Source organism: Strongylocentrotus purpuratus, unplaced genomic scaffold (genome assembly GCF_000002235.5).
Source record: "Strongylocentrotus purpuratus isolate Spur 01 unplaced genomic scaffold, Spur_5.0 spur5_scaffold_5, whole genome shotgun sequence".
Taxonomy (NCBI): Eukaryota; Metazoa; Echinodermata; class Echinoidea; order Camarodonta; family Strongylocentrotidae; genus Strongylocentrotus; species Strongylocentrotus purpuratus.
This window is the reverse complement of record NW_022145611.1, coordinates 38,642,707-38,777,192: the sequence shown is the minus strand read 5'-3', so window position 1 is coordinate 38,777,192 and position 134,486 is coordinate 38,642,707. Positions and strand designations below refer to the sequence as shown.

The following is a 134,486-nucleotide window of genomic DNA, read 5'->3' as shown; positions in this document are numbered from 1 at the left end:
TTACTTTACTTACTAACTCACTTACTTACTTTAATCCATCGATGTTGGTAGGACAGAGCCTGTTCATCGATTGAGTTCATTTATATCAATACTTCAGTTTGTTGTGGTTTCATGTCGAGGTGTATGTGTGGAGGATGGAATAGTTCTGCATTCTTCTTCTAGTTACGTTCAGGGTCATATACTGAAGGTGATTATTTTTCTTCCTATAGTTATCAAGCTTGTTCTTTAAGTTATACTTTCTAAATTTTGTTTGGAGATTTATAATGTATGATAGCAAAACCACACGTCTGCGTAGGTTAATAGTATGACACGATGATATGGTTCCCTTATTTTGAATTGTATTGAATATAAGAATTTGGGATTCAGGACAGGGATATGATTAAATGCCTTTTCGGGAAATACAGTCACAGTAATAGTAATTACAGTGACGGGAAAGTCACAGTGATAATGTTATGTAAATATGGCGTGTAAATCCTTGAACAGTTTGCATACCTGTAGCAGATATTCCTTTTTCTTATCTATATAATCCAATGGGTACACCAATGTTGTGTGTTTTTGTGATAAAGCTCCCAATCATAACTGTTTACCCACAGACCAAAGGCCACAATCAACAGGTTTTTCGCTGTTGAGAAATATTATTTTGTATGGAGTATATTATAATCATATGATCATTAACAAATCAAATTAATACTAATTACTGATCGCTATTGACTTAAGTTGGCGATAAGCAACCACGTTGTAATAGATATCGATTAAACTGTAGTTTTAATGAGTATTTATCTATTAATTTCCACTTCATTATCTAATACTTTGCGTGCTTTTACCAGTGTTTTGTAATCGCTTCTTTGTATAACTTTGGAGACGATAACTATATTCCATGGAGGCATGTCGAAGCCTGCATGTATTGTGAATCATAAAGGTACAAACTAAGTCTCATAGTTTATTGAACGTTTCAATTTAGCTTTTAAAAAATGCACTGACATAGATGTCTGTAAAAATCATTGGGTCCTTCTTCGTGTAATAACATTTTATAAGACATTTTGTGAGTCTGTTATGTAGGCATGCTAGATAAGGGTATTCCTTTCATTTTATAATCTAGTTATGTCTCGGGATAATGCAGAAGGCTGCCATTATCAATAGTGCCGTCTGTGGCGGAGAAGGATCCAGTCGATATAGGGGGGGGGGGGGGTCTTACTAGATTGACGAAATGCGAGAGAGGGTCACTAAGATATTGTGGGTCCTGTAGTTTCAAGTGTTCTTTTTCTATGTTTCTCTCTTTCTTCTCCCTCTCCCTCTCCCTCTCCCTCTCCACTCTATCTCTTTGCCTCTTTCTTCTTTATTTGACTAATATTTTATAACAATAATTTGAATGGCACTACACCCGGCGGCGCTACGCCACTTGTTCAAAATCCATTCCATGACGCTTCCCTTATACAAGTTCATTTCATCTTACTTTTTATTCATTACCTAGAACCGATCGGCCCTGGCAGAAAACTACGAAACACCGAGGAGCGGTCGCGAAGGATGGTGGAGAAAAGAAATTCGGGAGACCCCGATGCCAGGTTCTTACGACTTCAAACCCTTCCTTGAGGATTTCGAGACCCGCCCAGCTACCTACTGCTTTAAAGGGGAGGGGCGCAAGAAAGATGCAGCAAAGCAGGGCAAAGGGGCAGCTCTCTTGCCGGGGGCGTACGAGGCAAAGGACAACATGTACTTCTTAGAACGGACAAGACATACGTACACATTCAAGAACACATCGAGATCAAAAGATTTACCCATTGTCAAAGATAAGGTAAACATAACTATTTATTATTTATAACTGTATAGGGATAAGAAAAGAAAGACGTCAACATTTTTTTTAAGGACTTCCTTGCAAAATTAAAAAGCATTGATGGATCCTCTTTCTATTGCAAATATAAAGTATAAATTACTACATTTCTCTCTCTCTCTCTCTCTCTCTCTCTCTCTCTCTCTCTCTCTATATATATATATATATATATATACCCCCCCCCCACCTGGCCCCCTCGCTCTCTCTCTCCCTCTCACTCTCTCTTTCTCTAGCAGTCGTTTTTAGCTCCATAAACCTCCCTTTTATCTCTTTTCTTCCTCTTTTCTCCGTCGTTTCTGGCACAATGGTAAAACAATAAACATGTAGGAAAATATCTTAGCCGTTAGGAGACAACAATCTTTAATAAATATGAATAAAAAAAGGGTAGGTAGATTTGAGTAGTATTCAGTTTCCTTTGGCATTTGACGTCATTAACTATTTTTAATGAAATGACAAAAGAAAAACAATAAAACCAGCTGGAAACTGAAAGATGACTGCTCAATGACATTAATGGACGTTTAATAGGCCTAGCAGACAATTTCAGGATATTGTGCTGTATTTAAGGCCCTTTGAATTTCCCCAATATCATAGTTACCAGCCCAAGAGTAATAATGATAAAAAGGCTTCCTCATTATGCGTATCAAAAGCACCTGCCTGCTCGTAAGTATTGGTGCACGTATCAATTTAAAACGAAAGGCACACCTGCACTGATCCATGGTATTATGAAATTAAATTAAATGTAAATGTGATATCATGAATAGATATTATTTTCAAATTAAGGGTTTTGACAAGTCTTGCGTGTTAAAGAATATAGGACCGAATTTTCTTCTCTCAGAAATGACACACCCCCCCCCCCCCCCCCCGCAATATGATATCTGTAAGACTCGCTCAGCTAGGGGCGGTGTAGGGTAATTTTCCTCCGCAACATGTTTCCTTTGTTTTATTTTCCCTTTCTTTTCACAAGAAGGAGAACAACAACAACAAGATAATATTTCGCTTTCATGTTTTCGTGCAACCTTTGGTCTAAAATGGTTTCTTTCAATTTTATTTCACCATCTTTGGAATAACTCGATGTTACTGTATTTCAATAGCCATGTCACTATTGATTAGTATAGATTGCGTTCCGTGCTTGTTCGTAAAAATTGACTTCTTTTTACTCACCAATCGTTGACAAGTCTTATGTCCTTGTCAGTTAATGACATATTGATGTACATTGTCATTGTATTTTATTCTTTCAGAACGTCAACGTTTGTCCAACCGCATACAAAATGGAAAATGTTCTTTCGTGTGCTGTCGAGAAGTCACCTTCAAAGTGAGTCGCTTTTTATTGTGTTTCGGGAGATAGACCTCTAGTGCAAAAAAATGTAGAAATTGCATTGTGCCACGTTGTTGAAGCCATATAGCCATAGCCATATAGCCAAAAGCCATATAGTAGAACTATATTCATAGTGGAAAAATATTGAAATTCCTCGAAATTTGGACATGGTTATAATGAGGGTATAATGAAGAGATACAAAGGTTAGTTTTAAGATATATATCAGGATGATCGTATAAAGGTAGCAAAGAAACGATATGAAGAACATGATCAGACAAAATGTAGCTAAAGAAGGGAAGGATGTTCTGAATATTATGATATAATTTGTATCGGACCATATTCATAATATAGATTATTGATATGACTGAAAAGATGGTGTTTAAAATATTTCCACGGAACGCATGTACCTAATAAAAGTAACGATTGGTGATCAGATCGACGCATATATAGAGAGAACAAATGCATTGATGAAAAGTAATGTTCTGTTTTCCACTTTTACTTCGCTCAGACATATGGTCTTCAAGTCGAATGCACAGCGATTTCCAACTATCTATTTCAAAGGGGTGAGTATTACAATTTAAAAAGGACTGACTTGAGTTGCAACACAAAGCACCTTTACTGCTGTGTTCATATCGTCCACGTCTGTTCAGAGCCAGAAGGACGTGAACTCTGTTAAATAGTTAGCTATGAGTTATAACACCCTTCTGGTTCCAAACAGAAATGCTCGTTATTGATTGAGAAGGAATGAAAAACAGAGAGAGTAGAGAAAGATGGGCCTTTCAGATATAACATCACATCAGACAAACATAGAGAAAACACACATTTCTGCTCATCTTGATGTTATTGGCCATACCGAAATCATACTCTTAATTTCTACAAAATTATTTAAAAATCAAGAAACCGCCTCGTTTGTCCCATAGAAAAGAAACCTTTTCCTAAAAATATGACTAATAATGAGTTAATACAAAGTCTGAAGTAATTCCGACATCTTTAATCTTACTGCTGTTTACTGAAGAATATTTGTTGACTCCCAAAGTGATGCACTTTTGATGTCATCGGTTATAGTTTTCTTGGCAAGATTTCCATTTCCTTATTATTATTATTATTATTAGGCATTTAGCTACGCTATTCATAGTACACTATATCACAGCGCTTACAATAATAACCACAAATCATAACATAACATAACATTGAACAACAAAAAAAAAAATAGCGAATCAAGTAGGAAATAAATAGGTTTTAAGGAGTTTCTTAAAAACATCCACTGATGCAGCAGCTTTGATACTGGAGGGAAGTTTATTCCACTCCTTAGCTGCTGCAACAGTGAATGTGCGATCTCCTGCCTTACTACGAGCCACATGAAATGTCAGTCGAAATGGGTCTGCATTGGAGCGAAGGTTTGTACGTACAGGTTGATACAACTCAAGACAGTCACTAAAATACTCTGGTGCCTGATCATGAAAAAATTTGTATACAAATAAAAGAATCTTAAAAACAATCCTCTGTTTGATTGGCAACCAATGAAGGGAATGTTAGTAGAGGCATGGCATCGTGACGACGGTCTAAACGAAAAATAATACGAGCCGCCCAGTTCTGTAAACTTTGAAGTCTTCTTATATATGTTTGAGGGACTTCTGTAAGCAACCCGTTACAATAATCCAACCGGGAAAGAACATGGCTGCGAATCACATGATGACATGCATTTTCAGATACATACTTCCTAATCTGTGATACATTCTTCAACTGATATCGTACAGATTTACAAAGCTGGTCTATTTGGTTAGACATGGACATATTGCAATCAAAAATGACACCAAGGTTCTTGACCGATGTAGATGGTGCAATCTGGGTGGTTCCGAATGTAAGATTAACATCATTAATGTTTCCCAAGTTGTGTTTGGAGCCGATTACCAAAAACTCTGTCTTTTCCTCATTTAGTTTAAGCTTATTCCTTCCCATCCACATACTTATATCTGTGACACAATCTGAAAAAGTTTTTAATGCAGTATTTAAGCCATTAGGTTGCTTAGGGTTAAATGTAACATACAACTGTGTATCATCAGCGTAAGTGTGATATGAAACGTTATAATGTCTAGCGATGTCTGGGACAGGCAAAGTATATATAGTATATCCTATGGGTCCAAATACAGATCCTTGAGGGAGACCTACTTTGTTAGAAGCTACTACTGACTGTTTCCCCCTAATTTCAACACATGTGGACCAGTCTTCCAAATATGACCTAAACCATCTCAGAGCTGCACCCTCGATTCCTAGCCTTTAAATGTCCTTTCATCGTCCTTTAAATGTATTTATACTTCACGAATAAAAGAAAATTCTTATCTAATTCAATCAATTTTCTTAATTTCTGTGTTCAGACGAAAAACCCACCTCCATGTCAATACGAGTACCGTGAACCCCAGGCACTACATCAGATCTCATCTAGCTTCAAGTCACGAACGCCAAGATTTGCCACATCACATACGGTAAGCAATGTATGATGATGGAGATTCATAATTCCGAAAATGATGCGTTTACTTTCAAATAGATTGCATTGAAGTTTAACAAAATGTCACATACGGTACCTATATTAAATTGGATGGGTAGTAGTTTAAAAAAAATACCAACAAATTCACAATTTAACTTAAGATTTCAGAATTTTGATTGTGAGAATTTTCGTTTACGTTAATTTCTGTTAAAATATAATACCATTCCATTTTAAATTACTTCTAAAACAAATCAACGTTTCAAAAAAGGAATAAGTTGTCGTTAATTTGCTTATTGTTTCTTATTTTATTCACAGAAAGTTCCTGGTCCCGGTTCATATGAGAAGACATATCAGTCACCCATGCCAGCTACCATCACCAAAATGGGTCGAAATCATGGTCTTTTCTTCACCAGTGCTTTCAGTGTTTGATCATAATGGACCCTCAAAAAGACTACATGTTGAACTTGACATTATTATCTTGAAACAAGAGGAATAACAGAATGATGAAATAAGTTGTTATGGATATAAGAGATCCCATGTGAAGATGCTCAAGACTTTCACGACTTCCACGTGCACGGTGACATAATTCATCGAAAGGAACAATGACGCACTGTTGGTGAAGATAACAGATTTGGGATGGATTTGTTAAAAAGAGATTTTGTACAAGCGAGGCGATACTAACTTCAGTAACTATAAGTTTTGGCGTGTGCTATTAGAAATGCGAGTTTGATAGCTGAAACGTCTATGAAGTGATAAAACTACTGCAAACGTTCCCGGAATTACGTTTCTAGAGTTAACAAAATGGGCCCCTTCACCTGCGGAGATCCCCAAATTATATTCCCGAGAAATACCTTATTTCCTCCTACGCCGCCCCCCCCCCCCCAGCCAGCAGGAGTCGCCAAATCATACAACCGGGAATTCCTCCCTCTCTATGACAATCATGGATCCTCCAGAGGTGCAGGCATCGCCATAAAAAAAGAGGACATTTCAGAGGCTTTCCAGTATCTCATGATTATAATTTTTGTCTTGATTAATTTGTTCTTTCTTTGAGGAAACATAGTGCTGCATTTAAGCACAACATTTTGATGAATCATCTTTTTATTGAATGTATATAAACATAAATCCTTCATATATCTTTCTAATTGAGTGAAGTTGCAACCTCAAAACAATCTTTTGACTTTACATGGTAAATACATGTTCATGTATAGTCTATCTTAGATGCAATTTTCCTTGCTAATGTGCTTCACTAATGGCTGCAATGTGTCTTTGAGCTTGAGTTTGCAATAATTGGATCAGCATTTAGTTTGTGTTATTACAAACGTTTTTTTACATGTGGAATAAGTTATGTTTAAGACATAAATCATACATCGACCGGATATGTTTGAAAATATTTGAGACAAATCATTCTTCATCAAGCTATGGACCCCTCCGTGAGCCATCTCACTTCCAATGAATGATTTATTCTAATTCTTTGAATTAATGATTAGTTCATAATATCTAATATATCTTCATAAGATTAACACATCCGAGAAAAAGTACATAATATTTCTTGGAAAATATTAAATTTGACTAACAGTTCACATCATCTATTTATCTAACTTTTGGGGTTTATCTACACAGATGACAACATCACAAGGCACAACTGTGATGAGAAATAGGATTCTGATTTTTAGTTTTTGATACATGTTTTACAGAATGCCTTTCATTGTCTTCTAAAGTTCTCAAAAAATGTTCACATATGCAATAAAGTGTTTTGTTGCAATATACAATGCTTAACAGTGATAAGAAAACAAAAATAAGGACACTGTACATTTTTATATTGAATTTTTGAATGTGTATCATATAGATTTTTATTGCTAATAAATTGAAACCATCAAATATCAATGACTTATTTCTAATTTCATATGGTATTATATTTATGGTATGGAATGTTGGGAGTAAAATAAATCAGAAAGTAAGAAAGAAAGTAAGAAAGAGAGAGAGAGAGAGAGAGAGAGAGAGAGAGAGAGAGAGAGAGAGAGAATTTGAAGATAAACATGGAGAGAAAGTGAGAGAAAGAAAGAAAACCCAACATACAATTTCCATCACTAACAGCACATAATAATTAATTTTTTTCATCTCTGGAGAAAAATCAAATTAACACATGATTGACAAAGATGATGATGATAATGGTAATGAAGTGTAATAGAGAGTCTCTGTAGAATGCAGAACTGATCAATTCAGTGACAAGTAAGAACAACAAACAGGAATGCATCATCATGGAAGCCATATTATATTAAACATTACCAAGAAAATATTTATCATTTCTGTGTTCAAAATACATGTACATGTATATCCTTCTGAATCTATAAAATGTAGTTTGGGAAATATACATGTACCTCCCTGCATATTAGACTTCATCACTTTTCAAATCCTTTTGGAATCAGTTACTTTTACAAGATGAATTTGATTTACAGTGTAGTTCTAAATCATGGATCTGTTCAACGTGTGATTTTGTGGCACATCTAAAAGGTTAACAAAATCACATTCATAATTAAAAAAAAAATTATCAAAACATACAAACCATCCATGAAATATTCTATAAAATGTCTGCACAAAAAATTCTATAGTATCTTAAGTACTTTCTGTCCCTCTTCCTTTCTTTAATAAATAATTTGTGACAAAATGTTTTCAGCATGGCTCATCATGGGGAATCAAGCCCACAATAACGCACACAAAATATATTTCTACACCTGTTCAACTACAAGCCACAGTAGATTCTTTTGCATGTGCTTGTAAGTAAGCAACTAGCATATCGACTTGGTTTGAACCCTGGACCTCCCGGTTACAAGACCACTGCTCTACCACTGAGCCATTATACCTCCATTATTACTCTTAAAGAATTGTACATGCCTTTACAGTAGTTGTGATTGAAATTTGAAGATCTATGGAGAGTGTGTTGACCATGAAGATATTTCATCCTCAATACATTTACCAAAAATGGGCACAAACATTGCAAGTACAAGTATGTGCATGATTTTGTTTACACACGTATTACTTACAACATTAAATTATCCTTAAATTAAATTATCCTTAAATATAAGTAAAACTAATTTTATCCGTTTTAGAACTATTAACTCCCAAGACCAACCACAATGTAATAAGTTTATAGATGGTTTATCCCTGGTAGAAAAGCAATCAACAAAATTTTTAGGAGTTATTATTGACTCAAATTTGTCTTGGAACGAACACATTCATAACATAAATATTTTGATATCCCGGAATATTGGTATTTTGTATAAAATGAAATGTTTGATAAATGATAGATTCTTTATAATACTTTAATTTGACCGTATATAACATAATGTAATATTATATGGGCAAACTGTAGTAAAACTAAAAGAAACTCAATATTTCTTTTGCAGAAGAGAGCAATTCGTATTTGTACACACTCTAACTATCTTACAAATTCGAACCCGACTTATATCCCGACACAGCTTCCTCGATTCTGTCCCACTACCTGAACAGAATCCTCCACCATCAGCCAAGCCCATACTCATCAAAGGACTTAACCTGAAGTGGCCGGAGTGGCAATGCCTAAATCGAATGCGGACGAGAATGGGGCGGTGTAAGGTCAATATAGCAAGATGGGGCTATGCCCATGAAGGAGATACTCTCTGCGACTGCGGAGAGACTCAGACGATGGACCACATCTTGCAATGCGTCGGAACGGGTTGCACAGATGAAGACCTGGCCCTTGTTAATGAAACGGCCATTGCAGCAATCAGGCGATGGAAGAATTTCATTTCATTTAATTTAATTTTAATTAAGGAACTTTACATAACTACCTTGATCTAAGGAGACACGAACGAACAAACTGTCTTGAGCAGTTATTCTTTTTGTTTAATCCTGTAGCTTCTGCCAGTAATGGATACAAAAATGCTCCTTAGTTGAGAACTTTCATCAACTCTATAAGAACAATTTATTCCTTATTTCGCACTTAGGACAGAAGTAGGCCTAGATAGAGGTATTATTTCAGTCTATCACTAAATTCTCCTTTTTAATGGGGTAAACCATTGTCTTGGTATCATCTGCTTCCAGAAGTCTCCTCATCGGTTTGCTCCTCGGCAGCTTCTTGAGTTACTGCTTGTAAGAAGTCTCTCCTCAACAACTCCTGAAGCTCTTCAGCTGATAAGGCTTGTTCAGGGAACATCCTCCTCGTCAAGGCTGCTACCTGAGGATCACCGCTTGCATCACAGTCACTATCATGGAAGTCATGAGCAGAGTCAGAGGAGATGAGATGTCTGGCGGAATCGTGCCTGGCCTCATTGAGAGTTCTGAGCATATCTCTGGAAGTTATTTTCTTGTTGGATGCTTGACCTGTGCTTGTTTTCCCTTTAAGCCTTTCTAGCTTTCCCTCTGCAGAATAACAAAATTGACTCATGAATTTATATTTAATCAAAGGACACATAGTATACCGTAGATAAGATTAAGACTCTAGATTAAAGGCTAAAGCCATGGATTTTGAAATGAAATGATTGAGGCACTAAACAATGATACATTGTAATACATTTGGTTGATTTAACAACAAACTGTTTCTGCAATTCTGTATACACACACGGTTACTTTTATCATATCCCCATATTCTTTAGTGCTTTAGTTTAGTCCACACATAGGTGCATTACTATCCTGGCTGTGTATTAAAATAAAAGCTGTGCTATTGATTCTCAACATTTCAAACACCACTGTACAAAACTCAACTGATTTCACTCAAAATCGGTACTTTAGTGACGATTGATGACACCTAAATAGCAGTAAAATACAATTTTTTTCAACTTTCCGATGTTAGAAAGAATAAGTTTAAAATTCAAATTGCGAGTCCACTGTCAAACTTGCCGATCAACCGCATCGGCATGATTGTGTGCATCTGTGTATTACGAGTGTATTGACTAAAAAGCCTTTTGTTAAGTCAACGCAAACCGGGAGCCAAATATCTGAAAAAGCGGCTCCCGGTCCCTAATTTTTTCAGAGAACCGGGAGCCGTTTTCCAGGACCAGGAGCCGTTTCCAAAATTGATGAAAATATGTATTCTTCTAAATGATTTGTTTATCGTTATCTTTTATTTATACATAGTTTAATTTCTACTTTTAATTTTGAGCACTCATCACTCGATCATACCTTGGATAAATCTGTCATTTGTAGTTGCTGTAGTTCATGTTTAAAACTATATTCATGCCGTTAAATGTCAACGATTGAAAAATGTTAGGAAGGGGGAATTAAATTATTAATAAAAAAATATTTAAAACAACAAACAAAAAACAAAAACCAAAAATCGAATTTGTCAAGTTTTAGGCCATCAAATACTAAATAAACATGCAAAGCTGGGATTATTTTGTCATTTGGAGTTGTAGACCATGTTTGTTGATATGAAGTGCCTTTTCATGACTTTTAAATTAATAATATTAGTCTAAGAGAAGAGGCAAAACATGCGAGTCGCCATGATGACAATGGAATCCAAAATGGCGGCTCACATTTTTTACCAACTAATGTCATTCATTTCAAAGTCATGAAAAAACACTAAATATCTACAAACGGGGTCTACAACATTTCCGAATGACAAACTAATCCCAGCTATGCAATTTTTTAAAAGTATTTGATTAATGTTCTGCATTATTTTGTTGCTGAAATTTGAAAACAAACTCTTGCCTTTATTTCCATTTTATAGATCTATTATCATTATTAATATTAAGGCTGATATGATTATTGAAACATCATCATTAGCATGGACATAATTTACAGATATCATTCATAAATATGTATTTTGAAGAGCACTTAGACTAGACCCTAATTAGGATTGGGTAGGGTGGCACTGTTATTGGTAATTTAATAAAGTACAGTACGTAGATATGAACAGGTGGGACTGTACTGAACACTGATGACGCTTACCTAAAGACTGTAAGTAACCGTCTGCTTGCCATGTTTCCTTTTCTTGACTTTGGTTGTTTAAACTGGCAATATTACTACTCGTCGGTGAAAAATTATCATCGAAAGAAAGTTCGTGAGTTTCTCTACATTCTTCACTCACTTTCCCAAATGCAAGATCGTTGCGGTTGTCGTCGTTTTCCATTTTTTCTTTTTAATAAAAGTAGTCTACGGTCAATGCGCAGCCGACATTTGAGTTTGAGCTTTTTGATGGCGCCGCCCACTTTTCCTCTCCGAATGTCTCTTAAGCTTATTCTCCTTCAACTTGTAATCTTCAAAGGGCTATGCAGCCTATCTCAAATATTCTCATTCAAGTGGGATCATCACAATCACATATACCGTAGTCTTCATTAATGTGTTTCAATGAGATCCTTCTCTCTCCTTTTAGTCTATTAAAAAAAAAATCATCTCATTTTCCTCCAACCTGCACAACTTTCATCTTCCATCACCGTCTTTAATTCCTCCTCACACTCCTCCTTTCTCTCCCCTAACCCCTACCACCTCCCCATTATTTTTAAGTCTCTTTCTCTCCTCTCCTTGTCTCTTCCCCCTATATCTATCATTTTCTCTCTCTACCCCTCTCTCGATCTCTACGTTAATTAGTGAAGTAATCTTTTTATATATATACTAATCAAACGCCTAACAATTTCAAACACTCAATTAGCATTACTCGACACATTTATTAAAGCAATATATCCTATATATAAATTAATCTGTAAGATAGAGATGTAAATAAGAGTATTTACATGTCATATGTTCTACACATATAACACTCCAATTCGGAGGCTTCTATAAATGCTTTCCTCTGATGTTTTCCATGTTTAAAACTATTCATCTACTGGTATACATTGTATGGGGCATGTGAAATTATTTAACGAGATCTAAACAGTCCCTCTTTTCCCCAAAACAAATGCAACATAGATAAGCAAATAATAACATATTTATGTTACTGTATAATGCATTTCAAAAAAAGTTTCCACCCAATAAACAAAGTCTCACTATATGCTAAATGTGGGAGGCAAAAAAGTAATGAATTTTAACTTAATGTAAACCATATTATCTACCCTAATTTGAAATTACATTGTTATCCTGAAATAATGTTACAAATAATGTGTTGGTATTTGACAACCTTGACGATTTCATGTAAAGATCATTTACATTCATTTGAATAATACATGTATCAACAAATCATATTTCTTTATTTTCAACTGCACATGTCAAAGTGAAAACATGTTATTTTATTCATTACAATAATTATAACATTCTAGTATAGCTGACTTTTATTTTATATTAAAAGTTTTCTTTTCTTTTTTACACAAAATGTTTGAAGGAACCAAATTCTACATCAATTAATGATATGCTAACATCACAATATTGGTTAAAATAGACAGATATAATTGGAAATGATTTTAAAGTACAAAAGTGGAATTCCTGTTTACATCTTTATTATACTTGCAGATACACATTTAGACTAATATCAACATTACCAGATGTGAAAATAATATCAATTTCAATGTAAAAGAACAGCATAATCATAAAGTCTTATTTTAATTGTTGACATAGTATAATTTCTACAATGACATACATAACATCCAATGTTGTATAGCATTTGGTAATTACATAATATAAGTATACTTGTACAAATCTGTATTCATTCATTTCAGATTAAAAAGTTCTAAAGAAATGTAGCTTTTGCAATGATAATACATGCCCAGAGATATTCAAAAGAGCTAATAATAGGTTATTTTAATCAATAACCATCTCCATACAGCAAAAATGATATTATACATGTGCCAGCTTTAAAACCACTAAGTACTTGTATCAAAATCGTCATCAAACTGCACTAGTGACCTATAGCGACACTGATGTTACAAAATAAAATAACAAATCACAACAGTAGTTATACACAATTACTATATCTTTTCAACTAATATCTTTCTCATATGTTTGTCTTTTGTTGGTAATTAGAAATCAAAGTGTCCAATGTGTTTATCCTGTGTATAAAATCAATAGTCCTGAGATCCTTGTCTACTTTTCCTTTTAATACGGTAATGATAAGTCAACATGGATAACATTTGCCGTAATTTTGAATACTCATATGAATTGCTAATGCAGGATGGTGTATTTTCTTATTTGCAAGTGGAATTTTCCAACATCTCTGTTTTGCTCTTGTGTGTGGTAATCCCCCTCCCCCTTCTCTGTCTTTTTATTCTCTCTCTTTCTCTCTCTCTTTCTCTCTGCCTGTAAACTTAATAAATATTGACTAATGTGACTAATGTTAATTCCCACATTAAACAACAACATCATCATTAGAGGCAATAACTCATTATAAATTTGCAATGTTATGCCTCATCAAAAAAAAAAAAATCTTTGCATATCATACATTTAGGCAAAATTAGACCAATTCGTCCAGGTGGAAACTTTTATATAGTCTGAGATATAAAAGGATCAAGGCTATTGCATCTTTATATAAGGAGAAAGGACGGAAATATGAAAATAACATTACAAAAACAAATTAAGGTGTATGTCCTTCAGTCTTCGTCATCTGAGAAAACATCTGTGGCCTGTGACAAGGAGGTCATCTGACGACTCACTCCTCCTGGAGGGAGGGGAAAAAAAATGGAAAACGTTTGAAGGAACCATGGTGGAATTCAATTAAATGCACTAGATGGATAGGTTCAGCCATTTGTATGCTAATTCACCAATCTCCAAGAAACTTGATGTACCTTCACTGTTACGGTATTTGTTGTCTTTCCAAAAAGAGTAAATATGAATAAATGTTTGCTTAAATGTAGATCTTCTTTGTGACAATTTAATAACATAGTTGAAACACTACCTTTGAGAGTATGTGTACTTTTAACTATTTTCTTATGTGATAATCTAATGCATTATTCTTCTATTCTTAATGTTGTAAATGAAAGTAATAAAGATGAATATTTCGGTACCTTGCATTGGTGCTGGCTTGGTGGGCGTCCCAGCAAATCCTCTGAGAAAAACAAAATAAAAGTTTGCGCAAAGAGGAATGGTGAGGAGAATAAACTAAATTGTAGAAGCTAACAGTCTCATATACATTAGGGGAAAGATTGACTAAGAAGAAAAATCAAAAATATTAACAACTTGCTATTTGTTCAAAAAGTTTTCTATGAAACATCAATAGAAGAATGCAAAATCTACATCATGTCAAGGTCATGTACCATGTTGGTAATTCCTTTCCATTTATCATAGTTTTCCCCCCATTAAACTGTCATAACATTCAAATGATGAAGTAAAAACAGTCTGTAAGGTGTCATTCCTTTGTAGCTTATCTATTGTTTACTTTGTCTTTGTAATCCCATTAAAATTCATACCCTTAACAGTAATTGTCCACATCCAAATGATCAACATTCAAGTTTCTCTCATTGAGAAATTACCTTTACTGTACATGGCCTTTAAACACTAAGTTACTAGATGCTATGTCTACTAGATATTAACAGCAAAACATGATAGTACAAAAGCATGTCAGTGTAGTTTAGTCTCCTTGTTATTTTGATTCTATTTTTAATACTTTCTCCTTTTTATTGTGTTTTTGATTAAAAAGTTGCTTAATTTTCAATTCATTTCATCAGAGTTGTAGATATAATAATAATAATAGCTAGTTCTTATATAGCGCTTTCCAGGACCAAAGGCCCTCTTAAAGCGCTTTACAGATATATATATATTATTACCCCGGTCATATAGAGCACAATATAATGAAAGAGTAAGATTATATTATTATATTGTGTCTACACTGAAAATTTCCATCACCATTCCTTGGGTTTCAATTCACAAGCTCTTTATTATTTTAAACTGACCATGGACATTTCAGAATGGAGGCACTTTATATATCATCCTTGATAAAATCATGCAATCATATTTACCAATGTGAAATGCACATCAAATTAAGTTTACAACATTCATCTTATAATCCAGTGAATTCAATTAGCTAAGATTCAATATTGAATTAATAAGCACAATATCTATGAAGCATACCAACTACGAAAAGAAAAGCAAAATACTTATTGTTCACATTATCTATGTAATTAGAAATTAGATCACAATCAAACAAATATTAAAGCATTGAAATGACATGATGATAAGATTGAGATGAAATAAAATTAGATGAAGATGAAAGAATATATTGATAAGAAATGGATGCAATGGGGGTAAAAATATGAGATGGAGTGAAGTGAAATATAATGAATCAAATTATTACATGAGTATGTCATGAAATCAATTAGAAATTGAAAAATGATAATGAAATGGATGTTACTAATGAATGGATGACAAAAACATTGAACATGAGTGATGACCTTACATGAAACCTATTACCAAGGTACTATAGGAATACAGAAATTATTATGATGAACATTATTTGTACAGGATGCTTTTTGATCATTATGATTTCAAGCGAACATCTGAAATTGAAATATCAAGATGTATGAATTTCTCATAAATTTTAAATGTATGATACTGACAAATTAGTGTTTTATTTCTTGTTTAAACATTATAGATATGAGAAAGTTGTTTTGACTACATTGTGTGCTTAATATTATCATTATTCAAGAGTTCTATAGGGTTGAAAAATAACATTCTCAGTGCCCAGTGGGTTTTATCATTTTCATGTCTACTTCTCTCAAATAAGAGAATAAGATGATAAATATTACTCTAATCTGTAATAACAGTGTTTTTTCATGTTGGGATTAAACAAGAATAGCAATACATCCACAAACGGAAGCCATCATAGGCGGGTAAACTACAATAAACAAACACCAGACACCCCCGAAATGAAACAAATAAACTTACTCTCTCTTGGTCTGATCTTCTTCTGTTTCTTCATCTTGTTCTGACCCGACAGGAGCCAGGGTCTGAGGGTTAAACTGGTTCAGTGGTTCACCAATGATACCAATGCTGTTGTACAGATGGAAATAAAATGTCTTTAATACCAGAATCATACCACGCAAAGTGAATGGACATTGACAAAGCACACATATGTTCATGCACTAAAATTAGCATATGAATCAATAAAACAACAAAACAAAGCAAACCTGGTGCAGAAAAATGATCTCACAATTTGACAAGAAGTTAAACTTTCAACAGCAGTTATTTGAATTCCATGACGCATAAGTGTTCGGGTATAACTTTCTATTTAAAAAAATAATATCCACATAATTAAAAGGTGTGACATTTACAAATCAGCTCTCTGCTTTGGAGGCACACTTTACACCCAATCTCCAAAATAATCTCAAAGTAGATCAGAAGTATTTTCTTAATACTTATCATTCTATACACATCTTTGATTACTAAGGTGATGATTAAATGATTTCCGACTTAAACTGCTAAAGATCTTTTCATGAATACATGTTTTATATAATCTCTACTCACTTTTTCTTGAAGAATGAAGGTCTTCCTTTTCCAGCTGGTGAATTAGAATCTGGTGTTTGAGATTTTCTGTGAAAAGATAAAAATTCATTTAGTAAGATCAAAATTAGAATAGAAAAAAAAAGGCGAGGACTTAGCTAGCATACATAATTTTCTCACATTCTTTCCTTCTGTCAGAAATTATCATTTTAATCAAAATTTCCTACACATTTAAAAAGTAATAATCTAAATCTAAATATTTCAAAGGGGAGACAAAGAAGTACTTATATAACAAATTGTCAGTTCTGATTAAAAAATTTAAAAAAGAAGCAAAATATCTTCTTTGGTGGTAGGAAAACCAAATATGGATTCCCAAATAAAGTATCCTTGTGCAGCAATGAACCCCTAATATTTGTCTAGTTTTTCTGAAAGAATTAAATCCAGTTTCTTACCCAGAAGCATCCAATGTCATCTTGCCGAACAAGTATTCATTAGCTTCTTTAGGAGTGGGGAGTAATGACTTGAGAACTGGTGATCTCGTCCTGATAAACAAGATGAGTAAAACACATTTCAAACATACATCATTGCTATAAATATTCAACTTAATGCATCTGAAACCTTAGTCTACAATGTTTCAAAATATGTCATATTACAAAGAAAACAAAATCATGGTAAATATTAGTTCAGTAGCCCATCATTTGAATATAACTCATTAATATATTTCATTTTTGGCATCACTGAAATATCCTTTACAAATTCTTCACATTACAATATTTGTTTAAAATATAATAAGTATTTCAGACATTATATATTTGTTCTTATCTTGTCATACTCACTTGATTATATTTGTAATTGAAGGTCTCTCTCTGGAATAGAAAAAGAAAGAAAGTGAAATTACTTTTTACAAAAAATGCAAATATATATCTGTCATCCATTGAACGATTGAAGTCAATACAAATTCCTTCTATGTGTGCACATTATTTCTAAAAGCATAGCATATATCATGTGCACATTATTTCTAAAACAATCAACTATATCATAATTCAAAGTTTTTTTTATGAAATCATTATTGTATCAAGAGTATGGATTTACTGATCAATGCATGGTAATAGAATAAAAAATATTATCATTTAATCTTCAATGGGACAATATTCAAATTCCAAGCTAACATACTAATCAGTAATTGGTTTAACATAATTATGTACATTCTGAAATATTTCTATACAAGAAATTAAGTGAAAGTTATACTATAACAGTAATTCTGATACATAGACAACTTAATTAAAAAAGAAAAAAAGAGAAAATATGTTAAACATCACACACTACTGATTGCCCTGGATAGCATGTGATAGAAATTGCTTGCATTGATCGTACTTGTTGGCAATGAGATGAGAGAATATAACTTGATAACGTACCTATTTTGTCTTCTTCTTTCGGCTGGAGTGGTGGCTGGGGTGAAGGTAAACATATCCCTGATTGCTTCTTCTTCATTCTCAGCATCTTCATCCAAGGAATTCTTGACTCGCAGGGCAGGGTTGAACACATCAGACCTCAAGATTCTGAAATTAAAATCAATCAGTAAGGTTCAGTCATCTTCATGGACCTTTTAACCTTTTTGATAAGTTCTGTTGAGAGCCAGAAGGGCAGTAACTCTGTGCTAAAGATAATAATTTAATACCATTCTGATTATAAACAGACGATAACAAACACTTACAAATTGATGATTTTTATCATCATATTAGATATTATGTCTGATTAGGGCCATTTGTTTTTTAAACTTTTGTATTACTGATGATTCTTGATTGTTTTGTGCACCTCGGGTGCTACTTTAGGCAGTTAGGTGTTATTAGATTCTATATTAATTTACATGTGATATTCATTTACATCTTATTCAAAAGAATTTATACACTCTTTGAAAAATGCAATATGATACTGCAATATGTTACCGTCACCTGTATGTAATTCACATCTGGGAGTTTTGAGTGTAGATGAATGCCAACTTTTGAACAGGCTTTTATTAATCCAGCGCAAATGAAAGTAATGAAAACAAAATACAGTACTAGAAAGAACTGAATTTTGCAACTCACCTTCCCAGCTCTTTGTTGATGAGATCATGGTCCTTTCTTCTGAATACCAGCCATACCAGGTATACACAAAACTTATACAAAGTCTGTTCAATGGAACAAAAATGTAAACAAAACATAAGTTGATTAATCATTTAAAAAATATTAACTTGGAAAGTTCATCTGGGCCATTAAGCATAAAAATGTGACTAACAGCCAATTGCAAAATTTACTGTGTCTCTGATCTTGTTGCAATTATGATTATCTTACCAAGCATTGTATCTATCCACTAAGGTACTGTAGCATAACTAGTCCAGTAGTTTAGTAAGACGTAGAGGGCGTTATAGTTAATTGTGAAATATATATGTGTACATCGTGAGATGTCAGTCAGTCAGCGTTGACCTGTCGTTGCGACAGGTCAGGCAGAACGCTACCCGGCAGAGCCCGGTTACGCCACAGTACTATTCATTGTAATGATTGATGAAGGAGATATGATTTATCTAAAGGAGGTATGATTACTTGTAAGTCTTTATGTTTTATCAACACAGTCATTTTAATTTATTTAATTTATCAATAGGTCAATTATTAAACTTTCACCCACTCTCAAAACAGAAAATTGTCAAACATCAAATAAATTTCCTGTTGTTTTCACTGAACTACCAACTGAAGAAAATAAATGACACACATTCACATGTTCTCCAAGAAATTATGAATTTTTGTGAGTGAAGTGAAATATAAATTCCATGTATTAACTATGGATGTAAAGATATTCAATTTAGACAATTCAATTTCCACAAAGTTTATGTTGCATGTTATAACAAAGGAATGTTATAAATAACTTCTCAAATAAACACACAATGTTAGATATTTCGACACTTACTTCATATATTTCTCTATCTTTGTATGTAGATGACTGTCTCTTCCTGTCACATGATAATAAAAGAAAACAAAATTATAACTGGCATTTGTTAATATAAAAAACTGCCTCTTGACAACAACTAAATCATTACTGAAATGCAGCCAGAATAAAAAAAATAATCCATGCCCCCTTAAAAAAAAAAGATTTAAAAAAAGAAGAAAAGTGAATCAGGGCTTATCAGTGGATATTTAACAATAGGGAAGATTAATTGTAAAGCAGTGGCTCGAGCAGTCACAGTAGCTATCAAAGGAAAGGGGTCAATCAATACCTAATTTTTATGGCATTTATTCTGGTATGCCGGTTGCAGCAGGACTTAAATATATAACAGATAACTGGTTTTATAGAATGTGATATGCCACTTACATTCCACTGCCCATGTGATGATGTTCATGCAAACCAAGACCAAGAATAAGAATACAGTAGCTCTGGGCTAGATGCCTCTGAGCTACATCCATACGCTCTGTGATTTCAGCCATGGCCGCTTGCTCTGCAAAACTGGGTTCACTGTTTTATACACAACAAAAAATAATGCACTCAATTAAATGTTCTGTACCCCAGTGACCACATATTGATAGTATTTACTTTTGTAACCTGCACAGGAAAAATAAATCTTACTTGAGTTGATAAATTCCTTTCGGAAAACCTTTCTTACCGGCCAAGCTTTCAATTTAGTACACATAGTACACCACTTTATGTGAATAATATATGTGTGTGTAAAGTATTTAGAGACACAGTGGATAAACTGAGTATTATACAAATTAAAATTATGAAATTATAAAACTGCTTATCACAATCATACTGCAAAATGTATCTTGATAGACATGTGACAAGCCTTCATGTTATCTTTGAGCAGCTTTGTTCTTACGTGGTCATCTGCTTGGGTCTGTTTTCCAAAACACTTCTGTCAAAGTAACTTGAAAAGTAGTTCAGTAATCCAAGGAGAAACTCATCAAATTGGTCTAGTCTGAAATGAAAATTATACATTCATACGATGATGGTCAGAGTAATATAATAATGATACTAAGCCTGCTACAAACATTAAATCTACTGCTAATAATACCATTTCAATTGTATCTAAAGGTAGAAAATTGATGATGCTTAGAGCTCCAAATCCGGAAAAACAAAAACAGAATACTATCAATAAGTTCAAGTATTAATCCACAGCAGAAGAGTGATAATCTTTTTATAATCCATTGCATTCATTGTAATATTTTGTCTTACCATTGACTATACAAAATATACATTCAATAATAACAACAACAACATTGTATTTTTCTCCTGCTTCATTTTTGAAAGTCTTTAAAAAAACGAATGTGAAAATAAAGAAATGAATGTTTACCGGTATATAACAGAGATCTTAAAAGAAGAAAAGATGAAGCTACCATACATTCACTTCCATTTCTAAAAATATAAATTCCCATGACAACTTACTCAAATAAGCACATCTCAAATGAATCGGTGGGAAAGTTGACTTCATTAAGCATGAACAGGGCAACAGCTATGAAGAGAAATATGGTGATAGTTTGATTACTTACATCCACTGTGATGTTAGAATTTAGCTAGGCTATTCTTATTTGAAATGGTTAGTAATTCTAAAATAGAAAAATACGGATCCATAATGTGCAGTATGCTTATCAAGTATATGATAATGAAGTGTGAGATGATTAATCTAAAAAAAATTGTATTACTAAATCAGATGACTGCACAATTTAAACACTAGGTAAAAACTACCTTAATATTCATATAATGAAGACAAAGTTTATATTCTTAGTGATATATATACAATTATTTTTTTTTGTAACTAGAGCAAGCACATCTGTTTTATTACTTTGTCAACTTAAAAAGTCAATATTTTACCTTTGAAGGCAAAATTTAAAATATTTATAAACAATATTTCAACAATGCATCCAAATTACATCCTTTATTTTATCCTCGCTTCTGAATAACTGGTTCACTGTAATCAAGCTTTTGATGAAGAATATGAATTTTCTTAATCAATCTATTATAATGACGATCTACTATCTACTATGATACTATCACTGATACAAGCATTATGTCAATAACAAGTAACAACATCAATTTCTTGTTCGGTACTGAAAACATGATTGAATCTTCTTTGTCTCACACTTCACTCTCTGCAATGTCACAGTTGTTTCTTTTTCCACTTTGTTTGACCTTGCTGACCTAGCACCAATACGCTGATTCCCCTTTGACCCTCCTTGACCTTTTCCATCGAGTCGGTTTGGTGTTGCTCTGCATAAGAAAAGAAAATAATTCAAAGCATTTATATTACAAACTCATGACAATTCTCCTAATCTTTGTTCTTTAACCATTACTGGAGGATTAGTCATATTTATTGCAATTACTCGGTGAAAATCATAAAAGGCAGAATCAGTTATCACATAAACTTGTAACATTCTCTATTGGATTAATGTTCAATTAAATAGATATCATATGAAAACAAAGAAAGTATGCTAACTAACCATAGTAAGATTACAAACTTCCTTTCAACAATTCAACACCTTTCTAATCATCCTGTTATCAAAGTACACAGCTTGGGGGAAAGTAAAAGTCATAAAAAACACTTTACAATAACATTTAGAACTTTTATATTTTCTACAATTACATGATTATTAGTTTGCGAATCTTCGATTGGGTAAAAAAAAAAAAAAGGGTTGATACCTGTCTTTCTTGTTTCCAGCCTCCCCAAAAGTATGATTTTTCTTCCTCTGATTCTTCTTATCTTTCTGGTCGAGTGATTGTGTAGCACTGGGTAAGAAATATATGGAGTGAGAAGAAAAAAATCACTTGACCTCCCAACTATAAGTACACTTATATATAAATCAAATACATACAAAATACAGTAACAAAGAAACAATATTAAAATTCACAATCATATAATTCAATAGGATTGTTATTTAATTGAGACAAATTGGCAATTCGGTCAGGACTTTGTAATTCTCTCATTCATAATTCACTTATTGCTTGTGTATTGCTTGTGTAGCATCAATCATCATCATCTGAATATGATGATCCTGTCCGGGGGTCACTCCCAACATGACATCCAGAAAAAGAGTTGAAGGGTGCCTTTTTCAGCTCTACAGCATCGTCAACGTTTTCCTTAAAAAGGGGTGTTTTTCAAGCACTTATCACACAACAAAAAAAGGGGCCTAGTACATGTACATGTACCTTTTCAGGTTCACAGGTTTGGGGGGGGGGGGGTAGCACTTTAGTACATGAGAGTGACTCCCCCCCCCCCTTGGAATCCTGTAGGACTACACATCAATCATGGTAATTTGTTATGAAGAAGAAAAAAAATTCAGTATAGCAATACAGATCTTGGACACGGGGCAGCTGTCACAGGCATGATGAAATATGTAAAAATGGGAAAGATAACAAAATCATACTCAAAGAGCAAGTCCACTCTAAAAAGCAGAAAATCAGACACACCATGCAATCACAAAAAGTTTTAGCAAAATCAGATAACTAATAAGAAAGTTATGAATTTTTGAATGACATGAAAAACTTTGAAAATCATAATACAAACTGGCAACTCATTCAGTCTTTGACGTCATTGCCCCACTATCCAACTCATTGTTTTCTTTGTTTTGATAATATGAACTTCCAATTTTCCCCTTAAAAATCTTACTTCCTCACACCAGAGTTATTTTTTCTTCATTTAAATCTTGAAAAATGTGAATTTGATAAACTATTTATATATTAATCAATGATTATGAATATAAAATGTTCAGAATATAGTATCGATTCTTCAAAGTTCATAAAAGATATTGTGAAATGTCATGCAAGCAATATGACATAAATCATATATCCTGGGCAAACTAAGGCATGGGGAAATCAAGTTTTTGGGGATAAAAAGGGGAATTAATGGGATAAAAATATATTAAGCAATCAATAAATAGTAAGGAAATGACGTCACAAACTGATAACCAAATTGGCAATTTGTGTAGTGACTTTTTAAGGTTCATAGTTTTTCATACTTTTCAAAAAATTCATAACTTCCTTATTAGTTATCCGATTTTACTCAAATTTGTTTTGCTATGTTTCTCTTATTTTTCGGCATCTATTTTTTGGTGTTGACTTAGCCTTTATACAAAATAATCGATAAGAAGTTATAGAATGACATCATTAACACATAATAGTAACCCATATCTAATAACATCCAATATGACCACAAACTTTTTAAAACCAGTTTCTCTGAATGTGGCTGGATATCTCTATCCATCTTCAGCATAGAAAAACTTTAAAGAAATAACTGGAAATATCTTATTTTACATTCAAATATTTGATTGATTATTGAACAAACAAATATATTCTTAAAAATGGAAGGCAAAAAAAAGTTGAAAAATAAAGTCTTCGCCCAGGCTCGAACTGGGGACCTTCTGCGTGTAAAGCAGACGTGATAACCACTACACTACAAAGACATTCACACCGGCAGAGGGCCTTTTATTGTATAGATCCCAAACAATAGCAACTTTGCCTTTGGTTACGAATACGGCACACACACACAAAAACAAAGTTGAACTAATTTTTACCTTGCCTGAAATTCAAGCGATTGTGTTTCTTCTTTCCAAAACCATTTCCCAGATGTTGCTACGGATGTCTGCAAATAAACAAGAAAAACAGACATTAATCACCTTCGTAGTCGTACGCGAACTTCAGCAGCAGGCGCAGGCTCAGTTCAGAAACGCGAATCAGCGCAACGGCAATAGCTTATGTACGCTGGAGCTGCGGCCGCAAAGCTGTAGGACTATGGCCTCGGGTTCAGCTGATATTATTATGACAGTCATTTTTATTTGGACGGTCGACGGCGCGTGATACACATGTACATGAAAACTGAAATATTGAAAACCAAGTACTCACTTCGTCGGAAATAGATACAGTCTTAGCCATCTCGCACTGTATAGTTTCCCTTAGTTTGAGCTATTAAACAATATACAGAATTACACTCTCATAAATTTTGCAAACGTTGTCATGGACATGGGGATGTATGGTTTATGGCGAAAGCGGGCGCTACTGCACACAATGGATTACAATGGATCATCAGATCATTTACAACAAAACAATCAGGAGTAGGATTTGGGAGTAGAAAAATAAAACAAGTGTTGTAATGTATGCTATTACATTGTTTTTAAAAGATATGGATTCAGTTAATAGAGTGAAGAAAGTTTTTAAAAACTTTGAAAAATATGTGGATAAAAGATAAATATGGATAGGTCTAAGACAAATTTAATGTGATTGGGAGAGGAGAGTGATATCGATAGGCCGCGGGTTTATCTCCGTTCGGACATCGGGTACAACATATAAAAATCCTAGGGGTATATTTCGCACGTTGAACTAGATCTAGGCCTATAAGGAAATTTTGAGCAAAACCAAAAGAATAATCAGTTGGAGGAAGCAACAATTAGATTTTAACTATGTTTGGCAAAATTAAATTGTTAAAAAATATATGTATTTTCAAAACTAAATTAAGTTACGTCTCCATAACAGTCTCACAAATCATTTTTGAAGAAACCAAAAAGATTTCTTATAATTTCATTTGGGGAGGGAGAGACAGAATAGAAAGGAAAATATTATATCAAGATTAATACATTGGGGGACTCAGAGTAACGAATTTCAAGGTAGACCCTATTTGTCAAGACTCGGAGAATATATGGAAAAAAGTATCGGGTTCGGAAAGTAAATTTTGACAAATTTTTCAGATCACTGGGTGATAAAATTATATTTTGTTGTAATCATGATATAAATCAAATGGACTTGAATGGTATACCATTGTTTTTATAAAGACATGTTGGAAGCATGGCAATAATTAGATAAGTGCACTTCTGTGCAGACGTTTTGGAGAAAATAAGAATAATCCGGTTATATTTAGATAATAATTATGAATATGTCACTGAGCAAAAACAACGACCCGCGGGATTTTCCAATTTCCGGGGGCCAAAACGAGAGAGAAAAAATTATGCTCACTACCCAAACCCCCCCCCCCCCGACGTACTGATGGGGGGGGGGGGGCTACAAACGTGGTTAATTTGTGATTCATTACCAGTGATTTACAAATGTTGCTGAAATAACAGTGATTTTTCCTCATTTTTTTGGCGTTTGTTGGACAATGACAAATCCCCAAATTTATGGCCAGGCAAAAAATAAGATTATTTTGAAGCCTACATGTCAGGGCCCACGGAACGGCTGGGCTTGGGGGCTCAAGCTCCCCCAACTTTTTGAAAAAGTTTGTCAAAGAGAAATAGAAGAAAGAAAGAAAATAGATCGGACCTGCCAGCGTCACAAAATAATACGCCTTCAACTATTATGACTGTCTACATACCCCCCCCCCTTCCCCTTCGCCTTCTCGATCACAACCATGTATTCCCTGAAAATTATGTGACCAAATGGCCCGAATTCACAAAGGAGGTTTGTCGACAAACCTTGGTTTTCGTACGTCATATGACGCGTTTTACGTGTTTTTTTACAAACCTGGTTTGTAAAGAACAAAAGGAGGTTTGGCGAAACAAAAGGAGGTTTGAGCTCAAACCTTGCTTTGTGAATTCGGGCCAACATGGCCAGGATTTTTAACGGGTTTCCCTGGTTTGTCACAATGTCAAAGGGCTTGTCGGGTATAGCTTATTTTGCCTATTTTGTGCAATGTGTTATTATTGCTTTTGTCTAAAAAAAAGAAGGGGAAATAAAAGAGTGTAACGTTATCCTGTCAAGCAGGGGCGTCGCTAGACCTTTGTCAGTGGGGGAGGGGGGGGGGGGGGGGGGGTTGTAGAGGCCACCGATTACCGACAAAACTAGCCACCAATTACCTTATAAACCCGGGGCCAGGAGCTAAATTATTTTAAGTTCCCCCCCTCCCGCGCAAAGCACGAAAGCTCTGACCGTCTGACGTATCATTAAATTATTAAAGAAATAAGACGATTCGTTTTACCGTTCTCGACTCTAAATCCTAGTCTGAATTCAGCTGGCCCCCTCACCCGCGACAAGCGCGGAACCTTTGCCGTTTCACTAAATTATTAGAGAAAGAAGACGATTCGTTGTACTGTTTTCGACTCTTAATCCTTGTCTGAATTCAGTTCCCCCCCGTTTTTTTCCTTCAATAGACCAGTTCACGGTTAGCACATGGCTGCAATGACCCCGAATATCCACAGATCTTCAAAACATGAAGAGGTCCCACTTTGTACATTTTGAAATTATCACTCCTACAGCGATGGAGATGCTGCATACTTAGCCTTTGTTTCCCCTTTTCAAAGAATACTTCCACCTGTGTATCATGGAGTGCTCTGCTTGTGCATAAATGAATAATGATTACATAACTTTCATGAGCACGTATCCAGTATTCCGTCTCCGTGTATTTCACAATTTGTTCTGCAATGACCTTGATCTGCTCATGCTCAGACTGCAACCGTGAACTGGCTTATTCATTAATTGATGCCATGTCAGAAAGAGCTGAGTAGTTTGTTACATAACTATTCAAAAATTGCAGGTGCAAGCTATTGAAAACAGAATCGAATAGCCAAGCTTCCCTATTCATTGGTGCCCTGTTATAGAATTCGTAGGATATACTGAATTGAATAGACCCGTTTTCTATTCATTATAATGCCATGTCAAGGCAGTGGCCTATTGCAATATCACTTTAAGTTTAAGTCTGCAGTTTGCAAAATAAATCAAAATAACATAAAAAAAACTCGGTTCGACTCCCAGCTTCTCCTTTATACCCCATGTTATTTGTATCATTTTTTTTCTTCACCCCATGAAATTGACTTGTCCATCTCCTTTTTTTAAAGGGGACACCCCCATCTCCTCAACAAAGGAGAAGAAAAAAAACATGTGATACTCTTTCTTTAACAAGCGACTCTCTGAATTAGTTAGAATACGTCGTTTGCTACATCTACAACAATAAGTATCAATATGAACAAATACATGAAGATTAGCAGTGTGACATATTAGTCTAGTTGATAGGCAATCGCCTGATAAATGGAAGGTATCGGGTTCGACACCCAGCTGGTGCTTTTTTTTTTTTATCTTCGAAAAGAAAAACTGATGTCAAACCCATTTTTTTCTCACTCAAAGTCCATATAGTAAGTTTCTATTCTTTTAATAAATGATTGATACAATGAGCTTGCAATTAACTTGTAAACAAAGTAAAGTATTATACGAAGTACACGAAGGACAGGAATTCTGTTTTATCTATCAGACATTATTATATATTCAATACTTTTTCAGTCCCAATGAGAGAAGAGAGAGAGAGAGAGAGAGAGGGAGAGAGAGAGAGAGAGAGAGAGAGAGAGAGGAAAAGAAAGAGAGCCAGAAAGAGACGAGTAAAGAAAATTCAATACAACTCATAAATCTAATAAAGTCTGAGAATCTCAATTCACATATTTACAAATAATTCATATATTTTGCCGGCAGGGGCGGCCCTCCCGGGGGGGAAAGTGCCCCCCCCCCACTTTTTCAAGCACCCAAAAGCGTCCCATTAACTTTGTAAGAAATGCCCCCTTTTTACATAGGAATAGTGCCCCTTTTACTTTGACAAGTGCCCCTTTTCCTCCGACAAGTTCCCATTTTATTTGCAAAAAGTGTCCATTTGCCTTTCTCATAAGTGCCCCTTTTTAGGTACGAGAAGTGCCTGTTTTACTGTGACAAGTGCACCTTTTCCTTTGCAAGAAGTGCCCCTTCCCCTTTTAATGACTACCCCCATTCTAACTCGGATAAGCGCACCTTATGTTTTCACATGTACCCCTTTACCTTTCTAAAAAGTTCCCCGTTTCCTAATGAAAAGTGCCCCCATAAATAAACGAGTCCCTTCCCCTTCTCATAAATGCCCATGTACATCTCTGGTAAATGACCCTTTTCAGGCATGAGAAGTTACTCCTTTTCACTTCAGATAAGTGCCCCTTTTCATATCTGTTCGTTGTCCAATTTCAGGTGCGATAAGTCCCCCTTTTCACCTCTGATAATTTCCCTTTTAACAATGATACATGCCCCTTTTCCTTTCTCATACGGGACCTATCCCCTTTTCATGAATGGCCTTTCGCCTCCGAATGCCCCTATCAAAATCTGATGGGGGCCCCTTTTCCGTCGACAAATGCCCATTTCCTATTCTCATGACTGACTTTTTTTCATCCCTGGTGAGTGCTTCTCTTTGAAGGTGTAAGAAGTGCCCCATTTTCACCTCTGATAATTACTCTGTGTATTTTGACAAATACTCCTTTTCTTTTCTGATAAGTGTCCCATTTTCCTCTCATCATTGAACGCACCCCTAATTTCACGCGATTAAGAGCAATTTCCCCCAAAGCTCGCTCGCTACGCTCGCACGCATTTATAGATGATATATTTATGTTACTTATGAAAGGTCTTTTCAGTCTTTCGTTATGAGAATGTGTTTATAACCGCATCAGGACTTTGTCCTCTTTATAAGATGTAATTTTTCGCACTGCGACCTCAAATCTTAATCTTTTTCCTCGCTCACTTCGCTCGCTCGCAAATAAATCACACCCAGCTGCAGAGTATGATGCTTAAGCAATATCTTGTATGGTGTATAAAGTGAAACAAATATTGAAATCATCCCTGATAATGTAATCACATTGTACGGGTATATGTCTAAAAAATTGTATATTTTCGCTTTAAGATTTCCCTTTGTAGGTGCCCTTTTAACCCAGAAATTGCCTTTTTTTTCTTGGTGCTCCCCCCCACTTTGGAAGTCGCTCGGCCGCCCCTGTTTGCCAAGAAAGCCAGATATTAAAAAAACAATATTTCCTCCAACTTTGGAGTTTTATAATAATTATTAGGTGGTCTGTCAATGACAGATCACCTATTGTTTTCGTCAGAATTTTCTTTCTTTATTATTATTATTCTTTATTTTTATTTATTTCTCCCCACTTTTTTGTGTAAAGGATAACTCAAGATCGGTTTAGTCAATTTCGTTCAATTTCGGCACAGTCATAGGTCATTGTCATGAGACGTGACAGTAACCTTTTCAAGGTCATCAAGTCTTCATGACGTCATCCAGGCGCCATTTTGTGTTTTTTTTGGTACTTTTTACTCAGGATCATATCTTCATAACGAAAAGACATTTCTCATTCATATTTATCATGATTAAGGTCAATGTCCGTCCGGTCAATTTTAGATCAAAAAACGCGCGCGCATGCGTACGTCCGCGCGTTAGCGCGCGCGCAAAAAATAAAAATGCTCAAAATCGTCTCAAATTAATTTTGCATACGTTTCAGGCCATATTAAGCGTTTCTTAAAAAAACGCGCACACGCGCATGCGCGCGCGTTTTCGCGCGTAACGGTATTTTTCAACATAAAATCGCCAAATTTTCTCTGTCATCATATTTGGCACATTTTTCCAAGCATTTTGATACCTTGTTCACCTTTTTCTGCCCAGTAATAACGGAATAAGCGTCCGTTTAAGATAATGTCCGTGCGTACGAGCTCTTGTAATACATAGCATACATGGGCAAAAACATGCCTATACAAAATCCATTGTAGCGCTTTAGGATGCAAGATGAACCCAATTTTGTTTTCATATTTTGATAGAGTATGAATTGGAGATATGATTTCATGTCTCATTTGACCCTCAATTAACTCATGACGTCATCATAATGGCCTCCGAACTCAAAATTTTAATTTGCATATTATGACGTCATCATATTTTTTGAAAATTGATTGTATCTCTGTAAATATTGATCAATTTTCATCCAAATTTTGATATGTTTTAGCTGAGACAATTCTCTACTGATAAATTGGACACAAATTTTCATTTTGACGAAAGCATCATGGCGTATTTTTGCGATTAAAGGAGGCATGTCAATTTTTTACATTTTGCGTGTATTCTCTATGGGACATGACTTTTTCTCAAAACTGAATTCTACATTCTCGTCTTTTGCGAGCAATATCTCCGTCGTTTTATCTTTGTTTACGCTGAGCTTTGAGTATGTTGTAGCTGAGACAGTAAGCTATCACAAGTGTGCCCTTTATTTTTTGATCAGATGCCGGGATCATGCTCATATTTCACTTGCGAGGTGGGATTTGAGAATTCTTATTTCCCTTTACGTGTAATCTCTATGTGAAATTTTTTGGTATATCGGTAACGTACTTGACTTCCGACCTCGAGGTCCCTGGTTCGAGTCCGGGCGTCTCCAACAATTTTTTTTCTTCACTTTTTTTTTTCTTTTTGACCTTTCACTGTACCATCTCCTTTGAATATTAAAACACGTAGAATCGCAAATAATGTAATAAACAACCATATTTACTTTATTATTACCCTATTATCACTTGATCCATTACTTTTTGCATGTTATCCTTGTGGGAGATGACTTTTTCTCAAATCTGGATTCTACATTCCTGTCTTTTGCGAGCAATATCGCCGTTATTTCCGCTTGTTTTTTGTTGATTTTTGAGTATAATGTAGCTGAAACTATATGCTATCTACATCTCCCTCATTTTTTTAATCAGATGTCAGCATGATCATCATCATCATCATCAATATCATCATGATCATGATCATGATTATCAACATCATCATCGTCATCATCAACATTATCATTATCATCGTCATCATCGTCATCACCATTACTATCAAGATCATCATCATCATCATCATCATTGTTTACATGTCTATATAACTTCTCCCATTCTCAAATCTATCATAAGACTTAGACAGACCACCTTATTCGTCTTTGTGACGAATTAAAGTCTAGTTATTGTTGTTGTTGTTGTTGTCAAATGTAAAAAAAGAAAAAAGAAAATAGGGACCTATTGCGGGGTTGGGAGAGGAGCAATGCAGAAAAAAGCTACAGGGGAGCCTTGGGCGTGGCCATTCCTTAAAAGGGCTCTTTGGGGGGGGGGGGCGGTAGCTGCGCCAGTCGTAAGTAAAGAGAATCCATCTCAATCCATTATTTATAAATAATTCAAATATTTTTCAGGGAAAGCCAGATATAAAAAATAATCATTTTTTTTTTCAATTTTGGAGTTATCGACCCAATAAGTCATATCGAAAAACCAGTGATATTACTGATTACTGATAGGCCATCTCATAGCTAGCTGCCAGCTAGCTCCAGTCGTCAGCTTACCTGCCAGTGTCTATGCTCATTTGACCGTATGCCTAAAACCCCTGAGCTTCCGGGGGCTCCGCCCCTGGACCCTACCAGCGGCCCTAAGACGGTACCTGAATGCTCTTCTGACCCTAATTAAATGCCTAAAACCCCTGAGCTTCATGGGGCTCAGCCCCTGGACCCCACGCCAATTATTGACCTTCAATGACACAAAATAAGGTATCTAAATATGCTTATGTGGCCGTTATTTAATGGTTCAAAACCTCTGCCCCTGGAACCCACAACAAGTAATGCTCTACTCGCTTCGCTCGCTACACTCTACCTGATCGTTAATATTCCACTTTGAAAAAGGTGAGCCCCCCCCCCTGGAATGTAATTTGCCCCCCCCCCCCCCCAATCCCAACTGCTTCCGGTGCGCCTATACACCAGTTTACGGTTGTGTGAGCCATTTTAAACAAAGCCAATGACCTAGAGGTCATGTATTGATGCGTAAATTGAGATTGCGCCCATGCAAATTATGATGATATCACTGCCTACGCGCTGCATTGTGCGCGCACATCATCATTTGCATGGGCGCAATCTTAATTTACGCATAAATACCACTGGTCATAGTTATTGGCCCCGCTTCCGGGGCCAATGACCCCGCTTCCGGGGCCAATGACCCGAGGTCAACTGTCTGCGCATGCGCACTGATACAACTGTAAAATGGTGTATTGGCATATCAACAATTGAAATTTCGGAAGGCATGGAAGAAATGATGGAACAAATTTCAAAGTAGCAAAAGCTTATAAAACTATGAAAGAACAAAAGATATATGGTCGTCGATTTATTTCATGACCGGGGGATTTCTGCACTTTTATAAGTCTAAACACTGCACATTTGGGCCCTCCAGAACCTAAAAGTGTGTTGCAAATTCTTTAGTCAGTATTTGCTACAATAGGCCTATATTTTTTTGGGTGCACTTGAAATTTTCCGCCCCCCCCCCAAAAAAAAAATGAGGGGGGGGGGGGGACCTCGAGATCACCTCTCCTGGATATATTAATATAATGCTGGTGAGCGGGAATTTACAGAATATGCTTTGATCCAATTAATGTGTCTAGTGAATAAGCATTAATTGATAACATGAACATTTCACTGGCTCAATCTACGGAGGAACATTTTCTTTTTACAATTCACAAATCATTTGATATGATTATGAATTTAAAAGCGATTTTCTTTCCGAAACTGACTTATTTCCTTTGATCTTAACTATCCATAAATTAAGTCAAAGACTAATTGTATCATTTTCACACTTCCCACTATTTTAGGCCTACCCTTGTTCTCTTCTTTATTAACACAAAATATTTTAAACGATCCTTGACCCCTTTCCCTAGATCGTCGTCCTCACGTCACGTGACCTGCGCCATGTTTATTTTCAGCGAAATGACGGAACTCAGGAACAAGTGCTGAAAACACTGAAATGGATGTTCGCTTGTCTGCAGTGGTTGTTTCTGCATTTTGCCGCACCCTGATCGTGGAAATGGAGTGCTAGTAGGCAGAATATTTGTTGGAATAACCTTAACATACATTAGAACCTCTGCATAAACTGAAAATCAGAGAAACATGGGCGAAGAGCTACCGCCGCTGCCGCCGATGACCCGACCGGGTCTGGTTCACGGAGTATCGTTTGCCGTGCAGATAGGATTTGTGCGAGAAAATTTTCAGATTCCCCCAGAGGGAGGTGATCCTTCCATTCCACTCATAAAAGAAATCGTTACCTCAATGGTTAGACAAAGAGTAAGTCTGTTTAGGGATCAATGAATTTCAAACCTTCCCCATGTGAATTGTAATCATTCTAAAAATAAATTCAAAAGAAGCAGCTTGATCTCAGTCTCAGTCAGAGTCAGACTCAGAGTCAGACGGACTCACAGAGTCAGAGTCAGACTCGGAGTGGGAGTCTGATATTAGTTGCAGAAATATTGACATGATTGATAGAGAATGCTGTCTACAGGTAATGTAAAGTGAGCGTGATTGTCTGTGACGTGAGTGTGAGTAGCCTGGATCTAGATCTGGAACATAGCCTTTTCTTCAGTAGGGCTGCACTGCACAAGAGCACCTTGCCAGACATTTCAACCTTGACGTTTTATCCTGACTGATGGATGTCAAGTACCGACGTAGAAGTAGGGATCGTCCGCATAAACGAGGATCATCTTCGTAAATGTGGAGAGATACGTCTGCAAAAATAAGGATCATCTGCATTTCGCTAACAATTCTGATTTAGACTCTACGATCCGTGCGTTCGCGATGCGAGAAACAGATTCCGCAAAAATTTTCTTGATGCAGTTCACATAGACTTTGTACAAAGACTTAAACGTGATGAGCAATAAATATTCGAGGAGACAGACAACCCATAAAAGTAGCCGGTGAACTGGGAGTATTTTATTAGGCAGAATCCATGTTTTGCATTGCATTGTTTTGCAGCGCGAGAACCTGGAACCCGCAGAGTGCCGAAAAAAAAAAGGCTGCAAAAATGCGGACGATCCTTATTTTGATGGACGCATTTTGTCCGCGTTTATTAAGATATCCTTGTTTGTTCGGACGATCCTCGTTCTCGGATTAGTGCCCCTTCTGGTCTCAGAAGAGAAATGCTCCGACAAATCTTGCAAACTACCTTCGGAATTTGCTAGTCGACTCTTCCTTCTAAGTTCTACCCGTACAATAGCCTTATTGATTATGGCCAAGTGATAATGTAAAATATGATATTGATATCACTTCTTAGATCTAGCCTTGACTCATCTGGCACCCATACCCCTGCTTGAAGAGGCAGGTAAACAAAACCTAAAATGCGTCTGAAATCACCCCTTCCAGCACTTGACCAACACTGCATAGCGGCTTCAAAGTTCGCTATTGGAGTCTTCTTTCCTCTCATAAAAAGCACTTTGAAATCGGTCAAGAAATATAAATATGAGAGTTCACGATGTTATTTGCAGCGGAAATGTGAAGACACATGGTAAACACATAAACGTTTTAAGGTTGCCAATTTGATACTTTCAATAATAGCGATTAGTATAAACAGGTGCTTGTAGTTGTAGGGAGTTTGCTAAATTCTGCTAAATTCAGCACACTAAACTGTGTACTACAACTAGACTAAACTTAACAATATACATGTACTTGTAGTGTAAACGACGCAGAGAACGACTCTGCATGCGGACAGGGCTTGTTTTCAGCTAGCGCTAGCGTGTCATTTGTTCTTCAAAAACTGAAATCTGGGGATACCCTCTAACAAACCAGCATGTAAAAGTATATCCAAACATTGATTTTACCAAGGTAAAATAATACACTAGTGCTAGGTCTATCCCTGGCTCAATACTAGCAAGGTCCACATTCAACGACACTGTGCAATTAACTCACTTTTTTTTTTACTAGTAATTGGCAGAACAATACGTAACATGCTTTTTTCAGATATACCGAAATTGTACATGATTATGTTCAAACTTCAAACCACTTAAAGTGGTTTGTAGTTTGATTTTTTAATTTGTGACAAGAATTTTTTTCTTTCCTGGCAGACAAAAAAAAATCTCCAGTCCTGGATATCAGGTGATGATAACCTAGTCAGACTGGGTGCAGGGAAAAATAATTTTTTCAGGGCATTTTTAAGTTATGAAATCTGGGCTATGTGTGAGAGGTGTGTTGGAAACATACTGTAGGTGTCATACTGTAGAAGAGATGTACAGCATTTTCTCTTCTAGGGCATCTTCCAGGCTATCTTCCAGGCTACATGTACAGTGTAAGTGTGAGTGACACTTACACTTGACTTGACAAGAAGAAAAGAGGGAATAAGAGAGGGCGAGATTGTGGATGTGACTGATGATAATACTTGAATATAAGTACCGTATAGTAATGAAGCGAAAGTCATAGTCATAGTCTTCGAGTCTAGTCTAACTTTGTGTTCACCTTTGTGGGTCCATAGCCTATATCCACTCTGCAGATATGTGCAATGCGACATGTACATATACAATGCACCAAACTTCTGAGGTGACTGAGCAATGAGAATAGCATTGAGGTTTGCCCCTAGTAAAATTTGTATATTTTTTGTTGTATTATCATTAGTTTGAAATCCTGTTGAGATTTGCTTTAGTCAGCTGCAAACTCAAGGGTTGCATTCATTTGTTCGTAATATGCGATGGTACATTACGTCGGTGCAATCTACCCATGAATCGCGATCAACAGGGTTGCCAGTTTTCAGACAATAGCCTTGGCAAGTTATTTTCAGACCATAGTTTAGGCTTTTTTGTGTACAAAATAGCTCATTCTAGGTGATTTTCAGGCCCTCTGATCAATTCTAACATGTAAGCGCATACACTGTATTTTTAATTAAAAAATTACAATAATTTGACAACTGGCCCATCGATACCATCAATATCATCATCACTGGATTCAGACGATGAAGACTGCAGATCCAAGTTTCACTGTCTGGCCTAATTTCACCCATTTGATGGATAATAAATAATTAAAATTGATGATAATAAGGCTGCTATCGATCGCCTGTTGAGTGTCTGATTCATTGTGGTCTTGCATTTTTAGGGAAAAATTATGACACATTTCACTTTCTTAGGATCATTTATGAGCTTTCATCTGACATGCAATGTCTATTTGTATCAATGTCTTGTCTACTTTAAAGCAAATGTAAGAACCAGTGACCTTCTTTATCTATCTTTGCAATCATATTAGAGGCGTTTAATAGTGCCCTGAACAGCATCGAATGAAATAAGATTCCGTTTACAGTACATGATATATGTACAGTACATGCCACCATACATGTATACATTTCCAACAGTTATTTGTATTTTTGATTTGTGTGCATGTCTAGGAAAAGAAGGTACAGGTATGTGACTCTGTGTATCCCTTTGTTATAAATACACTGTAGCAAGTTGAGCAACATGACACATTGTAAGGGCTTACCGGTAGTTAGAATCATTCAGGTGGTCGCGTTACACAACCTTTTGTAAGCCCTGTAGGCTGTATTGTATGCAAAACAAGTATTAAAATTGCTGGTTTTAAGCAATTTCAGTTAAATCCATGAAATGTTGTCTTGAATCTTGAATTACAGTATATTGTAAATGAAATGGGTCTTGCTGAGCTGATTTTGTCAGATATTTTGGGCTCTTTGAAAATACCAGGATTAGGGTTACTATTGCATGAATAAAAGCTTCTTTTTTCACAGTCTGAGATGTATCTTCAAGATTTTACTCTTAAAGAGGTCTGTACTCAAAAGGAAGAAGAAGAAGAAGAATATCATAGTATTTTTTGTCCTTGGACATGGTGTAGCAATTAGTAAGACTGTAGCTTAACCGCTTTGCATTGACTAGATTATACGATAGTAATGATTAAAAAACTATTTCTATTCATTTAGTGTACTACTCGATTCTTTAGTTAAATCCTGAATTTAAAGTTTACACTGCAAAAATTCTGAATTACCTATATTTCAAATTACAGCATGATGGCATTCATTTTTGGGGATGTACATGTACTGTACATGTTAATTCATGCTCAGCATTGTCCTAATTGTTATCCTACTTACTGCGAACGGGTGATCACGCAAATTGATCAACAGATTTTTGTTTTCAGCATTAAATTTTGCAAGTGTAAATATGAGGTCAAATGGCTTACATGTATGATGTGATTATTTAAATAGAGCAGCAAGTTATTATGTATCCAATTTTTCTGATTAGATTTATGCATTTTTTAGTTTTTTACAAATATATGCAGGTGTTGAAGTTATTTTGTCCTAAATGATCTGCTTGTAGATGAGAACCATGTACATAGGGTTCAATGTTAGTTTAATCTGTGGTTTTAAGAGTCTCATTATGGAAATATACTACATTATAATATATAGCTTTATGTTCAGGCGGATAAACCTAACTTTTATGGCTGTTGTAATTTCTCTTACAAGTTTATAATGCTTTACCGTTGCGCAAAATTTCCTTTACCATAGTTACAATGTATTTAAACAAACCTAAATAGTTTAACTTTTACTTAACAGGTGCAACCTCTCTCAGTGTGGAATCATAAAAGAGATTAGTTGAATTACTAATCTGTGCTGCACAAAACTGATAAATGACATACATTTTAATGCTCAAATGTTGTCAAAGTGTGTCTGCACTGCTGCTGACAAACATGCACTTGTAGCTTGCTCATGACTCAGTGAATGGAGCTTAGTGGCGTGCAGTCTGCCACTAAACGTTCCTTTCAATCAAATAATTTTTAAATTTATCTTAGAAAATATAACTACTTGTAACTACATGTACAGTACAATGTGCATTGCAAAAACTGTATGATCTCATTTTGTAAAGCTTGCAATACAATGTACCCTGTTTGCACTTGTGCATGACTGCAGTCATTGAAATACATGTACATGTATACACACATGTATGCTTGCTTTAACTTCAAGTTAATTGAAAGTATTGGAAGAGAGAAAATGCAGCCCGAAACTCTGGAAATTAATATGCTGCTCAATTCAATATTGCTCTTGATTTTTAATTTCTACGATACTGTTCTGCCATTATGACCTTTGGTTTTATTATTTTACATCTTGTAACTTTAAATGATAAATACACAGGAATTTCTTCTACCTGTACATGTAATATTCACAGGTGCTAATGTAACATTATAAATGTCTGTGTCTAAATGTACAGTATGTGAAGTGTGAACTAATATTTATAAATGGAGAGATTAGAAACTAATTGGTTATTAATTAATTATATTAATATTTATAAATGTACGTGATCTAGTATTTACAAGTGGAGAGATGACAAATAATTAATATCTCAAGTAGAACACAAAGAGATCACAATTTTTATTTACAAGGCAGAATCAGTTGTAATGAAAGATATACATTTCATCTTTCAAAATTAATGAATGCATATTGTTATGTAGAGTAGGATATTATATTTCATAATTATCATGTTTTCCTATGTCAATACCGTCATCACATTTCAAACAGATTTTAACCCTGCAGATATCATACAGTTGATTTGATGCCTGGTGCTTATAAATACACCTGTATGTATTAATATCAATGATACTCATTTCACATGATTCTACCGTGATGTGCAAAAATTATTAATGTAATTGATGTATTTGATCCAAAACATTGTCAATTGCAGTGGAGATTAAGTCTAGTTGAAACTTGCTTATATTTTGTATAAATTTATATGCTACATTTGAGACAATACTGTATACATGTACCTGTATTGTACATGTATTCATAATGCTCATTCACTGTACCGGGTAGATATACAGTACCGTAATTAACGGTGTACTAACCGCACCTTTTTGCCGCCGAAAGAAATTCAAAGTCGGGGGGGGGGTGCGGTTTATACACGGTACTCCAAAAAAAAAAAAAAATTAAAGTTTTGATTTATGCCCCTCCACCTGGCGCTATGCCTGGCAATGTCTCCCAGCTCAGTAATCGGTGTGTTGACTCACCATTAGGAAACTAGAACAACACTCAAATTTGTCTGTCATCTTGGTTTGAAAGTAATCTTTCTGATAGATTTCAATATGTAGTTGATAATAATAATTCCTCCAATTTTTCTTCTATTATACGGCGTACCACAAGGTTCTATCCTATGTAGGTCCTCTACTGTTTTTTAAGTTGGCAAAAAAAAAGTCTGCATTTTTTTTTTTTTTTAAGGGCGAAAAAGAGGGGTGCAGTTAATACACGAGGGCGGTTTATACAACGTTTATTACGGTATGTACATGTAGGTCAATGTACATGTACATGTACAGTATAAGTACATGTAGGAGCATATTTTTGATAGGCCAGTTTTCTGATGTGCTATTCACATTTATGGATGTGTTTTTTGAAAGGCTCATTCACATATGCTGCAGTACACTGCTGCTTTTAAAAATAAAACATTTTAATGAATGGCAAATTTGCACAGCCAAGGTCCTACTGTACATGCCTATGCACTTTGCTCTATGTTATACATGTAGGATACGGAAATGTGAAGCATAATAATTATGTCGTCATAAAGGATGTTGCCTCTTTAAGAATATTTAGAGACATCCTCAAACTTTTCAGAGGCCTGGCTGACATAGCAACAATCAATGCATGCAAATAGAATGCAAACTGCATACTGACCATTTTTGGCTGTGAAGAGCAAAAGGGTATCTATCACTGAGTTCCCTTTTGGGAGACAAACATTGTACCCATTGTCTTGTGTAACTGATACCCCATTCACAGTGGTTTTGAAATTTGTAGCGGCGTTGTAGCGGAGCGGCGACACCGCCATAACACCGCTACAAATGCATTCACAGTAGAAAAATTATCCCGCTGCAGCAGCGGGATAAATATCATGTACCCATTCACGCTGCAGCGGGTGATTTTTATTACCTCCGTAACAAACACGTGTATGCATGGCTCATGACCCGCGAGTGACCCCGATATGACCGGAAATACTTCAGCGCGGGGTTTTAGGGTAAACATGTCAAGTTGCTTTTTGTATCCTCGATCATATTACTTTTTAAAAAACTAGCATTTTTATTGCTTCCAGTCAGAATATTTTAATTTTTTGAAGTGTGAAATATTTTTATTTGGATAATTATAAATCTACATAATAATAAAATCAATTTGAATCCACTGGTTACTTTATTTCTATTTCACTTTATGTTCCCCATTGCTGGAGAAAAGAGGTCAGTGATAGGTAAGTAAACAAATCACACGTGTTTGTCGCGGTGTTATAGCGGAGAGCCTTCACACTGAGTAAACACCGCGACAGCAGCGGGACTGTCCCGCTGCTGTAGCTAGGCGAGCCTAGCGATAGTTTGTCGCGGCGTTATCGCGAGGCGGTGTTATCCCGCGATAGTTTATAACGGGTCCGAGCCTTCACACTGAAGACAACACCGCGACAGCAGCGGGACAGTCCCGCTGCTGTCGCGGTGTTTGAGGCCACTGTGAATGGGGTGTGAATGTCACAAGCACTTTAGATGGATATTGTGTCATAGCCCCTAAAATTATGTAGTACAGTACATGTACAATTGTACATGTAGAGTTGTGATATGTAAATGGTGTTAATTTGAAGGCAATCTTTTCTCCAAGGACACAAATTTCATAAACAAGTTTGAAGTTCTTCCCATCGCAATTGGTTGTTAAATCTTATTATTTGAAAGTTGTAAGAGACAAAGCAACCAAGTATTATTGTAGATCTACAGCATGTAGCATACCATTTCCCTCGATCAAGGTATTAACTGAAACATTTGCTCTTGCTGTACATTGCACAGGTGTACAGGTTGTACATGTAGGCCCTACATGTAGTACAGTAGGTGAAAGTGGGAGAAACCAAACTAGGTATGTACATGCACACTCACACCTGTATGGATAATTGGAGCTAATTCCCGGTGAATTACCCTATTCATTGGGCGTAACCCATCATTGTTTTTCATGCTGTACATATAGAGAGCATAAGAGAAGGAACCTGGGTGTCTTTGACCTTCTGATGATTGATAGACTTCCACAGTTTGGTCTCCCTTTCTTTTCTCAATCTCCAGTGTGGGTACACTTGTACGGAGGCGATTTAATCATGTCATTTCCCACATGTATTACTCACAAGACTGATCCTCTCTTTCTCTCTCACAGTGTTTCATGTACAGTGTACATGTACCTGTACATGTACATATACCGGTCTGTACCTGTACATGAAATGAAATGACAATGTTCATATCTGAATTTTGCTTTTAATGATTTTAACAAGTTTTAACATTTCTAACGATATAATGACTACCGGTAATCATGAAGGTGACAATGATGGTGATGAAGATGATGACATTGATAATGATTTTGATCATTTTTAAAATCAAATCCATTCATATCATGACCCAAAATATCAAATTACATGGTTTTGTCATTTTTACTTCAGATAGACAAATACTCTGTACAAAGCTTTTAACATTGTCCCATCATTTAGCTAAAAAATATTTTTCATTTTTAAAAGATGATTTGACCGGATTTTTTACGTCCAAAGAAAACAGTTCCACACTATTTATTTTTATAATAGTGTGTTATATGAGATTTCCAAAATTTCCAGGGTTTGCTTTTTGTAGGATATTAAAGCTTGAAGATACACATGTAGGGAGGTTAAATTTCATACAAGGAAATGCAATTTACATGGCAATCAATGCTGGTTACTTACTTTTACAAGCATTGTTCACACACACCCACACATGCTTGTACTGAAGAGGTTTATTCATGATGAAGAGCTGTAATGTTGTTTATAATACTGAAACAAAATGTAACATACAGTATATATTTGTGGGTGGAAATTTGAGATAACTATTTTTTCTATTTGTCAAATTAAAGCCTTGTTTTAATATTTTTAATAATTAAAAAACATGAATCCCTTTACTTTTCAAACTCTATTTCTCAACAAGACAAGTTGATATATTACTTTTCAGTTTGAATTTGTCTTTTTTTTTCATTGGTGGGATCAAAAGTTTATGTAGTCAGAATAGACTTGCCATTAGGTTCTCAAAAAAGAGTAATAATCATTTTTTGCAGAATATACAAAGCGTATTGAAACTAAGGGAGGACTTTGTTATAATTATGAATTTATGATAGATTTAAAGTCGCTTGATAGTACATTGAATGATAGCAGAACCTACTGTAGGCCCAATATGTACAGTATACATTTGAACATGTAAAAACACTTCTGCTTTCCTTCCTAATTAGAGGCTTTATCAATAGGGGCCCATTATTAAATGAATTAATTCTTACCAGCGGGACTACCTTCAATGTAAAACAATTGGGCTAGGGTTGGCTGGCAAACTGTCCTTAACATGCTAATTGATTACAGGCACATTTGCTGATGGTAAGGGTGAATAATTCATGATTGGTGTGGTGTATACACACTGTCAGTATGAGCTAGGCACTCTTGAGTGTGACAAAGGATGCAATATAGGCATGGTTGATATGTTTTAAGACAGAAGCCACAGTTCTTTTCAATCAATTTCATAATATGAATGATGAAGGAAGATTTGAATTGTGAAGGTGTTTCTTTCTTACATTTGTACATGTAGGTGGCAAACTTTAGGCTTTGTGTATTTTATGTTACATCACACTTGCTTGTGGCTTGTAATATTTTTCCTGTAGTAATTTTGTACTTTTGTACAAGTTGTACAAATACGTACATGTACAGTACAGTATCATGTATAACATGCAAGTGTGCATGATGCCAGAATAAACTAGACTATTAAATTTTTTTTTTTAAATAATCTAGTGCCAACTCATTAGTCATTATCATATTTTAGCTTCTTTAAAACCTCTATGTACAAACCAAACCCACAGAAGCTATTTTTACTCTGTGAACATGGGTATGTATCATGCCTTTAAAGTGATAATGTAAAATGATAAGTAAAATGAAGTAAACCAAGAAAGATTTAGTGTCAATGCATACAAGTTATGCCAATTCTACTCATTTTCTGGAGCTCGCGGCACTGGAGTTCTGTTAAATTACAAACTTTGTATGCATAAAACCTTTAAGGTTCAGATAATATGCAAAAGTATCAAGCTATGAAGTGATTGAATAGCAACTTATATGACTGAATATTTGCTTTTTGTGAAGTTTCTTGCCTATTAAGTGGCTGACGTTTACACTTCATGGAATTTAGTATCGCAAAATAGTTAGACCAAATTATCAGTCACCTCCGTCTGCACTGTACATGTACAATGTACATGAATATATGTTGTACAGTATAAAGGCATTGTAAAGTATTAGCTTTCTCTATGTTTTTCTGAAGTACTGTAAGAACAAAAACACAATTTCAGTATTATTGTGAATTACTGGAGAGTTTGATTCAATCGTTCTTGAATCTTGATTGCCATTTCATTTGCTCAAAGTGACTACCGTACTTGTGCACTGCCAATTTTTGAAGACCTTACCCTTTTTCTTACATTTTTGTCAGGGATTGCTGTTAGTGATAAAGGTGTGCTGCTACTACAAAGAAATGACAACTGTAATTTACAAAAGTAGTTCAAAATTTTCATAAATCATGTCATTGCACATTTGCAGACATTGGAATGTAACCACTGTACATGAACCAGCTCAATTTTGTTTAATGATTGGAGGCAAGGGAATGCTATGCACAATATCATTTAGATATTTAGAAGGCCTCATTCTAATTTGGCTCTCATCACAAAATTTTCGTTATCTTTTATATAAAAATAATTTGATTAAACATTTTGCAAAATGGGGTACAGTAAAATACAGTATATACAGTACATGTACTGCTCTTGTCATTCATATTAGCCTGATGCTGTAGATCAGTGTTGTATTACTCATCATGAAGTCAGAACATGAGGCTAGCACAGAGATTGCTGCTATGACAGCTCATGGATTAGAGTTTAACAGGTTTACATGATATGTTTTTAACATCGCATCACTGCGCATGTACATGTATCACACAGCATGTCCACACACAAAACAATTTATCCCGAAACTCTATAATGAAACGTCGTATAAAGAATCATCGTATAAATAATCATCGTATAAATTTCAGAGTGTCCACACACAAGAAACGTCGTATAAATAATCATCGTATAAATTCCAGGATGTCCACACACAGAAGAAAGTAATCCTGCAACTCTACAGCGAAATGTCGTATAGGTGCGCAGTTTGCTAAGTCGGTCATGAAATGGAAGAAAAATTAGAGGTCAGGTCTCCTTTCGCGCGAGGTCACGTTAAGCCCCGCCCAGTTAATTACACTAGTTACACTAGTTACGTCCACACACAACACCTTCCGTGATTAGGCGTGATTCTTTATTGAGTTCTAGTTCGAAACGATGCCCAAACCTGCGTTTCGTTATACGACGTATCTTTAGTGAACGTCCACTCTCACAATTTCATTGTATAACTATTGCGAAATGGTATAGCTAATCATGCCTGATCACGGAAAATGTTGTGTGTGGACAGGGGGACAGTGTACTCACTGTTATGTCCCTATTTTACAGTGTACACACGTATGTACAAGCAACTTTTGTTGAAAAGAAATTGTAGTGACCAATTCTTGAATATCAGATAATGCCAGTAATTTGAAAGCCAAGTTTGCATTTCTTTTCAGCCCCTTTATAAATAGCTACCGGTAGATATTTTATAATCCTCCTCCCCCCCCCCCCCCCCCACTGTTATGTATAAAATTTCATTTGTTTGTAGGTCTATCTTTGCAATGTACATAGCCTGTTGGCCAACCTCGGAAACATGCTACTCACATGTAGGCCACCAGACCTTAATGAGTAGAAATGAAGAAATAGCAGTGACAAATTAATGTTTTTACAAGTGGAATGATATTAATTGAACAACAGAATCACACTGAAAATAGGCTAAAACTACTGTTTTGAAGGGGCAACCAAAATTGACCTCTGCCTCTGGCTGTTAAAATTTTGTAGCCCAACAGAAATAGTTTTAGTTGATTTGAAGCCTTGGTACATGATAATATATTTTGATCTGAAATTTCAACATTCCAAAAATTGTTAAAAACATCCCAGTAATTATACTAAATTATAGTGCAGACCAATGTTGTATGAGACCTCTTCAAGATAATCAGGACGCAACATGAATTTTTCAATCTCTGATTAACTTCTAGTAAATGAACAATACAGTACATATACATGTATGTACATGTATGTAATCATCAAATGTTAAAGTCAAGCTATTCATTATTATATTTGCTTTACATTTGTAGGTTCATGTATTGTGCATGAGCCATAAAAATGTGAAAGAATTTCACATGAATGAGATTGGATTATTGAAAGTACTGTATGATGACATGAAAACGCTGCATGGGCTAACCATGGGCTAACCATGGGCTAACAGTCACAGGAAAGACATTGATTACATAAGAGTGTCTGTAAGTGGGAAAGGGCTCTTCCTGCTCACTAACCTGCAAATTCAGTGTACATGTACATGTACATGTTGTTATGGTCACACATTAGAGAGGTGTAGATTTGTAGATTTTCTACGGTTATACATTAGAAATACATCCTGTAATCTACATGCAAGACAGCCCCTGCATGTACAGCTCTACTGTTTCAAGGGACCAAAATGCTCAGACCCTTCACCCAAATATCACTTATGATCCCCCACAAACATGTATGAATGTATACTGGTACATTACATGTATACACGTATGTACACTGAAAATAACATAGATGTATTTACACAAGTGCAGAGCACTATATTTACACTGTATGTATTATAGTTTGATAGGCCTACCGGTACATTTTGATTCACAAATTTCTAGTCTGTGATACGATTCTCTGCGTTGGCTGCGTAGGCTGTGCTCATGATACAGGCTGCTGATAACTTCCTCTGGCAGTGCCTGGGAATGCTGCTCATTGCAGAACTAGCTGGAAGGCATCAAGGGATTTCAAAAATTGGAAAGTCGTAAAAGTATAATACATGTAGTCACATTTGTATTTAGCGCTTAATCACTCTATATAACTTTACATTTTTAATTATTATTAACCCAGTCATTAGATTCAATTGCTAATTCGCACATGATAAGTGCACATGCTCCAATGCCTCGGGGAGTATTCCGGCCAGGCGCCATTTTACAAGGGCACACATGCCAATCCAACCACTTTATCATTATCATTCCCATCCTACCGGGTATACCCATTGAACACCTGAGTGGAGTGTGGCAAATGTAGATTAATGTCTTGTCAAAAGACAATAGTGCTGCAGTGGGACTTGAACCGCGAATCATGCGATCTGCAGTCCAGCAACTTATCCACTAGACCATGACACCTCTCATATAATAATAGCTTAACTATATTATGTCTATCTTGCTAGAAATGCTAAAAAAATGATGATGATGCTGAAAATGATAGCATTTACGTATATGTTCTTAAGAACTTCTTATTTATATTGATGTATTTGCCTGGCTATTTATTAGTAATGATCATGTTGGCTACCGCTTTGTTGAATGGAATTTTATTTATCTTTTCACTTCTTGAAATAATTTTACCTTATCACTCATAATCGTTAAATATATACTAGTTACTAATTGTGTTACATTCGGACATAATACTACCAGTAATTACAGTAATTTTTTTTATTTTTTATTTTCAGTGTGGACCAGCCTAAATTTACTAGGTCTGTCTTCATACTATGATTATTTTAGAGAGGGAATATTGAGTAAAAACCTGAGCAATGGATACACTTTAAATGAATTTTCTTTGTTTTGATCTTGCAGTTTCCAGAGCATGATTTTTATGGAGTATATGACAAGCTTCTGCTGTTCAAGCACAACCCAGGTACAAGCTACTCTCTCACACCCGTAACATCAGTTAGCGATGTGACGGAGGGTGCCCTTATTGAGGCTGTGTTATCCGGTAAGAAAACACATTCTCATCTTCACTCATTTCAGTAATGAACAAATTGCATGAGTGCTCAACTTTTCACTTTGAACTTTTTAAATGTGCCTCTCATTAGAAAATTATCATATTAATTTGTTTGTTGTGAGCCATTGTGAAAGTTGTTAGTTTAAAGTCTGCAACAGTTCACTCAGTGATATTTTGCTAACACTAACATGGTACTTTGACAGTCATAAAATTTAATTAATAGACCATAGTTTAGGAGATAACAGAACATTTGCATCAGCTGCCAGTGAACATGTTGTCTGTATTTTAGAAATATTTAAATTGACTGTTACTTCTTTCATAACACTTGTTTTAACAGTAACTACATCGTATGTATATTAAAGATATTAATATCTTTTTTATTATAGTATTATATTAAAATGTTCTTTAAATTAGGAATACTATATAAAATACATAACTTCCTTTGATACACGTACATGTAGGTTGATAAAAAAAATTCTCAAGTCCTGATTTATTCATATTATTTTTATTTTTGATATTAAACTCATTAAATGAGTTTATTTAAAAAGCCTTTATACATTCATGCAATGGGAACAATGCAAAGTGCCAGTGTGAAAGTACATCTATTGGCATTGCATGAATACCGGAGCATGAAGTGGAGCATGATATCTTTATTTTCACAACTTGCTATTGCTCTATTGCAATAGCAAATTTATACATGTAACCTAAATACTGGGCTTTATGAATACCTTTTATATGTAAATCACACGTACCTTGCGATACATGTACATGTTAAAGGGGAAGTTAACCCTTAAAAATGGCTGTGATGAGCTTATACTAAAGCGTGGCGTCCGTTTTCCAGCATCCAGCGTCTTTCGTCAGTCCACAAATTCAAAATGCTTCTTCTTTTTCATTTCGATTCTGTTTGCTATATATGATAGGATGATGGCTAGGTAGGAATTTGAAACTTCAACACAGAATTGTGAATTCTTTATTTATGCAAATTTATTTAAAATGACAAAAAATGCTTCTTCTCCATCTTTTATAGACCAATTAAATTTTTCTTTTGGTTTCATCTTGTACGTGAGATTCTGAAAATTCTGAACAGAATTTGAAATTTACCTCAAATGTTACTTATGATTTATGCAAATGTATTCCCCCCCCCCAAAAAAAAAATATAGAAAACGTTTGTTTGAGCTAGGTTTGAGATACGGTACACAGAATGTTGAACTGTTGCATAATTAATTCTAATTTATGCAAATTTATTCATTTGTTTTTAAATAAATTCCAAAAATGTTTCTTCTACACTGTACAATGTACTTCATATTTTGATTTATTTGTTTTATCTGGTACATCTAAATCAGATACACAGACCATTTACACAGAATGTCATTTTTTTGCCTCAAAAATATATGAGTATAATTTATGCAAATATATTCGAAACAAAAAATCCTTCTTGTCCTTTGTTTATTACCCCACCCCCCCCCAAAAAAAAGTTTTTCTTTCACCTTTCCCAACCAATTTAGTAGAGAAATGAAATTGTGACGATTGTTTGAGCTGGATGCCGGATGGATGAGCCCTACTTCATTGAGGTTCTGGTTTAATATGTTATGCAATTGGGATTTGCTAATGGTATCGACTGGTTACACCAGCAGTCCCAAAGAGGTCATTCAAATTGCTTACTTCAGCTCAGATAATTTTATGAATCACTTATCCATTGAAAAAAACACTTTCTAACTCAGCGACCATTGCATGACAGTAATGTAACTAGATTTAAAATCAAACCTGACCCTCACAGAAAAAAAAAGGAAAATAATATCTACATGTACAAGTAACCCTGTAAGTTGGGGCTTTGATCGGATCGGAAGATCAGAGCAACATCGTCGCACCTGTGATCGTAATTGGTAAAAATAATCTGCGAAAAAAATTGGCAGATTTTTTTATTTTATTTAAAAAAAAAAATTTAATGCGAAAATTTTCAAGTTCTTGGCTATCAAATGCTTATAAAAATTTCATAGCTGGGATTATTTTGTCATTTGGAGTTATTGTAGACCATGTTTGTTGATATTTAGTGCCTTTTCATGACTTTGAAATTAATAATATTGTTCTAAGTGAAGAGGCAAAACATGCAGGCCGCCATCTTGAATTATAATGTAGGCAATCATTTGTATTGATCGCGATCAGAAATTATTATCCGATCACACCTGATTGGCTCAAGATCGGCCCCCGATCCGATGATCGGTTACAGACCTACATGTATGTACAAGTACATGTACATGTCATGTACATACACTGTAGGCTGCCATACTCCTTGACTTGTGTTTAGAAATAAGGATTAATACTTGTATTTTATTTATTTAAATTTATTAAATAAATACATAAAATCAGTTTTGCAGATGATGATTTTATTCATTATTTGTCTTATATCTTTTATAAGTATGAAGTTTAGCAATGACTGCATGAACTTACTTCAATCGTAGTGATATCCTTGTACATATAATGCATTTCATTTAGTTTTTAAATCAAGTTTATAGTGACTGTTTTATATTTGTATTCAATATGATTTTCCAATATGTATGAAAAGGTTTTTGTTCTTTGCATGTCTTTTATGGTATTGCTAGAGATTTGTTTGGTTTTATAATTTTTTTCTACATGTACATGAAGAAAATGTACATGATTTAACATTTGGCAAAATCTTAGTTAAAAGTATAGAGGCACAATCAAATATGCACTTTATGCTACATATAAGACAATCAGAAAAAATTAGTGAAAATCACTTTTTTGATAATTACAAGTTTATGGTACATTTTGGTTGCCAGTCAATTTCGTATGTGAAGTGTGAAAATTCCAAGGGATTAAAAGACATTCTTAGTTTTTAAAATGGTAATTTGAAGAGAGCAATTTTCTTCATTGCTACACATTTTAACTTTTGACTAACCAAATTTTACATCACCTGTACTTTTTATTACCAAGGTATGATAATGTATGTACATTATAGGCCTACATGCAATTCAAACTTTCATTAAAACTAGAAGAGGAAAGTGTGGTAATGATTTTAACAGGAAATTAAAGTCTTAGGAACAAGAACACTTTCTGAATTGACTTGACCAGTACATGTCCACATACATGTATATGAGGTGGTCTCATAAATGCAAAATTACACCTACAGTACATGTATTTGTGGCATGATTTTGTATCATATTTTTTTTTAATTGCATGCTCCTTTTTTATTTATGCCATAATGTACATGTACATTCCTTTCAATATTCCTTCAAGTATATGGTTATGTGCATGGAGATCTCGCTATTTCACAGAAGTTACCATTTCCTGTTGTTCTTTAGCTGGCAATTCTACAAAAGTTGTACATTGTTATTACACTTCCTATTTGAAAAAGCGAGTTAAAATACCCACTTTCGAAAATTAATTCTTTTTTACCTACCTACAGTGTACATAAATAATATTTTCCTACTTTGAGGAAAGTGCAAACATGGGATATGGACTTCAGGAAAGCAGTTTCTTTGAGTGGTAGTGGTACATTTTTGTTAATGATAAATATTTTCATTGCATGTCCCTGTAATGCATGGTTTATCCTGCACCCTGACCCTGTCATGTTTAATTTGAAGAGCTACTTTCCCTGTTTGCATGTTGTTTGTTGACTTTAATCTGATTGTGTAAACATGTATATGAAAATTGTTGTCAACCTCTGCCTCCTTTTCCTCCTTCCATTCTCCCTGTCCACCTCCTCCTCCTCCTCCTCCTCATCCTCCATGTTTGTCAATGTGTGCCCTTCATTGATTGTCTTGACTGCAGATCAGTGGGATGGTAGCCGAATGAATGACCTCGTCAGCCAAAATCCCTCTTCGGGCAAGTACATATACCTAGTCAAAAAATATGACTTTTATTGTAGATTATTAATTTCCTTATTTTTTTCAACCATCATGAATTCAAATGCAGGGCTTCAGTTCTGTTTCTGTAAGTGTAATATGAATAAACTCGTATTTAACCTATGCAGGTCTGATTAAAACTTTCTTGTCACGCAAGCACAATAATGCAAACATTTTATTTTGCTACAATTTATATCGAGACAATTTGTATTTCAGGAGAGATAGTTAAGTATGCAAAATCCTCCTTGCTGTTAATTTTATTAAATATAAGCTCACATATCCATGTACTGGATGCTTCCGTATATATGTGAACAAATTGCATTTACCGGTACATGCTCTCTGCTGTATTTGGTGAGCATTATATTATTAATATTATTAGTTTTCCTCAATTTCTCTCATATTTTTTTGGGTTGGATAGAATTATTAAATTTTGCTCTTTCTTTGGTATCTTGAAACTGGAAAACTGAGAGTAATGAGTTCTTGGATCACAGTACATTAGTTGTACATAATATAATATCTAATGAAATATGAAGGGGGGATACGAAACTTGTACTGTTTGGGGGATTAATTTGATTGTCTTTTATTTCCCATTCTTTCCTTGTTGCATGCTTATCAAATTCTCACTACAAATTACCCTGTCCTTTGCAGTCATTTTGATATTAACCATCAAAGCTGCCCCAAATTGTAATGCTACATTCCCTCACACTTTTTAAAACTGATTGTTGTTCGCCCTTTGATAAATGTAGAATGCATTTCTTATTGTAGACCTAATGAAGTGTATTACTGTGTTTTGGATTGTTCTATAAAGTTTCTGTGAATCTGTACTCTTTGTAAAGCGATAGCTTTTGCTTGTTTTTTGTTTTTTTGAATATGAGCTTTACCAGGCAGAAATATTTTGTTGTTGTTGCTATTTTACTTTTAAATTTGGACCCTAGTGTATGAAAAAAACTACTGTTCTCTGTCTGGAGTAGCCATGATTTGTTTTACTAGATAGTAATAGCTTGTCTCTACATGTACATGTAGACATATATATATATATATGTTTAACTTTCATATATCTGTAGTTGTAAAGACATGCACAACACAAATATGTACCCATACTCTTAATAATGATTAGAAAATAGAAATGATTCAAGCTGCTGAGAAGCATGCATGAGTGCTGTTCAACTTTACTACCAAGCATGCCAACAATAAATGTACAATTTGTTAACAAGGGTAAACAAATTGCAGTCCAGATCCCAGAAAATATGTTTTTATCAAGCAAGTGTAAAATATGTGGGCAACAGATTATAGATTTGATATTAATGCTTCCAATTGTTGCTTGTTCTATGAGAAATTTTAAATATTTAACTGATTATTGGAGGACCCTTGCCCACTCTTTATCTTTTATCATAAGGATCTGATCATTGCATTAATTGCTGTGATAAGGGCGATGATACTTCCTATAATATTTACTGGTACTGTAATGTATCTGAGATATTATAATACAGAATTTAAGTGACGTATGAAGTATTTCCTTTGTATTTTGACACTTCTAATTGAAGCCTCTAGTGCAGGATTACACTTAAACAAGTTTTACTGCATTTGTTTTAAACTGCTTGGCACAGTTTACAATAGATAATAGCATATTTTGCTTATTGAGCACCATTTTTTAAGTTTGATTTGCTTTATATACACATATTACATGTATATTGTTTATTTTGCAAACCCACACAATTACTATTTTTTAAAGTGGAATTAATCTTAAACATCAAGAACATGAAAGTGTATTATTAAACTGCCTTTTGTTAATTTTTCAAGCTTTAGTATAATCACTTAAATTAACATCCTAAACAGCTAAATGTAGGAAAGGTACAAGTAGTTTATAGAGCCCCTTTTAAGAATGAATATAAGAAGGTGATAGTTATTTTTCTGTCTGTCTTTCTTTCTTTCCTCTTCACCTCCATAAATACATTGGCCACTACAGCTTCTGCTACAGTTGAAGACCGACAGATCCGGCCTCACACATTATATGTCCACTCCTACAAGAGTCCAACATTCTGTGACTTTTGTGGTCAAATGCTGTTTGGATTAGTGAGACAAGGACTGAAATGTGATGGTGAGTTCAGTACTTTTAAAAAATTTTGTGTGTATTTTACGGGACAAAAGATCACCAGTTAACAAATTGGGAACTTGGTTTATAGTTTATATAGGGATGTTGGGCACGATATGGGCATTGCTATTTTCATGATAACGTACATTTACAGTGTATTGTAATGTACTATTGAAAGTCGTTTAACAATTGAATGTATTCACAATTATTGATGCTTCCTTCCAACACGTGTGTATGTGTGGTGAGGAAGTATTTCATTCACCTGTTATCTTTTGTACTCTAATTGTCAGAACGCTAACTTCACTAAAAAGTTAAATTAAAAGTATTTCCAACTAAAGCTTGATGCATGATACATGTATACATACAAGTTTGTCTGGTACATCACATTATCCAGAAAAGGACTGTGCCTATGTCATGCTAAAACTTAAAAGGCATTACCCCATGCCAAGAATATCTTCATCTCTTGTACACTTTCATAAGGTATATTGAACATCAAAAGGCAGGGATAAATCTCATCTTTCAGCATGCCTACACTTATTCTTTTGGTTGAGGTTTACTTGAAGTTGCCACATTTATGTGCAATCATACTACCTAATGTACACCTGTTATGAAATGTATCTATGTTTATGTTCTCTTACAATAGGGTGTGGGGGTAACTACCACAAACGGTGCGCTTTCAAAATTCCCAATGACTGCACGTTATCCAAGCGACGGCGCTCTTCCTTAGCGATTTCCTCCTCCAGTATTCCCTGGTCTCCATCTGAGACCAGTTTGTCCAGTGAAGATTCTCAGGTAAGTTTAATCAAATCACAATCCCATTTCTTGTAATGACCTCATGTCTTTGAATTGTGTTTTGTGATACCTTACAAGGAATAGATGATCTACATGTACATGTACGCTGTAATTAGAAAAGACCATTGTATGATTTGAAAGGATTACTACAAAGATGATATGTCTTGTGTATTATCCTTTTCTATTGTACAATTTAATGGTACTCCCTTCAGGTTAGAGGAAACTCTATCTATGTTGTGCTCTTCAAAGAGCATTAGTCATTTGTAGAACAAATGAAAGCATACATGTATTTATTCACCTACTTGTACAATGTACATATCACAAGTTATTTATATTTCTTTAGCAAAATTATATTTGTTTGTGCTGTTGGTGACTTCACTACCTACAATCTCACCAGAATTCGATTTTCAATTTGTTTCCTGATATTCTGTTCTGTTCTCTATGTTATAAAGTACTTGTGTAGTTCATACGTTTCCTGAAGAAGGAGACAATAGAAAGCTGCCCTTTCTTTCTTATTAGAGCAACCCTTGTGACTGTATCAACAGGGTGCCATAATGGTTCCATTCAGGTTTTCAATCGCATGCAAACAATTTTGAAGTTCGCTTGTTTTGATATTGCAAGACCTTGGGGCTCAGAGGCTTATTATCTCTCTCACTTCTTTTTGTGCATTTTATCCCTCTCTTTCTCTGTTTCTTTTCTTTGCTTTTGCGTTGTTATTGTTCCTTTGTCTTTTCTTTATTATTACTTCCATTTTGAAGTACTTCCTTCTCTTTTCCCTCGCCTCTCATTTTCTTGTTTCCGATATTTGTCTCCTGTCATCAGTATCATTATATATTGTTTTCTTATTCTGATCCAGATTCATCTTTCTTTACTTATCTTGAATTAATTCCCTTGTACTCCACTGCTTTTAAACATTCTTTTATTTGCCCCCTTCATTATCTCTCTTGTTCTGTTGCTAGTCCCCTGAGTCCCCTCTTCTTCTTCCTCTCTCATTCTCTCTCTCTCTCTCTCTCTCTCTCTCCCTCTCTCCCTCCCTCCCTCTCTCTCTCTCTCTCTCTCCCCCTCTTTCTCTCTCTGTCTCTCCCCTCTCTCTCTCTCTCTCCCTCTCTCTCTCTCTCTCTCTCTGGTTTTCTTTCTCACTCTCTCACTCTGTGTTTGCTTTTTATTCCCTCTTTTTATAACTTGCAATACCTGCTGTGCATAATTGTAGGACTTTAAAAAGAAGCCTAATGTCAATACAACTTTAGAGGGTCAATTATTTCTAGCTCATATTTTGTTTCCAGCCTCTGTAGGGTGTGGTTTGCAATTTTTAAAATCCTTCAGAATGGAACACCTGTCTCCTTGGTCCTCTCATGATTTAGGACCTGATATCAATCAAAGTCTATCATTAATTATATTTGCTGTGTTAAATAAATACCAATTCCACACATTTGACAAAAAAGAGAAGTAGTTGGTTGGGTGTGTTGTTACATTTATTTTGTTCTCATTTTATCAGTAGGGTTCATGTATATTTATGCCCATGTTAAAGGAAATACATAGTTTTAGTATTGGTCACTAATTTGGTTCAAATTAACATATTGGAAGCATATATGCGACCCTACAATATTCAGTGATCGTTGTTGTGGTTGAAATCGAGTCTTAAAGTGTCGACATTGTAAATAAAAAACTCTAACATGTATGTTGTATAGCTCCCTCTCAAGGTCAAGATATTAATTTAGCTATAAAACGATGTTTCTTGACTAAAATCGATCGATTGGCTATTCCTGTTTGGAAATTATATATCACAACATCATATTCTGAGATTTTCATGGTTGCAGCTACTATTGGGTGGTCGTAGGCGCTATTTAAAATTTATCAAAATTACAAATACAAATACTAATAAGAGTGTTTAGTATTCTTAAGCCTTCTTTATATAAACAAGTGAGCCAGTCTTATCATAAAAGGAGTAATGTTAATGTACTGTTGAAGACAGTATGAATCTAGCATTGAAACTCAGCAGACTTGTACGGCCCCCATGTCATCATTGATGACTCAAATAAAAGCAAGATATGATTACAACTTGTGTTCCATAAACTAAGCATAGTAGCATGACCGTACCCCCATGAGTCAGTCATAGTAGAGTACACAATGTGCATGGGTGCATATTAAGTACACTGTGTACAAACTAATGTACATTAAAAGGAAGTGTGACTTTGTTACATTAAAACTAGAAAAAATATGTTTGTTGCCAAGCATACAGTGTAAATAAAAATGTATACATGTACTATAAAAATGCTTTTGGAGTTGCAAGTTTTTATGTTATTTATATAACAAAAGAAAATGAAAATTTATACAGATTTTTCATTCTTATTTTTCTTTAAAAAAAGAGATGCAAGCATTCATGTAGTGATTCCTTTTATTTTCTCCCTCAATTTTCCATTATTTTCAGGGCCAATTTTCTTGGAAACACTACTTCTTTGATAATTAATTATCCCAATACTTTTCAGGTGAAATTCAAGATTCCATTCCAGTGTAGGCAGCATTTAGAAGTTATCTACAGGTGTATACATGTTTTTGTACATGTATAAAAATGATGGTGATAATGATGATGTATTTACAAGTACATGTAATAATTAATATGCTTGTTCAAATGCCCTTTACAATGATATCATCAACAGAATGAGTGAGAATCAAATGGCACTTTCTTAACACTTATTACTACTCACTATCCCTGGCTTTTAACCATGTCAACCCCTTTGAGTGAAGATATACTATCTTCCATGGATTTTTGATAGTGGTAGTAACAGGTTATACATTTCTCTAACCGGGTAACTATATTTTCTATAATTGTTGATATTTCCACTACCAGCAGCAGCAGCAGCAGCAGCTTGCAGTATTTGTAACCCACTCCCAGCAGACTCCCCTAGTGAAGAGCGACAGCTACAAGGAGCGCCGGTCACCGTCATGGGGCAACAGGCCACTATGGGTAGAGAGGGCAGTAGCCAGTCGCATCAAGGTGCCCCACACGTTTGTTGTACACAACTACACTAAGCCAACCATCTGCCAGTACTGCAAAAGGCTTCTGGTAGGGCTATTCCGTCAGGGACTTCAATGCAAAGGTATGGCTTTCATTTCAAGTTCTGTTTTTTTTTTAAACAAAAAATAAATATGAATTATTTTGATCCTTAAGTCTGGGATTGAATGCATGTTGGCAAAGACAAGACAGGTCTATTACAAATGACCTTTTTGGAGAACTTTGTTTGTTAAAGTCTGATTATGTAATCAAAGAGACTTGTCACACTTACAGTGTTTTCAGAATCTCCCCGCAATCCAACAAATAACTGAAATAAGAACATTTTCTTTTCCTTATTTCTCTTTAGATTGTAAATTCAACTGCCACAAAAGATGTGCTGACAAGGTTCCTAAAGACTGTCTAGGGGAAACACCATTGCAAGAAGGTAGGTTTGAAGCAATTTTCATTTATCACTAGATCAAGAGGATACATTTTAAGGTTTACTTCCAGAACTATGATGGCCCAGTGAATCTTGGAATCAGGAGGTCCTAGGCTTGTGCACTATAGTTTAGTTTGTTTATCTTTCAATGAGTGCCTCAGATACAGTTGATAATATGAATTCTTGTAATACCCTGGTGTGTAGCAGGAGTAGTGAACTGAAATATAAGGTTGTAATATTTGCAGTACTCTGAATGTTCAATGAAGTGACTGGTTAATATTTCAGAGACTATAAAATGCAACTTATAGGAATTTGCTCAGGATTTTCTCAAGCACACATTTCATCATCTGCTATTTCTATATTTTTTTAAAATGTAACTTAAAGAAATCATTTTACATTTATGACAAAATATTTTTCTGCTAAGCTCCTGACTTGGTTTGAGCCGTGATGCTCATGGCTTCCTTATAATGGGCGATGGAAGCCATGAAATCTACCTCATACAGTCTACGTTTACTAGTCGTATATGAACTTCAATGAGATTTCACTTGAAAGAAAGACTTGGGACAGGAAAATCAGATCAGTGGAGCTATCAGTGATCGTAAATTTTCCTCTATATAGAGACATTTTCTCCAGAGCAAGCTTGAAATTAAAAAATGTGAAATGTCAGTGTATTCCCTAGAACTGTTATTTAATGGCAGGGGTGCAACTTCTCAAATAATAATGGTTTATTTAGCTTTCCTCAAATTCGGACACTAAAGGATGTATGGTTACATCAATCAAAATACAAACTAAATGTACATTAGCATGTCCATACAATAAAATAATTCTCAAAGCACTGTAAAGCCAAGTATTTCCTCTAAGATGTATCAGGTAAATCCTTGAGAGGTCTTACAATGGGCCTATTCACTTGAACAAGGAAATTCAACAGAAGTTTGTCATGTGCCCAGTAAAAGATGTCAAACACAACATTTTTCAAATTGTTCATCCTTTTTTAGTTTTGCGATTAAAGGATAGAAATCTAAGGTATATAAGTATAACCTATCACTGTTACAATTAAGATGATACACAGATTGAAATGTGTTGTGTGGATGTGCTCAAAGAAAGGTCAAAGATTTGGAATTTGTTTTTCTTCAAATTTACATCCTCTGTCTGTTCATGCCCTACTGCTAGGGACACAGCAAACTTGTATGGCTTATATGTGCTAAATGTAGTTGTTGACTGATACAATATATGGTTTCCCTGTGGTCTATTGTGTCTGTTAACACACACACACACACACATATATATATATATATATATATATATATATATTTTACTAAAGGCGTCATTAGAGGGACATTTGGAGTGAAAAAATGAGTCATTAAGTAGACATTGTCATTAGAAGGACAATTTGGTGTCCTCTTAACGTTTTTTACGTTTTATTTCTCGTGGAAGGCCCAATTTTGTCATATATCTCTCTCTATATATGTAATTTTACTAAAGGCGTCATTGGAAGGACATTGGGAGTGAAAAAATGAGTCATTAAGTAGACATTAGGGTTAGGGTTAGGGTTAGGGTTAGGGTTAGGTTTAGGGTTAGGTTTTAGGGTTAGGGTTAGGATTTTTATGATGTCCACTTAATGTACCATGTAGGGTTTTATATATATATATATATATATATATATATATATATATATGTACATACATGACACAGTATATTTCTTGCCTCATCCATGTATTTAGGAGACAATGATGATCAGGAGAGGCTGATTGAGAGCGATGAGAATGAGGCTGAGGAGAATGAGAATGGATCAAACAGGGACAGTATTGGAGATGAAACACTGCCGGACTCCCCAGTCAATGAAAATCCACTCAGGTATGCATCTCTCATTGTGTAGGAACAGTTTCAAAGAGGAAGTATTAAACAAGCATGAGATTAAATGTTTTACAAGAAGTTTCTTAAATACTTCACCATAGATGTGCCATAAACTGTGTGAGTACAGGTGGTATTGGGTTCTGATAAAGACAAAACATACATTTGTCAAAGAATCCAATGAAAGTGAACTGCATGCTCAGGGCTGCTTATAAATGGTATCTACCAAGTGATATTGATAGACGATATGTAATTGCTTAGTAAAAAGCAAAGAATGACGAGGACATATTGCTAGTTGGTCCAATCGCATACATAACACGTAGACAGACAAGTGCAAATATAAGTTGTGCTTTTCATTGAAAGTTATGTCCAGTATATTTGTGTATTTTTGTTTATATTTTGTTTGATCGAACAACTATCTAGTGTTTTAGACGAATCCAGAATATTGCTATTTTTTGACTTTCTCTCACAATGTAATTCAATTACCAGAACTTAGGTGAGCTTTACCACATAGTACAATCCAAATAATTTTTAAACCGTTGAGATAACTCTGATATTTGTTAACAGCAGCGCTCAAAATACACGGGGGCGGTGGGCAATTCGCCCCCATGAGCTACATAATCACCCCCGTCAGGTTGCTCACGGGGGCGATTGCAAAATTAAAAATCGCCCCGGTGGAATTATAAAATAAAGATTATCTTTTCTGTTATAACTTTAACACAATATTGAGTTTCAATTTTCAAACCTTAAACCAATGAAATGGAACTAAGATTAGCGTGCAAGATTTCTCGTTTTATAGGCCTATTAGGCTGCCGCGCCATGTCTGCTGGAGCTGGAGGCGATCGCGCAAGGGCAGAAACATGGTCAGTTTTTCGTTGTCAGCAAATAATGAACCTTGACCAGTAAATCAATATTAGGGACTTTTAGATTTGCACGTTGAGAACATGGACTGCAACGTGTGACCTCCTTTTAAGGCACTGCCAGTGCTTAAAAGGACGTCACATGTGACTGCCAGTGCCTTAAAAGGAAGTAACACGTCCACGCAAATCTAAAAGTCCCTATTGAGAAGAAGAGGAAGATGAAGAGAACAAGATGTCGTGGAAGGATATGGTAACATGGGCAGATCTACGGGGGGGGGGGGGGGGGGGGGGGGGTTAGGGGGTTTAACCCCCTTCTCCCCACCCCAAACCCCCCCCCCCCTGGCCCCCTTGGGCTGCCAAGTGAAAATGTGATATTAAAGCAAGTGAGGGGGTGCTGGAGAGGAGGACTACTAATCTATTTTATTTTTTTCAGGGGGCGGGGGGAAGTGAAGCGCCGTTTTGGCATGACTTTCTTTTTAACTCTTACTTTCACCTATCTCAGATAACCCTAAGTTTTTGGTTGCTGCTTTATATGTAGTTGATAATGCATGATTAAAATAAAGAGAGAGAGAGAGAGAGAGAGAACCACCATCATTTTGCAATGGTTCAGGGTTCGTGTAATGTACATTTGAAACCATTTCTTAGCGTCTCAACCCTAAAAAAATAACAAAACTATTTTTGAGGAAAAGCATTATACTGAATTAAATAAAGAATAATAGCTTTATACTGGATCATACTAATACTGATACGGGCTAAAGACAATGTGGTATTTGTATAGAGGTATTCCAAAATGACATTCTGATAATCAACATTTGTTCTGGTATCATATGTATATACGCATAATACAACTGATCTTTATGATTTCTTAACGTGACATAGCTTCTTTTCCCCCTGCAAACAAAAAAGAAAACAAGGTTATTTAATAAAAGAATCATGCGACAAATAATCATTGTGATTCAAATTGATGCAAGGATTTTTTTGAATAAGCAATGCTTTTCACCAGAATCTTCTTTGTAAAAATAACTTTTACAAATCTCAGCCATGCAAATCTGCCACTGTGTTGTAAGATCACTTTCAGATTAGGAGAAGTGTATTCTTTAATGAGTATTTTACATTGAATGGAACGTCTCAACTCAGTAAGCATGGCTGAGATTTGTAAAAGTTGTTTTTACAAAGAAGATTCGGGTGAAAAGCATTGCTTATTAAAAAAAATCGTTGCATCAATTTGAATCACAATGATTATTTGTCCCATGATTCTTTTATTAAATAACCTTGTTTTCTTTTTTGTTTATTCAAACAAATATTCGCATCAATTTGAATCACAATCATTATTTGTCGCTTAATCCCTTTTAATGACCTTGTTTTCTTTCTCGTTTGCAAGGAGAGAAGAAGATATATCACGTTAAAGACATCATAAAGATCAGTGTTGTATGCGTATATATTGTATACACAGGCCAGTAACAGCTATGTAGCTTGTAAATTTGTAAGAGGGAAAATGCCGCAAAGAAAGTCAAGGCAGCCCCCAAGAAAGCGAAGAAGCCAGTAAAGAAAAAGACTGAGAAGAAAGAGAAGAAGATAAGAAGAAATGATAATGATGAAATAGCAAATAATTGAGGAGTATCAAAGGTACCAATTCAATGGATATTTGTATAAAAAAGAGCCCCCGTCAGTACTAAAAGAGCCCCCGTGAGAAGGCTCACAGGGGCTCTTTTTTTGGGGGGGGGAAGAGCCCCCGTGGACAAAAAATTAATTTGAGCCCTGGTTAACAGTAGAATGTTGAACATGAATGGCTGATGTTGATCTTGTGACTGATAATGAATCCTATTCAGTCCTTTAATATTGTCATCTCATCAGCAAGGGAATGTCAATGAGTAAAAAACAAACATGTAAGTTGCATCTCATTGTTCCTTCTCCTTCCTACAGCCCTGTTCAAAGCAACAACATTCCACTCATGCGTATTGTGCAGTCTGTGAAACATACTAAGCGAAGAGGATCACAAGTCCTGAAGGAAGGATGGATGGTCCATTACACGGACAAAGATAGCATGGTAAGGTCATCCAGGTGTCCTGCATAATCATGTTCACCCTTGGTCCAAATTGAAAGAAGTAACACCTTTGTCACACCAACAAGACCGACACCAGACCGAATACAGCATTAAATAACTGCCTTTGCGAAGAATCATTTTGTTGGTTTAGAAGTTTGGAGTTGGTTGGTGTTGTGACTGAGGTATAAGGCCTTGCTGGATCCCTTTGGATGTTTTAGATTACCAAAGCAAAATCAGATGCTGAAAGTATGCATTGACATATTTTTGTTGGTCTTAATTGAAGGAAATATGTTCTTGTAGCATCCAAAGGGCTGATTTTGGAGGATCAAAGGTTTTAAAGGTTGAAATTAGGTATTGATATACTTATTAATGCTGTATGAGAGATTTCGCTCCTTGTGTTTGTTCGTTAAGTCCCCAACATTTAGTATTAGCACCAAGTGTGATACACTGGCAAGATCCCTGTCGTGGGATCAAAGCCTAACAAATCATTCTGTCCACCAACAATTGTTGATATAGTTTAGCATTTCAGTCTGATGGATCTATAAATTAAATTGATAGTCAAGTTTTCATAGTGTCAGCCCCCCTCCCCCTGTAAAAAATATAATGATAGAAAGGAAACTGTCAAGAAATTATACATTTTAATATTAAAGTGCCCTCTAAGGCATTCTGTGAACCGGGTTTTTGCAGCCTTATTGTGAATTCACTCAGCTTAAAAAGAAAAATCCTCATAGTAGATATGAAATATTGTAGTCACAACATCCACAAAACTGGACTTCATCTGCACAATGATCTGAGATTTACCTGTATACATAATACTTGTATATTTCATATCATGACACGATGGGTTTGTGTATGGTATCTATTTTCTTTTTTTCTCTCCCTATTTGTTGAATTAATGAGCCTTAGTGAAAACAAAATTGTGAAGCATGCATCTAATGACCTTCTGATTTTATTTGTTTGTGTGTCTGGAAGAGATATCAATACGTCAAAAAAAGTTGCTTTTGACATTTGAGATGACAAAAGCTTTGCTCACAGATTGTAAGGTTTCACAAGGTTCTTACTAAGATGATTGATAGCAGGGAAATTGAATAGACAAGCCAGCAACCAGAGGGAGGAAGAGGGGTCTGGGGTTGTGTAGGGCCCCTTGGGGAATGGGGAGGGGTCATTGGACAGCGCCCCTGATGGGGAGGGGTTCAGGTAGGGTGTTTCTTCAAGACGACCCAAGGAAGGTGCGATGTTCGTTAGCGTTAGATTAAAAAGTATTGTAAGGAAAGCCGGCACTGCTTTCATGGCTCTTTGGTGGCTTTACTTGTTATTTTGCTGACATGAAAATAGCAATATTGGCAGCTTTATCAATAGCAGGCAACAATCAAATGTCTGGCTTCAAATAAAGATGTTGCAATGTTTTGTATGTTTCTCTCCCACAGCGCAAGAGACATTACTGGAGAATAGACACTAAGGCTATTACTCTGTACCAGAGTGAGAGCAGCACCAGATATTATAAGGTATGTACAATAGGCATGAAGTCACTTTCTAAACCCCTCAAAATGAGTTTGGAAACTCAGGTTTGATTGATTATATATCTCTTTTTATGGCATCATCATTAATATGTTTAGTATAATTAGAAAGTGTGTTTGTTCCCCTTTAAAATGATATCCTGTTTGTTATTATTTTTCAGTCATGGAATGCGCATTACATCAAAATAAGGGGCAATGTCAAAAGCAAAATTGTTGCAAAATGCACTGCATAACAATACTGGTGCTTACCACTGCATTTTGTAACTTTTCACTTTTGACCCTGTCCCTTATTTTGATGTACCGCTCCCTCCATGGCTGCAAAATCATAACAAATATGGTATAATTTTAAAGAACAATGATCATATATACCGTAGGTTAGCGGTTGCACCATGTGTGAGAGAGAGAGAGAGGTTTGAGGAGTCCTGAAAAGGACTCTGACTCGGTAATCTTTCTTGGAGGAGTGTAGTCCTGAAAAGGACTGTTTGTTATCTTTCTTAGCATATAGTTCTCAGGAGAACTAGAGCGCTTGGAGAGGATGAGTGGCTCGACGTTTCGAACAGGTTGACTATCCGTCATCCTGACGACGGATAGTCAGACTCCTCAAACCTCTCTCTCTCTCTCACACATGGTGCAACCGCAAACCTACTGTATATCTACATCACCATGCAAGCCGACACTTACGATGATCATATATTCCAATCATACTAAACAAAGCGATAATTATGTCATGACAAGAAAGATATAAACTTGAGTTTCCAACTTTTTTAAAGGGGTTTATGTGTAGTCTGTGTATTTAAATTTATAGTGATCATAGAGTACTAGTTCTGATCTGGCTTGTGTCTCATATTTCAAGGAGTTTTCTTCCAACCATGACAATTAAAACTGATTTAAATAAGCTCATTTTTTTCTTCAATAAAAAGCAATAGCAAACAGTGCATTTAACAGGTGTATGTCTTTGTAACTTAATCTGGTGTCAAAAAGCATGAGCAGCTGTTTAGCCATCCGCAGAGGGCTCTTGTCCTCTCTTAATGTTCATACCTCCACAAGTATTTAAGATGTGCACTATTTAAGAATTGTTTATCAGTATACAATAACCTTAGTGACATGTATCACAAGGGGTAATTAGATTGAAACAACTTGGGGATAATGTTTTATTAGATCATGGGATGCAACTCTTAGAACTGTGATATCTTTAAACTTCTGAGGACAAGCTGTAACCTTAGTGCCATTTAGCATGAGAGTTAATGAGGTCAGGATCAGAGGTCAATGAAAATAAACACTTCTCATTCCATGTCCTGGTAAGTTAGTGGTCCATCGAGCAAAGGCAATGTGTACTCAATCAGGGCTGGGCACTGAAAGGAGTGTGACTCTTGGCATGAAGATTAAATTTCAAAATGTAATCAGATGCTCTGTGTTTTTATAACCACCCCCCTCCCCCCCCCCCCCCCAAAAAAAAAAAAAAATCAAGAACAAAAAGTAAATAATTATAAACTAAAATGAATGTTAGCGGATGCATACTTTAAACTTGGATGTAGTTACCAAGTTAAAAATAAACCTGTCATTGCTAATATTTCTGTCATATGTTTCAGGAAATTCCACTGTCTGAAATCCTGTCTGTGAGGATGGTGAAACCATCTCAGGATGGGAGTGGTAGTGGTAGCAGCAGTAGTGGTATGGGCATCTCCGGGCTGGTAGGAGGAGACGGATTCAACTCCACTCACTGCTTCGAGATACAGACTGCCAAGACAAACTACTATGTGGGCGAGAGAGCTTCACTAGGGGATAGCAGCTCCGAGAAGGGGTCGGGAGGCAGTACCACCTCCAGCTCCAAACTGCCTGTGCCATCGAGCTCATCGGTGGATGAGGAGCCTGAACAGAGCTGGGTCGGGGCGGATGTGGCCAGAGATTGGGAACAGAAGATCCGGCAGGCCCTTATGCCTGTCACTCCTCAGCAAAGTGGCACTAGTATCACTAGCACTTCTAGTCCAAGTAAGTATAACAAGGATGTTCAACCAGTGGTACCTGATAGCTGTAACCTTCATCTTCATTGGAAACATTCATTTTATACTAATCATGGGACATAAATATAAACCCAAGATGATCATCAGATTGAAGAGATTTTGTTGATTTACATTCAGGCTATGTCTATACATCATCGTGATATCGCTAGAAAACATAGAAAATATGTAAGGGGATTACTGTTTTTTATCTGGTGTTGAAAACTCTAGTTCATCTTTCAGCAAACTAAATATAATCATTACTTCGTTAAACCAAAAACTGAAATCATGATAATTTCCATGGCGTATGTACAGAAGATTGTTTAGGATTACATCGTGAGCACATGCAAAAATATTTGTTCTTGATAGATTTCAGTCTAAAATGAAAGAAGTAAGTTCCCCCTGAGCAACTCTTCATAAATTTTGAACTGCAAAGTTTTGAACATCTGTACCTAGAAGGGACTGTGCCTGTGGTTGCATTGTGTGAAAATCAGAGGTTTCGGTCATGCTTGAATGAGCATGCTTTAATAACAAAATAGCAACATTTCAAATTCACAAGATTGAAGCCATTTCTTTAGTATCCTGAGAGACGGTTATATTTAGAATGTTAGTGATGTGTGTTTGTATTTGGCTAGTTAATGATCTCTTGATACCCTCTTGACCTTGAATCAAATATTTATGGTTGACGGGGCAAAACTTAAGAGAAAACATAACTAAGACTAACATTTTACTGAGGTAGTGTCATTACTACAGTTTCATTGAGGAAACAGTTTGCATGTTCTTGTAAATATCACTTTTAAGGACACTACTTAGGTAACATTTTAGTTTTGTTATGTTTCCTTTAACTTGTTCTCGGTCATCCGTGAAATAATGATTCAAGGTCAGCATGATGACTGGAGATTAACAAGTTCGTTGCATACACAGTGCCGACCGTCATGAATCTGACTATCTCTCAGTACACTAAAGAAATGACATCCTTCTTTTGAATTTAGAGATGTAGTTATTTTGTCTCCAGAGTGTGTTTATTCAAGCATGACTTGATGGATATCTCTGATTTTTACACAAAAAATTGCAAGAGAACCCTGGCTGTCTGTCCCTTTTAGGTACATTTGTTCAAAACATATGGTTCCAATATTATGAGGAGTCGCTGAGGGGGGAACTTACTTTTGTATGTACTGTATTCATAATTTAAAAGCTCTATACATGTTTTTATTTTGATAAAAGAATAAAGAAGCTATTTGCACAAAGTCTTCCTCATTGTGAATAGATTAAAGGGCTTTTTTAGCATTGAAGTGAGATGTCATGTAAGCACTATGCCCCCCCCCCTCTCTCTCTCTCTTTCTCTCTCTCTGAGCTGCTCTTTTTATCCCATGAGCAGGTTGCTTGTGCTGTTGAATTATCTGACTATGTGAAATTCATGTGATAAGTTGTAGAGCTCTTAGTTTAGTGTAAGTTATTTGCACTGGGTTACAGCTTGGCCTGTAATTTCATACATGTGCACTCCATCACATACATTGAATACATGTGGAATTTTAGAATGCGATGTTGCTCCATTATCAATAGTTGTCAGCAAAAATACTAGCAATAAAATATGTATGGCTGTGTGTCTCTTAGATTCTTAAGAAAAAAACTATCCACATAATACCAAGTTTGTAACTTGAAGAAAAAACAGTTTGCTTCAAAATTAATTTTGAACTTGAGCCTTGAATCCCATTATATTGCTTGTTTAAAGAAGAAAAAGTATTGTAGCAAGTGCAGGTACATGTAGCAGTCTCATTTAGATGATTGTGAGAAATATATGTTTGATTGCTTAGCCTTCTTTCTGTGGTTCATTTCATAAAGCAAGAATAATACATTCTGGAGGGTGATTTGCTTGTCGTCCTCTGTTTTGTGCTTTCGATTGGTGGAATAGAATTATTGTTCCTCAACTATTCATTGTAAATGACTATCGCTGCACTGAGCTAGTGAGCTTTGTATTAGATTACTCATTGTTTTCTTCACCTTTTTATTGAGTCCTGCTGATGCTGCTTCGTCAGACATTGCTGTGTATTAAACAAAGCTCTCTCTCTCTCTCATTCTCTCTCTTTTGAGATGATGAAACTACTTTTGACTGAGCCGTATCTGTACATGTTGAGAATACTTTTCTCTTTCGCCGTAAAAATTCTACCATAGTACAATATACATGTAGCCACAAGAAAATGAAAATGAAAATGATACATTTGAAATGAAAAAGGAGTTTCATATATTGATATATATATATATATATATATATATATATATATATATAAACCAAAAATGGGCGAGGAAAGGTAGTGGAGTTTACTCCAGCTATATAACTGATTTATTTGTTGACTTTTGTTTGAATCTTAGCATACCTAATGAATAAAGTTTGAACAGTGTTTTACCATGTGGTATTGTACTTGATGCGAGATGAATTGAGTACTATATATTGATTAAGCAGCAATTATTTCAAAGCTCGTTTGGTGTGGAAGATGCTCCTAATATTTGAGAACTTCATAATCTGTCTATGTAAAGACAGGGTCGGCTTTTTTGTGAGGATGATGCATACTATAATCATCCCATGAACTTACATATATATGATTTGATGCCAGTGCATGAAGAAATTGCGTCAGTTCACCTCGTCTACGTCCATGTTCTTCAGTACTTTCAACTTCATCCTGGCTGATTAGTGAATCTAAAGCTTTCTCTCTTTTAAGACTCTTTCTGTATGTCAAAAGCACTGCTTTTCTTGTTAAATGTCAATGCAAGTGAAGTACTGCACAAATTACAGCTTTGTCAGTAAATACGCTGTTCCATCGCAACCTACATAAGTACTTACCACTTTATATTTTTTAAATGATCATTTCTTGGATCTTAAAGACTTAAAGTATTGCAAAGATGTAATGTGGATATCTCTCACAGATGTCACTAGAGGTGTGAAGATATTTGTTTTGTTATGGAATATGTGATAATCAAATTTTTACAAAAGTTGCAGTATGTGAATGCTCATGAAATTTCTGATATGTGTATCTTTCAGGAAATGATTCTGTAATACAAATTCCCAGAGGTTATAACCCCCATCATCGTCAAGAGCGCAAAGAAGGTAAAAACAAGAACAGAATTTAGAGTGGTGCTTTGCTTGCTAACCCGGTATCATGGTGACTGCTAGAGTAGATAGAGGGAACCCTCCAGACAGGTGCTCACAACTAGCTCAAGAATCAACTTATAGGGGGATGCAATGTTAGGCATCTGGTTATTTATGGATCTGCTTTTGTGACTTAAAAGGGGAAATCTGAAATTTAGTCAATAATTGAGCAAACATGGAAATTTGTTCTTAGAATTGGGAGCATGAGCATGATATATTACTATTTTTCAGATTGTGAGCAGATTGTAAACATCTTTACCATTTCATTACTATCATCAATTTGAAAAATAACAGCAAAGTATAGAATATCAAATTGGGAGAGAAAGACTGCAAATTGTTCAAATAGAGGTCAATATTTTGCATGTTCTGTGCCAAATCAGCTTCTCTTATGCCTGGTATTTGAAATGAGCATGTATTCTTAAAAACAACTGCCTGAATTGTGCATTGCCTGTATGACAGCCCAAATCTAAAGCAATGAAATGAGAAATGCTTATCAGGCTTTGATATATGTAAGGTTGTATTAAGAAATGAAGCATTAAACTTCCCAACTTTAAGAAAGAGGATTTATCTAAAACTTAACAATGGAAAGCATTGAGATACCTCTATAATGAACAAGCAGAGTGGTTAATTACTAAAGAAGCTGGTACTACCAACATTGTACTGGTATCAATCATCCAGTGATTTCCCTTGAGACTTTGCATGCATTGCATCTTGCCACATTAGTCTTTTGACTTGGTCATTACAGTTGAAAGAAAGAGATGATCTAAATGGGTTTCCTTGATAAAAGAGTGTAAATTGCTACTATCCCCTAAACCATGGTGAACCAGGATCTCCTTATTAAGTACATTGAACCACTTCCTTTTATGATATTGAAGTGACAGCAGACCCAGAGGATACACAAAGCACTTATTCTACCACCAGTAGCTTGTACCCATCCACCTGGTATAAAGGCAATTCAAACAATAGGGGTCTATTTACATTGTCAATTGACTCATTAAGTAGCATGGGCTTTAGAGAGGTAACCTGATTGGTTGAATGAATATACACACCTATCTATCTACTTCATTTATATCCTATTCATTCTAATTTCATCTCGGCTACTCTAACTCATGGTTACTCTGATTCTAACTACACTTGCATTTACACCTGCATATTGACTTAAGCATATTTATCAATCATGCGAAGATTCTTTGGAGCAGTCGATCTGATCATTTAATCTTTGAGTTTCAAGAATAGAATACACTTCAGGACTTGATCTTGGGTTTGGTTGTTAGGTGTTACAGCAAATATACAACATTTCTCTTGAATATTATCAGGACTATACTAATATCTTATTTAACTAACTGATGCTGTGAGAAAATTATTTGAAGATGCTTGGATATGCTGATAACCATGGTCCGTCTCTGACTAGTGACTATTCTAGCAACTACTGTGTGCCTTCAAAGGTCATTGCCAAGCCTCCATGGAGCAGTTTCAGAAGGTCAGAGAAGTCATTTCCAGTCAATACCAGAGATCAGTACCTTCCTTGCATCTGGTGTAGTCAGTCACATGTTGTTGATCATCAGTTCTGCCTGGAAAAATTCAACAGCAACACCTTGCAGAACTTCAGAAATCTTTCTCTGGAACGACAGGTCCAGAATGAGCATTATCTTCAACATGGCAGTCTTCACAGTCAGTTTTCCCAGAAGCAATCCACAAGGAATCAGACAACGCAGGTGCAACACACTGCTAGCGCCTGTCAGGTTAACACAACGAATGAGAAACAGATGTCCGGCTGGCATACATTGTATCCAATTTGCAATGAGAATTTGTTGAACATTAACCGCAGACAGCATGCTCCATCTAACTACCACAAGACAAATACTTCCAGCCCTCTCTATCACCTTGTATCCACTAGTCAATCTCTCTTTCAGGATTCTTATAAGAAACCCACTGCAAGAACTAACTATATCAACCATTCAAATTGTTCCTCCTCCTATCAAGGTCCAGTGAATGCCACAGAAAATGGAGATGATTTCCCCGCAAAGGTCTCAGAGCCATCTTTTCTCAACAAACGAGAAAATAACGACATCAGTCAGCACTACCAGATCTTCCCAGATGAAATCTTGGGATCAGGACAATTCGGAATTGTTTATGGAGGTAAAAATTTTCTCACTTGAAAAAAAAGAAGATGTATGCAGAAAATATATCGTTGGGCTACTAAATTCCAGCCTTGAGATATGTTCAAATAGATGTAGGACTTAATAGAATGTGTCAAGAACTTGACATGTCATATTTTTTATTTATCACCTGTAATGTTCATTTCAAACATTACAAAGGGTTTATTTGTGTACATTTTAAAAACTTGGTCATTTAAAATCTTTAAAAAAGGGTGTTAAAAAAAAGTCTATTGGGTGAAATTTAACTTCTTTTGCCACCTCAAATGCTGAATTTTCAAATGGTTTACAAGTCAGAACTGTGCAGCAAGTATATGTTAATTTTAAGTGTGTTAGTTGATGTGATATATTATTGTACCCACTTCATTGTCTCATTTGTTCAGGTGTACACAGAACTTCAGGAAGGCAAGTGGCAATCAAGGTTATTGACAAGTTTCGCTTTCCAACCAAACAAGAAACTCAACTCAAGAATGAAGTGGCCATCTTACATGTAAGTCTGATAATATAATATACAGTCATCAAATATATACTGTATAAAAATTTGGCAGAATCATTTAGGCCAAGATGTGATTTGTAATGAATCACATACTGTATTACCATGTATAAAATCAAATTTAGTCATTGGAATGACTTCTGTATCCATGATGATCATATCAATATTTAATGCTATACGAGACATACTCTTCACTTAAGCATTCCATGGAAATATAATTTTAGTGCTGTAACTACTAAAGCATCCTAGTTGACGAATGTTGATATTATATGAACTTTATAAAGAGGTTTATAGTGAATTAGCCTAAAATATGATATATATATTTTTTTTAGACATTGCTGTACCATACGTATAAGATTGAATCTGTAGAATGCTTTCTGGTCACCTGTTTGTTATCACCTAATCCATGGTCATTCTTGGCTTTGTTTTTCTTGACTTATTGCTTTACTGTATGGGCAAAACTATAATCTACTCTCACTAATCTTTAAATCTATGAAGCCCTTCGTTACCGGTATAGATTTTGGCTTAAGTTAGGTTGATACCCAGACCTATCATGAACAAAATCCTTTTGTTCTTGTGCTCTGTGACATAGATTGTTTTGTAAAGAGCGAATTGAGCTGTGTTTTAAAGACATTCAGGATACCCATGTCCTAATGAATGGGGTGCTCTTCTTTCTTCAGAGATTAAGCAACATAACCTTGATAAAGGGAGTCAGAATAAGTGGTCTGCCTGGTGTCTTGGCAGCTCATCTCTCTCTAGGAGAGTTGTATGGAGAGTGAGTTTAGGGGCTGATTGGAATTATTATGAGCAAAAAGAAATCTAGAACTACCATAATATGATATCCTTCATTTTATTATGTAGAGGGGAATGTTTGTATTGATTAAGATCATCCAACTGCGTATCTAAATTCTTGATGGAAATTGTTGATGAAACTAAATACTTTATCCATTTCTACCCTTGTCTTTTTCTTTCTTTCTCTCCTTCTTGTCCAACTCTTTCTCTCTCTATCTCCCTCTCCCTCTCTCTCCATCTCTCTCTCTCTCTCTCTCTCTCTCTCTCCATCTCTCTCTCTCTCTCTCTCTCTCTCTCTCTCTCTCTCTCTATCACACTCCTATATTCCCTTCTGCATGCAGAAAGTGCGCCATCCTGGTGTGGTGAACCTAGAGCAGATGTTTGAGACTCCAGAGCGTGTCTTCGTTGTGATGGAGAAGCTCAAGGGTGACATGCTGGAGATGATCCTGTCCAGTGTTCATGGCAGACTCTTTGAGAGGGTCACAAGGTTCCTCATATCACAGGTCAGATAATACATATAGCAAACTCAATGGGTTAACTTCTTCTCATGTATGGAATACAAAATGGTAATTTTTTTCAACTGATACAAAGTGCCTTTATTCTGTAAATACATTGATAAAACAAGATCATGTAATCATTAGATATGAATGTGTAGAATGGAACATTTATTGAGAATAACATGCATTCATATCAAACCAGATCTCACATATTTGGTGTTTACTTTCTGCGACAGTGCTCTTTGATCAAATTTGTGTGTGACATTAAATCAGATATACAAAAGCAATACACGTTTTTCAAAGATAATGATTTTCATAAAAAAACATATACCAATTTGTTGTCAGCCATATAGAAGCAAGTTTGTGCTTGTGATATTTTATATGGCTTTTTTCACAGATTTTTAATTTTGCTCTTTAATGTTTTCAGATCTTGATTGCCCTGAAGTATCTACACTCTAAGAGTATCGTACATTGTGACCTCAAACCAGAGAACGTTCTACTCTCATCAGATGGGGATTTCCCTCAGGTGAACTAATCAGTTTCTAAGTTTATTTCTTAATCATCTGTTTTCAATGTGCAAACATTAGCAAAATTATTATACACCACTTACCATCTATTCATAATATGTATCTGATCCCTCAGTTTTATGCCCCCTCCTCCCTTATAATTGAATATCTTCAGTGACTTAAAGAGACTCTTTAGTTTATCATGTACTTTATAAATGTATTTCTATATAGTATTTATACCCTTTTAGCATATCTTTATTGTATAAATCTCCTCTTATGCAGCTCAAGTACCAGTATTAGGATATACTTGTGTTATCTCATTCCATTTCTTATGTGTTGTTTGTTTTTTATGCTACAACAGGTGAAACTTTGTGATTTTGGTTTTGCTCGTATCATTGGTGAGAAATCATTCCGGCGCTCGGTGGTAGGCACCCCAGCCTACCTGGCCCCAGAGGTGCTTAGGAGTAAGGGGTACAATCGCTCGCTAGACATGTGGTCTGTTGGTGTCATTGTCTATGTCAGGTAAGCACTGCATTTTTGCACAGCATCTTTAATAGGCATATGTAGATAGAGCCATTACAAAGAACATATTGTCATATCATTAAAACTTGATTTTTACCACTTTAATAACCCTTACTTGGAGTTAAGGAATAAGCTATATGATGCAAAAGATGATAGAATTTACTATGTACACTTTCAAACAGTCAAATAATCCAGTCCCTGATTCATAAAATGTATTACTAATTACTGGTCAAATACATCAATTTTTGTATATCGGCTTGTATTCGGATCTGGTCATACTGAATGACAGTTATATAACTCCAGCTGATATTCACATGGCATGTGCAATTGATTATAACTTCTTTTGTAGAACACTCATTCCTTTTTCCCTATAAGTGAGCATGTGTAATGATAATTGCATTCATGTGTTTCCTTTTTCATCTCCCACAGTTTGAGTGGTACATTTCCATTCAACGAAGATGAAGAGATCACAGATCAGATCCACAATGCAGCGTTCATGTTCCCACCCAACCCATGGAACGAGATATCAGAAGGAGGTGAGTTCACATTGATCATAGCATTCTACCATAGACCAGATTACAGATATATCCCAATATATCGGTGTTTCTCCTAGAATCCAATGGTGGCAAACTGTTTAATTTCCCTGTTGAGTTTGGTAACATATCTAGGGGTGGAGTCTGAGGGTTACATGTATTTGGGTGCTATGTCAGGGAATGCTCAATAAGCTTCACATTGTGGAGAGCATCTTTTGTATTGAATCTAAGTTCTGCAATAAAACATTCTATTGGAAGTGACCCTTTCTGCAGAAGTAGAAAGATTTTTAGTTACACCAAGAGTCATCTTATCACATCAACAGTATCTTGTTGTGCATTTTAACTATTGTTGCATTTTGTTGTTAGAATATGAATGTATTATGGAAGCTTTATTTGAAATGTCATGTTATTTGTTATTGAAGCTTTGGTGTATTTTCACAAATCCTCTGTCAACTCTTTATCTTCTGCAGCCATTGATCTCATACGGAATCTCCTGCAAGTCAAGATAAGGAAACGCTACACAGCAGACAAGTCTCTAGCACACCCATGGTTACAGGTAAGCAAAACATGGACAACTTTGACAAAACCTCAAATTTTGAATGTAATTTTCTTAAATCCCCTTTGACAACACACTCAGAAAAAAAATTCAGGTGGATGTAAACCGGGGCATATTACAATGCTATCTAAAAAATTGAGCTAAATTTGTTAGCTAATTTTTTTTCTTTCTAAAAACAAAATGAAACCAGCCTAGAGCTGTGATATTGTGTCTTTGATTTCCAATGTTACATGATATAGTCTTTGAATTCATACAAATGATTTCCCAATTGCAGGATTATCAAGTATGGCTTGATCTACGTGACCTGGAGACAATAGTCGGCTCACGCTACCTGACCCATGAAAGCGACGATGAGCGATGGAGTGCCTACCAGCAGGCACAGTTGGGTGCAGGTAACGACCCCGCACCAGGAGGGAATTCCCCGGACAACAACTCAACCCACCTACAACTGAGTCCCGTCAGGCACATGGACCGTGTTAGCACTCTGTGATCACCCATCTTTATGGAATCAAGCGAAGCTTAGCTTTGGAAGAGCACCAGTGTGCCACACATGTCTATGTGCTCTCTAGGATTTACGCTTTCAGTTACTAAAGAATTATGAGACTAGTCTCTTTTGTGTGTGGACAAACCTGTAGTGAAGCCATCATACACTTTCAATTAGAGCAGAGATGTTCAGTCTGGGTCATATCGTAGGTACCCCATCTCTCTTGAAGATAACTTATATCACAAAGGATATGGACTCAAGAAAACATAGCAGTGAGACAGCAAATCTCTGTATTAGATGTCTACGTAAAACCAGCACGATTGAAAACTTCCGAGCATCAGTATTGGACACAAGCTACTGGTATAGAATCTCTTTCAAACAGGTCATCCTTCAATTAAAGCATGACAACTATTTGAGGTACCAGGAAGATACATGAAGAAAGCCCACCCTTGTTAGTCCTTCAAACAAGCAGGGTGCTTCTATTTTTGTGCTGTGGAGGATTGTGCTTCACCTCTCAAGTGTCAGAAAGAAGAAAGTTCTGTCCTCAAAGTCTTTGGTTCTTCACGCCTGGCATAGCTGTCTAAATATCATTTTCTCTTATTTATACCACATGGATATAGATTGTGTTTCAGCCAGTACTGTATATACCTACATCTCCTCCTCCTCCTCCCAACAGTGATTTCACATTTGACTGTGGAATAGGATTCATCGTTGATGAGCACACATCATTCTTTGACCTAGATGAGAAACCAGTGATTATTTTGTGTAGTCAGCCAGCAATGCTTGATTGCATGTTTCACTCACTGTCAGGAGTAGCTACCAGGAGAACATAAACCGATATTTATCTGCATATTTTTTGTGTTGAAGAAATTGAAGCCTCAGAACAATATTCCTTGCCAGAGTCTCTGTTGGTTTGGACTCAAATGGAAACTATATATATATTTATATGTAATTTTTTTGTTATAGTTTTTGTTTTTTGTTGATGGACTTGAAGACAGAAGTGTATACAACTCAAGATATGATTGCCAACTAGATGCCAAGCAATGACACAACTGGTCTTTGCATTGAAATTTAGCCGCCTTTATCAGCAAAAATGAATACCGGCTTGTTGAAAGGAAACAAACATGAGATCGATGGATGCATTAGATACAGAGAAGTGGCTGTATTTATTCAAAATACATTTTGTCCATCTCCGAAAACAGTGCAAATCAAGTCAGGGGAATATAGTTATATATACATCACTGCGCCGGAAGTTTGACAGACATAGCTGTGTGCCTTCGCAAAAAAAATTATTCGTAAATGGACCTCTGCCACTGGAGAACGTTGAGCAATGACTACAAGACTTACATATTAACACAAACAAAATAAGAAACATAAAACACAATGTATCATCACCCATGATTGAAAAGTATTTGAACTGAATCATCGATGGCTTTGTAACAATGGAGATTGGTTTTTATGGATGCCTACTTGATGTATTTCGCACAAACTTGAAGCGTGCATAAAAGGTTCGCACAACCACAGAGCAAGAATGGAAGCGGGACAAATTGCGGATAAACGGCACCAGTTGGAAGAATAAGTTTTCTTTCCCTTTTTTAAAAGTCGGTGAAATCTTTCAGTGTCACATTTTAAACATTTTTTTGTGCAATATATAATCCCTCATAAGACAAAATGTGAGGGTTTTATGCTGATGTAGAGTGTAGTAAATTTTTGTGTGTATGTAGAATTGAGTGTATGATATTATTATCAGGAAATATGGTCAAAGCATATTAGGGAGTTGACAAGTTGGTATAATGTTGTGTTCTTATCTGTAAATGGTCAAAGTATGCACACATTTTTCCTTCATTTTTATTGTTTTTTATATAAATTAGTGGTTTTATTGAGTGTTGCTCATATTTTGTTGGTCGCATTTGGTAATGAGATGAAGAATTTAATCAATTTTGTTAATTTGTGAATTTGTGGCATAAAATACAACCCTCCCCTCTTCTTACACCCCATAAATCTCTGTTGAGTATAATGTATTGTTGGATTTGATTGTGTGGTGATTGTACGACATCTCTCATTAAAAAGCTGTATAATTGGAATTTAGCTGTGTGATGTAAAATTTTATGCTAACCGTTCATGAAGACATGACTCTTTCTGTCAAAACCAGGCATATTTTACAATTTGTTTTAAAAGAAAGTATGGCATTTTGAAGGTACAACTCTTAAGAAATTTAATTAGATATATTTGTATACATATAAAGATTGTGATATGAAAGTTTTCTGTGATTGTTCTCTTTTTGCTTGAGAATTTAAAATTGAAAAGAAAGGATCACTTTTGTGGCAGAAGTCTAGTAGCAAACATCTTTACCGGTACATCCTATTGAGAAGAGTATTGCTGGGATGCTGCAGTCTACAAACTCCTGGTTTTGAAAGAAAGAATCACTTATATTGTTCTAGGACACTTCTTTTGTTGTGTTGTAGAACTTGTGACAGAGAATACTAGTGGAGAAAGAAAGGAGAAACGATTGTATTTTGCATTATTGAATGAGATTGACACTTTCAAAATTTGATATAGTGGCATCATGACAAACACAGTAATCTTTGAATCTTCTGAGATTTTTATGGTTGTGTATAGACATTGGTATTCAATGTCCTACGTGTAATTCTTACCCCAAAGTTATACCATGTTAAAATTCTCTCCTTTCTAAATTAGACATCAGTTTTGTGTCTTCAAAATAAGCACACAGAACATGAAGCTAATGAAGAACTTTAATAGTAGTAGATAAAATATTGTGCATTTTTTTTATATAAAAAATCCAGTTTTAGTATTATTTGCCTTTATCACTTATTATTTACTCTATGCAATTATGTGGTTTAAATTGCATATTTAGAAGATGTAGCTGCAATGTACACATATTTTAAGATATTGAACTAGAAAGGAGGTATAATGTTTAATTCAACTCCCATGTTTATCTATCACCCTTTTAGTTGATACAATTTTGTTTTTTATAAATAGGATATGGTCAAAAGGATTGTAGCCTCCTATATTATGAATTATTTACCAGACTATTTAATGATGCGCCCAAAAGTGATTTCAATTTGATGTTTTATTGGGTATTTCATTCAATTGATATTACAGTATAAGGGCAACAAATCCTTAACATAAACTCCTTTTATAGCAACTTCATACAACTCAGATTAGTAATCATTTGGAGAAATAATGCAATGACTATCATTCATAGATAGAGGTTATTTTTTCTGTCATTTAACTGTACGCATATGATTGGTACTCTCAACTTGAGGTCCAATTATTTCATAATGCTTGCCCAAATAACAAGTTTTCTTGCCTAGGGAATTTGCTCATATGGAATACACAAATGAGAAATATGATTTGTATTTTTGTATTCTTACGTCATATGAAGGTAAAACTGATAAGTCACATTATGAAATCAATTTAATTTTGATAACGGGTCTTTCATTTTCAATTTATTAAATGGATTCTTTCAGTATTTTTTAGAATTGTAATGTATTGTATGCTCAGATTAAGAAACTTTTTAAGATCAAAGGCACTCTAGTAATTATGCCTCAACTCAAGGACTTCATATCTTTGAAAATTATCAAATTAAGCAAAAACTACATTGAGCAAAATCAAATGAAAGAAAAAAACATTTAGTGAAAAAACATGATCAGGGAGAGTAAAATATTAAGTAAGCTTTTTTGGTTGAAAGCCATTATTAAAAGCCATCACTGATAGTGGTGTCTCTAAAACCATTAGCTTTATGTCTTAATTAATCTAGAGATCATGCATACCAAATTGAACAGAAACATTTGAATATTACAATATGATGTAACTTCTTTTTGTAAAGTAGATTTGTCCTCCGAAGTTAGCAGATATGTTTTGTATATTAGAGTTTTGTGGATATTTGAAATATTGTGGTGCTCTTCAGTTTGTCAAACCTATTTATTCTACAGCAGAAAGCTATGTATTTCCTATCTGATGTTTTTGACTGAAGTTCCACAAACATTTTTGGTCAATCTGTTGCATGTCCTGAAACTGTTCCCTGTCCTTTGTTCACCAGTGTTTATTGACTTGAACGGCAGCAATGAATAGAGGCTTCTTCAGATATGATGCGGTAAACTGCCAAAAAACAGACTCCATGTTTTATTGTATGTGTATATGAATTGCACCTGCATGCAACAAAGGACTCACTGAGCTCTGTGTTAACAGATACAGAAATGTGAAGCATATTACAGTTTACATCATCTTAAAAGAAACTGCTCTGGTTTTGCTGCATCATATCTGAATGAGGCCTTATGCTTCTTAAAAAGGGGGAAGGGGGCAAGTATTTTCTAGAGAAACTTAAGTTAGACCAAATTTGTGGACATAAAGCACTTTTGTATTATAAATGGAGGTTGAAAGTTACCTTTACTATTGGGGGTAAAAGTATGTATACATTTTAAATGATTTGTTTAGTGTTTGAAAAAACATAGTAAAGTGCCATGGACTAATCAATATTTGGCCAATTTTTACTTATTTTACCATTCCAACAAATGATATACATGTAAGTAGATGCTAGAGATAATCTTTTTTTACATGCAATCTTATTTGGTATGTGTTTGTATGTTTTTATCACATGTTTAAACCTTACCATACGTTTTTTTTTTTGGGGGGGGGGGGGGAGGGGGGATGGGGAGCGGGAAGGACGTAAGATCTGGGTTCCAAAAATGTGCAATTCTGAGTTGCAAAATGAAAGAAAAAAGATAAATGAAGTTTCACAACCATATGCAAATTCATTGCATATGATATATGGTGGAGTTTTCAACATGTTTCTTTGCAAACCCATCCTTGTCTAGATTCCTGCCAGTACATAGTAAACTTCAGAGTCATGGAAACATGAATCTACAGCCAAATTGCTATGTAAAACCTCTCTGATTTACTGTTCTGCTCGATACCCATGTTTAGCATGAATATTGCATTGCTTCTTAGTAATGAGCTTCTGATTTAGTACACAATGTTAAAATTACACTAGTGCTATAAGAAAGGTGTTTGTAGTCTGCACAAAGAAGTTTTGTTTACTAGTGAAATCTCACAACCGAGAAAGGACCATTTATACTGACCATATTTAAATGTTAAATTGTTAAGAATGGATGAGAAATTGAAGAATAGATGATTAATTATTTGTACCAATGCTTTACTTTCTTGCCTGGTTGAATGCTGAATGTATCTAGTTTGTAAGCTGCAAATATATGGAATTCAGCTTGTTGGGTCTTTTTCTTTCTATTAAGGGGTAGACAGTGCAATCTTAGCTTTTTAGTGTTTTGTGTTCCTTTTTCAGTCTCTGTGTATCTTTCAGCTGTCACAATCATGTTTTATTATTAGTCAATTTTTGGACAACATACGCTCAGTGTTTTATGAAGAGAAAGATACCTTGGTCATATTACCATGTTTGGTTTTTGTATTTGGTAGGGTATTATACCATACTATGTTTTATGATGCGGCCAATGCTTGAGTCACAATTTGTACTTTCCGTGATTTATTTTGTATCACTGACGAGTTGTGTTTAAATTCCAAATGCATCTGCTTAAAACTCCTTGAATAATAAAAAGAGAGAAGGTTGTCTCATGCAAAACGAGTTATGTTGTCTTCTTATTGCTTGATTTATGGTTCACTAGTCCAAAGGAAATGCTCAAAATATGGAGTAACCCTCATTAAGGTGTTGCACAGGCAATGGTTGTTGCTCCAATATTTATCCATATCTTAGCATCAACTAGCCTCAAAGTATTATTCTTTCCAAAAAATTTCAGAAACTTTTTACTTTCATGTTAACACATTAGATGAGGGCAGCATAATATATGATGGACATACATTTTCATTCCCCTTGACCCCAACTATGCATCAACACATAGATTAGCAATGCCAACCCACAGAGAAATTCTTTATTTAAAAGAACTTTTAATATGTAGATTCCAACACTCATCATCATGGCTGGACACAAGTCAATTCATTTTAATTAATTTAATCAGAAAAAAGATAACTGTTTTCCTCTATGCATCTAAATACAATATACACCTGCGACTGAAAAAGAGAGGCATGGTACACTCATTTATATACAGTTACAACAATATACATATTGATCTGAATTGGATATCATTAATATGGGCATCAGAAAAGTCTTTACACACTTAAGTATTATTACACGTACAAATTCATAAAAGGAGGAGATTACTTTTGTGATACCCCTCCATAGGCTTAACCTACATGTTAAGAGATCAAGTGCACTACCTGAGTAGTTACAATAGCCCCTTCTCCCATGATAAATTCTTATTGTATTAGTCAAGTCTTATTTTGAGCATACCTATTTGTACCCAGGTAATAGCGTAATCATGCACTTTTAAGAATGCTATCAGTTGCCTGATGATCGCTTGTAAGGAGTGAAACTCAGAGTAGTAACCATGTCCCATTAGTCTGCCTTATTCAATATATTTTCGCTCTGCAGACATTGAGCACTGTACAGAAGGATAGAGCAAACCTAAGTATTTGTATTTACCAATTTCAATAACAAATATCTGGAAGGGCATGTAATGGGAAAACAAAAGTATAGTTTATATTCCACTCTCATGTTAATTCACCTCATGTAACATCTTTTTAGTCTTCCCTTTGAAATATAGGCCTATACTATCATCTTATATCTTACAATTTAAATACCTGTATGGTCTCTGTTAAGGTTGCTTAAGAAAGAATGTAATTCTTAGAAATGTTGAGTACCCACTGTTTATTTTTGGAGGCATTTAATATTGAACTAGTTTAGGATTATTATATGTCACTTCATTTGGAAGACGATTTAAAAAGCTTCAAATGATAGGATGGAAACAACCGAGTTATAATCACAAATAATATAAGTAGAATTTAACATTCAAAAACTTGTAATGCCAATTTTGTTTGACATTTAAAATTGTGCCATTCATAATTCAAATTCACTTGAAAAAAATTAAACCTATAAATATATTTACAACTGGATATTTTGTTTTGCCATTCTGTGCTTGTTTACATTAAAAAAATACATGTTCATGTGTGAAATATACCACTGTTCCCATAGGCACTTGGATAAACTACATAGAGGCATAATATGAAAAAAGCACAGTCAAGCCTGCTTTTAATAATCACTTGTGCATAAAGATCACCCTTTGCTTTCCTTCAATTATGTTTCTCACTGAAACATAAAGACCACCTGTTGACAAAGATTGTTTCTCTTGAGCAGTCTTTATATGAGCAAGTCCAAGCTATTTTGCCCTGTATGTTGTCTACCACTTCTAACATTTCAGCATATCTGATGTCTGTATCAAGCTGATAGCCCTTCTAAAGCTTGAATCAGACAAAACATCAAAAAAGACGATATATTTATGCTTACTCTTTCATAATTCAATTCAATAGTGCTTGATAACGTATGGGATATATACTGGACTTGCTCCTACACAGGTTTGAATGTATGAATCTGAATGACCATAGCTAATGCATTAGCTTTTTAATTCACTCTTTGGACATCCCACATCAATGTCTAATGAAGCCTGATCATTTCATCATTCAGCTTTCTTTGAAGAGAGAGGTAAGAGGACCATCATGACATGATATGCTCTAGGACACCTTGTCTTATAAGAGGCTCACACAGAGATCTCAGTAGAAAATGCTGCAGAAAGAACAGATGGGGAAAACAAAAATGAAATTATAATTATTTCCAACAGATGGAGTTAGACACTGACCATAAAACTGTTGTATCAAAGAAATCTCTCCCCTCCATTAGAGGAGTAAGCATTTTTATGCCTCCGCCACCGAAGGTGGTGCCGGAGGCATCATGTTTTCGGGTTGTCCGTACGTCCGTCCCGTTTGACCGTTATCACAATATCTCAAGAACCATTTAAGATTTAAACTTAAGACTCGGGAATAGTATTTATCACCATAGGAAGACGATCTGATTAGATTTTGGAGTACGTAGGTCAAAGGTCACAGGTCACAGAGGTCGACTTATGAAATTCCTTGTATTGAGTTTGTTAGCGCGATATCTCAAGAACCATTTGAGATTTAAACTTCAAACTTAAGGATAGTATGTATCACCATAGGAAGACGATCTGATTAGATTTTGGAGCACGTATGTCAAAGGTCAAGGGTCACAGAGGTCAACTTATGAAATTCCATACATTGAGATTGTTATCATGATATCTCAAGAACCACTGGAGATTTAAACTTCAAACTTAGTGATAGTGTGTATCACTATAGGAAAACAATCTGATTACATTTTGGAGCACGCAGGTCAAAGGTCAAGGGTCATAGAGGTCAACTTATGAAATTCCATACATTGAGATTGTTATCATGATATCTCAAGAACCACTGGAGATGTAAAAACTTCAAACTTAAGGATAGTATGTATCACCATAGGAAGACGATCTGATTAGATTTTGGAGCACGTAGGTCAAAGGTCAGGGTCACAGAGGTCAACTTATGAAATTCCATACATTGAGATCGTTATCGCGATATCTCAAGAACCACTGGAGAATTTTCATTTCAAACTTAATGATAGTATGTATCACCATATCATAATATCTCAAGAACCACTGGAGATTTAAACTTCAAACTTAATGATAGTGTGTATCACCATAGGAAGACAATCTGATTAGATTTTGGAGCACGTAGGTCAAAGGTCAAGGGTCACAGAGGTCAACTTATGAAATTCCATACATTGAGATTGTTATCATGATATCTCAAGAACCACTGGAGATTTAAACTCCAAACTTGTTTAAATTGCTCTATGGCGGAGGCATCATTTTCGACTGCGCGCAGTCAAAATTCCATCTAGTTTTTCTTGCGATGATCCCCTTCAACAACATATCTTTAAAAATTCTGAAATCAAATTTCACTTCGCTAACCACATTTATCAAACCTTATATATGATAACATGATATTGATTAGCAGGTAATTAAGCACTAATTTGGGTATTCATTCTGGCTTCTGACTTTCCCAAACTTCCTAATTACTCAACTAAATTGTCCTCCCTTTTCACATAAAACACAATATTTTCAAATATATTTTGTGGCCCTCCATAACGATATTGTAACAAAACCTCAAGAGAAAGAGAAGAAAGTGTGAATTACCTGACTATTTTTCTTCAGAACAACTGAACTGCCATCTTCTGACTCAAATTCACCATAATCCATCAAGCACCTTACCTACAAGAGAATAACAACATACAATGTGAAAGGTATATTAATTCCAAGCAAATTGAACAACAAGAAAATGCTTTACTAACTGTATGGCTTCATCATACACTTTTCCTGTAATTCAATCAAGGATAAGTTCATGTCTAGCTTTGTCAAAACAACATACCGGTACACTAACATGCATTGTAAGTTTAATGGAAATTCGTTTCGACTGTGACACAGCAGGCAAGGCATGTATTTACATATTTGGAGGAAATAACATCTGTAACATCAAGGGCTATGATGAATTACATAACATACCTTATATGACATTTGATTATCAATGTTTGGAAAACACGTTTTCATACATGAAGATTTTTAATCTATTTCTCAAACAAGACAAGGGCTATGATGACTTACATAATATAACTTATACGGCATCTGATTATCCATGTTTGTAAACACATTTTCTTTTATGAGGATTTCAATAAAGTGAATAGCTATCTGACCCTCTTCCTTGTTTCTGGAGCTTGGGTATGACAGGAAATGAAAATATCACTGAATCAAATCTGCATGTTCAAGATTACTGATAAATGTAAGAAAAACAATAAAAACAAGTCAGATGTCCCAGTGGCTTGGCAAGTTATCTTTGTTGCTAGCTTATTTATTGTATGCCATCTAAATGAATACATCTACCATAACTCTAGCTTGTAAACACATTACTATCACTAACTCCCTTACCTCGACATACAGGCTTTTGGGTGGGCTGCGATCCTATGTGATGAAATGTGAATGTTGGCATCAGAGTAAAGGGAAAAGTATCGGGAGAAAAAGACATAAACAGTATATTAAGGATAAAACAAAATGTTTGAATAAATCATCATAAATGTATGATAATGTTTTCATTTCAAACTGTAATTCTGTGGTTAACAATGGATTCTGAAGAAGTCTAAAATGTTATACAAGTAATAATAAATCATTTATTAGCCCTTATAAAGTTACAAACTTCGGTATGGGTGCATATATTATGAAGTGTGACCTACAGTATACTCTGTGGATAAAGATCACTGACAAAAGAAGAAATAAACAATACAGAAACATGAGCTTCAATCTAAGTAAGATATAATCTAACACTGCACACTTGGACCCTTAAACGCCTCTACACCAGCAGCTACAGTAATGCAGCATTGCAAATGCTTTATCTTCCAGAATTTGCTACTCACATTTGTATACATCCAAACAAACAAAGAGCATTTAGGCGTACCTCATGTTTTAATTAATTTGTAGGAAACCATACAAAATCATAATACAATATGGTGTGAGGACGGAAATGGCTCCAATGCACGTAATCTGTGGGTACTACAGAGTTCAACTAAAGAAACTTCTAAAAAATCAAAATGAAATGTGATAGTCACCTGAGTAAGATCGAGTCCATCCTGACCCAATGTTCTCATATATGATGCCAATGACTTGTTGTATTTTGTAAACCACTGTACCTACAAAATATACAGTCATTTTTTATTTCATTTTTTACAGATTATCACAGCTGAGACTTTTTTTAATTTTCAAATAAACAGTACACTCAATTAAGAATACTTTTTAATCCTACAGTTTTAGCTTCTTCTTTACAAAAAAAAAAAAAAGTTACTTAATTTACTGTTCTTGCTTCGACATGGAACAAATTTTACAATTGGATAGGGTAGCAAAAAAGGCCCAGAAATGAAATGTATTTCAAAATACAGAATATATGTGGTATATGTTTGTTGCTGTAACAGGAAAGCCTCAACAAACAATCATTAGAGATGTCAAAATAACCACGGTCAGAAAGTACAAGGTTACACAAATAGAATATAGATTCAGTATGGTTGAAAGATGAAGACCTACAGAAGAGAAATAATCACTGTAATTTTATAAAAATCTATCAATAGAAGTTTGGTAAATACTCTTTGAGTAGTACCTCTTGTTCTGAGAGATTGTATTTGACCTCTGCTGGTAGGACACTCCCAAACTCCCATCTCATGTCACGGATCATGCAAAGTCTGTTGTGCCTGAAGCAATGATCATAACAAAGAAATAAGAACATCAGTATAATAACAAGTATTTCCCACTGCACTCGTCCTTCTGGCAACTACCTACTTATTTCAGTGCTCATAGCATTTTACCAGTATTTCCCATCGGGGCAGGAAATACAGGTATACCATTTCCCAGGAAATTGCCAGCCCTTATTTGTCCATTTATATTATAAATGTACGTTATACATTGGTGGTTCTTATTATTTGGTCTCATACTTTTGTACTGTTTATTTAGGATAACATTACAATTTTGTGTTGTATCATTTTTTTATATTCATGTATTGTGTTACATTTCATGTGATATGTGTGCAGTGACCTATAGCCAAACATACAGTGAAAGAGTCATTGAGTATCCAACTGAAATATGAAATGAATGTGACATACTGAATAAATATAGTTGAAGTTTTGTCACCTATTTGTGGTAAACATACTTACAGGTACGCAAGGAGACATCGTTTGTTTCTTTCAAGACAGGTATGACGGAACTGGACAGCTGGTAGACGATCTTTCTCTCCTTGAACTGTAGCCTCTCTGCAAGAAACAGAAAAGAAAAATATTACAAACATCATGTTCCCCGACAACTATACCTTTCTGTGACCACTGAATCTGTACCGGTAATATATTTTCCATCTTTTTGTCCCAATCTGCACAGGGGCCAGCCAGCTCTTTATTGGGTCTGGAAAATTACTGACAATCAGTTTAAACAAAGCATATTGAAGAATGAACTAAATATTATGATATACATGTGAAAACCAAGTGAATGCCAAACTCAAAATGCTCTAAAATAGTTAGCAGAATGCTGTTTGAAAACTCTTTATCATTTATTGTGTTGGAATGAATCTTTGCTTAATATTCTGCTTAACTTTGTTTTCTTCAAGAAAAAATGGCACAGCTTTTGCAAAATAGTTGAGAGAAAAGTAATTTGTAATTTCATGTCTCTTTCTTATTTTGATGTCCCTGGGCCCTGGCATTTTGAATTGATGTTACATCATGGCTGTAAATAGAGTTTGTTAATTAAAATGAAAGATATATTGGTACTATATATACACATAGACCTAGGTCTAGTCCACAACAGCCAAGCAAATGTTACTTACACATCACATTGGTTTTGATCATAGAGAGCTTTCATTTCCTCAAGGACTTGCCGAACGCCTTCTTCCTGCAAGAAAGTAAAAGTAGAATAATATATTTAAAGTCTTGGTAAGAACTTTTTTTTTGTGGGTCAATGGGGGGGGGGGGGGATGAATGAAACACTCCTTTTTTCCCCTCAACACCCACTCACGTAGAACTTTAGCTTACCGTTAGCGCATGCACAAATCGTTCATCCGATCTCGGCAAATCGCAGCCTCATATGTTACTAAATTGGCGCCGACAAGGGTCCTTCTTAATGGTTATCGCTGTTTTCCATTCACTCAATGCTATAGGATATTTGTGTGACGAGCAAGCTTACGATTTTCCATTTTTTTCGATACCAAAATTATGATATTTCAGTTAAAGTCTAACCCTCAATTTGTTATGATTTTTGCACTTAAGTTTAGATCTATTAGTCTTTAATTAATTTTTTTAAAGTTTGAACAGTTCTCATTTTCGTCATATTTATGGTACAAACTTAAAATTTATTCTGGGATGGTCGTTGATTTTTCTATTTTATGTGTGCGTCAGTTACGGATCGAGTCGGGCTAACTTGTACCAGGTACAAAAATGGTCATTTTTTGTCATTTTTGTCAGGGTTAGGGTTAGGGTTAGAGTTAGGGTAAAATGACAAAAAATGACAGTTTTTGCAGCTGGGTCGAGTTGTCCCCTGGTCCGAGTTAGCCCGGATCCGTTTATAGCAGGACGTGTCAAAATCTCTGTGGTGTGACGTAGATTACGTATTGACTTTGCCATTGAACTCGAGTTGCGCTTAAGTTAAGTAGATCTAGATGTCTAGGCCCTCTCTCACTTGAATTTGAAGCCACTCGAGCGGATCGGCCAATGAGAGCACGTACACTCACTGTACCGATTAACCATGCTTTACAAAGCCATCAACCACTTAGTCGCAGTACCAATTCCAGACTACATCCAACCAAGACTCCGTTCAACACGTCAGCAACACCGACACAGATTCATGAGACCCAGCTCCAACTCTGACAGCTACAGTACAGGCAAAGTTTCTTCCCAAGAACACTCCGGGACTGGGATGAGCTCCCTACCAACTTCATTGAACTGCCCTCTGTGGAGAAGTTCAAGGACGCCATCAGTGCCTAAATCATAGGAGAAACTGTTTTTACTCGCACAACTTGTATAGATCTAGATCTAGATCTATACGCACTATGCACTAATCAATCATGACCACTATGAGAGACACCACACCACAATATCCTCGTTTAGTTGCTGAAAAGGCTTTTGACGAGTACCAGCATAGACGTAGATGTAGACGTACAGCGCGCTCAATGCGCAAAGTTCGGCGCTAGTGTAGTTCCGTATCCATTTTTTTAGCAGTTTCATATCCATTCTTAGCAAAGGAATTTTAGCCCAATTTTTAAGCAATTTTAATCATAATCATATATTGCATTTTCCACCTGAATTTGGATCACATTCAACATCGGGAAGCCTCTGTTTAGGGCTTCGATGTCGACGTCGTCGCTCAATACCATCTCCGCGCTATAGCTTTGCAACTCAAACTGAAGCTATCAGTCTAAATTATGAAAGTTTCTCGTATAGTTTATGGTATCGTGCATGTGCGTAATACACCAGTTTACAGTTGTATCAGTGCACATGCGCAGACAGAGGTCAGAGGTTATTGGCCCAAAAATTTGGGCCAATAACCTCTGACCTCTGGTATTTATGCGTAAATTAAGATTGCGCCCATGCAAATGATGATATGCGCGCACAACGCAGCGCGCAGGCAGTGATATCATCATAATTTGCATGGGCGCAATCTTAATTTACGCATAAATACATGACCTCTAGGTCATTGGCCTTGTTTAAAATGGCGCACACAACTGTAAACTGGTGTATACCATAAAGCATACGCGAAGTTTGAATAATTTTAGACTGATAGCTTCAGTTTGAGGTGCAGAGCTATAGCGCGGAGACGGTACTGAGCGACGACGTCGACATCGAAGCCCTAAACGGAGGCTTTCCGATGTCGGATGTGATCCGAATTCAGGTGGAAAATGCAATATATGATTAGGGCTAGAGTACAGGAGCCGGTTTTCGGCCACTTAAGACAAAATCCTATTTTTTGGACACTTTACTTCCTATTTATTATCATTTTTTGTTCAAATCATGAAGCAAATATTATTATTATTTAAACAAAACAAGAATCCCAGAAAAAAATCACGAATTGCCATGACAATATTCATTTCAATTTTCACTGTTTCGGAGTCAGTTTTCGGCATAGCGTACCAGTTTTCGGCCGCATGTACAAAGTCAATAGGAAGCGCGCGCATGCGCCGTGCGTTTCCGCGCTGATCTATAGCACTAGCGGGCGGAGCAGATATCCCACGCCGGAGCTCCCCGGAGCTCGCCAGGCCGCAAACTAGTACTGCGGTGATCGGATATTGGAATCTGAATTAGACAGAGATATCGTGTGTGCGTTGCGGTGTGCGGCTGCATTGATTTAATACATGCGATGAGATACTTTTGAGCTTGCGACTAGCACAAAATCGGGCTCTAAATCTGAAAAATACTTGAAATAAAGCTCATTTTATGGTAGACCGAAAGCTTCAGTCTCTATAATCGTCGGTTGTTCCACTGAGACTACGTCTGGCTCCACTAGACCTCCGGTTATAGAGACAGAACGACCGCCTATGCCAGCCTGTGTTGAACTTATTCCGCTAGATTTTAGCCGCTAGGCCCCTCCCACAAACTTGCCACGGCCGTATTGTTATGCCCCCAAAATCCCCCAAAATGTCATTTTACCTCGTTCATTTCCAATTTTAAATTAGGCCTAGGCTATAATACATCGGTTCCACTTACTAACTTTATTGATATAATCCGTTTAATGGTCCCTTTTAAGGAAATTATCGGTCAAAATCGACATCCATGTTGAAAATCTTGCAAGCCGTGTTAAACTCTCGCTGCCGTCAATCTCATCCCTTCTAGTCTACGCCGAAGGCAAAATGATTATGAAGGAAAAACTGTGATAACGCCATTACGAACGTGTAGATGGCGCACAGTTTTTCCTTCATAATCATTTTGCCTTCGGCGTAGACTAGAAGGGATGAGATTGACGGCAGCGAGAGTTTAACACGGCTTGCAAGATTTTCAACATGGATGTCGATTTTGACCGATAATTTCCTTAAAAGGGACCATTAAACGGATTATATCAATAAAGTTAGTAAGTGGAACCGATGTATTATAGCCTAGGCCTAATTTAAAATTGGAAATGAACGAGGTAAAATGACATTTTGGGGGATTTTGGGGGCATAACAATACGGCCGTGGCAAGTTTGTGGGAGGGGCCTAGCGGCTAAAATCTAGCGGAATAAGTTCAACACAGGCTGGCATAGGCAGTCGTTCAGTCTCTATAACCGGAGGTCTAGTGGAGCCAGACGTAGTCTCAGTGGAACAACCGACGATTTAGAGACTGAAGCTTTCGGTCTAATTTTATGGTACCCATATTTCTTACAGACACGCGTAAGATACTTGATTTTTCAGATTCGGGTAGCGGGACCGCCGATTACATCGCTAAAATGTGATATTTTAGGATATATTTTTCATTGCAAATGTGGTTCTTCAGTGACACTGGCATGGTATGGTATGTGTGGGATAGACTATGTGTTATGCTATTATGCGATGTATTTTAGAGGGATTTTACCTTGCATCCAACCAATCGGCCGAAAACTGGAGCTGGCCGATTACCGGCTCCTTTACTCTAGATCTATGATTAAAATTAGTAAAAAATTGGGCTAAAATTCCTTTGCTAAGAATCGATATTAAACTGGTAAAAAAACTGCTAAAAAAAATGGATACAGTAGGGTCTACTACACTAGCGCCCAAAGTTCTTTGTGCCACTCTCAGACTCAGTCACCGATCACCCCTCCCGATCCCTCGGCCTCGGCTCGAGCAAAAAACCCCAACCAACCTTTCAAACTTTTTTTTGGACGGGGGGGGGGGGGGGGGGCAGGCGCCCCACCCTCACCGCGGATCCATCCCTGCCCTTAATCTTAACTTAAGAGACTACCCCCCCCCCCCCCCCCTCACGTTGTCCATGTCTGTTGTCCCTATTAATTATCAATCAATTACAATGCAGAGAACAAGCACAAAAAGAAGTTGGCGGGACTATAAAATCGTTTCTAAAAGTTAGACCTAGATCTAGCCTACAAAATATTAAGTTATTCACTCACATTAAAAGGAGCTAGTGACCCATTAACAGCTCTCTGAAGTTCATGGATAAGTTCTATTGCTTTTTCTCCGTACATGTTTTTGCCGAACTACTCAGCAATGTCTTCAGCAAATGGGATCTAAAATCCAAAATCTAGGAAGCCTTTAGTCTTTTATAGACTACTTTACTTCAAATTTGGCGGTGCTATTTCGTTGGTGTCTTCGATCAGACAAATAGGAAAAGAAAAGAAAAGAAATTTCTTTAGGCACTTGGCCAGTGGGATTCCTGACATATTATTCCCTGAGGAGGGGCCTGTTAAAATTACATATTTCATATAGACTACCTTAGGGGAAAAACATGAGGAAATAATTGCAAATTATAGCAGCTAAGGATAAATAATGTTATTGATTTCACTTGGACTGGGAGAAATATAGAGAAGAAGAAGAAACCTCAGTAAAAAAATTAAGAGGAATCAATAATGGACCAAAATATTATGTATAATTTTGTTATACACGTATTCATGAATATTGAATTGTTTTTTGGTATTGGGGCAAACCCTGAAATAGACGCGATACAGAAAATTAGCTAGGCCTATATAATGATAGACAAAATCGTGTACTTGCACAATCGTAACTATATAGAAACAGGAAAGATTAGGTTTTCATAATCACTTGCGTGTGCAATGACAATAAAATCAACTAAAATTCTGTGTATCTTGTTGTTGCTGTTAATTTGGGTACTGTAATTACATCGGGGGGGGGGGGGGTGGTGTGACCGCGTCGTTTGTCCTACCAGTTTCGTTTGTCCGTCGGACATAACATGCGGGTTTCCTGCTCGCACGGATCGTCCGATGATCCGTGCGCTTTGCTATCCGCACGTCTGTCCTCATATTGTTTTACGTGTATATTTGATAAAAGGAGCAACTCGGTAAATCATGTGGTAGACATTTTTTCTAGAAATTACATAATAATAACTATCTACAATTTTTTTAAAGCAAATGGGCCAGTCCTTTTGAAAGTAGAAGTGAATATTTTATTTAAAACCTTTATTCTATGAAGGCAAACTCGTGATATCGGCCCCACAACTGTTGTAATTGATTATACTTTTGTACGTGGCTTCGTTCTTCAACCAACTCACTACTAGTATATATCCGTGATCCAGGCCCCGCCTCCAAGTATTTGGGGGAGTTTCGAGGTTTTATTGAAGATCGAGGGGGGACGGGCCGGCCGCATAAAATCTCGAGCCGCGGATTCAAAGTCAAACGTTAAAAACAGCCCCTGCGGTCATCACTCTTTAGTGAGAAATTTGAAAAGGGCACAATATTGTGGATGTCTTTTAAATAGAAGTTATATACTCAACAGTCACATTTTGATTAACGGTAGGGCCGCTTCACAACTCTTATTTTGCCCTTCATTTGGATTCAGCTCATACCAACTCGCTTGTGGACAGGGGCGGCAATCCTGGGCCCGATAGGGGGACACGTCCCCCAGGAAATTTAGAAATATAGCTAGAAAGAAATATAGCGGAAAGAACGTACACATTGGGCTTAGGGATTTACTTGAATGCATAATTTCAGCATTCAACATTGCAAAATCTCGTTTGGTCGCTACGCCCCGGTCCTCGCTCGATAACACAAAACTATGACGCTCCCGGCCGTGATTTATCCATGATTGGTGTAATAGATCTTTTTTCCCTTTCAGTGGCTATCACATCATGATTGTTTTTTATTTTCCCTTTAAAGCAGGCGCGTAGCCAGGGGCGGTAAGGGCAGTAAGAGGACATAGGACGAAAAAGGAGCAGACAAAGAAATATTTTTGAAAATTCTGACAAGTCGAGAACGGTAGGCCTACAACGAATCGTCTTCTTTAATTCTCTAATAATTTAATTAAATGTCAAAGCTTCCGCGCATCGCTCGGGAGGGGGGCATCTGAATTCAGACAAGGATTGGGAGTCGAGAATGGTAAAACAAATCATCTTCTTTCTCTAATAATTTAATGAAACGTCAACGTTTCCGCGCTTCGCGCGGAAGGGGGAAAACTGAATTTAAACAAGGATTAAGAGGCGAGAATGGTACAACGATTCGTCTTCTTCCTCTAATAATTTGATGAACCGTCAAAGCTTACGCGCTATGCGCGGGCAGGGGAAAACTGAATTCAGACAAGGATAAAGAGTCGAGAACGGTACAACGAATCGCCTTCTTTCTCTAATGATTTAATGAACCGTCAAAGCTTCCGCGCTTCGCGCGGGAGGGGGGGGGGGGGGGGTGGCAGGAACTCAATTCAGACAAAGATTAAGAGTCGAGAACGGTACAACGAATCGTCTTCTTTCTCTCATAATTTAATGAACCGTCAAAGCTTACGCGCTATGCGCGGGCAGGGGAAAACTGAATTCAGACAAGGATTAAGAGTCGAGAACGGTACAACGAATCGTCTTCATTCTCTAATAATTTAATGAAACTTCAAAGCTTCCGCGCTTCGCGCGGGAGGGGGGTGGCGGGAACTCAATTCAGACAAAGATTAAGAGTCGAGAAACGGTACAACGAATCGTCTTCTTTCTCTAATAATTTAATGAAACATCAAAGGAGGGGGAGGGGGGACTCAATTCAGACAAGGATATAGAGTCGATGACGGTACAACGAATCATCTTCTTTTTCTAATAATTTAATGAAACGTTAAGCTTCCGCGCAAAGCGCATGCAGGAGGGGGGAACTGAATTCAGACAAGGATTAAGAGTCGAGAACGGTACAACGAATCGTCTTCTTTCTCTCTAATATTTAATGAAACGTCAAAGCTTCCGCGCTTCGCGCGGGAGGGGCAAAACTGAATTCAGAGAAGGATTAAGAGTCGAGAATGGAACAACGAATCATCTTCTTTCTCTAATAATTTCATAAACTGTAAAAGGTCAAAGCTTCCGCGCTTTGCGCGGGAGGGGAAAACTGAATTCAGACAAGGAATACGAGTCGAGAATGGTACAACAAATCGTCTTCTTCTTCTCTAATAATTAATGAAAGGTCAAAGCTTCCGCGGGCAAGAGGCTATAGCCCCCCCCCCCCCCGATGAAAATGTCAAAAATTGTACCGGTATGGTGCTTCTAATATGACCTTGAAAAAACGGTCTGCGCAATTTTCAAATTTCCGGCGGCCCCCCCCCCCCCCCCTATTGGAAAATCCTGGATCCGCGCCTGTATTGGGACATTTATTTTGTCGGTAGTTGGTGGCTTGTTTTGGTTCGGTAATCGTGGCCTCTATCCCCCCCCCCCCCCCCCCCCCCCCCACTGAAAAAGGCCTAGCGACACTCCTGACGACACATCAGGCCTATACTTGCGTTTTGTGAGAGGCTCAAATATCCGGGCCAGCTATCTATAGTTGTGTAAGTTTTGAAGAAAAACAAACGAGTACTCGCTCTCCAATCGTACTGGTTTTTGGGGAATTTCGAATGTCATCAAATACGTTTTTTTCCTTTTAACACATTAATTGTTTTGCGAATCAATTCAGGCCTGGCTAAATATAAACTTTTTCGTAAGGCAACAGACAAGTAATTTAGTCATATACCTGATTAAAATTTGAAGATTTCCTACACTAGTGCCTGGCTGTGCGTGTCCCATATTTGAACACTAAGTTGCACCTGAAATTGCAACATGTGCATTATAAGCTCCAAACGCTTTTTTTCCTACAAATATTCTCTCTCTCTCTCTCATTTAAGTTTGGTGAGGGAGGCAGGGGCCTTTCGCCCCCTCCCCCGATCCACACGAAGTTGGTGGGATTAATCGCAACTGATCTCTGCTTCTTTTCACCCTTTTATTTTGTTCTGCCTCTTTTGTGTTCCATTTTAGCTCTCCTCTTTCCCTTTCCCTTCTTTCTCTCTTTTTTTTGGCGGGAAGGGGGGGGGTGGTGGTCTGGGGGGCAGAGGCAAAGGCCTTTCTCCACGATTCACATCTTGTTTGCGTAGTGTTCAGGGGCGTACGCAGGGGGGGGGGGGGGGGGGTAAGCGGACACATTTTTTTTTTTTTTTGGTCTCGAAATTTCATAATTTGACATTTTTTGTCGTTTGGGGGGGGGGGGGGGGTAAGGTCACCTTATTTAGGTTAGCCGTGGGTATAATTTTTTTTCTTCTTTTTTTTCTTCAAATAATTAAAAAACAAAAACAAAAACAAAGGCAAAGGGGGGGGTTTTAGTTTTTTTTTAGGGGGGTTTACATACATAAAAATACCAAAGGGGGGGGTTGAACCCCCAAACCCCCCCCCCCTGCGTACGCCCTGGTAGTGTTGGTAGTGGGGGGGGGGGGGGGTAGTGAGCACCTTTTTTTGGCCCTCGAAAATTTAACAATTTGCACCAACCCCCCCCCCCCCCCCCTACTAGATCCGCCACTGCCTGGAGTTTTATCCCTAGCTAGCTGGCAAAGCTGAATATGGGTTATCCAGTCGTTTCATTCATTAAGTATAATTATACTTGTATCAGGGATATGAGAGTATATCCCTGTTTGTTTTGACTATGTATACGTGTGGACTAGAGTACGGACATTCGGTGGGGCAGGCGGACTATTGGTGCGAGACCTCTTCCGCACAGATTGTCCGTCAGACATTTGAGGCGCGCACGGAATGTCCGACATGGACATTCTGCGCGGATAAAATCCGCACCGATCGTCCGCTCTCGATCGATCTCTAATAGTCGGACGACCGGTACGGGTTACATTCTACGCGGTAACACCGGCACATACTCGTTTTTCTGAAGGTTTGTATTTCCGAAGGTTCATATATAATTCTGAAACACACATTTCCCATGCCTATAGGGGCGCATAATTTCGAAAGTGAAAAAAGAGTTCTGAAAAGGAAATAGGGTTCGTAATTTCTAAAATGCTAGAGTTCGTCATTCTGAAAATGGGAAAAGGTACCTAAACAACAAACAAACATTACAAGGGAATTCAAGAGGCCGAGATAGCCCATCCCCCTCTCAGGTCCGGGCTAACCCGGATCCGGGACAACTTTGCCCCACTACAAAAACTGTCATTTTACCCTAACCTAACCCTAGACCTATCCCCAAACCTGCCAAAACTGACTGATTTTGCAGCGGGATTGAGTTGTCCCCAGGTAAGAGCTAGCCCGACTCCGACTCCATTTATGTATATATTTAGAAGACATTTCACTTTTCTCCTTGGATTTCTGGCTTTGATCACTGTCGACATTTCTCTTTTTATTTCCCAGGCTACTAACCCCTCCCCTTCTCTCTCTCTGATCTCCTCTCAAAGTAACATGGTCCCTATATTACTTTTATGTCCTTACATAAACATACTTTGTTACAGTAGAATATCAAATTCAGCATTTAACTATACACCAACCATTTACAAATTAAAGAATTACCATCTGCTATCTATCCCTGATCAATAAAGATGATCAGTATCATCATAAAGATGTTTTTGCTCTTCATGAGAAAATTTCAAAAAATCTAAAATCTGTACGTTTTAATGTTTTAAACATATATGAAAATTAACCCATTATCTAGGTAGTTCTTTCTGGGAAGAATAATTGTGATGCATAATGCTTGCAAGGCATAATCCAAAAACACATTTCACAGACATCATGAAAATAATTTTTCAAATCATGCATATTGCATCTCCGGACACAACAGCAACTGCATATCTAAACAATTTGCCCATGATTCAAATCAAATGTAGAATGAAGACTTCATCCAACACAAAATTATTAGTCACATCATCCAAATGAATAGATTTTTATTAGCATTATATCCACCATGTAAGAAATACATATCTGCAAAGTATTAACAAATATTAAATCTTTGGTACAAGTAAAAACATCAAAATTATGGTTTCCTAAATATTGTACCCACATTGGATGTGTCACAAATAATACATGTATACAAAACATGGATAAAAATCTACATACGAATTTCAAAAAATCTTATGAATCACTGTCACTGATATACCGATATAGCAAGTTATCACATGTAAATATTCGTCATCAGTCTATGATGAAATAAGAATTCTCAAATTATAAAGGCCTATATACTCTGGGTACTTATATATACCAGTAGTATATCATTATAATTTATATCTACACCTATACCTATTTTCTTCCAGTGCCTTGAAAATAGTTATCTAGAACTAAGAATCATACATTAAATTCAACTGTTCCTTTTCAGTTTCTTTCATAACTTACATATGAAAAACTGGCAATACTCTTGGTAGGATTGAGAACCGATGAAAGAAGCTTTTAAAACTTGTAAAAAGTACCTCCAATTAAAAAAAAGATAGAACTGTCCAGAAGCAGTACAACTGAGGGTTTGATTGATGTATATGAATGTGTGATTAGGTTCATCGTCCTCAAAGCTTATATAAGTTTGCTTGACCATGCACATTTTAAGTAATCAACAAGTCCTCTATTTTAGAATTAATAAATTAATATTGTTACCTTGAAAATTTTTCTAGGAATTTAAAAAAAAGAGAGAGGTATGATATTAGACATATTCTTTCAATAATTGATACAAATGCGCTAGAAGTATCTATTTGAATTACATGAACTATATTGCACAAATTTTTCATGAAACAATCCCCATTTTAACCAGTCGTCGAGAGAATGATAGAGGTCAAGAAGATATCTTTCATTTATGGATAAAACCAATAATAAATGTAGACATTTTAATGAAAATATTTTTTTAAAACTTATAACTTTCACAAAAACTATATATCAATTTATCTCATTCATTTGTAAGTATTACCGGTATATGTTGTTACAAAAACTATAAAGAATTGAATTTCAACTACGTATCTTAATAATATTATCAGGCAAAAATGCAAATATAGTAGATCACAAGATATAGAGGCTTAATAACTGTAAAACTGAAAACAAAAGAAAATTAATAGAAACTTTTAGATTTAAATGTGAAGCGAAATTTAGTGACTATTAATTGTCTTACAGCCCTTTTTACAGTACACATTGATCAAACCAAGAAAAACAAATCTATATTCTCTCTTTGGTCTTGAAGTTTGAATCTAGATGATAAACAGATGAGTAGATCCATACTCCTATCATCTCACAATTTACACGAGGAAGCCTTGAATACTGATTATATTTAACCTGAAAACCCCTAAGCTCATAATCTGGTTATGGAATTCCACTTCAAGAACATGTTGTTTAAGTTATTTTGAATTCTTGCTATCGCCGATAAATACAAAATAGCAGTATGTTACATTTCATCATAATCTATTGCTCTATTTCTCACCTATCATACATTATCTTTAAAAAAAAATTCTTAAGCACATACTATTCTCCAAGTTTCAATACAAGTTTCGTTTTGATTAAGTATTTGTCGTTACCGGAAACCGATCGTGTCATTAAAGTTAAATCTTGATGAAAAAAACCTTTATAGGTGATGAGTCTCACAAGGTGATACGCTCTCCTTTCACAAGTCTTCCTTTCATGTACCATATGTCCTGAGTTGAAGAAGAAATCATAAATACATAGTAAAACATACATGTATGTGTAAAAGAATTACCCTTTAGCCCTAAAAGCAATATGAGTCTACCCACATCATGTAAGAAAAAGAAAAAAGGTTCATAATTCTAGAATGAAAAATCTAAAGCCCTTCTCATTCTGTCTTCTTTTATGGAAATTGCTTTATAAAACAAGATGAAAACAATTCAGGATTGTGACTTAATATCACTAGGATGATTTGGCTCAATTACAAAAAGCTTTCCAGAATCTATCACACAATGATCTTGACCATACAGTATTGAGGACATACACCATGTAAGTTTAGAAACAAATGAATATATGAACAGCCTTGCTGATTGAATTTACCATTGCCATGCATGCATGCATACTTGCTGGGTGTACAGTGCACACCTAGCACTGATAGTGGAAATGTTACATGTACAACATGAACAAATACTTACAGACTATACATTTAGAGTATAATTCAAGTGTAGGTATGATCCTCAAACATCATTACTGAATCAATGAGCCATTCCAATCTTCAAATAAGCAATTAGCAAATTAAAAAAAAAATTGTTCAACTTTCATAGAAAAGAGAACTGTCTAACCTTGATGTTGACTTCAACATCTTCTCCAAGTTTCCTCTTAGCAACATCAGTGATTTCATTTGCCATATTAGCTTGTGTTGTCCCGGCAACATCGATGTAGTGGCAATTAGAAGAGGCATAATGGCAGGAGATTGCCTGTAAGAAATCAAATAAATATAAAGTGTATATTAAACATTAAAGGTAAATATATGTTTATAGGCCCATCTTAATGCTGGTTTTTGTTTGTTAATGCCATGGCCAGCTTACGATGTGTTATATACCAATAAGTATTCCTTTCATCTCACTCAAGGTACACTAAAAATGACTGTGGTATTCAAAAGTCTTTTTCCCCCCAAGATATATTTTCACCACATTCGTAGGTAATGGTAAGAAGAGTTTGTACCTTCCTAAATCCACTTGTTTTATTAGTTCCAGATCCATGAAGCAAGAGGGGATGGAAGAAGACTGTATCTCCTTTCTCCATCTCAAGATGAACTCTGGGAGCAGATGCATCAAAGTCCATTATTCCATGGTACATCTTGTTCACACCTCCCTAAACAAAAAACATTACAAATATATATTATCTCCTCATGTCTACTGCAATTTTGGGGCATATTTATTGACTGATTAATCACTGATTTGACAATGTGTGTGATGATGAATCAAATTGATGATAATTAAATATCCAGGAGATAATGGCTCTCTATCTCAGAATGATTTGCCAGAATGATTAAGGACTCAGTGTCTCCATCATCATCATCATTTATCAAAGTCAGCATTTTACAAAGATAACTGACTTTTGTGTAATGATGGCACTCCCTCTCCCCACTTCTTCTTGTCTCTAGCATACTCTTCATTTAGACCAACCTTACAGTTAGTGCTTTCTTTCTTCACCATTTCTTTCCATGAAATCTTCTATCTTCCTTTCCCTTTTATGCCATCCACTTCTGAATCTCAAGCTCTTTTCACATGTTCGTCATCTTCCCTTCTCAACTAATGACCCAAACGAATGAATGAATGAATGAATAAATAAAATGATACATTAAATTGAGTTTTCTTACTAGATCAAGTACGGCTTGAAACATATACACACTTTATGTATTGCAGAGTGGGTATACCGTAATAGGTGAGGGCTCGTTTTCATGTGGTACTTGTTCATTCATTCAGGCACTATTCAAAATCTTATTACAGTCGAACCTCTCTATACAGACTTTTCAAATGAAATAACAAACAAACAACCAAAGATAATTTTTTAAAGGTGGTGGCTATAAATCTGGATTGACTACAAATTTTGAGCTAAATTCACATCAAAACTCTCAAAAGGTGAATTAAAAAAAAGAAATAGTGATCCTATAGAAAGAAAAATAGTAGTATACTGAAAAAATTGTTCAGTTCTAAAGTTACGACTGGGTATCTGAGCTTGGATGCAACAACAAAAAAGAAGTAAGAAATAAAATACAATGTACTCTCACTAAGAAGATGACTGACAAAGAAAGCGGACAAAATATACAGTTCCTCAGGTAGATAAAGGAACATCCCTTCACTGCTATTATGTAAACATGTGTAGAACAGGTGTCACATGCATATTCACCTTTTTACATAATAGCAGTAAAGGGATGTTCCTTTGTCTATCTGAGGAACTGTATATTTTGTCCGCTTTCTTTGTCTGTTATGTTCATAGTTCAAATTAATTTTGACAAAGTAATGTGCTCCTAAAATGAAGTTATACCATATATCACATGTATGATGAAGTCAGCTGACCACTGACTCATCAAACCTTTAGCATGATGGTTTGTGCATACCTCCCATTTAGGATAATCATGACGCATTAACTGTCCCTTATGTGAGCCTGGAATCACCACAAGACAGCCGTTTTGTCTGTGTACTTTCTCCATAGCTGTCCAGGAACACACAATGCTCTTAGCTGGTCGGAATGGGAAGTAGTGTAGATCCTGATGCATGGGATGCCGAGAGGTCTTGCTTCCTGCAGCAAAATAATCCAAAATAAACAAGTCAACGCAAAGCGTAGCATCCCCTCTCGGGGTACAAATAGCCTACCGGTACATACCTCAGAACAAGTTACCTCCATTGGACTATACTATTATATCACTAGGCAAGGAAGTTAACCACATTTCACATATATAATTAGGTGTTTTTGCATATTTAATGAGCTATGACCTTTCACCTTTGACCTACATACTCATAAATCAACCTTAGGCTGTACATGTATTTTGATACTCCTGCCTTCATATTAAATTTCATTAAAATTCGTCAAACATTACTCAAGTTATAGAAGGGAACCAGATTCGCATATTTAATGAGCTATGACGTTTGACCTACATACTCCGAAATGAAACTTAGGCTGTGTTTTGATACCATGAACCTTCATATCAAATTTCATTAAAATCCGTCAAACATTACTAAAGGTATCAACGGAAACCAGATGTGTATTTTTTCGCATATTTAATGAGCTATGACCTTTGACCTATGTACTCCAAAATCAAACTTAGCCTGTATTTTGATATCATGTACCTTCATATTAAATTCCGTTAAACACTACTGAAGTTATCGATCAGAAATCAAATTTGTTACGGACGGACGCACGGACGGATGGCAGCGTTACTATATCCCCTCCGACTTTGTCGGCGAGGGGATAATAAAAAGCCATTTACTAAGCTAGAGATATCTCTATCTATGAGAAATGTGTGTTATATAACAACTACACAAGTTTAAAGAAATCTAACAGCTAAAACATTCCATCGCTTGAATAATGAATGAAAAAACTGTCCTTTCATGTTTTAAAGTCTTTTTTTACATTTCTGTAAATCTGGTAGTCTCATCTAAAACTAATAAATGAAATGGAAGTAGGCAGATATCATTAAACATGAAGCATGTGTGATCCTTGTATGAACAATATACTAGATGCATCACCTTGAGTGTGTGGATTTTGATGCCAGGCATATCCTTGCAAACTCAATTAACATGAGGCCTAAAAAAAAAAGATGTTGTGTTGCCCTTTATGTGCCAAAACATGGGTCGGTCGGAAATCTAAAAAGCCGACCGTAGATTTCAAGATTTTTGGGTCGGTCGCAAAGGGCAATACAACATCTTTTTTTTTAGGCCTGAGTGAAGGTGACATTGAAGGCAAACATGTACAAACCATATTTGCGTTCTGTTCACCCTTTTAGATGTTACATCAAGATTAGATTTTTTTTTATTCATAACATCCTTCTAAATATACAATGTTAAAATAATAAATAAGTCCTAAGAAGTGTAGCATGAGATCATACAAGATAACATTTTGTACATAATGCCTTATTGTTATCTTCACAATGAGCCATAAACATCACTTACCTGGATCAGGAGGTTTGTTGATAAGCATTGTATGCATTGCCATTGCATCAGGTCCAGTGAAGCACTCTACATATTGCAATAGCTGTAACAACAAACCAAAGTCCACATATTGTTAATGAATAATGGTAGAAAATTACCTGTATGTGTCAATTAGTGCAGCAAGTCACGTATCTAGGTTTTCAAAGGTCTCCTGATATTGCTGATAACATCTTCTACTACAATCATACATATCATTCTTTCCTTAGTACCTTTATCAAACATTATCATTTGTTTTCCTTCTTGAACTATCATCTGTTCAGAGCCTTAAGGACTTTAAATATGTCTTAAAGTATATGAGTTAATGCCCTTCTGGCTCCAAAGATATGTAATCAAAACTGAAGCACATGATTTTCTTAATAAAAGTTCATCAGTTCCTTTTTAATCCACAACATTAAAAATTAATCATTAACATAATAAGTAATGAAGGAAACAACAAACAATGATATATTAATAACTTTGCAACAAACAAATATTTTTTCAGATAACACTGTCAATTGAACCGATTAATACAAAGAGTCCAAATTATATCTACTCCAATACAAGAAATATGCTCTATCTAAATGTGAAAATTCATGCTTGTCATTTCCCAGTGACTTTGTTCAAGTACATTTGCGGCACTTTATAATAAATTAATAAATGAATGAATAAATTGAGGTCATTCATGAAATCAAAATAATTACACAATTCCAGCAAATATCTCAAAACCACATGCATTTATCTCAATCAATAAATTTAGATTTATGAAAGGATGACATCCTATTTTATTAAATCCTATTCATCTTCCAAATGAGGCAGGAGACAGGTCAATTCAATTTGAAAGATTAATAATGCACATAAGAATGGTCATTGATCAGTGACCATTAAAGCCACCCCGTCCCTAAACGTCGGTGTATAAGGAAAGGGGTTTTGAATTCATCCTGTATTGAAATGTTTTTAGTGGGACTGTACAGGTGTCATATTTATTGTTCAGATTTCACATTTTCTGCAATGAGGAAACCAAATTTTCAAAGGAGTCAATCATAGTAAATGGCAGAATGGGATACAAGTTAATGAAATAGTAATCACATTTGATAACTACCTCTGGCGAGCTGCAGTAGGAGAATAGGACTTCATTGTCTTGAAAGTCTTGGAGTTTATTGATTGCTCTTTCACCACTCAATGTTTTAAGGGCAACATCCTTCATGATAGTCATACCGGCAGAGCGCTGTCTATTCTTCCCTTCGCAGATAAGCTCAAACTCCTCCCTGTAAATGAATTAAAGAATTAAAAGGATATCATACAATCACTTGTATTGATCAATCATATTTTCAATACCATACAAATCCGTAGTCACTTTGTTAAATACCAGTAAACACATGTATTTGAAGAGTAAAATTGAATTTTTGTCACTTGTTGGATCACCTGATTTATAAAGTGAAGAATTAAGAACGTGGGTCATTGACTAATGCTTTAATGCAGCTCCAAACTGAATACCTCAGAACATGATTAAACTAGATGGAATTTTGACTGCGTGCAGTCGAAAATGATGCCTCCGCCATAGAGCAATTTAAACAAGTTTGGAGTTTAAATCTCCAGTGGTTCTTGAGATATCATGATAACAATCTCAATGTATGAAATTTCATAAGTTGACCTCTGTGACCCTTGACCTTTGACCTACGTGCTCCAAAATCTAATCAGATTGTCTTCCTATGGTGATACACACTATCATTAAGTTTGAAGTTTAAATCTCCAGTGGTTCTTGAGATATTATGATATGGTGATACATACTATCATTAAGTTTGAAGTGAAAATTCTCCAGTGGTTCTTGAGATATCGCGATAAGGATCTCAATGTATGGAATTTCATAAGTTGACCTCTGTGACCCTTGACCTTTGACCTACGTGCTCCAAAATCTAATCAGATTGTCTTCCTATGGTGATACACACTATCATTAAGTTTGAAGTTTAAATCTCCAGTGGTTCTTGAGATATTATGATAACAATCTCAATGTATGGAATTTCATAAGTTGACCTCTGTGACCCTTGACCTTTGACCTACGTGCTCCAAAATCTAATCAGATCGTCTTCCTATGGTGATACATACTATCCTTAAGTTTGAAGTTTTTACATCTCCAGTGGTTCTTGAGATATCATGATAACAATCTCAATGTATGGAATTTCATAAGTTGACCTCTATGACCTTGACCTTTGACCTACGTGCTCCAAAATGTAATCAGATTGTTTTCCTATAGTGATACACACTATCACTAAGTTTGAAGTTTAAATCTCCAGTGGTTCTTGAGATATCATGATAACAATCTCAATGTATGGAATTTCATAAGTTGACCTCTGTGACCCTTGACCTTTGACATACGTGCTCCAAAATCTAATCAGATCGTCTTCCTATGGTGATACATACTATCCTTAAGTTTGAAGTTTAAATCTCAAATGGTTCTTGAGATATCGCGCTAACAAACTCAATACAAGGAATTTAATAAGTTGACCTCTGTGACCTGTGACCTTTGACCTACGTACTCCAAAATCTAATCAGATCGTCTTCCTATGGTGATAAATACTATTCCCGAGTCTTAAGTTTAAATCTTAAATGGTTCTTGAGATATTGTGATAACGGTCAAACGGGACGGACGTACGTACGGACGGACAACCCGAAAACATGATGCCTCCGGCACCACCTTCGGTGGCGGAGGCATAAAAACACTAGTACCAATATCAACTTTAGACAAGAGGTGCTATCAATGACCTAAGAGCTTAATCATATCAGCCAATAATTGAATAATATCAGGTAGATTCTATCCAAATTTCAAAGAGATGTTATAATACATGATTGGTGAATACAATTTCACCGTTTATTTTCACCAGATATACTGGGAGGGAACTTCCCCATTAGTTAAACAAATTCTTTTATTCTAACCAATAACTATTAAGCTTATTGACCCAGCGACCATATGTGATATTCCTTGTCACAGCTATTATCCCAGTTCCTTATTTATCACGTATACCCCTCTAATGCGACTGAACCAAGATTCAAAAGGAATTTGTTTAATTTTAGGCCATCTGAGCCCCCCCCCCCCCCACCCTCCTGAATCAGAACCACTGCTCCATCAGATAAGATACCAATTTCTGATTTTTCAATTTTCATCTGTGTACATGGCCTATAACAGCAGTTTTCTCCTACAATAACACACATGAGCTTTCTACAATATCAGGGACTCCAGAAGAAATTGAGTATCAAGGTAGAAAATAAATTAAATTATATATGTAATATATTTTCATTTCTGCTAGAATGCTTTAGTCCTCTAAAACCATTCAATCTCATATAGAGATAGGTTAGTTCACTCCCTTTGCATAAGGATTGACAAAATATCTTCAGAGATCCCACACAAAACATTCTATGCTTTTCTCTACTACCACAATCCGACCTTACTTGTATGCATCGATTTTGTGATGAGGTACAAGATTGGGAATAACCAAGAAGCCATTCTCCTGGTATGATCGCTCTTGTTCCGCTGTAAGAATACTGTTCTTCACGACATACTGAATCTCATTGGACAGTCCTGCTTGAAGTGATGGCGATGATGAATCAGAAGAAACTTGCTGTTGAATCTATAGCAGCAAAAATAACAAATTTAGTTAAATTACACTTCTATTACATTGCACAATTGTGATAAGAAGTTCCTCTCAGTAAAAACGTGGGGTTACAATTTTATGTGCAAAGCTCAGATAGTGCATATATCAAGAGCATATTTTGGGCTATAGTTGAATAGAAGTACACAAATATTTCATCATGACAGATAGCATGCCAAAATTATCATTTCAGTGCTCATATTTAGCTTTGATTATTTCTTTAAACCTATTAAATAAGCCAGGTTATTTTGGTACCCTCTCAGCCAAGGAAGGTGTGGGGAGGGGCTGGACTTGTATGTGTGTAGAGGGGCTGGACTTGTATGTGCGTAGAGGTACGTCTTGCAAATTGGCACCTGGCTGGAATGATGCAAACATCAATAGTTTGCTCAGCTTGCCATTGTGAGCGTCTGTAAAGTGGCACCTGGCTGGAATGCTCCCCAGAGAGTGGAGAATGAATACAATGTCCGGCATAATAATATAGGGTCCGCTCGCTATTCATAAAGACCTCTATTCATATCAAAGGACTGCTATGTATAAGGACCGCTATTCATAATTTGAGAAAAGGTTCATTATTCATAAGGGTCATTATTCATAAGGAGAATAAAGAATTCATAAGGGTGAAGGTCGCTATTCCTAATACAAAATCAGGGTTGTATAGGGGTCCCTATTCATAATACGAGAAGAGGGCCGCTATATTCATGATACGTTAAATGAACGTTTTTAAAAATTGTAGGCCTATTTAATTCTATTCTATTCACCCATTTCTTGTAAATGATCAAGGATGATTCTTGAATGATCAGTTATTTCATGGGGATACCAATTAATTTGTATTTTACCCGTTTATATACTTGTGTATTTATCTATTTTGTTTTTGATGCTGTTATTCGTTTTATTATTACCAAACAGGGCCTCATGGAAGACCACCAAATTGGTCATATGTGCCACCCTGTATCAATATCAGAAATAAATAAATAAATATCTTATCATGAAAAGCGCAACCCTCATTTTTTAATTTGATATGAATAGCTGTCCTTATGAGCTTGATCCCCAATATAATTTTTTTTTAAATGCAGTGTAAAATAATAAAAATTACCTCTCAGTCTCACCAATACCATATCTCTAAAATTAACACTGACCATTGCAATCATCCAAAAACAGCCACTGCCAAACTCACTCTCGGAACAAGTTTAGAATACCACGGCCACCCCACCACTAAAATTGACCAAATGCTCGTAGGGAACCAAATACTTCACCAATAAAGCTAAATTTCAAGACTAACCTAATCCTAACCCTTACTCTATTCATTTTTATTCTAACCCTAACCCTTAGCTAAGTTCTTCAAAGTTTATGTACATTTGTAGCAGCTCTTACATTCACCCTACTTTTATCGTACATTCATGTTCACAGTTATTTTCTATCATGCTACATATTCATATTCAATTATTCGGACCATGTGTGTTCATTCCTTCAATCGAGCACCATGGTTCCACGCATCCGTTCACCCGCGTATTTTCAACGCCACAAGGTTTTTCTTTACTCCCGCTTCCACTTTGGTCGAGTCAAGATGTCTCTATGATTTCCTCTCCGAGCTTTATTCTTCTGTGCCTTTCGTCTCTTTTACGGCACGTCAACTCTTTGTCTGCCGTCTACAACGGACTGGCAGCATTCCAGTGGAACGTTTAAATCAGGACCCGACAAGGCGCTTGATTATCCGCTGGGAGCTGCCAGTTTCTTTGTTCCGGTAGCTCTTTCCATACTCGAGCTCGACTCACCCTAGTTCGTCTTTTATTTCATCAAAGAGTTCGACCTACTGCAACTCTGATGATTTCTCCATCAAAGTCCGGCTCATTCATTGAGCGACCTCACTGCTCATCTTCACCACCGGCTTGATGTCTACATTTCTACCCTTGGCCTCCAATATTCAAGCGATTCACTGCTTCGTCATTGAGCGCCACATTCCTTCTCTTCTCTTCTCGCCTGAGAGCTTCATCATCCTCATCAGGAGCGTCAGCGTTGAGATCCTTTACGGCTCTTCAGCCACGACTACGAAGCTGCATCTCCGCCTTCAAGCCTCTGCACTATTCATCGCGTGAGCCCCTTCCTTCCTTCTTCACATCTTATCATCTTCATTGGACTTTCGACCTCATTTCCACTCTGTCGTAAGCTCTAATCATTTCATTGCATTTATTCATCATTATATGACCATTTAAACTCTGTGCAATATCTACGATTCTCATTCATGCGATTAGTATTCCGAATCATTTATTCGCCTGACTGACTTCACTTGCAAGTGTTAGTCTACTTAGACCTAGATCTAGCTCTAGTCTAGATCTATCATATTTATTCATCAATAAACATAATGAAAAGGGAATACTTTCTTTCATGTATTTTATTGCCAGTGCAAACTTGTTTTCCTCGTAGCTAAAATAAAATAAGAGTTAGACTATGTTGTGTGGATCAGTGAACACGCTTTTACAATATTCATTCACAAATACAATCCCCCACACACTCATTTCTCTACACATTAACCCCATTGGTGGGGCAAGAGAACCAATGACAGTCAAGACTCAATGTAATGATAAATAAAAAGTGGAATTAGCGCCGAAATACCTAAGGCTAAGCTGCAATCAAAACTAAAGTCCCAAATTAAACGTACCAAAGGAGCAAAATGACGATTAAAGACGTTCAGACGTCTCAGCGCCTCACTGGGTCCTGTGTCTGATTCCATTTTTCAAGATCAATGACAATGCAACCAGCTGTATAGTACGAATAGCGGACTACGCTCATCCCGTTTAAAGGTCAACGGACTATTTGGACGGGTCCTTAGCTTGCTCTGCATGACTTCCCTAGTGCAGTAACAATGACAATGACAATGACAATGGCATTTATTATCATGTCACCCATAATCGGGGTATTGGAGAATACAATCTTATAAAGTTATATATATATATGATTGTATACACATGTATACAATCATATATAATCCACTAGAAATAAATAAATATATACATTAAAAACTGTAATACTAATAGGCTAATTATCATACTTCTAATCTCCTATTACACAATTTCAGAAAAAAAGAGAGAAGGAAGGAAAGGGAAAGAAAAAAGGGAAAAATGAGATAAAGAGAGGGATAAAAAGAGGAATAAGACAAGAAAAGAAGGGAGATATATCAGTTGCGATTTTCCGGCCAACAAAATGTGGATGGGGGGGGGGGGGGGGGGCAATCGGCCCTTGCCTCGCCGTCCCCCAGCACCCCGCCAGCAGGCCCGTTGCCAGAGTTTGATGTTGGGGAGGGGGGGGGGGGGCACGGGCGTACGCAGGATTTTTTCAAGGGGGGGGGGGGGGGTAAGGTCACCTTTAGGTCAGCCATGGGCATTTAATTTTTTTTTTTTTTTAAATTAAGAAAACAAAAACAAAAAATCCAAAGGGGGGGTTTAGTTTTTTTTTAGGGGGTTTACACACATAAAAATACCAAAGGGGGGGTTCAACCCCCAACCCCCCCCCCCTGCGTACGCGCCTAGGGGGGGGGGCACATACACGTAATCGATCAACGTAAAAAAAGGGGTCTAAAAAAGTTCAACCAATCTTTTTTTTTTTGGGGGGGGGGGTTGTGCCCCCCCCCCCCCATTCCGTGGCTACGTGTCTGCCCGCTAGCATCTCTTCAAAATATTCATTTTAACAATGGTAACCTTTTAGCATGGATATTAGTTTTCTGCAGGCAGAAAGAAACGTAAAAATTATCATGCATTGACATGTTAGTGTATCATTAGAATTATTCATATATGACATCTTGTGCATCAACTCTTTCGTCTTTTTTTGCGCATGGCGGATCGTCAATGAAACAAAGATATATCTATGGGCTTTTGTCGACTTTGTTTGTTTCTACGGCAGGCAGCCTTTGAAAATGAATGCGATTAATCAAATTAAGGAAATGCAATTAAGCATTATTTTAAACAAACAGAACTTTGTTATTTCTGGCTCATTTTTCCTGATTGAGGTATCATATAAAAGGGCAGAAAATGAACTTTCTAGAATTGTGATTTTCTCTTTGAAATTCAGATACCACCCGCCAAATGACGTTTTGGTACCATTTCTTCGCTTTGTTTTTGATCACTCATGCGTGAAATACAGCATATGAGCTGCATCAAATGAAAGAGGATGATCTATACGCTTTACAAATATGTGTCATTATTAATTTTAAGGGTGATTGGGACGCACTGTATGCCTATATTGGAAGGTTGCATGGCGAATAAAAATCAAACAATCAATCAATGAGAGGGAGAAAAGAAAAAAAAGTACTGAGGACGTAGGAATTAAGTGAAATACCCCCTTTAATATGGAGCACGCTTCGAGTGCTCAGTACCCAAAGACGTTGCCAAATATATAACCTACGCGAGCTGATGGGAGTTATGAGCGTATCAGGCAGTAGCCACGGGGGGGGGGGGGGGGCACAGGGGGGACGTGCCCCCCAAAACGTCAAAGATCGGTTGAACTTTTTTTAGACCCCCCCCCTTTTTTTTTTACCTCGATCGATTACATGTATGTGCCCCCCCCCCCCCAACATCAAACTCTGGCTACGTGCCTGGAGCATATGGCAATCCGTTTTTTAATAATTTATATATTCCTATTTTTTAATATCAAGAATTAGGAATAATTAAAACGGCTTGCCATCATGAGCGTACACAATATTATGACCAGTGGCGGATTCAGGGGGGGGGGGGGCACAGGAGGCACGTGACCCCCGGTAAAAAAAAAATTATGAAAAGGGGGAGGGAGAAAAAGAAAAGGGAGAAAAAGAGAAAAAGGAGTGGGAAAGAAAGGGGAGGGGAAAAAGAAAGAAAAGGGAAGAGAGAAAGAAGAAGAAAAGAGGGAGGAGAGAAAAGGGGAGAGGAGAAAAAGGAAGAGGAAACTGGAAGAAAGAGAAGCGAGAGGAGAGAAAAGGTGGAAAAGGAAGAACGGGGAAAAGACTGAGGAGAAAAAAGGGGGAAAAGGAGAATAATGAGTAGGGAAAAGAAAGAAAGGGGATGATATTATAAGAAGGTGTTTTTTTTACCGGGAAAGGGGCGGGGGGGGGGGGAGGCACGCAATTTTGCAGTGTGAATAATATGGGGTCCCTCTTGCCAGGCGTGTAGCTCCCCCCAACCCCCCCCCCCCAAAAAAAAGAAGCACAAGAAGAAGAACAACAAAAAAGATGGAAATAAGTGGGAAAGTGAGAAAGGAAAAAAATGAAAGAGAATTAAACAACCTTAAAAAAGAACAAATAAAGTCCCTCGATCGAAAGAGGATAACTAGAAGAAAAAAAATAGTGGTTCAAGTAAAAATCAATTCTATTTTTAAATTACAAAAGAGGGCTATCCGTATTTGTACAGGATCACATTATTTGGCTCACACTGACCCCTTATTCTCTTAACTTTGATTTGAATACAAGTAGCAATTATTATGTTCAAGTATATTAATAAGCAACTTCCACCATCCTTTGATAATAAGTTTCAATTGTTCTGTTCATTCCTATATATATATATTTTTTTTTAATTTTCTATTTTTTTTGAGGGGGGGGGGGGGGGCAGGGGGGCGCTTTTGTTTTTTGTTTTAAAAAAGATAACATTTATGTTACTATCCTTATTTTTTTTTTTACCGATTTGGAGGGCTAGGGGGGGGGGGGGGCGGGCCGGTAAAATCGGCCGTGGATCCGCGCCTGTTACGATGTATCTCTTTAATTCAATGAAAAATATATCCGTTATACTTGTTTGTATATGCTTTGTATTATGGTTATTAGTATTAGACATGATTTTCTACGGATGTAATACTTATGTAAAAATGTATAACCTTGTATTTGTAATATTTGAACGCAGAAACAAAATCAATCAAACAAACAAACAAACAAACATGTATGTATCTTGGAAAAAAACTTTCTTTTACTTTGTGATTGAACAGAAACCATCTTTAGTTGCCAGCAGCCATTAACCAGGGGAGGAGGATCGAGGTGGGGGGGGGGGGGGGGGGGGGTACGTCTGTGTTCACTCCATCCTGTCTGAGACACACGACGATTGTTCCAAAACATGACACACGTACACCAGGCCTAAAACAAAAAGATGTTGTATCGCAAATGGCAATACAACATCAATTTTTTTTTAGGCCCAGCTAAAAACTATATTCTTTGACAACATTTTCAAACTTTTCAACAGCAAAAAATTGCTACACTTAAACCTCATGTATGAGTCTAGTCGACGTGTACGTGTCACATGATTGATTCAACACGTTTGTCGTGTCACCACGTTAAGACAGTACAATACTGCACGACTGACTGATCAAATGTTGACAATTTTGTAGCACAACTAAAAATAAAATAAAATAAGAAGCAATTTCTACAGGAAGAAAAGGAATCCTATTATTGTGAGCTTTTTTAGGATACCGTAATTGAAAGCGGATTTTCGGTATCGCAGTTCAGCATGCATGTTGCGCGGTTTGGAGTTCATTTCTATTTCAATCTGCTCGCAAGATTGCTAAAATAGAGGTCTACTATCAAGATTCATGTAGAATTATGGTGTAATTTGGTGAATATATTTAATTTATCAGATTATATGTTTAGCATTCTCCTGAAGTAAGCCATTTTGTGTACGTAGTGGTTGACATAGTCTAGGCCTTGTCGCTTGTGCCAGTGCAGCGCAGTGGAGAAAAATCATCTGATCATGGCAAAATGCTGTGTACTTTCCATTGCATTGGCATTGGCATTGGTCATGTTGGTTGATGGTGGTCATGGTGGCACTGTCTGTAGAGTTTACAGCTGCTAGCTGATAACCATAAATAATCCCCATGATTACGTTATTATAAATTTTTTGAAATGCCACTCCTAATCAGTAATCTGTCACATATCACATGTTGACTCTAGTAAAGATTTAGGAGTGAATACTGAATGTAATCAATGTTGAGGCATATACTAGTGTAGGTCTACTGTAGTGTTGGATTATCTAGGTCTACTTAGACTGCTCTTAAGTCTTAGGCTTAGCATAGTTTTGACTTTTGAATTTCAAAAGTCAAAACTATCTGCCTGCTGAGTTCAGCAGGCAGCATTTTCAGTCTAATAATAATATCAAACCAATATTCTTCATTATTTGAACCGTCCTTAGTTGAAGAAAGATATATTATACTAGATCTAGGCCTAGATTAGATATAGATCTCTAGACCGAAAGCTTCAGTCTCTATACCGACGGTTGTTCCACTGAGACTACGTCTGGCTCCACTAGACCTCCGGTTATAGAGACTGAACGATCGCCTATGCCAGCCTATGTTGAAGATATCACGGCTAGATTTTAGCCGTTGGGCCCCTCTCACAAACATGAACAAACTTGCCACGGCCGTATTGTTATGCCCCCAAAATCCCCCAAAATGTCATTTTACCTCGTGCATATCCAATTTTACATTAGGCCTAGGCTATAATACATCAGTTCCACTTACTAACTTGATTGAAATAATCCGTTTAATGGTCCCTTTTAAGGAAATTATGGGTCAAAATCGACATCCATGTTGAAAATCTTGCAAGCCGTGTTAAACTCTCGCTGCCGTCAATCTCATCCCTTCTAGTCTGCGCCGAAGGCAAAAATGATTATGAAGGAAAAACTGTGATAACGCCGTTACGAACGTGTAGATGGCGCACAGTTTTTCCTTCATAATCATTTTGCCTTCGGCGTAGACTAGAAGGGATGAGATTGACGGCAGCGAGAGTTTAACACGGCTTGCAAGATTTTCAACATGGATGTCGATTTTGACCCATAATTTCCTTAAAAGGGACCATTAAACGGATTATTTCAATCAAGTTAGTAAGTGGAACCGATGTATTATAGCCTAGGCCTAATGTAAAATTGGATATGCACGAGGTAAAATGACATTTTGGGGGATTTTGGGGGCATAACAATACGGCCGTGGCAAGTTTGTTCATGTTTGTGGGAGGGGCCTAACGGCTAAAATCTAGCCGTGATATCTTCAACATAGGCTGGCATAGGCGATCGTTCAGTCTCTATAACCGGAGGTCTAGTGGAGCCAGACGTAGTCTCAGTGGAACAACCGACGGTATAGAGACTGAAGCTTTCGGTCTAGCCTAGATATAGCTTAGTACCTGGCCTGCGCCTGTATTATTAGAAGTCGTCCCTCCATGACTCTGCTCTGACCTTGGCATTGTTGAGACAGTGGTAGGAAGAAATGCCCTGACCCTTGTGTCGTATATGAACTTCATGATCGAAAGATTTCTTAAAATTCATTCATTTATTCAATTGTTCATTTTTAAACAGGGATTGAAGAATACCAGCATCATAGCCAAAGTTGATGAGGCCTTGAGGTCACAATAGGTCAAGATGACTTCTATCATCAAGCTAACCCCATTCTCTGGGGTGTTGGATGAATCTCCACCATGTTACATGCTACAAGTAGATGAGTTTAGGTTTCTACTAGACTGTGGATGGGATGAACATTTCACCATGGAGAACATAGAAGGACTCAAAAAGTAAGTTCTCTAAAAATCACAATCTATTGTGGAAATGAATGATATTATTTGCTCTAAAGATCATTTATTTAAACCGAAGGTTAGAGTTATGGTAAGGGTAAGGTTTGTTTGTAAAATCAATTATCCAGAATTACATAACTTGATATAGGTTTATGACATTGTAATATGTTTTACTTCAATTATATGGTATTTATCAATTTTTCCATTTCTAGGCATATTCACCAGGTAGACGCTGTTCTCTTGTCGTATCCAGACAATCTCCATCTAGGAGCCTTGCCCTATCTGGTGGGCAAGTGTAACCTGACTTGTCCAATCTATGCCACTGTTCCAGTCTACAAGATGGGACAGATGTTCATGTATGATTTGTATCAGGTAAGTTGAAAATAAAGTGTAATAACAAAAAATAGGGATCAATGTTTTTATAATATATAATGTTGTTCTGTTCAAAAGGAATAACATCAGGGCATGAAGTTATTCTGGAAAATGAAGTAAACTCTGGTAATTTGAAATTGTTGATCAGTGTGTTGTGTGAACTAGTTTCAGATTTGACTGATTAATAGTTTGTTAACATTTGATTCTTTGCTGAAATATTTGTTAATAGGAATATAGTGAAAACTGCTCAACCACTTTAAAGATGATATTATTTGTATGACTTGTAAGTTTGATAACCAAATAAACACATGTACTGAATTGCTATACTTTTTTTCGTGCATTCTTTTCCTACAGTCTAAACACAACTATGAAGAGTTTGATTTGTTTAATCTGGATGATGTTGATGCTGCTTTTGATAGGATCATTCAGCTCAAGTACTCTCAGAGTGTCACCTTAAAAGGTAGGAATAACATCTCTCAAACAGTTCTGGAGATCTAAGTGTTAAATGCCTCGTGTTGTGTGTGATTATACCCTCTGCACTGAAAACGATATACATTTTTATTTAATGACTTCGTTTGAACTATGAGAGCATGAATCTTTTTGTGAAATGTTTAATACAAATCTTGTCTTTGTGATTGGTGTAAACAGGGCTTTTGAAGGTATACAATACAAATCTACCTTAAAGGTAAAGACCAGTTATGGTCATGCGATTGCATTGTGAAAGAAACGTTGTGGAATCTATCAAAAAAGGTTGATCATCTAGCATATAAGTTTTGGTGTGTACTGCAAGGTTCTGGAATCATCAAAATGACAAGAAATTTGGCCCAGTCTTCGTAAAGTTACAAGCACTGTACACAGAAAGATGTACACGTGTGCGACACATGCGTTTATCTCTCACACACCAATAGATAAACTAATTTACCAAATATATCAATTAGTAGGCGGTTTCCCGGCAAATTTTTTATCATGTATTAGTCAAAACATATTCTTTCACATGATTGGTAATAAGAGCTTCCATTTCATTTTTTGAAATTGGGGCGTTTCCTATACTGGTCTTTACCTTTAAAGTGAGTACAAAATGAATATTGATGTATATTCTAACATATTTAGTTCTGTTGAGTATCAGAGTTTGTCAAGTTTCTTTTGTTTCCCAATCAATCAGAAAATAGATACAAATGTAACTGAAATGTACAGCATAAAGTATATAACAGTGGTTACACTCAGTTCAAGCCAAGTCAAGCACTAGCACATTAGTGCTAGGGTAAAGCATTATCTGTGATTCCTTAATTCATTTTTTTGAACTTGCAACCGTTGGTACTGTATTTGTGTTCCTGCAAATGAATGCTTTGTATTATCTGCGTCATTCAATCATTTCTATGACTTGACTTTCTTTCTGATGATGATGAATAAATAGGCAAAGGTCATGGTCTGACCATCACACCACTCTCTGGTGGTCACATGATCGGAGGGACCATCTGGAAGATCGTCAAGGATGGAGAGGAAGAGATCATCTATGCTGTCGACTATAATCACAAGAAAGAGCGCCATCTTAATGGAGCAGTCCTTGAGACTATCAGTAGACCAAGTCTTCTCATCACAGATTGTTTCAATGCAACGTACGTTCAGGCTAGGCGGAGGGCCAGGGATGAGAAACTAATGGGTAAGTCCTTGCTGGTCCTTGTGCATGGCAATTCTTTGACTGGTAAGATCCCATTTAAATTTTAAAATAATGATGTGATACAAAGTAAGTCTAAAATGTTTGGGTTGCAGTATAACAGAGGATATAACAAAAGTGATTATGTAAACTATGTTTTATAGTTGTCTTTGCTAAATGTATCCAGAAATATTCAAAAAAACAATCTTCTTGACATTTTACATTATGATGGTTATATACAGGAGACGTTCAAAACTGAATGAGAGGCTTTTTAAGCATATTTAACCATATGTTTCAGAGAAGGACAGGTGTATTAGTTTCTCATAGTATTCTTTCAGGAATATTAATGTGACTTTATTCACAAACACACCCACCATTCCCTGCCATTTTGATCATGCTGTCATATTTTGCTTTTAAATATGCATCCTTGTTTGGTGACACCAAAACGGGATATCCATGCACCAAGTAGGATACACGTGCATGGTGGCAAGCAAACAAAGGTTGTGTGGTCTATTATATACTCAATACATTTAAACAACTGCTGTATTTTTTTGGTTTCAGATATTATATTGAATACAATGAGGAATGAAGGCAATGTTCTGATATCTGTTGACACAGCAGGCAGAGTTGTAGAACTCTCACTCCTTTTGGTAAGTAGGATTTGGTCTTTGAAACAAAAACAGTAATTTAATCTTAGGAAGCAATATCTATCAAGAATATTACATGATATTTCTAAAAGCTCTTCTTTTAGAACATTGGTAAATGTGATTTTAAAGAATTACATTTTAACTAACAAATTATAATTTGACCAGTTAAAAGCTTTACTGCTTCTTTGTGTTTTGCAAAACATTTCTGTACATGTATGTATTACCATTGCTACTTGTGTGAAATCTAGTAGACCAGTTGTTGAATTCATATTATTGAAGATACAAATTTGTTTGTTTAGGAAAAAAGCAGAGAGAGGTATAGTGGTTTAAAAATATTTCTACCTTCAAGGATTTGATGTGTTGTTACTGGACTAAATGACAAAATTGATTAATTGTTCCAGGACCAACTGTGGAGGAATCAGGATTCTGGGTTAGGAAATTACAACTTAGCGATGCTCAACAATGTCAGTTACAATGTTGTGGAATTTGCAAAATCACAGGTAAGTGGTAAATAGGTAGACACAGTATGTGCGATTGATACTTCATTATGAAAAAAATTGTATTAATAAAGTGTGTATGAGAGTGAACTTATATGCTGCTCGGCATTGTGATACAAACTAACCAAATCAAATACGTATTTGTGATTTGTTTCATATTGTATCGTATTCATCATTAGTCATTACATTACAAAGGTAGGATAAGTTTACATCGAGATCACACCAGATCAAATTTAATTGACTGATGTATAATATGAAAGGACAATGATGTGAAAGTAATGATGCAATTTAAGTTTGGTCTCATTACAATTAACTTGTTATTGCAATTTGTAACCAAACCTTTTGTGATACATGGCAACAAGGGTCCAGATTCCACTGTTAAATGATATGATATCAGGAAAATGAAATTTAAAAAATTCTTTCTCATTTGTTTTTAGGTTGAATGGATGAGTGACAAGGTGATGAGAGCATTTGAAGACAGAAGAAACAATCCATTCCAGTTTAAGCATCTCAAGCTTTGTCACAATCTCAAGGAATTAGCGAAAGTTCCTGACCCGAAGGTGAGAAAACAGCTGCTTGTGGAATCATTGGGGATAAAGCATCAGGGAGTGATTCAAAATGTTAATGAATTATTGCATCCTCCTGTAAATTGAGTGAAGTGATGTAAGTCTCCTTTCACCCAATTTTATGTCAACAAATTAGAAAAGAATCATAGCAACATAACAAGCAACAACATTTAAGTTTTTATGTCATATATATACATTTCATTATGATTGCATTCCAACAAGGGTCAACTTGCTTTTATTTTTATTTTTAAAAATTGAATTTTACGTCCGATACTAGAGCTTCAAGTGCAGAAAATGAATTATCTTAGATCTGAGAGACAACAAATGGGTACTGGTTGGAAGGAGTTCCTTGAATGTTATGAGCAACGAAATCAGTAGAGCAGCTTGAGCACCTTGTGTTTTGCATAGAAAATATCCAATATTGTTATTATTATTAACACAGTAGCGATATTACAGAATTACAATGCACTGTTTGAACTATGTTTTCACTTGTTTGAATCCTGTTCAGGTTGTGTTAGCCAGTGTTCCAGATTTAGAGTGTGGCTACTCAAGAGAACTATTCATTCAATGGAGTGGTGATGCTAAGAACAGTGTGATACTCACCAACAGGACGTCACATGGTACACTAGCTAGGAGGTTGATAGAAACACCTAACCCAAACCAACTCAAACTCAGGGTGAGTATTTTCAATTTCTGTTTATATGATGGCTAGCAAATGCCCTGAAATTTGTACTCTTTAATTGTGTTATACAATTGTGTAAGGATTGTTAAACTATAGAATCAACCACTACAACTCTGGAATCAACACCATACCTTATCCCAATCCTAAATGTAACCCTAACCTAATTGTAACCCTAACCCTAAAATTGTATTTTTATTGAAATGGAGCCTGGAGCAGTTTACATGTATAGGCTGAACATTGCAAATCCTTTATTATTGTTAAATATTCATTGTGAAAATGCTTTGTGAAAATGAATCAGAACTGGATATATTTAATGATATGACTATTCTATTTAGGGGAATATTATGTCTAAATGTTTATTCATACACAGAGGTTTCATCTAAATGAAAGTAAGTAATAAGAAATGAAATGTCATTTGTCTTGTAGATTGTTTTCTTTTAATTTTGTTTTAAAATGTTTAAATGGTAAATTGTTAAAAGGTGCCTCAACGAAACTCCTTCTTTTTCTGCACAGACCTCAAATTCCATTTTCAAATTGTCTTTGTATGTTTGTATGTCATATGCCTTTGGTTATATTTTAATGGATTTTAAATAAATGAATTGAATTGAATTGAATTATAAGGCGGTGTCACACAGGCCAAAAATCCAGATTTTAGTTATCCAGATTTTAGTTATCCTCTTAATTGCTGTCTGTCATCAATTATCCCACTAACGAAACAAGAAAATTCTCCCTTGAAAGGAATTTTTAAGGGATTTTTCAAGGGATTTTTCTGTGTGACACCGCCTATAATGTCAGTGAGTAGTGTCTTTTCAAGATGTGTGTAAACTACATTTAATTCACCAGATCTGTTTTTTTATAATCATTTGTATAGGTGAGCAAAAGAGTGAAGCTTGAGAAAGAAGAATTAGATGAGTACAGGATACATGAAAAGGAGAAAGAAAGACAGAGAAAAGTAGATGAAGCTGCCCAAAGGTAATCACTTATTTTGTATGGAATGAGTATTATATATTCCCACGTGTGACTGACGTGGAACAGCTTGCAGACTATTTGTCAAGGTTGTGGATTAATCCATTAAATACAAAACTTTGGGCTGAAGTTCATGGAAAACTTTTGTTATTTCAAAATCATATTGTACTCAATATGTTATTATTGGCTAAACTTATATTTCATTATGCCACTGCAAGGAATTAGCCGGAGGCATTATGTCTTTGGGTTGTTCGTACATCCCGTTCTCGTGATCGCGGTATCTCAAGGACCGATTGATGCATTCTCGCCAAACTTGGGTCATGTATTTAATGAACTGATTAGATTAGCTTGTTAACGCATTATCATTAGAACCGATGGATGGATTACTATCAAACTCAGGACATGTATGTATCTTGTAGAGCGAATGAACTGGTTGGATTTTTGGGTCATGAGGTCAAAGATCATAGGGTCATACATCTATATGAAAAATAGCTTGTAATCATAATATTTGAGAACCTTTCAATGGATTACAATCAAACTTAAATTTTAAAAATTGCTTCTGTTTTGGTTTTTAAAATCGCTTCATGGCGGAGATTCATCTAGTTTTATTTGGTTTGATTCAACATGATTTATTAATAACTACAAATCATCACAGCTAGAAGCTGGATTGAGATTCTATTTTACATTCAATAAAATTGGAAAATATGGACATGATAAATGTGCACAAATATAATGTTTGTCTTTGTTTTTCAGGAGATTAGAAGGAGATTCGAGTGATGAGAGTGAAGAAGAGATGGAGGTAGATGACATGGGAAGATCAAGGACCAAGCATGATCTTATGATGAATACAGATGTGAGTAAAGGATAGTGTAAAACAGAGATTCATTCATTCACTATTTTTAAAACAAACTATTTGTATGCTTAAGTATGTCAAACATCAAAAACAAAACATAATTGGATAACTGTCAAACTTCTTTTTCCTTTATTTTTTCTCATTTTATATCTCTTTGAATGGAAGGATATGCCTTCTCCATATTGTGTTTCTAATTGATCAAATATACAGTATTTATTAATCTCTTTATTAATCTCATCCTCTTTTTATCACCTGTGATAACAGACTGGGAAGAAAGGAACAAGTTTCTTCAAGACTGTGAAGAAGTCGTACCCCATGTTTCCATTCCATGAAGAGCGATTAAGATGGGATGATTATGGTGAAGTCATCAAACCTGAAGACTATATGATCAAAGAAACCGTACAGACAGAGGAAGAGAAAGAAGTCAAAGTAGGTCAAGATGGATGGTGTATGGATTGATACGCTGATGAATAGATGGATGGATGGATAGATAGATGGATGGATGGATAGATGGATGGATGGATAGATGGATGGATGGATGGGTGGGTGGATGGGTGGATGGATGGATGGGTGGGTGGGTGGGTGATTATGGTAAGATCATCGAGTCTGAAGACTACATAGTCAAAAAGATCTTACAGACGGAGGAAGAGAAAGAAGTCAAGGTAGGTCGAGATGGATGGGTAGATAATGGAAGGGTCAATATGGTTGGGTTCTTGACTGGATTGGTGGATCAAAGCATAGATCTATGCATTAATGGAATAATAGATGAATGAAGTTTGATATGCTCATTGTGTTATTTCTAATTGAACTAATCTGAATAGGATATTCTCCATTGCTTTATTTCTTCTTGCAGGAAGAAGAGAATGCTGACTTTGAAGATGCAGCTGAAGGTAAAAATACTGTGATGAAGCTTTGAATCTTTCATATTTTTCACAATGTTGGACTCAGTAGCTTTTGAGAAAAGGATGTTATTTTATTAATAATTTCAAAATGACACACTTGTAGGACTCATATGAATAAAGGAAAGGTAGTGGACAAAGAACAGGAAAGAAATGATAAGATAAAGATCAATGTAAAACTGACGATAGCTTTTCATCTGCGTTATAATTTGTCCGCCCTCCCCCCCCCCCCCTCCCCCCAAAGAAGAAGAAGAAGAAGAAGGAATGGGAAGGAAGAAGTGATTACTGAAAAGTTGTGATAAAAAAAAAGGTATGAATAAACTCTGACCAGAGAGTCTATAAAGGAAGAGAGAGAGAGAGAGAGAGAGAGAGAGAGAGTTTTTATTAAATTTACCTATGTTTTAAAGACGTTAATTATTCCAATTTAGAATATGACAACGCATGAAGTGTTTGATTTGATTTGTTTTTATCTTTTCTTTTTTTTTATCAGGTGACATACCAACAAAGTGCATAGCAAGCCAGATCATTGTGGATGTGAAGTAAGTGATGAAATCATAGTTTTTGTTTACTTTTGTTTTGCTTTCTTTCAAAGTGAATACAATCCCCTATAATACCTCAAAGTAATGCATAGTATCTGTGAATTGTTGTGGCAAAAGTTATTGCTTTTGTGTAGTATTTATTCAAAATTCAATGGATACTCAATGAGGAATTTTCTATTTTTTCTGGCATTTGATAGAAGACAAGCATTTAATATTTTAAGCTGGTCTGTGATGAAGGATCAAAACAACATTTGATTAATGAATTTGCCTTTTCAAGGCATTTGTGTGAAAAGTATTCCAAATATTTCTCTACCTTTCCCAGTTTCCTTAACATCACAAAATGGAGTTGACATTGGGCTCTTATGTGCATGATAAGTGACATATTAACTAGCATGATATGTGATCAAAAGGTCAAAAGTCAAATTGTCATGAAATCGTTTAGTTTTCAGCTGTTGATATTAGAATATTGGAACAATTATGGAACATATGAATTGTAAAACCAACACCCAGCTTCATCCTTGTCATAATTCTGGTTCATCACTAATCAACTATTTTTTGTTTTGTCTTGCAGATGTTCTATAACCTTCATTGATTTTGAAGGTCGTTCAGATGGGGAATCAATGAAGAAGCTTATCACTCAAGTCAAACCAAGACAATTGGTAATATTTTAGGATTTTCCTGGAATATAATATGACACTTTCTGATTCTTTGCTACTCTCTTTTTAATTTCTGCCCATTATTTCCTGGATATCCATACAAAATAAATTACAATTATATGTTTCTTTTTTTCATCCCTCTCCCTTTTTGTTTATTGTACCCTTTTTGAATATCAATAATTTCATTAATATATCATGATGCTGTAGAGCATTGAGCTTCCTTACACTATTTGATTGATTGATTGATATATATTTTTTATTCATTTTGTAAATGTCACATAAAAGAACTTGGTATTCTTTGAATTGTTAAAATATGTCAAAGCTGAAATGTTGTAAAAAATGTCATCAGACCTGATTACAAAGAAATGTTTTTTAATGTCTTTGATGATTGACATGAATTATCTCATAATCTATGTGTTATTATTATTACTAATATTTTGTAAATATAAACCAACAAATAATTCATATATAGATACACATCACAATGAGAAAACATTTTGAATAACTTTTCTCTCTTCTTTATAATTCTAGGTGTTGGTTCGGGGTCAGATGAATGCCACACAGCATCTAGCTGAATACTGTCATTTACAGCTTGCTGGAGTCAAAGTCTTCATTCCAAGAATGAATGAAATCTGTGATGCTACTATGGAGAGTCATATCTATCAGGTCAGTAATCTTATCTCTCTCTGTCTCTCCCTCTCTCCCCTTCTCTCTCTCTCTATCTCTCTGTCTGTCACTCTCTTTCATCACACCCCTATCTCTCTCTCTTTCTGTCTGTCCCTTTTTATGCCTCCGTTACAAAGTATCCAGAGGCATTATGTTTTCGGGTTGTCCGTACGTCCCGTTCTCGTGATCGCGTTATCTGAAGAACCGATTGATGGATTCCTGCCAAACTTAGGTCATGTATGTTACTTGCAGAGCCGATGAATTGTTTCGATTTTGGGGTCATGAGGTCAAGGCCAAAGGTCATGCGGCTCATTATGTATGCAAAAAAAGCTTGTGATCGCATTATCATTAGAACATATTGATGGATTCCTGCCAAACGTAGATCATGTATGTATCTTGCAGAGCCAATGAATTGAGTAGATTCTTGGGTCATGAGGTCAAAGCTCAAAGGTCATGGGCTCATTATGTATGCAAAAATGGCTTGTGAACGCATTCTCGTTAGAACTGACAGATGGATTACTATTTAACTCAGGACATCTTGCAGAGCCAATGAACTGAGTAGATTTTTAGGGTCATGAGGTCAAAGATCAAAGGGTCATATATGTATATGAGAAATTGCTTGTAATCACGATATTCTGAGAACCTGTTAATGGATTACAATTGAACTTGAATTTGACAAATTTCTTCTGTTTTGGTTTGTAAAATTGCTCTATGACGGAGGCATCATTTTCGACTGCGCGCAGTCGAAGTTCCATCTAGTTTTTGTTTTCATTCATCCACATAATTCTCAAGATTCTACCCCTTGTATTGATATTGAGTTTAACCCTGTATCATTAGTGTGTGAGCTGACAAATTGTCAAGTTTCTATTTTAATACTCTGTAGCCCATTTGTGTGCAATACAGTTGGATCCCTGCACATTTTGTCACTGATCCTAGGACATCTCCCTTGCAAATTTCTTCATTGGTAATCATCCCTCCTTGACAACTATCACATTGGCATTTATACATGGGGGTTGAGTATTGAACTTGTTAATTTGTATTTCCAATGGATGATTGTTTTGGATGTATTCAGTCATCATGTTTCAATTTAGTCTTCAAAGGGAGATTTGATATTGATATCTCAAAATGTCTTTTTAAAAATTTTACTAGGTGAAACTGAAGGACAGTCTTGTGAGCTCTCTGCTCTTCTCTAAGACCCGTGATACAGAGTTATCTTGGATTGATGGATGTTTAGATCTACAGTCTGCAGGAGACAAGCTTGCAGGCAAGGCTATCAAAGGATCAGATAGCTCACCCAATGGAGATGAGAAGAGTTTTGGAGATGAGAAGAAGAAAACTCCTGGACTTGGTATGGTTTTCTCTTATAGAAGCTATAGATTCATTCATTTTGGTATTTATTAAAAACAAACGTATGTCTCAACATGATGTTGAATTGTGCATAATTTACAGTTGAGTTAATAGAACAAAATACAAGTAATGTTCTTATACATTCAAAGGAATGATTCACATGAGTGATGATTTAGTTAACATTAGAAGAAACAAAACCCCCCAAAAAAAATTACAGAGAAAAATATATTTAGTCTTTAATATTGATAATATGTAGAAAGAATGAAAAAGATAAATTACACCAAAAAATATTAGTCTTTAACATTAACAAATTTGTTTTATGAATATGGACCCCTATTAATAACGGCCCTGTTTTTGCATTATAAATAGTGACCCTCTTCTTTGAGTATGAATAGCGGTCCTTATGAATAATGACCCTTTTCTCAAATTATGAATTACGATCCTTATGAATAGCGGTCCTAATGAAAATATACTGGTCTTTAGCATTAACAAATTTGTATTATGAATAGGAACCCCTATTAACAATGACCCTGATTTTGTATTATGTATAGCGACCCTCTTCTTTAATTATGAATAATGACCCTTTTTTCAAATTATGAATTGCTGTCCTTATGAATAGCGGTCCTTATGAATAGCGGTCCTTATGAACAGCGGTCCTAATTAATAGCAAGCAGACTCCAACTGATCAACTCTTGTCCATTTGGGGTAACATTTTTGTTCTCAATTGTTGGTCCGGTGTGACTGGGGTTTTTAAAGAACAGTAACACTTTCCTATTGAATGAATGATCCATCTCCAATGAAATCATTCTTTTCTTTAATGATTACCGTAGATAGGATGTAACTTTCTATTAATATTCTCAATATAGTCTATGAAGTAAAGTAACATGTTGTCTTTTTTTCGATCCGATAATCCTACCCAAACGTCTGTTTCCATGCTGAAAACTAATTGGATCAGAGCATCTGTTTGATTTGGGAGACAGTGGTTGACCACAAACGTTTCCAACACTGAATTGATATATTGTTGGAGACTTTTTTTACAGATACATATACATTCTCTCAAGATTGTTTTCTTGTTAATCCCTTTTACCAGGACTTGGAAATGAGAGTGAAGATTCAAGTGATGATGAAGATGATATCATTCCTGTGCTTGATGCTGTCCAAACAAACGAGGTGGGTTCATTTTTTACAAGAAATCACTGGTGTGTCGGATTATCATCATTATGTGTGAAGTGTGTATGGGAGCGTGTATTAAGCGCTATGCAAATGTGACTATTATTATTATTATTATTATTAAGAAAGTAGAAGGCATTATGACCTGTAGTTTCTTATTTTCTAAAATGTTTCCTTGATTTTATGCATCTGATCACTTTAAATGGACGCAATTTTAAGCAGGCATGATAATGCTTCTGTTATAATAGGATTTTCTATTTTTATATATATATATTTACAACCTATTCATTTAGCACAAAATTTAACAATGGAATGAGATATGCATTATGTGTTATAAGACTAGATTTGAGATTCTAAACCAAATATATTTTGCTCCTATGTTGTGTCATCTTCAAATTTTCCTATTGAATGATGAAGAAAGAAATAATAAAAAACATTTATTCTTGTACTGGAGTTTGCTTTTTAGTGACAAAGAGGAATGATGAAATTCATGAAGAGTTGGTGGAATCACTTGATGGTACAATGTAATTTTAATTAATCAGAGTATTTGAACTTTGATTGATTTATATACCGGTATGATTCTTGTTTTCTTTTGATGGGATTATAGGTAACACCCCATCGGCAGGTGTATGTCAACCCACCAAGGTTCCTAGACTTCAAGCAGGTGCTGGCTAAGAATGGAATCAGAGCAGAGTTCACAGGAGGTGTACTTGTATGTAATAACACTGTCGCCATCAAAAGGGTGAGGAAATAAATCAGTTTAATGTGCAATCCATCCACTGTCATTGTCATCATCATCATCCGCATTCTCCCTTTCCTCTTCATCATCATTGTCATCTTTGTGGTCATCAATATCATCCTTACTATGCTTGTAAATATAGATATGCCACAATGTAAATTTATTAATTTATTTTGAATAGGAAAAATAATAGTATTATGTATGACCAATATGATACCTTTTGTCCAGAATTGTGCTTTCTAAGCCATTTAAAAGATAATATGCAGTGAAACATTATATAGACATAAGTGTAGCGCTATTGATTTTATCTTTGATTATATGATTTCATTAAAATGTTCGAAAAAGTAGTTTGAACAGGGCAGTCTTTAATTTGATCACTGCCTTTTTAACAAGGAAGAAATCAGAATGACTATTAAGCGAATAAGTACCATTGGTGAAGGTGATGAGACAAACTATCACTTTCGAGGCGATCTGGATGTAGCTATCTTTGCAAAGCAAAGCTGAGGAAAGATAGCGTGTACATTCAGATCGCAGAGGAAGTGATAGTTTGCCATCGCCTGAAACCAAAAGGTGATTATTTGCTTTATATTCCACATCGGAAACATTTGACTTCTTCCGTCATTTTAGAGCAACAAGTCATCAATTAACATCGAGCAAACGGTGTACGAAACGTAAAGTGTATGCAATATGATGGTGTGACCATAGTTCGCGCATTAGTATCGCGTACTAGCACTAAAAGCGCTTAAAAAGGAGAGCAATACGCAACGTATACAATTAAAGTGCGTTGCACTGTGTAGGTAGTACTTCTATCTTCAGTGAAAGTGTGTTGCACTGTGTAGATAGTAGTACTATCTACACAGTGTAACAAACTTTTTGCTTTCCCAGCAATGATGGGCAAACTATCTTTCATCACGTGATTTACTTTTGACCAATCGTAGAGCAAGATTCTTAGTATGTGGAATATAATACTATCTAACTGAAATGTCTCTCCATCACCCCTTCTTTCTTTGTTTTGTTTTCAGAATGAGAAAGGCCATCTGACTCTGGAAGGAGCTGTGTGTGATGATTACTACACTGTTAGGGAACTTTTGTATGAGCAGTATGCCATTGTATGAGGAAAGCCTAACATAGCACCTTGAAGACTTCCACCCACGTATATTCCCAGGCTTCCACTGCATAAAAAGAAATTGAGAAAGCTATGCTGTGACAGGTCACCTAATGTATTGCTATTCTACCTCCGAAAGGATTCCATCTTTGCCTGTCTGTCTGACATCTGTGTATAAATTACAATGGAATTAGCATGTCAGCAGGGGAAACCTTGAACAGTGGAATGAAAAGTGTTGATAGTATGGATGCCTTAGGATGGTATCAGGAATCCCTGAGTTCAGAGATCATCCGTGAACAAACGAAGGTTTCAGTCTGGATACTGGAGTGGAGGTCTAAAGATAATTCTACCTTTGCAAGATGATACAGAGACCAAAGATACAATGACTTTACTTCTGTCTTGAAAGGCATGTCAGATTTCTGTAAATTGAGATCTTTACTGAGCAAGAATTGATATTGCACACAACCTGGCAGTTACTGGTAGTGCTAGGAGAGCTGGCTGATACATTAAATATTGCACTGAACTTTGGTCTGCGAAAGATAGGAGCTCTACCACATCCTTGACTAAAGTTTACTCTTTAAAGATTGATTAAGGTCAATATGAGTAAATATTTATGAAGACAAATCTTTAGTAAATCAGACTGATAAACAAAGGATATTGTGAGTGAGATGTGCACATTAAGATTTGGATTAAGTAAGATTGAGAATACTAGAAGCATAAGTTAAATGTAGCATTGTCATTGAGTGTTGCATTAACACCACACACCAATCTCTAGCAATTCCACTTTGCACGGCACTCCAGTATGCCACTGTGTATGGAGAGAAAAGAAGATCATATTATAAACCTCGGCTGTATGTACAGTATTTAACCATTTCATGATAATTCATTTTGTCACTAACTTGGCAAATAAACACTGCCTGAAGCTTGTGGTAATACAGGGACCAATGTTTTTTTACAACAAGTTTGATGATATGAATTGAAAACAAGAGCCAGTGGCAAGTGGGCTTAAGAAAAAAAAAAATCCTCATATATGTATAAGTGGCACGCTCTCACTCTCGCTTTGTCTCTTTCTCTCTCTCTCTAAAAGCCACCCATGTGTGGTCTCTTCTATTGCCTACTAGGAAGAAGAATATTCATGTTGTACAACCTGTCTAGAAATGTCACCTGCCTTTCTGTGGGTTCTGTATATGTTGCTTTGTTTCCCATGGATTTGAGAAAGAAACCAAGAAAATACAATTTGAGAAGTATTCTTTTAAATATTTGTGGAACATTCATGATTGACATGGAATTAAAATATTTAAATCACCTGCAATTGACCTTTTCTACACATAACCAGTGTTGAATACTGGTTCTGTTCAATTGTTCAGATACACACTCCTTCCTTGCAAAGCCATTTCTTGAACTAAAGAAGAGAGTAATCCTAAATCATAAAGTATCAAGAAAGTACCAATGAATATAGGGGGGAATGGAATGAACATACACATTATACATATCCATGCCATGGCATTTTTCATAAGATTACTGATATCTGCTGATTTTCTTGCTGGTACATAGTGTGCATGAAGAATTAACAATGTATCAGATCCTGGATCCGGTAGACATATGATTTGCCATCTGATCAATTGTACATTTTCTTTATCTCATGTCTCCGCATATGATTAAGTGCAGATGTTTTGTGGTGTAAATTTGTAATAAATTTTTTGAGAAAATCTGAAAATTTGTTCTTTGTGACATTATTTGAGACTACTTTGTGTGATAAAAAAACATGCTCATGAACTATCCATTTTAATTTAAGCTCAAAATGGATGGAATGTGTTACTCTTAGTCTCATATTGAGTGTAGGGTACATTCGTTAGCAGATAAATGTGGATGTAGAAGAGGGTGGGAGGGAGGGAGAGAGAGAGAGAGAGAGAGAGAGAGAGAGAGAAAGTGGTTGTGGGAACAGGGAAGAGAGAGAAATGGAGGGAGAGAAAGAGGGGGGGGGGAGATGGGGATTGAGTAATAGAATAGAGAGAGGCATAATTAGTGGAGGTCAGTGATATTTGCTGCTAAATATTTGTGTATTGTTTATGGAATGATTGATGCCAATACTAATTTGAATGCAATATGCATGTAGTAATACTGGGATTGTGGAGGGTACTGATGCTTAGTACCCTATACCACATGAAACACATTAAAAATAAGCATTTCTAAAGTAGAGGGTTGCAATTTTTATAACTCAATTATAGGATATAATAGGGTTTCATTGGGAGAGGATGAAATGTACATGTACATGTGCATGAGGTGCCACGCCCCCTCAGCAATATAGTCTGGAGCTCAGTTTCTTTCTTACTTTATTCTTTCATGTTATTGATTTTCTGTATACCTCTTCACTTAATATGATATGAATGTTTACTGATTTTGCGTGTGTAAATAAATTCAAATGTTTGAAAAATTAATTTCATAATTTACTGCCATAATAAGACATTATTTAGAGTAGAAATTGTAGAAACGGTTCCCTTCTCCAAAACTTGCGTCTGGGATTGAGCCTAGTTGTAAAAACTGTTGACGACTGCCAGCTAACTTACTAGCTTTAGGAGTAAGGTCTTTGACGTGATATTTTACCTGACAATCATTAAAAACACCACGAAAAGTGGCGTTAATTTTACAACAAGCTGCTCAGTGGTTTTCCAAGATGAATGGCCGCATATTCTTAGTAACGGGTGCTACAAATGGCATAGGGCAGCACACGGCTCTCCAACTTGCTAAGACCGGCGCGACAGTCCTTGTTCACGGCAGAGCTCTGGCGAGGGTTGAAGCCACCGTAGCGGACATCAAAAAGGCAACAGGTAATGAAAACATCAAAGGCTACATTGCTGATCTCGCATGTTTGGCAAATATCCGCCGTCTCTCAGATGAGCTCCACGCCTCTCAAAAGCACATTGACGTCCTAATCAACAATGCTGGTGTGTATGAGAAGAAGAGACAGGAATCAAATGATGGATATGAATTGACCTTTGCTGTGAATGTCATGGCACCTTTCTTGCTGACATCTCTCCTTCTGGACCTCCTAAAGGCTGGTAATAAAAGCAGGATTGTTAATGTCAGTTCCATCTCCCAGTCCAGTTTTCTTGATCTTGATAACTTACAGCTCAAACATGATTATGGCAAGGGTGATAAAGCATATGAGCAGTCGAAACTATGTGATATAATGTTCACCATAGACATGGCTGAACGATTCCGTAAAGATGGCATCACAGTGAACTGTTTAGACCCAGGAACTGTCAATACCCAGATGCTACTGAAGGTATGGGGAGCAATAGGAATTCCCACTGACGAGGCAGATAATGAATTTCATCTTGCAACTGATGCAAAATTTGAAGATGTCACTGGGGAGTATTTTGTGGATATGAGAAAAACTAGGGCCTCAGCAGTAGCTTATGACAATCAGCTCAGAGGGAAACTTTGGAAACACCTTGTGGACATAACTGGTGCACAGTATGACTAGATGTTTGTTTAAATTTGATATGCAGGTTTTGTGTACTATTGTCATAAACTTTAGTGAATATTATTTTAGATTCATTCGCAAAGTAATGATACTATTTGAATAAAATGTTCACTCCTAATTTGAATTTTACTTTGATTTATTTGTTTTTCCTTTTTGTGATTGTCTATGGAGTTGATAATATACATGTCTGTAGATTAATGTTATTATAAACATGCATCACAAAAGGATAGTTACTTGGATTTATTGGACTTTAAAAGATGATAATTTTCAGCTGTATTTTTATCATCACTTTTCAATGTTTTGTACATGTAATACTTATTTGATTCTCTTATGATTTAAAATGTGTCTTGTAAATATTTCAAAGTGCCATACTCAACAATTTTTCATCCGATATCTATATAACTCTTATCTCTTGTTTATGGAGCATAACTACATGTACATGTATTCTGGACAGATCTTGCATTAATTCTTATATAGTGCGCCTATATTAGCACATTATTTGTAGTACACAACTTGTAGTACTTTGATATTTTTATGATGTAATCGCAGACAGAGTTAACTTTTTCTTTTTAAGTGAACATGCCTTCAAGTTCCTATACTTAATTCTCTTCTTATTTTTTTTCTTCCATTTACTATTTTTTCTTTCCTATCAACGTTCTGTTATACAATATGTAATTTTCATAATAATATCTATAAAGTTCTCTCAGTAACTGTGTTAACTTATTATGGGCGTTCCCAACTCAAGCTATGCTTTTCTGGTTTTTGCCTTCATGTATCTGAATTATTAAATGTATAATCTATGTTGAAATCATTGTTACATATATAATACAATTTATATATAAACATTGTGTGTTTAATATTGTAATGTTCAGAAGAAAATAAATGTCAATAGATACAAGTACATTGAATACATTGCCCTGTCTATTTGTCTTTTTTTATATATCATTTCGATTTTTATCCATTTGTTACCTTGTCAGATCATTAAATTTAAAAATGGAAACTTTGGACAATATGAAGTTGTATTCATTGTCCAAACCATGGACCAAAATAAGAGAGTGGTGTAGCGCCATCTAGAGGTTGGCAATGTTAATTATTTCAGCAACACAATGCATTTCTTACTTGGGCCAGTTGGGGGATTAGGTATTTTTGTTGATTTGTTTTATTTTGGGCTAATTAACAGGTACATTTTGTCAACAAGTGTATTTGTTTTTTGTATTTTTATAGATTTGAAATAGTGAAATATTTGAAAAAGCTTTTATCAGTTTATATAACAACCATCTGAAACATCTTTACACCTTATGAAGTAAATTCTGATTTTGTCTTCTGGAATGCACCAGGCACTTCCATAAGTTCTTATGTTGTACTCTTTAAATGCTATAAGCATAATATTTGTAGTAGATAGCTTGTAATGTTGGGTATATCTTTATTGTATATTAGTTTTTTAGACATTTATTTCGTTTCATGGCTGATCTAATAAATTTCAATTAATGTGCAGACATATAAAGTCAGTGCATTATACTGTACATTTACTTTGTCTTGTCAATAAAATTATTTTGAGTGTTGAAATTAGCTAATAACAATTTGCTACTTGGCTTCTTATAGTTATTTTTTGAATATTTTTTTAATTGAATTGCAATTGTAGGATTTAAGTTAAGATAGCGATTTCAAGTGTTTTAATTTCGTTTTAAAAAATTGTCAACATTTGCATTTGTTTCTCCCTGTGGATGTTTTTTCTAAAATATTACACCAGGGTTTGAAAAGCTGATGACATGCTTACAATTAGAATTTCCTTCCAATGATAGCATTACTGTGTGATTTTTATTTTTACTTAATTTAATTAGTGTGTAATTTGATGACCTATTAGTTACAAAAAGAAAAAAGACCACTGATGAAAAGTTACGAAAGCAGATGATGGTGGTACTCAACTTAAATAAAAAAATAATTTTTAAGTTTGCATTTCCTTTGGTATATATCTATATAGGCAACTGACTGGCACTTATCCATTAAAATGA

The 134,486-nt window shown here is 35.9% G+C and overlaps 8 protein-coding genes and 1 non-coding gene across 10 annotated transcripts in view; 4 read left to right on the top strand and 5 right to left on the bottom strand.

Annotated features, from left to right (window-relative positions):
• The window catches only part of LOC575504 (protein STPG4), an 8,271-nt gene extending 765 nt beyond the window's left edge, over positions 1 to 7,506 (top strand). Inside the window, exons 2-6 of one of the 2 annotated variants that reach the window (XM_030999092.1) lie at positions 1,472 to 1,792; positions 3,067 to 3,140; positions 3,652 to 3,706; positions 5,519 to 5,626; positions 5,944 to 7,506. In XM_030999092.1, the coding sequence (XP_030854952.1) occupies positions 1,472 to 1,792; positions 3,067 to 3,140; positions 3,652 to 3,706; positions 5,519 to 5,626; positions 5,944 to 6,057 (672 nt within the window). In that variant the 3' untranslated portion in view covers positions 6,058 to 7,506. The remainder of the gene's footprint in view (positions 1 to 1,471; positions 1,793 to 3,066; positions 3,141 to 3,651; positions 3,707 to 5,518; positions 5,627 to 5,943) is intronic. The other variant, XM_011664623.2, reaches the window with a different exon arrangement.
• On the bottom strand, positions 7,453 to 11,775 carry LOC100893736. Its single transcript, XM_003728786.3, has 2 exons — positions 11,554 to 11,775; positions 7,453 to 10,026 (listed from the first exon to the last, which is right to left on the bottom strand). Exons 1-2 carry the CDS (start codon positions 11,732 to 11,734, stop codon positions 9,695 to 9,697), a joined length of 513 nt encoding a protein of 170 aa, XP_003728834.2. The 5' UTR covers positions 11,735 to 11,775; the 3' UTR covers positions 7,453 to 9,694.
• Positions 11,776 to 13,839: 2,064 nt separating this feature from the next.
• On the bottom strand, positions 13,840 to 24,953 carry LOC105437711 (protein phosphatase 1 regulatory subunit 36-like). The gene is made up of 16 exons (XM_030999611.1): positions 24,829 to 24,953; positions 24,501 to 24,568; positions 22,630 to 22,716; positions 22,073 to 22,200; positions 21,379 to 21,445; positions 20,813 to 20,911; positions 20,311 to 20,451; positions 19,909 to 19,951; positions 19,053 to 19,135; positions 18,381 to 18,524; positions 17,802 to 17,831; positions 17,418 to 17,507; positions 16,990 to 17,055; positions 16,411 to 16,515; positions 14,535 to 14,575; positions 13,840 to 14,188 (listed from the first exon to the last, which is right to left on the bottom strand). Exons 1-16 carry the CDS (start codon positions 24,856 to 24,858, stop codon positions 14,121 to 14,123), a joined length of 1,290 nt encoding a protein of 429 aa, XP_030855471.1. The 5' UTR covers positions 24,859 to 24,953; the 3' UTR covers positions 13,840 to 14,120.
• On the bottom strand, positions 24,317 to 24,389 carry TRNAV-UAC. Its single transcript has one exon. It is a non-coding gene; the product is annotated as a tRNA-Val (tRNA).
• An 8,458-nt stretch (positions 24,954 to 33,411) lies between the features above and the next one.
• Positions 33,412 to 76,522, top strand: LOC115919090 (serine/threonine-protein kinase D3-like). The gene is made up of 20 exons (XM_030999559.1): positions 33,412 to 33,794; positions 47,247 to 47,385; positions 51,184 to 51,237; positions 53,224 to 53,355; positions 53,993 to 54,141; positions 56,990 to 57,239; positions 57,501 to 57,578; positions 59,294 to 59,426; positions 62,207 to 62,330; positions 63,755 to 63,832; positions 65,434 to 65,833; positions 68,879 to 68,944; positions 70,970 to 71,125; positions 71,526 to 71,632; positions 72,769 to 72,930; positions 73,352 to 73,450; positions 73,792 to 73,952; positions 74,382 to 74,488; positions 74,956 to 75,041; positions 75,316 to 76,522. The coding sequence occupies exons 1-20, from the start codon at positions 33,621 to 33,623 to the stop codon at positions 75,529 to 75,531; spliced, it is 2,871 nt and encodes a 956-aa protein (XP_030855419.1). The 5' UTR covers positions 33,412 to 33,620; the 3' UTR covers positions 75,532 to 76,522.
• A 4,988-nt stretch (positions 76,523 to 81,510) lies between these two features.
• On the bottom strand, positions 81,511 to 92,245 carry LOC575293 (DNA replication complex GINS protein PSF1). Its single transcript, XM_030999558.1, has 8 exons — positions 92,103 to 92,245; positions 87,865 to 87,929; positions 87,206 to 87,301; positions 86,656 to 86,746; positions 86,114 to 86,194; positions 85,440 to 85,472; positions 84,654 to 84,728; positions 81,511 to 83,194 (listed from the first exon to the last, which is right to left on the bottom strand). Exons 1-8 carry the CDS (start codon positions 92,175 to 92,177, stop codon positions 83,126 to 83,128), a joined length of 585 nt encoding a protein of 194 aa, XP_030855418.1. The 5' UTR covers positions 92,178 to 92,245; the 3' UTR covers positions 81,511 to 83,125.
• A 5,548-nt stretch (positions 92,246 to 97,793) lies between these two features.
• Positions 97,794 to 109,901, bottom strand: LOC579037 (phytanoyl-CoA dioxygenase, peroxisomal). Its single transcript, XM_030999576.1, has 8 exons — positions 109,786 to 109,901; positions 106,930 to 107,108; positions 104,585 to 104,750; positions 103,468 to 103,549; positions 101,916 to 102,097; positions 100,517 to 100,666; positions 100,135 to 100,269; positions 97,794 to 99,525 (listed from the first exon to the last, which is right to left on the bottom strand). The coding sequence occupies exons 1-8, from the start codon at positions 109,855 to 109,857 to the stop codon at positions 99,472 to 99,474; spliced, it is 1,020 nt and encodes a 339-aa protein (XP_030855436.1). The 5' UTR covers positions 109,858 to 109,901; the 3' UTR covers positions 97,794 to 99,471.
• A 3,658-nt stretch (positions 109,902 to 113,559) lies between these two features.
• LOC115919076 (cleavage and polyadenylation specificity factor subunit 2-like) lies at positions 113,560 to 130,704 on the top strand. Its single transcript, XM_030999111.1, has 20 exons — positions 113,560 to 113,686; positions 115,418 to 115,629; positions 115,842 to 116,001; positions 116,356 to 116,461; positions 117,416 to 117,661; positions 118,217 to 118,305; positions 118,704 to 118,802; positions 119,237 to 119,359; positions 119,874 to 120,041; positions 120,919 to 121,019; positions 121,767 to 121,866; positions 122,131 to 122,295; positions 122,720 to 122,756; positions 123,256 to 123,304; positions 123,876 to 123,963; positions 124,492 to 124,626; positions 125,776 to 125,974; positions 127,064 to 127,143; positions 127,751 to 127,885; positions 128,905 to 130,704. The coding sequence occupies exons 2-20, from the start codon at positions 115,481 to 115,483 to the stop codon at positions 128,995 to 128,997; spliced, it is 2,322 nt and encodes a 773-aa protein (XP_030854971.1). The 5' UTR covers positions 113,560 to 113,686; positions 115,418 to 115,480; the 3' UTR covers positions 128,998 to 130,704.
• Positions 130,705 to 131,511: 807 nt separating this feature from the next.
• On the top strand, positions 131,512 to 133,087 carry LOC100888885 (retinol dehydrogenase 13). The gene has a single exon (XM_011675218.2). It carries the CDS (start codon positions 131,662 to 131,664, stop codon positions 132,472 to 132,474), a length of 813 nt encoding a protein of 270 aa, XP_011673520.2. The 5' UTR covers positions 131,512 to 131,661; the 3' UTR covers positions 132,475 to 133,087.
• Positions 133,088 to 134,486: the final 1,399 nt, after the last annotated feature.

Excerpts from the sequence above, each read along its gene's own strand:
- LOC575293 (XM_030999558.1), bottom strand. The coding sequence starts at position 92,177 with ATGTACGGAGAAAAAGCAATAGAACTTATCCATGAACTTCAGAGAGCT. Across the intron at positions 84,729-85,439 it reads CCAAAAGCCTGTATGTCGAG|GTAAGGTGCTTGATGGATTA; the intron begins GTAAGGGAGTTA and ends ATTCTCTTGTAG. Across the intron at positions 83,195-84,653 it reads TTCTGAAGAAAAATAGTCAG|CATTTTCTACTGAGATCTCT; the intron begins GTAATTCACACT and ends TTCTTTCTGCAG.
- LOC100888885 (XM_011675218.2), top strand. The coding sequence starts at position 131,662 with ATGAATGGCCGCATATTCTTAGTAACGGGTGCTACAAATGGCATAGGG.
- LOC105437711 (XM_030999611.1), bottom strand. The coding sequence starts at position 24,858 with ATGGCTAAGACTGTATCTATTTCCGACGAA. Across the intron at positions 24,569-24,828 it reads CTGTATCTATTTCCGACGAA|ACATCCGTAGCAACATCTGG; the intron begins GTGAGTACTTGG and ends GTTTATTTGCAG. Across the intron at positions 17,508-17,801 it reads TCAATTACAAATATAATCAA|GACGAGATCACCAGTTCTCA; the intron begins GTGAGTATGACA and ends CTTGTTTATCAG.
- LOC115919076 (XM_030999111.1), top strand. The coding sequence starts at position 115,481 with ATGACTTCTATCATCAAGCTAACCCCATTCTCTGGGGTGTTGGATGAA. Across the intron at positions 122,757-123,255 it reads CTTTGAAGATGCAGCTGAAG|GTGACATACCAACAAAGTGC; the intron begins GTAAAAATACTG and ends TTTTTTTATCAG. Across the intron at positions 123,964-124,491 it reads AAGTCAAACCAAGACAATTG|GTGTTGGTTCGGGGTCAGAT; the intron begins GTAATATTTTAG and ends TTATAATTCTAG.
- LOC579037 (XM_030999576.1), bottom strand. The coding sequence starts at position 109,857 with ATGGAATCAGACACAGGACCCAGTGAGGCGCTGAGACGTCTGAACGTC. Across the intron at positions 102,098-103,467 it reads CAACAAACCTCCTGATCCAG|GAAGCAAGACCTCTCGGCAT; the intron begins GTAAGTGATGTT and ends ATTTTGCTGCAG. Across the intron at positions 100,270-100,516 it reads AAACAAGTGGATTTAGGAAG|GCAATCTCCTGCCATTATGC; the intron begins GTACAAACTCTT and ends GATTTCTTACAG.
- LOC100893736 (XM_003728786.3), bottom strand. The coding sequence starts at position 11,734 with ATGGAAAACGACGACAACCGCAACGATCTTGCATTTGGGAAAGTGAGT. Across the intron at positions 10,027-11,553 it reads CGGTTACTTACAGTCTTTAG|AGGGAAAGCTAGAAAGGCTT; the intron begins GTAAGCGTCATC and ends GTTATTCTGCAG.
- LOC115919090 (XM_030999559.1), top strand. The coding sequence starts at position 33,621 with ATGGGCGAAGAGCTACCGCCGCTGCCGCCGATGACCCGACCGGGTCTG. Across the intron at positions 54,142-56,989 it reads TGTCCAGTGAAGATTCTCAG|CAGCAGCAGCAGCAGCAGCT; the intron begins GTAAGTTTAATC and ends TTCCACTACCAG. Across the intron at positions 62,331-63,754 it reads ACACGGACAAAGATAGCATG|CGCAAGAGACATTACTGGAG; the intron begins GTAAGGTCATCC and ends TCTCTCCCACAG.